At 35.3% G+C, this 144,179-nt stretch overlaps 2 protein-coding genes and 1 pseudogene across 3 annotated transcripts in view; 1 reads left to right on the top strand and 2 right to left on the bottom strand.

Moving 5' to 3' along the window:
• Nucleotides 1-23,771: 23,771 nt before the first annotated feature.
• LOC145261226 (CST complex subunit STN1-like) lies at nt 23,772-74,020 on the bottom strand. The gene is made up of 10 exons (XM_080119589.1): nt 73,870-74,020; nt 65,311-65,468; nt 55,438-55,533; nt 52,783-52,848; nt 50,223-50,384; nt 39,755-39,894; nt 36,584-36,721; nt 30,098-30,196; nt 29,829-29,904; nt 23,772-24,096 (listed from the first exon to the last, which is right to left on the bottom strand). Exons 1-10 carry the CDS (start codon nt 73,887-73,889, stop codon nt 23,936-23,938), a joined length of 1,116 nt encoding a protein of 371 aa, XP_079975715.1. The 5' UTR covers nt 73,890-74,020; the 3' UTR covers nt 23,772-23,935.
• Nucleotides 74,021-107,318: 33,298 nt separating this feature from the next.
• Nucleotides 107,319-144,179, top strand: part of LOC145261225 (protein retinal degeneration B-like) — a 633,753-nt gene continuing 596,892 nt past the window's right edge. For both annotated transcript variants that reach the window (XM_080119583.1, XM_080119584.1), the window contains exon 1: nt 107,319-107,463. The gene's annotated coding sequence lies outside the window, so the exon portion shown is untranslated. The remainder of the gene's footprint in view (nt 107,464-144,179) is intronic.
• LOC145261396 (U2 spliceosomal RNA) lies at nt 121,991-122,130 on the bottom strand (annotated as a pseudogene).

Raw genomic sequence — 144,179 nt, 5'->3', positions numbered from 1 at the left:
CCATGAAATGAGAAATATATTGAATCAACAAATATGGTTCGATAAGGCTGATGTTTTTCTAGATAGGGCAGAAAATTAGTTTTAGGAACAAAAAAAAAAAAAAAAAAAAACGATAACACGCAGCAAATATGAGTTTAACTTTTCTGCAAAAATAGTGTCGGTTGTATTATAAATATAGAAATGGTCCAAATGAAATAAATTAATAAATACTAATAATTACTAATAAATGCTAAGAAAGTAATATTGTGCTACATAGTTCAATACGAATAATAAAATCACATTGTAAAAAACAACCTTTAGTTTAGTTTTTCAGTCCTTGTCAGACAATGTTTTTTTTGTTTTTGTTTGTTTTTTTTTTTGTTTTTTTTTTTTTGCCCTGTTTCTTTTAAATGTTCTCCTTTTTACGTAACGTTTCGCTGATTTCTTTCTTTGGTAAAGAATAATCGCTTCGACGCTTCACGGTGAAATTACTACGAATTCCTTTCTCACACCATTGCAACAATAAGCATATGTAGTTGTTGTTGTTGTTGTTATCATTATTGTTATGGTGGTGGTGGTGTTCGGAAACGAGGCTATATCATTTTCATATGTTTCTCCATAGTTGCCAGATTGGCCTTTTTTTAAGCCAAATTTCGCGAATTTGGCTTTAAAAGGGCCAATCTGACAACAAATTTGGCCTTTTCTGAAGCAGTTTTGTTTTCAAACACTGTAGTTGGCCTTTTTCAAAGTGTAACAGCTTAAGGAAATAACAAGTAGGATATTATATACGTATATGCTTGAGGATTAATGAACATGGAGTGTTTGGATGCTAAGAATAATGATGGAGAGTGTACAATGGATTGCGGAGTGTCTGGTAACGATAACGGTGTGTGTGTGTGTGTGTGTGTGTGTGTGTGTGTGTGTGTGTGTGTGTGTGTGTGTGTGTGTGTGTGTGTTATTTGCTGTTTTTTTAATGTTCTTATCATTTTATTCTGGCTGGATTCTGGTTCATCTGCTTTTTCTTGTGTATCGTTCTTTTAGCAAGCTATTAAGAAGAATAAAAGGTAGTTCGATTTTATTTCTATAAGAAAATACTTTGTCCATGCCTGGATCATTTTGAAATGGCCGCCATCTTTAAAAGGGGCGTAGCTTTAAGTCAGTTTTCTTTGTCGTCGATGGCTTTTTTCCTATAAATTCTGGTTTGTCAGTTTTTTTCTTGTTGATCGTTGCAGCATGTTATTAAGAAGAAAAAAATATCATTTGATTAAATTCCTTCCTTTATCCGTGTCGGAATTATTTTTAAATGTCCACCATCTTAAAAAAAAAATGTCACAGTGATCGACGTATCTCTAGCTAAATAATTTACATATTACTTTGCAAAATGACATCTCAGTAATTCTCTATTCGATTTTATTGTTTTCTAATTCAATGAATGTTTTCATTTCATTATTGCATATAGTTCTTTTTAGACATATTTTTTTCAGATCGCGAATACAAAATTAACATTTCCAGTGAAATGACCCTTCCCCCAATAAAAATGGTCCCTCAACATAGATAGTCATGCATAAATGACCCCCAACAAAAAGTATGCGCACAAAAACCACACACTAGCAAAACATACAAATTAGTGAGTACTTCCCTACCCAGCAATATTAATTTATTTTACGAAAATAAATTCCACTATGATGCATTTCGATTCATTCATACACCCGTCAGTCATTTTATTCTTTTATTACATTGTAAAATAAAATAAAATTTCCTCTGATCATCATCATCGCACACAGACTAACTCACTCCTCGGCAAAGCAAAGAAATGAGTGAGTATATCACTCTTTCAATAACAAAACAGGTATTTCTACACAAGAAATGGAAGGTCATAACAATTAAACGACAGTCACTCGGAAGAAAAAAGATGTGAGCGGGACACACAAATTATGTTCTAGGGCCGTAGAGACATTGAATCTGTACAGTTCCAGGTGAGCACTGTCTGGAGATAGCGGTTTCAATCCTACCGAAAGCAGGCCTGAGGATTAGCTGGCCAAAAAGTGATGAGACAATAACAACTATGGAAGGCAGTAATTACAAGGAGTTACAAGACTCTGCATTCGTATCTCGTCGTGACTTACCACCTGAAGAAGGCCAAAGGATGAGTTGGCCGAAATGTGGTGAAGCAACAACAACGATCAAGATGAGGATAACAGTCCACAAAAAAATCAATACATAAATTCTGAAGCCTCATCTCAAAGGATTCCGCAAATAAATTAATATATAACTAGCAGGACCTGTGGAAATTCCACAGCAGACTCATTCATGTGTAATATGAATGTTGGCATTCTGTATATATTATTATAAAGTCAATTTTCTATCGATTCTCATAAAGTTGCGATTTCAAGAATAAAAATATATCCATATGAATTGGATGCATCAGCTTCAATCGAAACCAAAACCAAAACTTATGAAGAAAAATCTATATATATAACTAGAGTTCTTTCAGCTATAATCAAAACCGAAACCAAAACGTATGAATAATATATTTATACATGTATGTATAAATTATTTATTAGAAAATTAAATGACTTGAGTGCCATCAGCTATAATCGAAACCGAAACCAAAACTTATGAAGAATTCTTAGTACAATTATTTAAACGACAGTCACTCAGAAGAAAAAAGATATGAGCGTGACACACAAAATAACACACAGGTTATCGTATTAATACATAGATGACAACAGAATAGAATTACGAAAACATTTGGACATGGCTAAGAAAAGGACGAACTAATCACATTAGAGCTAAAATAGCAAACAGTAAATGTAGATTCTGTGGACAAAGATACGAAACAGTAAAGCACATAAGCAACAGTAAACACACTAGCTCACATAGGTTACAAGAACAGATGTGATTGCGTGGTGAAGACTCTACAAACTGCACTTGGAACATGTGGACAAACGGAACAGACACAAACCGGAAACACTTGAAAAAAAAACGATAAAATCTTGAGGAATGTGCAGGTATAAACAGCTTCTTTCTTAAAACTGCACACCTGTTTTGTTTTCCTGTTTTCCAACTGACTACAATATGGTCGTCTTCAAGTCCAATGTGGAGAAATTCTTGATGCGCCATTCCCTTAAGTAATCCAATTTACCAAATGTACACTACTAACGATTACTACGATTTACGATATTGTCCCATTGACTACTATACACTCATTAGCCCTTATCCTCGAGTGGCCTCCGGGCCCTAATAAGTGATAAATCCTTTGAAAAAAAAAAATGGAAAACCTATCCAAGCAAGGGCACTGGACGTCATAATAATTAACTAGAAGGAAGGAAATGTCAAAATGTAGATTTCACTGTCCTACTACAGACTCAAAAATCAAAGAGTCGAGAAAAACTTGTTGAAATCTTCTGAAATCTTCCAGAATTTTGGGAAATCTTTTGAAATGCTAATGGCGTTTTGTATAAAAAGAAAAAGATCAAAGTTATTTACTCCTAGCTCGTGTCTAACTTTATCCTCACGAGGAGGAGCAACAGCTTTATATTTCGTACAGATGAACAAGTTATAGGTAAGTTGCTGCAATCCATATTAAATAAAGAAGTAGTCAACCACCTCAGCAGAAATAACCTTCTTAGTGACACGCAATATGGTTTCCGTTCTGCTAGATCTACAGCAGACGTGCTAACGGTTATATCTCATAGGATTAGCAAATCTCTCGACAAAGGCTTCCTTTCTAGGGCAATTGCTCTTGACATATACAAAGCCCTTCGATAAGGTATGGCATAAAGGCCTACTTCACAAGATTTCTAGCAACGGTATAACTGGAAATGTTTTCTTAATTATTAAATCATGTCTTTCTGATAGGATCATAAGAGTAGTGGTTGATGGGCAGAAATCAGAGGCCCTCAGTATTAATGCTGGAGTCCCTCAGGGGTCCATCCTGGGCCCAACTCTCTTCCTGATCTACATCAATGATCTCCTAAAACACATACTTAAATCATTCGTTGACATCTATGCTGATGACACGACCATCTATGGCAACACATCAAAGGCCGCACATGACAAAGTTATCTCTGATTCTCTCTACTCTGATCTTGAACGCGTGAAACAGTGGGGGAAGAGGTGGCTGGTTACCTTTAATGCATCTAAAACCAAGCTCCTATCTTTACATCATCAACGCTCTGGCATCAATTGAAATGGATGGCTCTCGTCTTGGAGAAGCTCCATGTTTTGACAAGCTTCTGAGCTTGACCTTTACTTCTGATCTGAAATCGAACACGTCCATCAAGTCTGTTGCCAAGGTCGCTGGAAAGATGGTGGGATCCTTTTACCGCTCCAGAAGATATCTCACTACTGATGCAATTCTCTATCTATATAAAAGCCAAGTACGTCCAAGGATGGAATACTGCTGTCACATCTGGGCAGGGGCTGCTAAAAACAGCCTATTTTGCCTTGACAGAGTACAAAGTAGGCTTCGTGGCTTAGTGGGGGGTGCCATTTTTTCTTCCCTGCAACCTCTCTCCCACAGAAGAGACCTTGCGAGCCTATCTTTGTTTTATCGTTATTTCCATGGCAAGTGCTCGTCCGAGCTCCAATCTCTTGTCTCCCCCCTCATCGCCAATCTTTGACGATAAACACCCGTCTAGCTGAAACCACTCTCAATAATTTTCCCCACTCTTTATCTGTGTCTAAATCAAAACGTAGATTCCATGAACAAAGCTTCTTTCTTAGAACTGCACGCCTGTGGAACTTTCTACCGCTTGCCTGTTTCCCTCCTGACTTCAACTTGGATGTCTTCAAGTCCAACATAAACAAATTCCTTAGGAACCGCCCCCTTAAGTAATGACACTTTATCAAATCTCCAATACTAACGAATACTACAACACTACCCCCATTGATTACTGTACACACAATAACCCTTATCCCCGAGTGGCTTCTGGGCCTTGATAAGTTGTGACCTCCATGTAAAAAAAATAAATAAATAAATAAATAAAGGCAAAAGTATTATTGTTTAACAATTAAAGTCGCCGTTTAAATAGATTTCCTTCTTTTTTTACGATAACGACGACGCGGGATTTTTTATAGCCGAAAACACAGACGTTTCATATTACTCTCTCTCTCTCTCTCTCTCTCTCTCTCTCTCTCTCTCTCTCTCTCTCTCTCTCTCTCTCTCTCTCTCTCATTATGACTACGATGTCAGTCAATTCGCGCAAAATAAACCGACGAGCGTCTGCTTTCCGACTGTATCCGTTTCGCCCACAAACAAGTACCGCACTCGCTTGACAAGCCAATCAATCATTCGCATTATGTTCTCTAAGCAATATAATTTATCTTTACGTACCTATGTATGCGTGTGTTCTTGCTTTTTTTTGTTTATTAAGTCACAACTTACGACTTGAATTAGTATTTGTGAGGTCTCGTTAATAATTATGTCCCAGAACAGGTCTAACTCTCTGTTCTCTCCGATAGAATATAGTTGATGTCGAAAGTATTGTAACGTGGTCATTGCATTCATAAAACTAAAACTGGGAATAAATAAATAAAAATCCGGGTCGGCATTTAAAAACGTTTTTATTACCGCGATTTTCGACACCACTTAAAAGTCTCTCGCTGCCACATTTTCATCTAGCCTGAAATGAAACTCTAGCCCCCTTCGAAGTAATCTCCTTCTGCTGCACTTCGTGTACCATTCCGACAACTTCTGTAAGGTCCCATGGAAGTCCTGTGTGAGTGTCTCAATGACCCTTGTCACAGCCTCTGTCATCTCCTCAATTGTCTCATCACGACAGCCTCTAAGGTTTTCCTTGAGTTTGGGAATAACCAAAAGTTACAGGGAGAAAGGTGCTCGTCTGAACTCCAATCTCTGGTCCCCCCTCGCCAATCTTTCACGAAAAACACCCGTCTAGCTGAATCCACTGTGAAAAATTTCCCCCACTCTGTATCTGTGCCTAAATCAAAACGTGGATTCCATGAACAAAGCTTCTTTCTTAGAACTGCACGCCTGTAGAACTCTGTTCCGTCTGCTTGCTTCCCTCCGGACTACAACTTGGATGTCTTCAAGTCCAATGTTAACAAATTCCTAATGAACCGCCCCCTTAATTAAACACTTCATCAAATCTCCACACTAACGCAATGTACTTGCAATACCCCTTATCCCTGAGTGGCTGAGTGAAAAAAAAAAAAGGTCTGCACTACAGGGAGAGTAAGAAACAGTCTTGATGCCAATCTTGGTCAAATAGTCTGTGACAAGGATGGAGTTGTGAACTGTACATTTTTTTTTTTTTTTTTTTTACATTTTTTTGAAATTCACCAGCTGTGATAATCGGTGTAATCCAATTCGTGTTGTAGCTGATCATTTGAACTTGAAATCATAAAAATTGGTCAGTCACCTCATAAGATGTATAGTAATACCATACTGAATTTTCAAGAGTCTATGACAATTTTAAATGCTGTGCAAAAAAAAGTCTGGAAACTTATTGAAGACACCTTGTACAAAGGTCTATATAAAATAGATTGTGAAAAATGTGCAAATGCTAAAAAAAATTCTGCTTACTACTAAACATAACGAGTTCATGAATTATAGTCTACACTGGAAAACTAGCAACTTGATATTTGCTGAAGCTGTTAAACTTTTAACAGAGCTACTTAGCCCCAAAACTTCCCTGTTCCACAAAAGGTGAAAATGTCTGACCTTAAGAAGAAAAGACAATGAAAAATACTTAACGCTTGCATCAATCGTAAATGTTTAATATTAAGGCAAGGACTGGTATTCACGAAAGACGCAAAAATTAGATGAAGAATACTAACAAACTTGGAAGGAAAATCGAATTTAACATTACAAAAATTAGCTGAAGTCTGTCAAAGACTTATAAGTACCAAGGAAAAATATTGGAGAATCGGAGAATCGGGCATTGTCCTCATAAGGAAAATACATCAGAACACACATTCCAACTCTCTTTCAAAAATAAGTCAAACTAAAAAGAAAGATTTTTATCACTCTCCTACAAAGTCATCCTAATAAAAACCGGAAAAAATGATCACTTGGCTCCTGTTGCCGTTACGGAGCTCTTCCTTGGTTTAAAGATTACTAGTAGTGTTTTAAAATCTGACGTATAATAAAGTTGGACATAAGAGTTCAGAAAGAATAAAAGAAATAAAGCAGTTCAACAAAAACCAGACAAACGGGACGGGGCAATTATAAGAAAATATGTAAAAATCCTGAATAAAAATGGCAAATCACAACTAGACCCTGGGTCCGATTTGTCGATAATCAACTTGGAACATGGAAAAAATGGAATAAACCAACCATACTAAAAACCAAAAACATTGGTACGAAAATTAAATTCATAGATGAAATGATTGTCAACTCTACTTTGAACAGAGATACAAAAAATATTAAAATGTACGTGTTAATGAACGAAAACAATTTATTTGGCACAGACTGGATGCATCAGTTCAATTTTGAGGGGTTTATCAGTCCACAAGTTTGTCAGAAAATAAATAAATTGAAATTCCAAAAATCAAAAATTGAAATTCCAAGAATCAAAAAGTCCCTTCGAAATGAAAAACAGCCAAAAACTATTCAAACGAAGTGCATACAGCGATAAAAAGACGCTGAAAAGAATAAAACATATAGTTCTAAATGACGTCGAGGAATAACGCAGCAACAATTTTAAAGTGAAAATAAAATAAAAGCAGTACAAACAGAGAAGCATCAAAAAAGTGGTCGGAGCTTTAAGGAAAAGGCAAAAACGGTTATCAACTCGAGCTGCAAGAAAGATAAATATGAAGTTCTTTTGTATTCGGACAATGTCAAATAAACTGAACTTGCAAATCGGAATTGGGATTGGAATTCAGAAACTAATGGATGACATTACCGAAGAAACGCAGATCTTAAATCTAATTGTAAATCTAATTGTAAAAAACTGATCTGTGACTCACAAATGAGAATCTCCAGACATGAGCGTGAGTAAACGAGACTTAAACCCTAATTAATCCAAAGTATCTCCTGAAGGATGTCACTTAGAACTGAATTTTAGTTAGTACTTTATCCGTTATGCCCGCAAGTCCTTTTAAAGGTTGCAGGTTCAATCCTCAGTGTGGGTGATACTAAAAATACATCGCAAATTACTTAGGACTTCTATCCGGTAATGGCTGACGGAACGTGAGTATACTACACCCGTGGATTAAATAAAAGGTTCTGTTCGAAATTCCGCCCAGATTCCCGAGTTTGACATAAAGATTCCCATGTTGGACAAGATAAATATGAAGAAGGTCGGAAATTATATCGGCCAAAACGTGGTGACACTCAAGATGAGTCCGAATAATCAAAATAATTGAAATACTCAATCATCTCAAAACAAAACAAAAATTATACTTCATGAAACTTTCAGTTCAATTCCAGTTAGAAATTGCATTCTTAACAGCTTAAAGGCTTTTAAATTACTTTCGAGTAATAAAGTGTGCCGATAGTAAAAACGTGTTAGTTCTTTTATATGACAGTGACGCATGCGAACATATTTTTCCTTTGCTTAAGGGACACATTTAAATTATAATACCGGGCAAGCCTGCATTACGTGGACGATACTATTTTTTAGGTGGCGATAACTCCTATTTCTTCTTGGTCAAATAACACGGCAAATAATAAACAAACAAGATTTTTTCCAAACAAAAAAATATTTGAAAACCAAAACATTTATTGCATAAAAATGTATCAAAATATAATTGTAAAAATATTTATTGCATAAAAATGTATCAATATATAATTGTAAAAACATTTATTGCATAAAAATGTATTAATATATAATTGTAAAAACATTTATTGTATAAAAATGTATCAATATATAATTGTAAAATATTTATTGTATAAAAATGTATAAATATATAATTGTAAAAACATTTATTGTATAAAAATGTATCAATATATAATTGTAAAAACATTTATTGTATAAAAATGTATCAATATATAATTGTAAAAACATTTATTGCATAAAAATGTATCAATATATAATTGTAAAATATTTATTGTATAAAAATGTATAAATATATAATTGTAAAAACATTTATTGTATAAAAATGTATCAATATATAATTGTAAAAACATTTATTGTATAAAAATGTATCAATATATAATTGTAAAAACATTTATTGTATAAAAATGTATCAATATATAATTGTAAAATATTTATTGTATAAAAATGTATAAATATATAATTGTAAAAACATTTATTGTATAAAAATGTATCAATATATAATTGTAAAAACATTTATTGCATAAAAATGTATCAATATATAATTGTAAAATATTTATTGTATAAAAATGTATAAATATATAATTGTAAAAACATTTATTGTATAAAAATGTATCAATATATAATTGTAAAAACATTTATTGTATAAAAATGTATCAATATATAATTGTAAAAACATTTATTGTATAAAAATGTATCAATATATAATTTTAAAAACATTTATTGTATAAAAATGTATCAATATATAATTGTAAAAACATTTATTGCATAAAAATGTATCAATATATAATTGTAAAAGCATTTATTGCGTAAAAATGTATCAATATATAATTGTAAAAACATTTATTGTATAAAAATGTATAAAAATATAATTGTAAAAACATTTATTGTATACAAATTTATCAATATATAATTGTAAAAATATTTATTGTATAAAAATGTATCAATATATAATTGTAAAAACATTTATTGCATGAAAATGTATTAATATATAATTGTAAAAACATTTATTGTATAAAAATGTATCAATATATAATTGTAATAACATTTATTGTATAAAAATGTATCAATATATAATTGTAAAAACATTTATTGCATAAAAATGTATCAATATATAATTGTAATAAATTTCTTGCATAAAAATGTATCAATATATAATTGTAAAAACATTTATTGTATAAAAATGTATCAATATATAATTGTAAAAACATTTATTGTATAAAAATGTATCAATATATAATTGTAAAAACATTTATTGTATAAAAATGTATTAGTATATAATTGTAAAAACATTTATTGTATAAAAATGTATTAAAGTATAATTGTAAAAACATTTATTGTATAAAAAGGTATCAATATATAATTGTAAAAACATTTATTGTATAAAAAATGTATCAATATAAAATTGTAAAAACATTTATTGTATAAAAATGTATCAATATATAATTGTAAAAACATTTATTTTATAAAAATGTATTAAAATATAATTGTAAAAACATTTATTGTATTGAAATGTATTAAAATATAATTGTAAAAACATTTATTGCATAAAAATGTATCAATATATAATTGTAAAAACATTTATTGTATAAAAATGTATCAATATATAATAGTAAAAACATTTATTGTACAAAAATGTATCAATATATAATTGTAAAAACATTTATTGTATAAAAATGTATTAATATATAATTGTAAAAACATTTATTGTATAAAAATGTATCAATATATAAGTGTAAAAACATTTATTGTATAAAAATGTATCAATATATAATTGTAAAAATATGTATTGCATAAAAATGTATTAATATATAATCGTAAAAACATTTATTGTATAAAAATGTATCAATATATAATTGTAAAAACATTTATTGCATAAAAATGTATCAATATATAATTGTAAAAACATTTATTGTATAAAAATGTATCAATATATAATTGTAAAAACATTTATTGTATAAAAATGTATCAATATATAATTGTAAAAAAATTTATTGTATAAAAATGTATCCATATATAATTGTAAAAACATTTATTGTATAAAAATGTATCAAAATATAATTGTAAAAACATTTATTGCATAAAAATGTATCAAAATATAATTGTAAAAACATTTATTGTATAAAAAGGTATCAATATATAATTGTAAAAACATTTCTTGCATAAAAATGTATCAATATATAATTGTAAAAACATTTATTGTATAAAAATGTATCAATATATAATTGTAAAAACATTTATTGCATAAAAATGTATCAATATATAATTGTAAAAACATTTATTGTATAAAAATGTATCAATATATAATTGTAAAAACATTTATTGTATAAAAATGTATCAATATATAATTGTAAAAACATTTATTGCATAAAAATGTATCAAAATATAATTGTAAAAACATTTATTGTATAAAAAGGTATCAATATATAATTGTAAAAACATTTATTGCATAAAAATGTATCAATATATAATTGTAAAAACATTTGCTGTATAAAAATGTATCAATATATAATTGTAAAAAATTGTCAGATCAAAAAACAATTGTTTCAACTGATTTCTTTTATCGATTCTAATAAATTCCAATGGTAGCTTCCAAATTATGCAGTCGAAATTACCTGATTATTTACTGAATTATTTAAAAAGTCAACTTTAATCATGTTAGCAAGTGAAAAATTGCCGCCATCTTTGTTTAATTCGAACGGAAAATTACCTCCCTGTTGAACTGTGCTTTACAATCATTTTCATCAAAATCTATTTTCTTTAATAAAAAAATATTCTACCTTATCAATTTTCGTAATTTATGGATATAATCATCTTAAAAATACAATGAATATCATTTTCATTGTGCCATTCAGTTTTACGATTCCCAATTCTGTAGAAGCGCCGTAAATTTTTTTTTTCAATCCCATGTGGTACGCACACAATTTTTCATTCATATATATATATATATATATATATATATATATATATATATATATATATATATATATATATATATTAGTGTTGGGCCGATTAATCGGAATCGGGAATAAAAAAAGAAAGAATCAAAACTTTTAGGGATATCGGAATCGGGAAAATTAGTACCTATTTTCCGATGCCAATAACAATTCTTTTAGCTGTCTTTTTCTATTTAATTTTAAAAAATTTTAATTTGATTTGTTAAAAACAAAATCTTCTACTGCTGGTAATAATGATAAAATAATAAATATTTATTGATTTTTAATCAATAATAAAACTAAAATCCATAGATCATCGCTTACAAGAATATTTTTACGTCTGAGAAAATATGTGCACATTTAACGTGTGCTTTTATGGTAATTGGGATCTTGGTTGTCTGCTCAATTGTGCGACTAGTGCTGCAGACCACGTACCTGTCTCTTTATTTGAAACGTGCACAGGTTGTCTTATACATAGTTTGGGAATATCTTTGTATGTTGATCATTATACATCGTTTGATTTGTTTGCCTCTGATAACAATCGTGCCATTATCTTCTTATTGGTGTTTTATTGGTGCATTTCATTAGGATGTTACCAACTAGCTTCATTTGGTATAGAAGTTCACCTCGTGATGGAATGGTATCTTTTTTTTTTTTTTTACATAGGCATAACCACTTATCAAAGCCCAGAGACCACTCGAGGATAAGGGTTAAGAGTGTACAGTAGTCAATTGGACAATATAATAATCGTTAGTAATAGAAATTCGGTAAATTTGTTAACTTCAGTGGAACGGCTCATCAAGAACTTGTTTACGTTGGGCTTGAAGACAATCATATTGTCGTTAGCTGGAAAGACAATTCCACAGACGTGCAGTTCTAAGAAAGAAGCTTTGTTCATGGAATCTGCATTTAGGTTTAGGCACAGATAAAGAGTGGGGGGAATTATTGATAGTGTTTTCAGCTAGACGAGTGTTTCTTGTGAAAGTTTGGCGAGGGAGGACCATAGATTGAAGCTCAGTTGAACATTTTCCATGAGGGGAGTTGTCCTCAGGTGTAACAATACCATGTGTGACCTAACCAGCTGCTATGGTCGGTGATTGCCCCAAAGGAGAGCTAAGGAGAACTTAATTATAGCAATGGTCGAAAATTCCCTTAGAAAGGGCTAATGAGAGCTGAATTAGAGGGGATTGCCGAGTGACCCTGCTAGTGAGAAAGGGAAATGGTTTGGTCGCTGATGTGAAATACATCTCTTTTCTAAAGGGAAAAACAAATTTAAGTATATTAAACAATATTGTTTGGTAAAGGATTGTTTTGAGTAACCACGTTTTGGTTAGGAGGTGACCTTAAGAGGTCAAGGCAAGAGTCAACCAGTCTGGGAGAAAATCGTTGATGGGAAAATTTTTACCACTGGAAAGTTATCTCAGTGGTATGTATGGGTGTGGTGGCTAATTATCCAATCAGAGTGAACCAGATTATGACATGCTGGATGAGGATTGGTTGGATGAAAAACCCATGTTCACTCAGACTTACACACCCACTTCCATTTAAGTCAGTTTTGGAGTTTGTTTGGAGATTTGGAGTAGTTGAGCTGTGTTGCTAGCCACCGCCCCATCCAGCGTGAAAACATTCATTCACTGACCAATCGATAAACAAGAAAGCGATTGTTATAAACAAGAAAAAGATCCAGTTGAGAGACCATCGAGTACTGCCAGAAAAAAGAAAATATAATCGATATTTTTATTTTATTTTCCCTGTTGATAAACTGTGTATAATTATCTTTTCTTCGTGTAATAATTAATCCTCATGATGAAAACTAAACCCAGAGTCTGCATCGATTATTCAACATTATTACTTGTAAGTTGATTCCACAGATGGAAAACCATATTGGAGTGATCTTTTTTAGCGAACGGCCAATAAGAAAAAGAGTCGTCAACCTACTACATCCAATATCCGGCCTGCACCACATCAACCCTGTCATCATAGAAACGGCAGAGACTCCATTGATGGACTTTTGTGAGTGTTCGGTTCGAACTACATAGAACTACCTTCATGCATAACTGGTACCCTGCTGTCACATAACATTTTATGTTAAATTGGTGCGGTTGGTCCTCTCTTATGTAGTATTGGTTCTGTTTGACCAGGATATGACTTGTAACTGGGTGAACACCATGGTCTTCCTTGTATTACATCTTAACTGTAGAAAGGTCAGGTCACCGCGCTATATTATACATGTCCAAGTTACGATCCCTTGAAGCAGTTTTCTTGAATGCAGATTTCACTGCCTGGACACAATGTTCTGCTAAGCCATTCAACTGCAGAAACTTCGATGATGACGTGTGATGTTTGAAGACAAATTCTTTTGTGAGTTACTCGGAATGAAGGTTATGTCATTTATCACTTTCTCTGCAATCCCTTATTCTCCAAATATTTGCTTTGTCAGTTTGGTTATTTCTTGACTGGAGAACTCCTTTAACAAGTCACAAATGGGAATTTGGAACACAAGTCCACAACGAGCATAACGTTGAAACCTTCAATGTGAAAATAGGTTAGTGGCCATTAATTTTCCATGGCTTAACTAGAATCTCATGCAGCAACAGGGTTTCTGCAGTCTCCACTTATTTGGTGCGGCAGACATAGGGCGTATTGTTATACTATGTTGTCTATGTCTTCAGTAATGTTGCACCAAAAGACAATGTTTTTGCTAAGAGTTTCTCCATCCTTTGATATCAATGTATTTTTTGTAATACCTTGTGTTGCATTGATTTGGGTATTATCATTCGAAGTTAAGCAACATTGAGCCTGGCCAGTACCAAATGGATGACCATTTGGTAAGGCGAGGCACTGTATGTACCGTGAGGTAAAATACCAGGTTGAGAAACTGGCGCAGTCTATCCTTCTCTCGAGGGTAGATGGGACTCTCTTAAGCCGTGGTAGGCACCCTATCTAGTGATGGCATCACAATAATAAAAAAAAAAATATCCTTGATAGCCCAAGATTTGAATTACTCTACAAACTCGTGTAGCGAATTCAATCTCGGTTACGGCCACACTGGATTGATGGATTCGGTTTTATTTTAATAAAAGTCCATTTTCAATGGATAGTTCATCATAATAATGCCAATATGTGTATTAATTTTTTTGTGGAATGTTATCCTCATCTCCATAGTTGTTGTTTCACCACATTATGGTCAACTCATCCTCCGGCCTTCTTCAGGTGGCTAACTATGACAGGATAGGAATGTTGAGTCTTGAAACTGTATCCCCAGTAATTACTGCCTTCCCTAGTTGTTGTCTTACCACGTTTTTGGCCAAATAATCCTCTGGCCTGCTTTGGGTAAAATTGAAACCGCTATCTTCAGACAATGCTCACTGGGAACTGTAGAAATTCAACACCTCTATCCATTGTGTCATGGGTCCTGAAGGACAATCAAGATTGAATTTTATGGTCTGATGAAATTCTAATTTTGTGTTCTTACTGGTCTTCCATTGTCAGGTCGGTACTAAATGGTTTTATATATATATATATATATATATATATATATATATATATATATATACATATATATATATATATATATATATAATTTTTATTTTTGAAATCCTTTGAGATGAGGCATTATAATTTGTTGAGATAACAACTATGGAAGGCAGAAATTACTAGGGATACAGTTACAAGACTCAGCATTCCTATCCTGTTACGGTTAACCAGTGAAACCACCTGAATAAGGCCAAAGGATGAATTGGCTGAAACGTGGTAAAGCAACAATTATGAAGATGAGGATAACAGTCCGCAAAACAATAAATAAATAAATAAATAAATAAAAATAAAAAAAATAATAAAAAAAAATAAAACACACATTATGAACCTCATCTCAAAGGATTAAAACAATAATAAAACAAATAAAAAAATTATAACGCTAACATTGAACGTGTCGGGCCAATGTTTCTATAATTAGTCGTTGATCGGGGGGGGGGGGTAGCTCACTTTTACTGAGATCGTTCATTCCCCCCCCCCTATCTTCTTCTCATACGAGAATTTAAGACGCTGAAAACCATACAACTTTGAGGAATTGATGCGGCTACGATGAAAAAGGATCTCTTTGTGTCTCTACACGGCTTAGACATTGTGAAAGTAATTTATTTCTTTAATTAGAAATGTAAACATTAAAAGTCGAGTATGATTGTTTATTTCTGATCTTAAACGAATGAAAGATATTCATTTTCACATTTGTCCGGACATTTCTTACGGCATTGTTGTCAATCTTAATACAAAAGAAAAACAAAAACAAAAAAAACAACAGAAAAAATCTTTGTAAGGGAGGCTACTCTGGGGGATAAAAATAAGAATTACCTCCCTTATAAAAATAATGAGTTACGTTTGCTGTTTTGAATTCAAACGAATAAATATTCTTTCCTTGTGATTTACAATTTCAAAAAAAAAAATGATTTATAACTGTGCTTTTTTTTTTTTTTTTTTTTTTTATTATTATTATTATTATTTATAATATCAACGGTTTGTAAAACTAGGAGAAAATGTAACCAGTTGGGTTACCCAATGAGTTCAAATTAGGAAAAAGTGAGTCTACAACGCTATTTTTTTTTTTTTTTTTTTTTTACACAGGCATCACCACATTATCAAGGCCAACAGGCCATTCGAGGATAAGGGTAAAAGAGTGTACAATAGAGATTGGACAATATAGTAATCATTAGTAATGGAAATTCGGTAAATTTGTTAACTTATATGGAACGGCTCATCAAGAACTTATTTACGTTAGACTTGAAGACAACCATATTGTAGTCAGCCGGAAAGCAGGAAAACGGAACACAATTCCACAGGCGTGCAGTTCTAAGAAAGAAGCTTTGTTCATGGAATCTACGTTTAGGTTTAGGCACAGATGAAGAGTGGGGGAATTATTGATAGTGTTTTCAGCTAGTCTAGCGTTTCTTGTGAAAGTTTGGCAAGGAGGGACCATAGATTGAAGCTCAGTTGAACACTTTCCATGAAAATAACGATACATCAGAGACAAACTCGCAATATCTCTTCTGTGAGATAGAGGTTGCAGGGAAGAGAAAAGGACATCTACGAGGCTACAAAGTCTATTTTGAACTCTGTCAAGGCAGGACAAGTCCTTTCTAGCCGCTCCTGCCCAGATGTGGCAACAGTATTCCATCCTTGGACGTACCTGGCTCTTATATAGATAAAGAATTGCATCAGCAGTGAGATATCTACTGAATCGATAGAAAGATCCCACCATTTTTCCAGCGGCCTTGGCAACAGATTTGATGTATGTGTTCCATTTAAGATCAGGAGTAACGGTCAAGCCCAGAAGCTTGTCAAAACTTGAGGCCTCCTGAAGACGAGAGCCATTCATTTCAATTGATGCTAGATGTGGATCAGAATGTTAATGATGTAAAGAGAGAAGCTTGGTTTTAGATGCATTAAAAGTAACCAGCCACTCCTTTCCCCATTGTACCACGTGCTCAAGATCAGAGGAGAGAGAATCAGAGAGAACTTGGTCGTTTACTGCCTTAGATGTGCTACCATAAATGGTAGTGTCGTCAGCATAAATGTCTACAAATGATGTAAAGATGTGATTTGGAAGATCATTAATGTAGATCAGGAAAAGAGTTGGGCCCAGGATTGACCCCTGAGGAACTCCAGCATTAATACTGTGAGCTTCTGATTTTTGCCCCTCAACTACTACTCTTATGAACCTATCAGAAAGAAATGATTTAATAATTGAGAAGACATTTCCAGCTATACCATAGCTAAAGATCTTGTGAAGTAAACCTTTATGCCATACCCTATCAAAGGTTTTAGATATGTCAAGAGCAAGTGCCCTAGAAAGGTTGCCACCGTCGAGAGATTTGCTAATCCTATGAGATATAACTGTAAGCATATCTGCTGTAGATCTAGCAGAACGGAAACCATATTGAGTGTCACTAAGAAGGTTATTTTTGTTAAGATGGTTTATTACTTCTGTATTTAACACAGATTCCAACAACTTACTCATGGCGCACAGGAGACTTATTGGCCTGTACTGAGAGGGGGATGAGCGATCACCTGAATTCTTAAATACAGGGCATACTGATGAGATTTTCCAGGGTGATGGGAAGCTATTCTCCTTAAGACAACGTTTAAACAGTTTTGTAAGTATGGGTGCTAGTTCTGGTTGAAGTTTTTTGAGTACTATAATTGAAATACCGTCAGGGACAGTTGCTTTACTGAAATCAAGGTTTTTGATTAGCTTGGCAACTTCACGTACAGATATATGTATATCACATAGCGTGTTTTCTAATACAGGAGGAAATATTGGAGATTGGCGGCCTTGGTCGCAAAGGGTAGAATTAGCTGCAAAGTTCTTGGCAAAGAATTTGGCTTTGTCTGATGCTGACGAGATTACCTCAGGTCCATTGATGATAGTTGGGATAGAGCACACACTTCTGTTCAGGATTCTGTTTGCTATTTGCCAAAACTGGTGGGAACCAAGCCGCTGCTCAGCTACTTTGGACTTGACGGATTGAGCATACAACTCTCTTGCGTTCTTTATTACTTTCTTACAATGGTTGCTGGCAGTCCTGAAAGCGGTTTAGTTTCCATACATCTATTATGTTGGAAGCAGTGGAAAAAGTGATTTCTGTGCGCGATGGCAGCAGCACATTCTGGAGAGAACCATGGCTGGCTGTTAGGTTTTTGCTGGAACTTTTTCGAGGATATGAAACGGTCTATACCTACAATTAACCATTCCGTCAGGTCTGATACTATAGAGGACACATCCTTTTTAAACATGGAACGTAGAGGTAGATCCAATATAAATGTACGGAAGCTATCCCAGTCAGCCTTAGTGTATCGATATAATGTACAATGGAGAGGCACGTCTGAGGACTTATTACATTTCATTTTTATCTTAATTGATACAACAGAGTGGTCGGAAGATCCAAGAGGCGACAGAACAGAAACTGAACATAGTTCAGGGCAAGTTGTGAGAAAAAGATCTAGTAGACTCGCATACTGGCCATCATTGTCAGGCACACGGGTGGGTTCGTGAACAATCTGAGTGAGGTCATAAGCAATGGAGAAATCATGACAGAACCTCCCCTCATCATCGGTCTTGTTTGAGTGGGTCAACCATTCAACGTTGTGAACATTGAAGTCTCCACATACGTGAATGTTAGCTGAAGAATAAGCAGATAGGACTTGGTCAATTTTCTCAGATAGGCTTTTAAAGATAGTAACTCCGCTGTTGTGGGGGCAATAGAAAGTAAATATAAATACAGTAGTGTGAGCTAATGCAACCCGGAAGCACATATAGGGTAAGTTAGGATCTTCTCTGGAGATGTCCCTACCACACGGGAAGCCATCTTTAATATAGGCACATATTCCATGCCGATGGCGATCTTGGAGGTCAGATTTTGAAGTTAAGTTAGAGTATCCTTTAATTGCGAACTCTTCTAGGGAAATAGCCTGTCCAATGCCAGTTTCACTTAAAAATAAAAGGTCTGGTTTAGTCTCCTGTAATTGGGTTTCAACCTCTGGAAGGTTAGAACGTAGACCCCTGATGTTGGAGAAGGAGACATGGTAGTAGGCGTCTACGTTGGAAGTTGGAGAACCGGGTTTAATCGTGTATTTTTTCTTGAAACTTGTCATGATGGAATTTTGGAATTTGTGGACTAGGTCGTCAGATTTACTTAGAGCAGGACAGAGAGGGGAAACTAAGAGAGAAACAGAAACAAAGAATTTTTTTTTTTGTAGAACATGATAAGGTAAAGCCATAACAATTACCCACTAATATGGCATAAGAGGCCCCACCAGAAGCTACTGCATGGTCCAGAATCCATTCACCAAATGGCAATACAGCAGCCCCAGTACTTTGCACCTGCTGATAGAACAGCCACCTTAGGTTCGGTTCCCTGACTATCAGGCGGATAACGTCAGCCCAGATAAAACGTTTACCTCCAGCACCCTTACTAGTGACATGGCTACAAGGATAGACATAGAAACAGAAAATTTCCGCCATCTCTGCCAACTGTTCGCGCAAAATACTGCCAATCTAGAAAACAGCCTTTTCTTCTCCCTTTGTCAGAAAAATCACTCATTAAAAAATGAGGACTGAAAGACAAGTAAGAAGAAGCGAGAGTAACGGGAGCTGCCGATAACGCATCCACAATGCGTTTTCTACTCTCCATTAAAAAAAAAAAAAAAAAAAAAACTATTAAGTTTTATACTTAATAAAAGTCCAACGGACGTGTTTAAGGGAAAGTATGGTGATAGATTCCCCTCTCACGAACTAAAAATGAGTACAATTTCGTAATCTATTTTTGCAATCAACTTGGTAGATAAATAAACATTTATGGACAAGAAAAACGCTAGCATTTAATAAAACAGAAATACATAAATTAAATACTGAAATAAAATGTAGTTATTAATATTTGAATCTAAAGATAAAAAGTATGATTAATATAGACGTCACTTATCTCGAAAAAATACTTTCGTCTTCAAAATGCAAACTGTAGAAAAGAATTTAAGTTTTAATAACATCAGCGTTCAAAAGACTTTCTTTTTTTTTAAATTAACCGTTAAAAGAAAAGCGTGATTTAAGTTAAATTTTCTCTTTCTCTCTCCCTTCCTCTCTCTCTCATATCAATGTATAACTTTCTTTTCTCTTCTTAATCTTTATCACTTTTTTCTTTTTTTTACTCTTAAGCCTACTACGTTCAAATAAAATGCAATGCAGACAGCAAAACGTATACTAACCAACAACATGAACAGCTATAGACATCTGTGCAATGATCGGGCTGCTTGGGCATTAATAACACTTTACAATACTTCCATCCAGGATCTTGACAGGTCTCCAGCTGTAATGCTATACAGTCAAGTCATCAAAGACTACCTTCCTATCCTATGGGATAAATATCAAATATCGAAACAATGAAAAAAAATAGACAAACTAAGGGACTTAGCAATGACTAAGAGACATAACAGTTCTACAACCAGCATTGTTGTCCATTCCAAGAACCTTAAGTTAGAGACTTTGTTCAGATCCAGAACCAGGACGGCAAGTACCCCCATTCATGGATGAAGACGGGAAAGATTGTGAAGACATGATAACCGACAGTACTAAGTGCAAGTAAACAGGAGTAATTAAGTGACGCTGCACAATTGTTAGTTTCTCTGTAAAATATACCCAGATGTGGATGGCCCACATTACTCAACTTCAGGAAGCTTAAATCCGTCCATAAACCCTGAGCTCCCACAAAAATGAAAACCCCCGAGGAAGCAATGGGTATCACACAGAACATTAATGTCAGATCGCCCGGCAAGCATGATGATGAGAAAATGGAAACTGATGACACAGCAGTCAGTGTTAGAGAATGGATCGAGAGAGAGGGGGGATGGGTAAATTATATTGAGACACGTTGACCGGAAGTCAGGATCAGCTGATCGGATTGCGTGTGAGTCACGTGATCAGGTTAGCTGAATCGTAGAGATTTGGTTTGGACTTAGAAGGAGACAGACAGCTTCACACATGTCTCCTCCCCTTCACTGGGGGGGGGGGACAGCTGACGTGTACCACGCAAGCCAAAGATTCACTTTCCATCCTTCTGCGCGACATCTGGAAAGTGAAATAAAAACTATAAAACCAATTCATCGTTTGGAGTGAAATGAATCTTCGTCCCGAAAACAGGTATCAGTCTCCCTCCAAGACGAGATGAATTCAGATGGACCAACATCCACGATGCAGAAGGTATGTCTAAAATACATGTACCCCACACACACACACAATGGCATATGAACAAATAGACAGAACAACTAGACGATTACACACGATCCCCTTTATGATACAACAACCCAACAGCAGGAGTAGTAGAGAGCAACAAAGGAAACATCCACATCCCGTCAGTCCCCACCGGTAACATACCCTTCATGTTGCTGAATAAGAGTGCCAAGAAACTTGTCTCCACAAATACGTGGAGAACCACATAAGTTATCAAGACAACCACGACAATTCATGCAGTAATTGATGGGGGGAGGTGGGGGATTAAGCATAGGTAAAAGAGTTATCTACTGTTGTGTTTAAGTAGTGCCCGGGAGTTATCTGCCCTTAATACAGGAAGTACCGGTGTGTTATCTGCCCCTTTAGGACAATATAAAAACAGACGGAAGTGGAATTCAAAAATGAACTGTAAAACATTTTCCGTATTTTATACCCCATTGATTAAATAAAGAATTCTGTTTGAAATTCAGTTCGACAATACATCTAAAGAAGGTTGGAGGTTACAGCGACCAAAAGATTGTATGAATACAGCACAAGATGAAAACAGTAGTTCAAATCATCCAAATAATCTATATGTTAATACAATAGCATGTGTGTTATTTTCTGTGTCATGCTTACAACCGGGTTATTTAATTGTTCTGTACTTTCATTTATTGTAATAAATAATTTTACCAAGAATTTTTCATAAGTTTTAGTTTCGGTTTCGATTATATCTGATGGCACTCAAGTCATTTAATTTTTTTATAAATAATTTTACTAAGAATTCTTCATAAGTTTTGGTTTCGGTTTTGACTGTAGCTAATGGCACTTAAGTCATCTATTTTACCAAGAATTCCTCATAAGTTTTGGCTTCAGTTTCAATTATATCCAATAGCACTCCAATAATTTTTTTTTTTTTAAATAATTTTATCAGAAATTCTTCGTAAGTCTTGATTTCAGTTTCGATTTTAGCTGATAGCACCATAGTAATCTATTTTTTTATAAATAATTTTACCAAGAATTCTTCGTAAGTTTTGGTTTCGATTATAGCTGAAGGAACTAAAGTTTATATATATATATATTAAGTAAGTTATAAAATATATATGGCGATTAAGCTACACTGAATATTCTGCGTTTCTTTCACTCTAGGATTCTTACGGCTTACCTATACAATACTTCCTTCTGGGATCTTGAGATATATATATATATATATATATATATATATATATATATATATATATATATATATATATATATATATATATCTCAAGATCCCAGAAGGAAGTATTGTATAGGTAAGCCGTAAGAATCCTAGAGTGAAAGAAACGCAGAATATTCAGTGTAGCTTAATCGCCATATATATTTTATAACTTACTTAATATATATATATATATAAACTTTAGTCGGGTTTCAATCCTGGATTAAGGTAGTTGCCTGTCTAGCCGCACTGATGAGCTGTGAAACAGCGAAACAGTACTGTATGTGGATGACTATATATATATATATATATATTCATAAGTTTGGGATTTGTTTTCAATTCAAGCTGATGAACCAAAGTCATATAGATATATTTCTTATTTTTGAAATCGCAACTTCATAATATATAAAAATCGATAGAACATTAACTCTATAATAATATATATGAAATCTGTAAGAATTAAAATATCATATTTAAACGTATTTTACGACCTGGCTATGCCAGGCATCCATGCTAGTTTGGATAAATACTTTTGCAGTTTTAACAAAAGAGCTACAATAATATCAGAGCGTCTCAATTTATGCTGAACATCTACAGAATGCCAATATCCATATGTTACATATGAATGAGTCTCCTGTGGAATTTCCACAGGTCATGCTAATGCAAAATAAATTGTTTTTGACTAATTTACCCAAAATTTTTTTTTTTGATTAATTTACTAGCAGAATTTTTTTTCCAGATGTTTTTTTGTTTTTGTTTTTTTGACAGCAGTATTATTGTTATTTTATTTTTACCAGCAGAATTTTTTTTTACCATCCAATTTTTTTTACCAGTGCTTTTTTTGTTTTGTTTTTCCTTTTTACCAGCAGATTTTTTTTTTACCAATGGATTTTTTTTTGCCATCCAAATTCTCTTTTCTTTTTTTTGTTACCAGCAGAATATTTTTTTCTTTCATCAGCAAAATTTTTTTTACCAGCAGAATTTTTTTTACCAGCAGAATTTCCTTTAAAATAATTTATACCATTTATAGTAACAATTATTTGTTTATTCTTTTTTTTTTTTCAAACATATCTCAATCCTAAAACTGAGGAATATTTTTGTATGTAGTTTTTGTGCTTAAAACATTAAAAAAAAGCCAAAGATTTGAGCAACTCAGCTTTAGTATAAAAATGGACATTTAATCTTATTTATTTTACATTTTATTGTTGAGCCTCCAGTTGGCAATTTGAATTTATGTTTTCGTTAAATAAGTCTCTTCATATCACAGTAAAAAAATAGTCTATTCTTTTTATCATTTCGGACAACTTGAAGTATCAATTGCTCAAATTATGATGTAATGTGAATCTGTAGTGCGAATGATGTCACTATTTGTTTCAAGCATGTCAAGACAGTATCGGACTGAAGCCATTGATACATCAGAGTAACGGTGCATCTTCTTAACGTGATAAAAAACCTTCATGATGTGGCAGCCATTTTGAGAATCTAGAAAAAGAAAATGAAAATATGAAAATTATTTAAATCAAAAATCATGAAACCTTCTAACTAGGAGTAAAGTGTAGTACCTGTTCTGATATACTGAAATTCATCTTTTCTGTCACCTCACCAGTGAAAAAGAAATCGTTCTACACTGAGGAATTTTTTTTTTTTTTTTTTTTGTCCCAATCCAGAATGCACCTTTTTGGGGGATATGGAGTTTTCCCTCTATGACCTGATTGAACTAATTTGTTCAGTCGTAAATAAATGAATATAACGGCATAAATAAAGTGGGAATTGATTCAAACGCGCCTTGTACATATTAGTTCAGTATATTTTATTGAAATATACTTTTTTTCCAGTTTATAAATATTTTTATGATGATCTACATCATAATTCAGGTTAAAAAAAGGTTAACAACCAATCTTGTGTCTAACTTTGTCCTCATGGGAAGACAAATAAATAAGAACTATAGAACTTACATATAGTGATTATCATCTTGAAAAAAGTGTTGTGGCATATCAACCCTTTTCAGGATATTTAATGCTGGATTTACTCATTTTGGTACTAGATTTTTTGGTTATAGTCAGCTAATATACTTCCTAACTTCCGGTGTGGTTGCTACCGGAAGCGATGACAACGCAAGTCAGTTCCTTCACTTTTATTGTGCTCCAGTATTTCAATTGTGAAGCGATTTATTAAAATAAAAAATATAAGAAAAAGACATATATACAATAAAAATTAACAAAATTAAACGGATAAAAATAACACAATTAGTCTTTATTTGCACGTTCTAAATATTTCATTACTTAAAACGATTTCACAAAGTGTTTTCAATGATTCTTAAAAAAAATAAATAAAACTAATTTCAATAATTCTTTTTTATAAAAAAGAGCACAAAAAAATGTCTTCTCAATAATTTGTAAAAAGAAAACAAATAATAGCAATTTCGATAAATCTTAGTTTAATTAAAAAAGAACGACTGGAAAAACGTAAAAAAAAAAAAAAAAAAAGAGTACATGCACAGCAAAGATATATAAATCATCCCCCTCTCAGTACAGACCAATAAGTCTCTTGTGTGTCATGAGTAAGTTACTGAAATCCATATTAAATAAAGAAGTAGTCAACCACCTCAGCAGAAATAACCTCCTTAGTGACATGCAATATGGTTTCCGTTCTGCTAGATCTACAGCTGATGTGCTAACAGTTATATCCCATAGGATTAGTGAATCTCTCGACAAAGGCTTCCTTTCTAGGGCAATTGCTCTTGACATATCAAAGGCCTTCGATAAGGTTTGGCATAAGGGCCTACTTCACAAGATTTCCAGCTACGGTATAACTGGAAATGTTTTCTCAATAATTAAATCATTTCTCTCTGATAGGTTCATAAGAGTAGTGGTTGATGGGCAGAAATCAGAGGCCCACAGTATTAATGCTGGAGTCCCCCAGGTGTCCATCCTGGACCCAACTCTCTTTCTGATCTACATCAATGATCTCCCAAAACACATACTTAATTCATTCATTGACATCTATGCTGATAACACGATCATCTACGGCAACATATCAACGGCCGTAAATGACAAAGCTCTCTCTGATTCCTTTTCCTCTGATCTTGAGCACGTCGTTCTGTGGGGGAAGAGATGGCTGGTTACTTTTAATGCATCTAAAACCAAGCTCCTAACTTTACATCATCAACGCTCTGTTCCTCATCTAGCATCAATTGAAATGGATGGCTCTCATTTTGGGGAGGCTTCATGTTTTGACAAGCTCCTGGGTTTGACCTTTACTCCTGATCTGAAATGGAACACGTATATAAAGTCTGTTGCCCGGGCCGCTGGGAAATGGTAGAATCCTTCTACCGCTCCAGAAGATATCTTACTACTGATGCAATTCTCTATCTCTATAAAAGCCAAGTACATCCAAAGATGGAGTACTGCTGCCACATCTGGACTGGGGCTTCAAAAAACAGCCTATCCTGCCTGGACAAAGTACAAAATAGACTTTGTGGCTTAGTGGGGGACGCTCTCTTCTCTTCCCTGCAACCTCTCTCTCACAGAAAAGACGTTGCGAGGTTGTCTTTGTTTTATCGTTATTTCCATGGCAAGTGCTCGTCTGAGCTCCAATCTCTGGTCCCCCCTCGCCAATCCTTCATGATAAACACCCGTCTAGCTAAAACCACAGTCAGTAATTTCCCCCACTCTTTATCTGTGCCTAAATCAAAACGTAGATTCGATGAACATAGCTTTTTTTCTGAGAAGTGCACACCTGTGGAATTCTCTTCCGTTTGCCTGTTTCCCACCTGACTACAACTTGGACGTCTTCAAGTCCAACATAAACAAATTCCTAATTAATCGCCCCCTTAAGTAAGACACTTTATCAAATCTCCAATACCAACTATTACTACGATATTATCCCATTGATTATTGTACACAAAATAACCCTTATCCCCAAGTGGCTTACAGGCCTTGATAAGTGGTGATCCCCATGTAAAAAAAAAATAAAATAAAAATAAAATAAGGAACGAAACAAACATCTTTGTCAGACAAAGGAAGACATAACTTCAACAAAAGAGGCAAATACAATTCTATGGGGTTACAACATTTGACCAATTAGGGAACACAGTTGGCTCATCTTTAATCTTGTTGACGGAAAGCTGAAACGAAAATTCTACCACAACTGACTTCAGGTCTTTTTTTCGGCAACCTTTATTCCAGAATGTTGTTTCCATCATGCAGTCCTGTCTTACATCTTAATTATCAGCCTTGCCTTGGCTGGGTGCCATCCCGTCTGTTGACTGTCTCTCTCTGTCGCCTGTTACAGACTCTACTAACTAATTTTTTTAAAGTGTTTGTAAACTCATTACATCATGTATTTACGTAACCAAAAACCCTTGCCTGGTATTTTGTCACATATTTTTGTTTATTAAAACCAAACATTCCAATCCTATTTTATTGAATAAACATCCTTCTGAACATTTTATTGTTTTACATATTTCTGGCTTAATTATTTCTACATAAAATTCCAATCCTTTTTCAAAACATTCTTCCGTTATTAAAACACTTTGTTATTTCTATAACATTGTCACCAGTTCCAATGTCAATCACTCACCTCTGTATCCGGAACATCTGATGTTGCCAGACCATAATATAATAGTATTATTTCGATCTATCCTAACAATCTCAACAGCCCAAATTTTCTTCATGCGAAAATCAGAACAATTCTAACTAGTCGTTTATCCTATATTATCTGTATATTATCTTTAGAATATATGTCTTTAGAATATGATATGTCCCATGAAAGGGATATATTCATTTGAAGACGTTAAGTGGTCTTTGCAACAGTTCAGAGTAATAATTTCATAAGTCTCCTTCCTAAAAAATTGTTTGTGGTCGGAGCTAGTATTTCTTGGTATAGGCCATGTGATATACCTTCTGACATCTCTCCTAGGTAGCTCTACCAGTCTGTATTTATGGCTTAACCAAGCAAGGAAAAACCTGGATGTATATATAAATTGTTACAATATTTTGGATTTATAATGGGGTATGATCCCACACAGTCGGACGATTCTATTTATAAACGATGCTACTAAGAACTGACGAATTGAATTAATTCACGTTCTGCTACCAACCAATCAGAAACCAGAATTGCTCCATAAATATTAAACCTTTTCCGTAGCAATTTCACATGGGTTTTTTTCCGTCTCGACACGGTAAGAATATTTTGCTCTGTGGAACTGTCTACTGCAAACCAGTCACCTCTCAAAACTTGTTTAGAACAATGAACCATCGGGAACTGTTCTGAAACTAAACATGGCTTACACTTCTAGATAAATACAAAATAGTCCAATAAAATTACAAATGTATAACACCTAACTTATTGTGAATTTTTTTTTAAATTTTAATTAAGTTTGTTTCTGATAATCTGTCTGTACTATACAGTAGTAGTATTGTATGGGATAGACCTTTATACCGCTATGTTTTAGCCATTCTGAGAAATTGTCTTGAGATAGATGGGCTGTCGCATAGTCTCCGTCCAGTCGAGTGACTGGACAATGTAGAATCAGGTGGTCTGTGTCCTGAGGGCTTCCTTGCACTTTGCGCAGATTGAGGAATCTGTTTGTCTCCACCTATGTTTGTTTACTGCAGTCCTGCAGTGTCTTGTTCTGATCCGGTTTGTGGCTACTCACTGTTTCCTACTATTTGTAGAAAAAACTTTCACCTAACTGAAAACACTATCAATGATTTCCCTCATTCTTTATCTGTGCCTAAAACTAAATGTAGATTCCATGAACAAAGTTTCTTTCTTAGAACTGTACGCCTGTAGAACTGTCTTCCATTTGCCTGCTTTCCAGCTCAGCTGACTACAATATGGTTGTCTTCAAGTCCAACGTAAACAAGCTTTTGATAAGCCGTTCCACTTAAGTTAACAAATTTACCGAATTTCCATTATTAACGATTACTATATTGTCCAATTGACTACTGTACACTCTTTACCCCTTATCCTCAAGTAGCCTCTGGGCCTTGATAAGTGGTGATTCCTATGTAAAAAAAATGTTTTAAAAAGCCTGGGAGGCGCAAAGTTGGGTCTTCAATGATATCCGTTCCTTTGGGATTATAGTTTCTACATTTCCTTCCATGTCTCAACTGGGTCAAAAATTTTTATTTTTGAGTTGTAGAATGGATTTTGAGACTTTAGTCAGGAGGTATCTAGGTATCTTTTAAAATTAGTTAGATTGATAAGTCCCTGGTGACCTCCTCGACGTTTTGAATCCATTTTTGAGTTGCCTCTTCCCTACTTATGTGGGGTGATGTGATTAAGCTTGCGAGTGGTAGCCATGGTGTTTGTGTTGACTTCAGACATCCTGAGGTAATACACATAATTTCTCAGAGTTTTCTATCAGTTGATCTTATGCGTTGGCTCTGAGACCATGTTGGGGTGCAGTATTCTGCAGCACTGTAGCAGAGTGCAATTGCTGTTGTCCTAAGGAATCGTTGGGAAGCTCCCCATTGCATTTCGGCTACTTTCTTTTGGAGGTTTCTGAATTTTTGAGATGAAGATTGGTTATTCGTATTATTTTGATTCATGGGACTACTGTTCTAATCTTGCACGTGATTTTCACAACGTTTCGATTGATGTAACACTCGACCTTCTTCAAGTGTATCTTGTCGAACTGGAGAATATTCCGAATTCTCAAGTTTGACAGAAACATTCCCGAGTTCGACAAGATACACCTAAAGAAAGTCAGAGGTTAGGGTTGACTGAAACGTGAAAATCACACTCACAATGAGAACAGTAGTCCGATGAATCCAAATAATATGAATTTCTTTAGGAGGTTGTTTCTTTTGACAATCTTATTTGCACATCCCCTTAGGTGCATCTTATTCTATCAAGGGTGATTCCCAGGTTTTTCGGGAATTGATTGGAGGGAGGGGGGGGGTCTTCACCAGCTCTCACCTGGAGGGTTCATCTAGTCTTATAGTTGTTGAGATGGAAGACTGATGTAACTGTCTTTTTTTTCTTTTTTTTTTCAGGGAGAGTATTTCAAAATATTAGTAACCCGTTTTTATGGCAATATAGGAATTAAAAATAAAACATTTGCATTTATTCATTACGATGAACAAAAGTGGAAATGTTTAACACATTGGTATCAAAACTAAAAGAATGAGTTTTTGTAGTTCTAAGTCTTTGTGGCATTCGTCGACTTTTGACAAAAAATAAAAATTGCAAAATGCAGTACTCACAAGTATTCTCCTGTTTCTCTTTTTGTAGAAGATTTAAAACAATGACAGACATCTCAGAATCTTGGAAAAATAGAGCCTGAAGAGAAATGGAAAAGAAAGTTCATGAGTTCAACATCGCATGTTATAATAATGTTTACATAACAGCTAATTTATACTAATTTCGATACGACTTGTAAATACGTAAAAATGTTTTCACCTGAAATGTGTTGGTTCAGAAGATCAGCAATTTACACAAGCATCAGAACTGGTATGAACCCCATATCACTCACCTCGTATGTATTTTTCTTGTCTTGACGTCGACAGATTTCCCCAGTCTTCTCCATTGTTTCCAAAGCAAGTTCCAAAGATTGTTGAGGATCGGAAAATCCCTTTCAGTATGACAAGAAAAAAAGAATTTTAATAGAAATAAAATATTTGATCTAATATGCAGAATAAATAACACATAGGTAGATTGTTCTCATTTCATCAGCCATCATTGGGTGGAAATCTTAAATAATTTTAAAGTATACGAGGTGCCTTCAATACGTTTCCAAACTTTTTTCATATGGGCACTTTTGTTGATAGTACACACATGAAACTCTAGTCGCCTTCAAAGTAATCTCCCTCGGTTGCAATGCACTTAATGTACCATTCTAACAACTTCTGGAAGGCCCCATGGAAGTCCTCTTGTATGAGCATGTCAAGGACCCTCGTCATAGTGTCTTTCATCTCCTTCATTAACAAGAACCTCTAAGGTTTTCCTTGAGCTTAGGGAATAACCAAAATGCACAGGGAGCAAGGTCTGGACTGTAGGGAAGGTGAGGAACTGTCTTGATTCTCATCTTCGTCAAATAGTGTGTGACAAGGATGGAAGGCCTTTAGAACAAACATTGCGCAAATCTTCCACACTTTCAGTTCCTCGTGAATAATTATGTGTACAGTTCTCACACTGACATCAAACTGTGCACTTATTGTCTCTATAGACACACGACGGTCCTTATTCATGAAATTCTTTATTTGGCCAATCAACTCTGGTGTTCTAACTTCCTTACTCCTCCCACATCTGTCATTATTCCTCACAAACTCCCTGCCTTTCTTGAATTTCTTATGCCACTCAAAAACTGATGCTCGCTTCATGCAAGATAGTCCAAAAGCAGTCTGAAGCATTCCATACGTTTCTGTGGCATTTTATTTCCAAGTTTAAAACAGAATTTTTTTGTATATCGTTCTTCTAAAGTGTCCTCGCATCCAGGTTGCATTTTTGAAATTCACCAGCTGTAATATTCAGACTTTAGTAGGGTGTATTCCAATTCCTGCTGTAGCTGTTTATTTGAACCTAGAATCATAAAAATTGGTCAGTCATCTCATAAGATGTATAGCAATAACATATTGAATTTTCAAGTGTCTGTGACAATTTTAAATGCCTGTACAAAAAAAAGTCTGGAAACTTATTGAAGACACCTCGTATATTACTTTTGCGTGTAATAATGGTTGCACCATCAACGTCTCGAAAAATGTCACTTTGAACTGATTCCTGTGTTTGAGATGAAGATTTCGGAGTTTGAAAAGATGCATAGGAAAACAGTCAGAGATTACGTCGGCTGTAACATTGGAAAAATATCAAAATGAGAAAAGTTCTGACTAATCCAAATAATACGACTATGTTTTTTGTTAGTTCAATTTGACCTGAACTATAAGTAGATTGTTCTTGTTCCCTCAACCATGAATTGTGCAACTGTTTACAAATCCAACAAGGTAAAAATTTATGGAACATCAAGTCTTAGTATAATCCTCGTGAATCCAATAGTATTTCTACAGTATAGCATAATCCTTAGAAAACAGGTATAATATTGTAACTTAATGTGAAAATGGAAAGACTCAGGTGGGAATTCTCAGAACGGGAAGGTTGGTGCAAAAATAATGTTGTTTTTATATATATATAGTTGAGCGTCAAAAAATATTATTTTTGCTCCAACTTAATAATTAGTGGAATTCCAAGAAATTGATAGGTTTCAATTTCGTCAAGGTAAAGATTTATATTTAGATACAAAATTTGGTGTATCAGACAAGAGGCATATATCAGACCACTTCCAAAAGAATACATATATATATATATATATATATATATATATATATATATATAATTAAAAAATATAAAAATATTCTTTGTGAAAGAGAAAGAAACACCTGGAACAGACAGTAAATTGGAGTAAACATTATTACCACCATACAAATAGCTGAGCTTAGATTGTTAGATAATAGCCCACATATCTGACCTTGGTCACTGAAGGGGCAACCCTTTATACCAACAGTTTCTAATCCAGCTCCCACTTCCCACCTCTCGGGAGCTGGATCCCCCCTTTCCCTCCCCCTTCCCCCTATCTCCACATTAAAAAACGGCCTCCTGCCTAATTTGCTCAGTGGGGAAGCAAATAAATAAACAACCTCACATACCTGACCTTTAACCAGCTTCCATTTCCCACCTCTCGGGAGCTGGTCTCCTTTTTCCCTTCCCCCTCCCTTCACTCTCACATTAAAAAATTGGCCTTGTGCCTAATTTGCTCGGTGGGGGAGCAAATAAATACCCACTGATATGCAGTTCCATCCATACAAATTAATGATTGCTCATAAACTGCACAAGTACAACTGGGAATTCGCATGTCAAAATGTGGGAGATATTTCAGCCGCATATTGTCTTATAGTTCTCTTAGTCTGTCTGTTCATTCTACTTTTTCTCAGAAACTACTGGGCCCATCTGGCTGAAATATTGTATGGAACTTTTGTTATGTTAAGGTGCAGCAAACTAAGTATTATGGTATCCATTCAATGCACAGTTAGTATTTAATGCAAAATTGAGCACAAATTTAATGATATTCAACCATCAATTTAGCATAAAATACTCATCCTAAACCAACAGGCTATAACTTTTACCTGTTTTTAACAAACTATAAAGCCAAGTATTATAATATTAGCACTGACAATAAAGGTATCAACATAGAAAATAGGTTTTTATTTTGAAGAGTTTTATCTACTAAATGAGAAACACCAAGGAAGTAACATATTATGGTGTTGGAGAAGGAGGGAAGAATTCAGTCTGAAGAAATAATAACTAGGGCTATGACAACAGCATATTCTTTTCATTGTTTTGACTCTCGAGTATATATCCGACACAGTTAATCAACCAAGAATCACATCACTCTATATAAAAGCATATAAGATATCGACGGATATACACTCGAGAGTCAAAACAATGAAAAGAATATGCTGTTGTCCTAGCCCTAATAACATGGGGCAGTTGTAACCAGAATAAGCAAAATGGCAATTGGTAACAGAACAGTAGATACTTTGTGTATTTATGCTTCAGTCGAGATATTTGTGACTGTGACAAAAGTAATGCAAAACGTGACTTACACAAGCGACAACGTATTTGTCTATTCTCTCGGGTGACTGAATCAAGGAAGGAAAGAGAAAGAAAAAACTTTTGTCTATAGACGGTTTACTAATATACATGTGGCATTAATTTGCACATGAGGACAATGATCGCTGTGCAAAGGACGAATGAAAAAGCACAGCATAGTCGGGAGGAGAGGGACAACTGAGGGAGATAGAATGAGAACGCATGGTGAAAGTTAGAGCTGAAGTCAGAAGTTGACAAGAAGGAGTTCAGATGAATACCGTATATATCGGCATATAAGACAAGCCTTAAATTTAAAAAAATCATCTTTAAAAACAATATTTTATAGAGACCAGTTGTTGCAATGTTTAGCCTAGTCTAAATAAACAGTTTCGTGATTTAGCAGTCGTCTTATACAACCGATATATGATAAATTTATTAAAATTTGATCAAATTTTGTACCTCGTCTTATCTGATGGTCACCTTATACGCCGAAATATATGATATTTATTATCATTATTTTTTTTTAAACCTTACGTTTCATTCAGTGGCGCAATAGGCTGGAGCTCCTCACTTTCTCGGTATTCCTAGGAGACAAGTAAAACTAAGGTGTTTTTACATTTGGTCGTGTTATGATGTTCAACTTCAAAATGTCAGTACCATGTGAAAGGGTCAAGTCGATTATAAAATCATTGGCAGTGTCAAAATAATTGAGGTTGACAGGTGCATCGGATGGGATGAAGATCATATCAACTTTGCAGATGCCAGGATCTGTAAATCTAATAATCTAATTTATAAAACTCACTATGTCTGTCTGTCTGTCTCCATATTTTCAAACTCTATCTCTCCCAAAATTAAAAGTCGCAGAGCGGCGCTAAGGGCCCCAAATGATTGGATTTTTTTTATGGATCGTTCGTTTATGGGTCTTTGGGTGGTTAAAATAGTTTTTAAGGGGTTAAAAAGGGGTTAGAATTGAAAACTTAATTATACCTTTTGTACATTTATTGTAGTTTATTTTTAATCAGTTCATATGCGTATCACCTTGGTAGAGTGGTAACATCACCAGCTTTGAATGCTACAGTTTTGCTTTCGGTTTCGATTCTAGCTGATGGCACCTAAATACTTTTTTTTATTTTTGAAATCACGACTATACAAAATCTGGATAAATTAAAATATCATATTTAAGCATATTTTACGACCAAGTAAAACTGCCCATCCCTCCCACTAGTAATATTTCTATTTTTTTTCTCATTGATATCACTCATATTTCTCTCTCTCTCTCTCCTCTCTCCACCTGTAACAGAGTCACTGATGCGTGTTAGCAGCAGCAACCATATGACACATATGCAAATAACGAAGCAAGTGCACAACGTAATGTCACAGCAGAGGAATAGGGGGGAAAGAAAGGGAGAGAAAAAGAGGACACTCACGGACAGCAAGCAGGCGGTGAAGGAGAATAAAAGTGTGTACTGGTGTAAGATGAACGTGTGGCCCATTTAAGCTTGTGTCAAGACGGCAGGGTTTTGTAAAGTACATGGCAGAAGAGATGAACTAAGAGACTTTTAAAACAAGATGCAATACATTAGTTTGGAAAGTACCAGGAATAAATGCATTATATTTTAAATAAAGAAACTGAGTCGATTTTCTTACTTTTCTTTTTGTTCCTTTGCGATTGGTCTTTCATGCAACGTGAGGGTCTGTGTTAGCATGTAATGACAACGTTACAAAATGATATCGGGGAAACCAATACCAACTATGGAGTCATCTGATTCGTGGATAAAAATGCAAAGCTCAATAACATTGTCATCTTCAGATGTGCAGAACATTTTTACTATCGTTGTATTCTTATGTAGGTATACACTGCAATAGAATCGTATTTTTGATAAATATTTTCATAAAGCCACAATCAAAGAGTGAAGCGAACGCTTGACATGACGGGTAGTCTTTCACGTGTTCTCTTGCAAAAAAAAAAATCATTCCACCCCAGATGCATAGTAAATGCATTTTAGACAGCCTCCAATTCTATGAATACATATCACAGAGTCGGTATCAGACTCCATTAAGCAGACGGACTCATATATTCACACAACACACTCCAATGCACATCCCACTTTCAACGGATCGCTCGCTTGCTCTCCACGCATGCGCATTTCTGTTTAAACAATTCCATTTTCACTCGAGACCGAATTTCGCCTGGCTTCATCTTTTGTGTGTTTGTCATTTCTTTCTCATTTTTGCATATTTGCGCTCGTTCTTCCAGCGCCGATGTTCTCTTGTAGGTAGCAATAATTTAATATATTAACGACGCTTACGTTTGAACGATATACGAGCAATCTTTCTTCTTTTCCATTTTGATATTTTTTGATTAGTCTTTACATGTAACAATTCGTCGTTACATGTAACGATTGGTCCCTACATGTAACGTGTAGGTCCGTGTTAACATATGACTATAAGGTTACAGAACGATACTGAGGAAACCAATGCCAACAATGAACCCATCTGATTAATATCAAACGGAAGAATAACTATAGCTTGGATAAAAACGCAAGGCTCAATAACATTGTCACCTTTAAATGTATAAACATTTTTACTACCGTTGTATTCTTATGTAGGTATACACTGCAATAGAATCGTATTTTAGATAAATATTTTCATAAAGCCACAATCAAAGAGTGAGGCGAACGCTTGACATGACGGGTACAGTCTTTCACGTGTTCTCTTGTTCTCTCTCTCTCTCTCTATATATATATATATATATATATATACACACATTCATTATACAGACAGCTATACAACACTAACTTGTGAGGAAGAAAGTGAATAGGAAAAGTCGGGAGCTTAAACATCAGTCTTACTGTATTGCCAAAATTGCTGGAAAAATGATAGGATCCTTGTACCGCTCTAGTAGATATCTCACTGCTGATGCAATTCTCTACCTATATATGAGCCAGGTACATCCAAGGATGGAGTACTGTTGCCACATTTGGGCAGGAGTTGCTAGAAAGTCTTATCCTGCCTTGACAGAGTTCAGAACAGACTTTGTAGCTTAGTGCGGGGAGGAGGGGTTAGTAGATATAGAACAATTGAGATAGGGTGGGCAGTTCGCAAGGACAGGCCAAGAAAAACATGGGAGAAATTAATAAAGATGGATTTAAAGAAAAGTGGAGTATATAAAGACCTGGCCAGAAATAGGTTAGTTAGGAAGTCAATTTCTAAAAGCGTTGAAACCCATGTCAGCATGTAAAACATACGTCACACCGACATTGATTTGATATAAGAAAGAAAAGCACAATGATAATCTGGCTGATTGCAAAATCAGTCGATTTTATTGTCCTTCAAAGAAAATTTAAAAAAAAAAAATGCTGTTTCATTTTTTTAATACCTGGTCTTTGTTCAAAACTTCCAAGATGGTGGATTGTAGGTTTTCATCTTGCAAAATCTCTTGGACATCAAACAATTTCTTCCGATATTCTTGCAGATGAAGTTTTATGATGGTCACCAATGTTTCAATCATCTTTTTCTGAAAAAAACAAAGTTTACGAAAATGTTTCAGCTTAGATCAGTTTCACAAAAAAAAAAAAAAAAAAAAAACATATACATACTAGCAGGCCGCTGGCATTGCCCGGTCATGCTTAAATATGATATTTTGAATAATGCATTTCATATTTATGCATTATATTATACTGAACCCAATAAATAGTAATGATTGTAAAAGTTTTAAAAAAAAATGACTTGTGCACCACCACCGAGAATTGAAACCAAAACGTTTAGCTTATGATTTACTTTTTCCTTTGATGTTAATGCCCAAGCTATGAAAACATGTTTCTGCAAGGCTAAAAATTAAAACAGGAACCAATAGCTATTACGTTATGCATGCATACTCGTAATACTGTTGTCCAAGCTTCACCTGGCAAATTCCATTTTTTTAATTTTTACACTTTTGCACCGATTTTTCCGGCTCAAACCCAAATATAAAGTTTCGCATGGGTTCGAATACCCTACATATTAAGTTTCATGTTTGTAGACCAAAAACTGACAGAGGAGTTTGGTAAGCAATTTTTTTTAAACAAATATTTATGCTCACACATAAATATATATATAGAAAAAGGTTTGTGTTTACTATAACCTTTTTACGCAAATATTATGCAAGTATAAATCATGTAGAATATCTGTATGAATATAATTACACGTAATAGTTAAGTAAAGATGATCATCCCATAAGAAAACCAAAAATACTAATAGGGAATTAATTAAAAATGAATGCTTAAAAGAATATGCAATTAAGCTAGATCTTTAGCAGATGAATGCAATTCCACAACCCAAAGATAAAAAAGTTGTATTTTCTTTTTAAAAAATAGGAAAAAAGGGTTTTTAATTTGAATATCAATACACAAAAAAAAAAAAACTAAATTCATAGAAGTATAGAAGATAACAATCTGTATCGGTAGTGAAGGTTCATAAATCTAATAGTCTAAAAAATCGAAACAGACACAGACAGATAGACTAACTCTCAAATGTGAGAAAATATACAATGGTGTTCGTTAACCTAACAATGAAAAGGACATGACAACGATAACAGAGTTACGCCCCTTGATATACAACACTAACTAGAGTTACTCCCCTTGCTCTGTTGAAATCACTTAAGAAAAAAATAGTTATTTTTTTCACCATGGTCCATAAATTGCAGAAATACCAAATATAATTTTGTAAATTTCAAAAGTAAAAATACCTTCAACCCGGCAAACAATTAGAAACCCATTCATATCATGTTAACTATTCTATACTTTCACCTAACGATTTGATAAACAAAAGATAATGCAAAAATTGCATTTAACTTGAAAATTAAAAAAATATATATATCACAGTCCGTAAACTGCAGAAGTAAAAAATACAAAAAGTCAGAACCCTCCTCCCAGTTGTCTGTAAATGTAGATGTGTAACCATTTTCTGCAGTTTATAGTTTTTTAAATAGAATTTTCAAGTTGAATGCAATTTGTATAGTATCTTTGGCTTGTAACGATGTTGCATGCCCGGATAACACCAATTCACCCTGCTTATGGACTAAGGGTTAGGTGGGATGTTTGACATGAGGTTTAAGAAATTCATTCTTTTCTCCAAAGTCTGGAATATGTTTTTATTGTCGATATGGTGGGCAGAAAATAAATTTCTCAGCAAAGTGAAGTTGACTTGGCGATGAGAAGTCCGCTCTGATATCCTAGATATTGTCATTGGGCCACGTGTTTTATTTTAAGTGTCGGTGATGGGAATTGAACTGAATGATGGAAGGGCATAGCTGATAATAGAGTTTCTTTAAGAGAAAAATGAGTTGAAGAGAGAGAAAGAAAGAAAAAGGAAAAAAAAGAATTAAAGAGAAATATTGTTTAAGATAGAGAAAGAAAAGAAATTCAGAAGAAAAGAGAAAAGAAAAACAATCAAGAAAGAAAAGGGTAACCTCCAAACGACAGAGGAGGAAGAGCTAATCTCAAAGAGATGATGGTCGGAATTAAGGTCCAATAAAGAAATCACTGTGTTTTGGAAATTCAGAAGATTTTGTTGGTTGGCATCGGAGAGTATGCATCGGCTTGGGCTTCTGCCCAGGGTCGACCTAACCATGTGGGCTACGGCGCAATCTATTGGCTATGCCTCGATTTTAATTTATATTCAATAGGATATGATTCTTGCAAATTTTGTATATTATTTTTTGGAAATGGCTAGGTCGTCAGTATTGCACACTTCATACGTGTGACGACTTGGCTTCGCCCCTATGTCAGAGCACATCACTGATGAGATGCAGTACATCGAAACCCACTTCAGATCTGGCATTGTCCGTTTTCGATGCAATTGCACGATTCCATCTAATTCTGGGTTCTAGCTTTATCATGAAAAAGTGTATGTGAATGGGTATTTATATATATCTATCTCCTCTTAATGTCTAATATATATATATATATATATATATAACTTGAGTTCCTTCAGCTAATTGAAAATATATAACTTGAGTTCATTCAGCTAATTGAAAATATATAACTTGAGTTCATTCAGCTAATTGAAAATATATAACTTGAGTTCATTCAGCTAATTGAAAATATATAACTTGAGTTCATTCAGCTAATTGAAACCAAAATCAAAACTTAATGAGTTTATTCGTAATGTTAGTAAACGTGAATTTGCAATTTGTAAATTAGTAAACGTGAATTTGAATGTAAATAAGAAATATTTCTGGTGTAGAATAAAAATTTACTAAAAGTTGTACGAGTATAATTAAATGATTTAACACTAGACTTCACTAATTTGAGCCATACCAACAAAAAAAATACATAGTCAGAAAAATATATATAGTAGTCAAGCAAATCTAGTAACAAGAATTGAAAATTGATTATAAATGTGAATCCAATATTTTGATTTAAATCATCAAATGATATTCATTAATTTTAAATGGGCACCAATTTTTTTTTATTCCAATTCCCCCAAATTTTCAATTTTTCTCATTCCCGATTCCGATTAATTGTTTCAACACTAATATATATATCATAAAAAGCATAAACATTACTACCTTACTGGTTTCGTCATCAAATTGCTTGCCTTCTTTCTCCAGTTGAAACGGAACTTGAAAAGGTTTGTTGTAGATGTTCTTGTAAAGTCTTGGCAATTCTAGCATTCGGTTGATTTCACTTGAAGAATCGTCAACACAAACTGTTAGAATTAATAATAAGACGTAAGAATTCAATTCTTAGGTGAATATTCTGTAAGAAGGTTTAGTACTGTTAAGGATTTCTTTGCAAAAGTAGGCACTAACAAAAATGCTATACTAAACGTTAGCATGGGGAAACTGACCAAAAAAAAAAATGTTATTTTATTTTATTTTCAACTTAAGCCCGACAGACAGATGAAAAAGACATTTTTCAAAGTATGACAGACTGACAAAAATGATATTTCAAATTTACACCTAACAGACAGATAAAAACGTTTTACACAAAAGTCAGACAGACAGACGAAAATTTGAAATAAGAGATAGACCACCAGATCCAGTAGATATCTCACTGCTGATGCAATTCTCTATCTATATAAGAGCCAGGTACGTCAAAGGATGGAATACTGTTGCCACATCTGGGCAGGAGTTGCTAGAAAGTCTTATCCTGCCTTGACAGAGTTCAGAACAGACTTTGTAGCCTCGTAGATGTCCTTTTCTCTTCCCTGCAACCTCTATCTCACAGAAGAGATATTGCGAGTTTGTCTCTGATGTATCGTTATTTTCATGGAAAGTGTTCAACTGAGCTTCAATCTATGGTCCCTCCTTGCCAAACTTTCACAAGAAACGCTAGACTAGCTGAAAACACTATCAATAATTCCCCCACTCTTCATCTGTGCCTAAACCTAAACGTAGATTCCATGAACAAAGCTTCTTTCTTAGAACTGCACGCCTGTGGAATTGTGTTCCGTTTTCCTGCTTTCCGGCTGACTACAATATGGTTGTCTTCAAGTCTAACGTAAATAAGTTCTTGATGAGCCGTTCCATATAAGTTAACAAATTTACCGAATTTTCATTATTAATGATTACTATATTGTCCAATTTCTACTGTACACTCTTTAACCCTTATCCTCGAGTAGCCTCTTGGTCTTGATAATGTGGTGATGCCTGTGTAAAAAAAAAAAACACTAATGCCTATACAGTCTCTACAGCTATGTATTTAGAAAACGGAATTATTAAAGTTATAAGGGACAAAAAAAAAAGAAAGAATCAACCTTAGTAGACGTTAGTGTCTTTAAATGATGCTGAGAGACAAAAGATAATGAAATACCAAAGTCTTACGCACGACATAAAAAGAAACTGGAATCTTTGGAAGATCTCCATCATTCCAGTAATTATAGGAGGAACCGAATTCATGAAAAAGAATTTCAAAAACTACCTAGTAAATATACCTGGTAAACCAAGTGCAAGAGAGATGCAAACAATTGCACTTAAAGGGACAGTCAGAATCTTTAAAAGACCTCTCGGTTGGGATGTATGCGATAGTAGGTGAATGTTTGGTATCTAGCAGAATGCCCGATCCCCAACTAAAACAAAATGATGAGGCAAGGAAAGGTATTTCAAACTAAGACATAACGGAACAACAAAAATACTACTTTAAACTTAATTATGGCAGAGCGTCTAATTTTAAATGTTTGAGTCCATATCAAAATAATCTACATCCATTTAATATATTATAAACTGACCAATCAAATCTCAGTGATATGTGGACAAAAGTTCATTTATTTTTCCAATTGCAAAGTTATGTATTTTTAAGGGAGGTAATTAGAGACTCCTTTATATTTGTAAGAGTTATTTCCCTTACCTATATTCAGCATGGCATAAAAATATTTGACGCGTAACTTATATTAATTAATTATTAAATAATTTTTTTTTTTTTTTTTTTTTTTTTTTGGAGGTAGGAAATAAATATTTTATTCGTAATATTTATTATTCTCGTCTAATTGATTTTTTTTTATTGCAAAGTTACGCCAGACATAGGTTATTATGGAAGTCAATTTTTTAAAGCGTTCGAGCGCATGTCAAGATACGTGTCCAAGGGAGGTAATTAGGAGTCTCTTTATAGTATTTCTTTTTAACAAAGTTTTTTTTTTTTTTTTTTTTTTTTTTACACAGTGATCACCACTTATCAAGGCCTGGAAGCCACTCAGGGATAAGGGTTATTGCAAGTACATTATGTTAGTGTGGAGATTTGATGAAGTGTTTACTTAAGGGGGCGGTTCATTAGGAATTTGTTAACGTTGGACTTGAAGCCATCCAAGTTGTAGTCCGGTGGGAAGCAGGCAGACGGAACAGAGTTCCACAGGCGTGCAGTTCTAAGAAAGAAGCTTATTTCTCTTGTCTTCTATTCCTAGGTACGGGTAAAATGAATACGATGCTCAAAATGTATAAACATTTTGACCCCTCCTTTTACTTAAAAAAAAATCACCAAAACTCATGAAATTAACCAATTTTAATGAAATTTTCAGTATTTATCAAATAATAATCGCGGAATATAATGAACTAATTATTTTTATTTAAATCTTAGTGGAAATGTATTATTTTGTTTGAACAAAAAATACCTTTACTAAAGTTATAGTTTTCAGTAGTAAATAAAAAGCGCAAGAATTTATTTTTGCTTTTTTTATATAAATAAAGCATCGTTAATTTGTAACAATAAAAATAAAATAAATTTTTACAGGGACATTATGAAAAAAGCCTCTAAAGTTCGTATTAATGAATTCGATATAACTCGAAGAAAAATTAATTTCTCGAACTACCGATATTGAATTAAGCATTGTTTTTTTAATATTTTCACAGAAAAAAATTATAATTGCAAAAAATATTTCTCACATTTTTTTTTAAATTACAGGTTTTGCATAATTTTTATATGCAAGATTTTAATAATTTCCTTGCTCGCAAGAATGTGAAACTTTAAGCGTAACATAATTTTTATATAATATTGAACAATCATTTTTAAAAAAATTAATTTAAAAACAGGAACATAGAAAACTAATTAAATTAAAAAAATGGAAAAAATTTATAGAAATGTTCAGAATAGGAATGTATGGATACACGTCTGGGAAAAAAAGAAAAATATCACATCCCTTCCTCCCTTTTAATTACATAACGTCATGTTCACAGTCTTTCGACTGTCTGAAATTTTGGGCCTTTGTATATTCCGTGTATACAAAATTTTTGCTTGTTGCATTTTTGCGAATAGCAAAATCACTCGGTTTTGGGCTAATTAATTTATGTTTTGTACAAACAAGGTGTTTTTTTTTTTATTTTATTCAATATCTTAGGATATCTTTACTTTACTAATTATCTTTGAAATAGATCCAGAAAACTAATATTTATCTTTTAAATGATTTTTACAATGAATTTATTTAACTTCATAATTTAGCTGACTTGAGTAGTTTGGTCGTGAAAACATTTTTCATAACTTTTTTTTTTCACGTGTACAAAATTTTTTTTGATAAATCGGCTTTCAAAACTAGGTCCCCCTTTTTTTGTCTGCCCATTTTTTGCCCGTACCTACCTATTCCATTATAAACTATAATTAAATTTTAAAAAATTAAGTAAATGTCACATTTTATTCTTGATATTTATTATTCTTGCCATCCCCCATCCTTTTAATTTTAACAGTGGTGCAGGGGCGGAGAAGGATTCTGAAGCGACAGATGATTTTAAATGACTGAACGTCATTTTCAAGGCGCTATTCAAAAACTCGTCACTGGTCTAAGGGGGATAACTCTATTTTACTACGCGATTCAATCATTTTTTTTTTTTTTTTCATTCATGAATTTATGATGCTAAACCAAAGTGATTTTGAGGAGTTGTATGAAATAAAGTGTATATAAAGTGTATAAAGTTTATATATATAAAATTATATATATATAAAAATAAAATATATATTATATATACATTAGAGTAAATAAAAACATTATAAAAGAAAGGTAATTTTTATTAAATGAAAACTACGACTAATTCTTTTCAACTACTTTTTTTTATTAAAAAACTAAAATGCCATGGTTTAAAAGAAAAGGTTGCTGCGACCACTTCTTTATAAAATGCAATGAAAGTATCAAAAATTATCCTGTACCTCTATAAGGCCACCATTCGCCCATCTATGGAGTATTGTTGTCACATTTGGGCTGGTGCATCTGCTGCTAGTCTCTCGCTCCTAGACAAGGTTCAAAAGAGAGTCGCCAATCTGATAAACCCTGAACTGGCATCTAAGCTTCAGCCTCTGTCCCATCGACGAAACGTTGCACCCCTCTGCCTGTTCTACAAGTATTTTAATGGTGAATGCTGTGATGAACTGCAGACACTTGTGCCCCCACGACGTAGACACCCTCGACAAACCTGACAGACAGCTAAATCCCACCCCCACACAGTAGAGATCCCTAGATGTAGAAGATCTTTCTACTCCAGTAGTTTCTTCCCCAGAAACGCTAGACTCTGGAATTTCATTCCAGGTCCCTGCTTCCCCAACTGTACTGACATGCAGAAGTAACGTAAACCGACATCTTGCTGCCCAAATCCAAGCATAGTTCCCCAGTAGCTGCTGCCCCTGATAGTAGCCCCCTACACCACAGTGGCAATGTGCCTTGTTTGGGGTGAAAATGTAACAAAAAAAAAATAAAATAAATAAAAAAATGTGTGACTACCGTTTTTTACGATTAATTAAAAAATGTTTAGGGTTTAAAAATACAGGGTGTTTCAAAAGTCTTGGGAACATTACAAATTCGTATATCTCATGAACTATTCCAGGTAGAAAAATGAAACTGGTGTCATTTTAAAGCTTGCTTAATCAAGTTTTTGGTCATACTAATCATTTTCGTCTTATCTTTCCATGTGCAGTAATGGCGTTCTCTAAACAAGACAAGGCGTTTTGCGTCCTCCAATTTGCAAAGACTGAATCGTGGACATGTGTTCAGCGTGCATTTCGCAGGAAATTTAAAAAAGAAGTCCCTGAAAGGAAACCCATTGTCAGATGGCATGCTAAATTTGTGAAAGATGGGTGTTTGTGCCCAAGTAAGCGAACAGGTCGCCCTTCAACTTCAGAAGCTGCAGTTGAGCAAGTCCGGGCAGCCTTTCAGCGGAGCCCCCGTAAATCAGTGAGAAGAGCCAGCAGGGAACTTCAGCTTGCTCCAGCAACTGTCTGGCGTGTCTTAAGGAAACGACTGCAAATGGTACCTTACAAGCTCAAGTTGGTCCAAAAGATGAAGGACACTGATAAGCCACTTCGCCGTGACTTTTGCATTGCAATGCAAGAGAAGTTGGAAGATAACGGCTTTGATGACCGGCTTGTTTTTAGCGATGAGGCGACCTTCCATCTGAATGGCAAAGTTAACAAGCATAGCACTCGCATATGGGGTACTGAGAATCCTCATGAAATTCTTGAGCACGAGCGAGATTCACCAAAAGTGAACGTGTTTTGTGCAATTTCCAAGAAAGGTGTCTATGGACCGTTCTTCTTTGAAGAGGCAACTATCACTAGTGAATCCTATCTCAACATGATGGAAGACTGGTTAATGGCTCAGTTGGAAGAAGCAGAATCTGATGACTTCATTTTTCAACAAGATGGTGCACCACCACACTGGAGGCTTAGAGTAAGGCAGTTTCTTAACACAAGGCTGCCTGGTAGATGGATTGGGAGATCTGGGCGAGGTGATGACGTTCTCATGCCCTGGCCTCTTAGGTCTCCAGATCTTACCCCATGTGACTTTTTCCTTTGGGGCTTTGTCAAGCAACAAGTCTATGTGCTGCCCCTTCCAAGAGATATTTACGAACTAAAGGCTCGAATAACGGCAGTTGTGGGAACCATTGACGTCGATGCTGGAACGCGTTTGGCAGGAAATGGACTATCGACTAGATGTCTGCCGTGTGACGAATGGTGCTCATATTGAGCAAGTTTGAAGATTCCCCACAAAACTTGAAACTTTAACCTTTCCAACGGTACCAATTTCATTTTTTAACTCCTAATAGTTTTTGAGTTATTAAAAATCTTTATGTTCCCAAGACTTTTGAAACACCCTGTATAATCTTAAAAATTACAAAAGAAAAAGAAAATGCGACGATAATTGCAGAGAAATTGTAATTTTTATTAAACAAAACATTTTAAAAAAATAATGAAAATATTTAAAAAGGCACAAAGAATGAAAACATTAAAAAAAGGCACAAAGAATGAAAACATTTAAAAAGGCACAAAGAATGGAAACATTTAAAAAAGGCACAATGAATGAAAACATTAAAAAGGCACAAAGAATGAAAACATTAAAAAAGGTGCAAAAATAAAAAACATTTAAAAAGACACAAAAGAATTAAATCATTAAAAAGGCCATAAAGAATGAAATCATTAAAAGGACACAAAGAATTAAATCATTAAAAAAGACACAAAGAATTAAATCATTAAAAAGTCCACAAAGAATGAAATCATTAAAAAGGACACAAAGAATGAAATCATTAAAAAAAAAGGCACAAAAAATGAAAACCTTAAAAAATGTTTAAGGTTTTAAAAATATAATCACATTAACATTACAAAAAAAAGGAGGAAAATGCGGCGATAGTTGCAGAGAAATTGTAATTTTTATTTAACAAAACATTTTATTTAAAAAAAAAAAAAACTCAGACAATTACTAACGATTTGAATGTAAGAAAGTTTGTAACATTAATAACAAAAAAATGAAGACAATGGACACCCCTTGTAAGGGTAGCTGCACATATAATTGTGAGGCAAGGGTTGCGCAGTATCCAACCACACATCTCCTGGATCGGCACTGCTTGGGTCCAGTGTCAAGGAGAGGCCCGGAAACTGACTGGAAACAATGCCGAGATAAGCGGAGAGCACATACACCAATTGGAATTCCTAAACATTCACCCATTTTAGTACTGACCAGGCTTAAAGTTGCTTAACTTCAATGATCTGAATCAGTGTGTCAACGTGATTATGCTGTATTTTGATGGTACCATAATTGCCATAATTAGTATAATTACCATAATGGAATTTAAAAAATATCATGACGATGACAATAGAGATGTATTAGCAAACAAAAGAAAAAAAAAAAATTTTTTTTTAATTATTTTTGTAAAATAACATCTTTTAAAGTGTTTTCATTTTTCAGTCTGTTAACGACTTTTCTTCAGGGTGTCTTATAAAGATGTATACATGCATATTAACAGATTTTCTTTTTTATAAATACTGTTCAATCTTCTTCGGGGGACATTGCAAGATAATTCTTCTCCAAAACTGTGAATTTACCATATTTACTTCACTAGTATAATTTGAACAAACTAATCAGCCCTTGAGAAAGTGGGGGGGGGTGATTTATATCGCTCTAGAAAATACAACATGATTCCATTTTTCATTTAATGAAAACCGGTTTTGTTGAAGACCATCCACTAGTTGGTCAGCTGCGTACAAATCCCAAGAGCAATAGGAGTCTTCTATCACAAATGACACAATGTTCAACAAGCAAGGTCAGAGATGTGCTGCTGTACAATTCATGTTCTCTTCTGATCCAAGTTATGACAACAGGACCATTGCCAGCACCCTCAAAATGTATCACTGAATTGCCACAAATAACAAGGACGTGCCCAGGGTGATGAAAACAAAGTTTCCAGCCACAGTTATGGTCTTTGGTGTGGTTTCAAGTGAGGGCCACATCATACCAGCTCACATCTTTGAAGTCAGCTTAAAAGCCAAAAGTGTGGTGATGCCCTGCTACCATCTGGTGGTCGCTGGCAGACTCTGGGTGTGGCAGCCAGACTCAGCGCCGGCCCACAAGTCCAAAGAAACCCAGGCTTGCCTTCAAAAGGAGAGCTACAACTTTGTACCCTTCTCTCACTAATCCCCTGACCTTAACTTGCTGGCCTACTTCATTTGGTCATACGTCGAGAACATCACCAACATGACCTCCCACAACATCAAAGCCGGCCTGATCACCATCCGCCACACTCCTGCCGGCACTTGTGGAAAAAGTATGCTCCCAGTTATGGACCCATATCAAAGCAGTAATTGAGGCTGAAGGCGGCTACATTGAATAGATGTAAGCTCTACTACATAATCAAGTTAGCTGAATTGATTTTTTCAACGAAATTTTTTAAATAAACTTCTTTTCTTTGGGATGACAACTTTACCATTCCACCCTATATTTATTAATTTTTAATTGTTTTTCTTTTTTTCTTTTGTAAAATTTATGATTTTTTTTTTAATTGTTTTTCTTTTTTCTTTTGTAAATTTATGATTTTCTTTTGTAAAATTTATGATTTTGAACTGTTCACACAAACGTGTTTTTTGCCAGTGAGTGATCAACAAACAAATCAAACTATAACAATAGAGTTTCAAAGGTTTTATTGGCGAGAGAAGTTTGTTCATGATGGGGAGAGACTAAAATAGAGGCTAAAATTAAGTCTTTTTTTACTTTTTTCTTGATTTTTTTACATTGATGGAAGTTGGCGGGTCATCATTTTTCCATGATTTAATATGTATGGTTACGTTCTCTAGCGGCTGTTGATCAGCTTTTTAACTTAGGCAAATAAAACTCACACATGGAAACAATGGAGTTTCAAAGGTTTTATTGTAGAGGAAAAGTTTGGGGAGAGACTAAAATAAAAACTAAAATTAATTCCTTACTTTTTTTTTTTTTTTACATGCATGCAGGCTTGTCACTTTTCCATGTGGGTCGTTCCCTTTATGGTTGCGTTGTCTAATGACTGTTGATCGACTGCTTAACTGAAGCAAATAAAACTCATGCATGAAAATAATGGAGAATTGTTGCAGTTTCTAAGGTTTTATTGGAGAGGGAAAGTTTGTTCATGAGGGGGAGAGACTAAAAGGAAGACTAAAATTAATTCTTTTCTAACTTGTTCGTCTACTTGGGGATGAAGAAACGTAGATGGCAGATGACGTTCATTCCGCTGTTGTCTCAGTGACCACCGTATACTCATTAAACCTTATCATAAGATCGGCCTTGATAAGTGGTGACTCCCTTGTAAAGAAAAAGAAAAAAAAAAACATCTTCAGATGCATGTCACCTCTGTCGCCTCTTCTGTGTGACCTGAATGTAGGATGTAATTTCTCTGTAATATCATTCGACATCTGCATTTCCAAGGGTTTTGTCCAAGTAGATAACTCTTGACCCGCCACATTTTGCCTCAATCACGTTAAATGCATTTTTTTTTTTTTTTTTTTACATGGGGGTCACCACTTATCAAGGCCCAAAGGCCACTCAGGGATAAGGGTTATTGTGTGTACAGTAATCAATGAGATAGTATTGTAGTAATCATTCGTATTGGGGGTTTTGATAGAGTGTCTTACTTAAGGGGGAGGTTTGTCAGGAGTTTGTTTATGTTGGACTTGAAGACGTCCAAGTTGTAGTCAGGTGGGAAACAGGCAAGCGGCAGAGAGTTCCACTGGCGTGCAGTTCTAAGAAAGAAGCTTTGCTCATGGAATCTACGTTTGGATTTAGGTACAGATAAAGAGTGGGGAAAATTATTGACAGTAGTTTCAGCCAGACGGTTGTTTCTCGTGAAAGACTGGCGAGGGGAGGACGATGGATTGGAGCTCAGATGAGAACCCGTCATGGAAATAACGATAAAACAAAGACAGGCTCGCAACGTCTCTTCTGAGGGAGAGAGGTTGCAGGGTACATGTACTCTGTAACTCATGCTGAAATTCATACTAGCTAATATAATCGCTGCTTACTAGCATAGGGTGCTAATATACGAGGGTTGTTCTAAAAAGTTGAAGAGCTACGAAGACGAGAGTGATACTATTAAAACAAATGACCTTTCATGCTACAAAATTCATTTTTCTACATAGTCACCAACATTCTCAAGTCAGTTTTTGCCCGGAATTCAATGACGTATCTTTATCTGATGCAAGTGCATGGGGTTGCTTTTAATGTTGGGACAATTAATTAGAATCAGAATTGGGAAACAAAAAAAAAAAAATCGGAATTTTTACGGGTATCAGAATCAGAAAAATTTGTGCCTATTTTCCAATGCCAAAAACGATTCTTTTAGTTGTATTTTTTTTTTTTTTTTTGGATTTTGTTTAAAACAAAATCTTCCACTGCTGGTAGTAATGTTAAAATAATAAATATTTATTGATTTTTAACTACAAGTAAAACTAAAACCGATAGATTATCCTCAACAAGTGTATTTTCATGCTTGAGAAAATATCTGCACATTTAACGTATGTTTTTACAGTAGAAAAAATAACTGTATAGTTAAACATTAAGAGATCTATAAAGAATCGGAATCAGTAATCGTATTGAAATCGTCCCATCACTAGTTCGTTTCTTAAAGTCTCACACTGTCAATATCTGCAACAGAAAGATGAAACTTTCAGATCATGGATGCATAAGTTCAGTTATCATAACAATGCAATTTTCAACAACAACAACACCCCCCCCCGATCCATTTGAGTGGAATAAAAAAAAAATAGGAAGCATTACTTTTGGAACGCCCCTTGTATAAAAATTATGATGAGTTAAATTTTTACCTGCAAAATTTGCTGTGATCTGCCGGATGTTTTGAAAAGTTGTGATCTTTCCACGGACATGGATCAAATCTCCGAGCTTGAATTCCATATCCATAGAATCTTTTATCTGCTGGACTTTATTCGCCAGTGAGGATGGAAGATGGTGGGTCAATTCCAATATGTCTGCAAGAAATAAGGGTACTTGTGCAGATTTTGAACTTAGCGTATCTAAGCGTATGCTCAGAACATGTTGTCAACCGCCGGATTATCCCGAGCATCGCCCATGATCAAATTTTAACAACAGTATGAAACAGAAAAATAGTAAAATAAATGGAAATCAAAAGAAAAAAAAGAAGAAGAAAAATACTACAGCAATTTTGACGTTTCTGAACTTTTGAGATGAGGATTGGTTATTCGTATCATTTGAATTCATCAGACTACTGTTCTCATCTTGAGGGTCATTTTCACAACATTTCAATCGATGTAACCTTCTTTATATGTATCTCAGTAATTTGGACGGAATTTCGAACGGAACCCTTTACTTACTTCATGGGGGTAGCATGTTCTCGTTCTGTCAGCCATGACTGGATAGAGATGCTAAGTAATTTGCAAATTGTATTTTTCAGCCAACCATACCGAGAATTGAACCTTCAATCTTCAAGCGAAGGTCACTTTTTCAATTGATTTTTACAAGTACTCTAACTACTGCGCCACGGATCCTTATGGACAGTTCTAGTACAAATTTTAGGAACCTTAAACCTATTTTTATTTCTAGTTGTAAATATCACTAATTATTATTATAGAATAGAGGTCGTAAGTAATTCAAAATTGTAATTTTCAGTTGCCCTCGCTGTCCGATGAATCCAAATAGTACGAATACAATACTTTTGTTTTATTATTGATTTTTTATTCATTTAATAATGTTTCATAGCAGACATGTTGTTTTATGCAGTGGCGGCGGGGGGGTACTATAACCATTTATTTTGTATTTAACTTTGATAGATAATGTTTAGCAAACAAGTTTTTATAAAACAAATTCTTTTTTGGTCTTTCAAAAGCTTTTTAAAAAGGTTCAAAGAAGCAAAAGGTTTTTTTTTTATTGTCAAATATTGTTTGTTTCTTTGTTTTGTTCAAATTTGTTTTGTTTTTTTTTCAAAGAAAATTGTAAGAAAATGTTTGAAAAAAAAGAAAAGGTTTAATTGTTAAAACTTGTTTTTGTCCAAAAAAAAAAAAAAAAAAAAAAAAATTTAAGAAAATGTTTGTACGCCGCCAGCCACATCCGTCACTTACAGAGCCTCTCTTTGCAATGATGCATCTAACACCACATGTAAGGCAATTCTTTTTTGATCCAATTAATTTCTGATTTTGATTAAAAAAAAAAAAAAAAGCTACTTCGGGCGTCTGCAGTTGTTTGTCTAACATTAATAAATTCATAGTGCTGTTAGTTTCTATGCTTTCTATGTAACATCTAGTTTCTTTTTTTTTTCTCTCTCTCTTCCAATATTTATCCAAAAGTCGTCTGCTCATTGTTGTACATTGTGATTGGCTGCTCGGAGTCTTATGTCAGATTATAGGCAAACCCATGCGGTTGACATGCTTTGGGCAAAGTCGAATGTATGCTTTGGTACGTCGAGTGCAAAATTTGCACAAATAACAAAATAAGCAACAAGAAACGCATGTATATAACAGTTACGGAAGATCTGTTTTAAGCAAGAATCTCTCTATATAAAATAACGGAGGGGGAATAGGAAAAGAGAGCAAAGGGAGAAAGTGAGAGAGAAGGAGCAAGAAAGGGGGAATGAGAAGAGCAGGAAAGAGAGACAGGTAAGAGGAGAAAAGGAGTGAAAAGGAATGAAGAGAGAGAGGAGGATAGCAAGAGAGATGTGATAGAAATAGAGAGGACCTACCTCAGAAACGGACAAGAATCTGTCTCGGCAGCAGGCTGAAAGATAGAAAAAAAAAAAGGGCCAAGATGGCGGCTGTTGTCTTTTAAAGCCTCCGGTCACACGTAGATCTCGAGCAATCTCATCTGGTATATGCAAATTGGGTGTGCCCGAAACATTATAAAAGGCGAGTCGCTGGGTGGAGTGGGAGAAGCATTTAAGACATGCGAATAGAAAACGTCGACGTGTATCTCGTGTTGTGAACAACGAACTCTACTCAACTCAACTTGTGACTAGCGAACCTCTGCTTGACGTTTTAACAAAAAAAGTTTTGTTGCTTTGCGTTAGACAAAGACTTCTGATACAAGAGAAAAGAAAAAAAGGGAGAGGAAGAAGAGAAAGGAAAAATGGATAGATTTAGAGGGGGGGAGATAATGATAGAGTGAAAGGACAAAAGAGGGAAAGGTAGAGTGGGATGGAGGAGAGTAAGGAAAAAAATGGATAAATGGAGAGAGGATGAAAGAGATAATGTGGAAAAGGGGAGGTATAAAGAGGGAGAAAATGAGAGGGTATAATATGACAAGTTTCATAAATATTTGGAAATTCCAAAAGGTTTTCATAAATATTTAATATTTTTAACAAATACTAACACAATGGATCACAAGAGGTCCAGTACTTTAATTTTTTTTTACAGTTACCTGTTGTTGGACAGTTGTAATTTTCTTTCCAAATACAACACGAAATCACACCAGTTCCATCATCAACTGCAAAGAAAGTTAAGATATTTTATTACAGGAATTTTAAAGATTTTCATGGGTCTTAATATATATTAATATATCTTGATATATATATTAATATATATTGATATATATGAATGTGGAAAGGGGGGGGTATAGTGGGAGAGAAAAAGAGGGAGTACATTATAACAATAATAGCAATTACAGAAGATCTATTTTAAACATGGAAAAAATTTCTTTATATAAAACAAGGAAGAAGGAATAGGAAAAATGAAGTGAGCAACGAGAGAAAATGCCTCAAAAATTCAAAATTTAAAAATAAAAACGCTGGATATAAAAAATACAATTTTCATAGAGTTTTTAAGACATTTTCAAGGCATTTTCCATATTTTCAAGGATTTTTCAAAGAAATACTAGAAATAAGGTCTTTTCAAGGCAAAAGTCAAAATTCAAGGATTTTTCAAGTTTGTATATATGAATATATCTTGATATGTATTAATATATATTGATATGTAATTATGGACCAAGTAAAGATTAGATACCCAGTAGGAAAAGATAAAGATTGGCAAACATTTCAAGTGACACCGGTTGTCCGACCTTGACATTGCCGGTGGTTGTATGTAAATACGTCAAATAGCAGACATGGTCGAATGTTTGCGAGCAAGATTTTTTAAAAAATATATTTACAAAACTTTTTAAGATTTAAAAGAAAATATATATATTTACAAAACATTTTTTTTTAAATTAAATATTTACAGGATTAAAAAAAAACTTTTCTATTTACACCAAACTTTTTAATGTAAGTAACAAAACAAACGTATTTAAACAAAATATATTGAAAATGGGTGTCTTTCTGAATGAGTTTTTTTTTTTAATATATTCACAGAACTTTTTTAATAAAACTAATAACAATAATTATAATAAAAATAAATAAATTAATTAATAAATAAATAAATAAAAAGAATTAGCTTTATTAATTACAAAGCATTAACTGAGAATTTCAGATGCTAAAACTTACTTGTAATTAATTTGCCCTTGTGGAGAAGTTAGCAAATAGCAAGTTTTTTTTGTTTTTAATAAAAATAAAATTTATAAAGATTTGTATCTTGTGATACTACATTTCATCTTTATAAAAATAAAAGTTCCTGCTTTCTCAACTGTACTACCATGCAGAAGTTCAAGTGTAATGTAAACAAACATCTCGCTGATCAACTCCCCACATAATATCCCTGCAACTTATGTCCCTGATAGTAGCCCCCTACATCAAAGTGACACTGTGCCTTGTTTGGGGTGAAAATGGAATTAAAAATATATATAAGTTTATTTTTTCGTATGAAAATTAATTTGTGAAACAGTGTATCTTTTGTACATATTAATTAAATTGTGAACAAACAGACAGACAGGAATACAGCTTTATATATATAATAGATTTGCTGTGTAACTGAGAGTAAAGTATACTCTAGTCCTGATGCTGTAGTCTAGCTTCAAAGTTGGTGCCTATACCCGGTGCTGATGAAGAGACTTAATATCAATAAAAAGCCATATCGTTTCAGAAACGATTGTATATAAAACTGTTGTTTATCTTGAATTCTTGGAACTAAATGAATATGTATGGTTTGAATTATCTCCCCTTGCTTAAAACACTGCCTACATGCATAATCATTGCAGACAGTAAGAAACAAGATGGCCTCACGAAATAACAGTTTTCCAACATACAACTCAAAAAAAAGAAAGACAAAATAATGTTATATATCATTTTTTTTTTTATGGGAATCCGTTGAGATGAGCAATTAGTATATTAATTAATTTATTTTTTTACGGACTGTTATTCCCACCTTCATAGTTGCCGTTTCACCATATTTTAGCCAACTATTACTCTGATTTTCTTCAGGTGGTTAACCGCAACAGGATAGGAATGCTGAATCTCTTAACTGTATCCTTAATAATTACATAGCACAGTGAGTGGAGGTGTTGAATCTCTACAATTCCAGGTGAGCATTGTCTGAAGATCGCAGTTTTAATCTTACCCAAAGCAGGCCAGAGGATTAGTTGTCCAAAATACGATGAGATAACAACAACTATGGAAGGCAGTGATTACTGAGGATACAGTAAAGAGACTCAGCATTCCTATCCTTTTTTTTTTTTTTTTTTTTTACATAGGTATCACCACATTATCAAGGCCAAGAGGCCACTCAAGGATAAGGGTTAAAGAGTGTACAGTAGAAATTGGACAATATAGTAATCATTAGTAATGAAAATTTGGTAAATTTGATAACTTATATGGAACGGCTCATCAAGAACTTATTTACATTAGACTTGAAGACAACCATATTGTAGTCAGCCGGAAAGCAGGAAAACAGAAGACAATTCCACAGGCGTGCAGTTCTAAGAAAGAAGCTTTGTTCATGGAATCTACGTTTAGGTTTAGGCACAGATAAAGAGTGGGGGGAATTATTGATAGTGTTTACAGCTAGACGAGTGTTTCTTGTGAAAGTTTGTCGCAGCTATCTACCTGAAGACCGCCAGAGCAATAGTGTGGTGAAACAACAACAACAACTATGAAGATGAGGATAACAGTCTGCAAAAAAATAAATAAACAGAAAACAGTGTTTTTACCTCCGTAGTTATACAGTTTATATCTGTTGTGCACTTTGACGACGACACCAAGAATGTCCACTTTGAAGATCGGATGATTCTTATAGGCAAATGCACCTAAGAGACAGAGAAATAAAGAGAATATTACAAGGTGCATCTATCGAACAAGTGCATGAATTCGATACATGTATTTAGCAAATGAAGTGAGACTAAAAAGATTTGGTGACGCTCGACAACACTGGTCCCCTTATATACACATGTTCGAATACAAGCGTACAACTCCCTTTGTTCAACTAATGAAACAAAGTAACAATTCAGAAACAATGGAGCATACAAAAAATTTTACAAATCCAACAGGATTCACTTTGAAATGTGTACACGTGAGGATGGGGCATTCCACAGGATGCTAAACATTCCCCTATTAGTTTAGGTACTCCAACCGAGAGATCTTTTTAAGATTCTAACCGTCCCCTTAAGTGCTACAAAATTTTACGAATCCGTACAACAAAATCTTAGAAGGATGGCTTTTTCACTTTTGTTCTAATTTTCTTATCACTTTGTTTTTCCTGGGGATGAGGCATTCTTCCGGATGCTAAGCATTCTCCCATTACTTTAGGTACTCCAACCGAGAGATCTTTTTAAGATTCTGTCTCTTTAAGTGCTATTGCTTGTATTTCTTTTGCACTTGGTTCACCGGGTATTGACACCTTCTTAATATTCCAGTTTTTTTTCATGTTGTACATAAGTCCTTGGTATTTTGTTATTTTATCCCTCTCTGCTCTGTTAAGGCCAGCATCATAAGTGACGCTTACGTCAACTAGGGTTACCACTTTCTCTCTCTTGTCCCATATCACTGTGTGTGGATCAGTTGAGAGGAATGCACGCACATGTAGGGTAGTGTGTTTGTGATACTGTCAAAGTTCTCCACCCTCCCAAAGTGTTAGGAAGTAGGGGAGAAAAAGAAATCTGACATAAAAAGAGGAAATAAGTTCTAGGGAATAGGGTTGGTGGAAAGATAATGGATAGGAAGTTGTTCACCAAGTCGAATTGAAGTGAGACTAAGGAGATTTGGTGACACTAATTCTCCTATATACGAAACATAATGCATATGACCGCGTGGAAAAATATCAGCAGCAGCAAAGGATAGCTGACATGCAAAGAGATTAGCAGCAGCAGCAGCAGCAAAAAAATGCATATACAAATAAAGAAGTGTACATGAGGAGAAAAAAGAAAAAAAAAGGAGAAAAAAAAAATGTACCATTTGGGCGGGAGAAGCAAAGTGCTGGGTCAAAGAAAATGGACGTGTAAAGTCGAAAATAAGAATGGACCAGCTGTGGCCGGCATGCAGTGAGTGGAAGGAGAAATGCACCAGGCTAGATGGACATGTGGCAGCAAGAGACTTTAGGTGGTGAAAAGATGGAAGAGTAATGGTAATAAATGTTTTTGTTAAAAAAGAAAAGATGGCGACCCGGATTTTATTATTTTTGTTTCTTTGTTCCTTTTTGATGGTGCCGGACGGCATGGGGGGTCCGAGAGAGTTTTGAACAGTAACGAAGGTGGTTCGAGCGTAACGGCAACGTTACATGTATATATGTTTAAATACAAACCAATGAAAACAAAGGAATAACTCCGAAACAATGAAACATACAAAATAACTTTACAAATCTGACAGGGTTCACTTTGAAATGTGTACAACAAAATCTTAAGATGTCGGCAGGTGTGTCTCAGTTAAGAGGAATGAATGCACATGTAGGTTAGCATCTTTGTGATACTGTCAAAGTCCCCCCCCTCCAAAGTGTTAGGAAGTAGGGGAGAAAGAGAAAAAGAAATATGAAATTAAAAAAACAAAAAAACAGAGGATATAAATTTATCAATAACGCAAAAGTATAGGAAATAGCGTTGGTGGAAAGACAATGGATAGGAAGTTGTTCACCAAGTAAGACAAAAGGGAGCTGAGGTGGGATTGTTGGTCAAGGTGTGGTGATGACTGGGACAAAGAAGGTCAATATGGTTAGAGTTAGTTTACAGTCACTTTAAAGATTGGCAAGCTCCTGTCGAGAGATTCAATAATCTTTGTTCATAAAGTTTTAATCTGTTTTACTATCGATGCTCCCCTCCCCCCCAAAAAAAAAAATGTTAGGAAGAAAAAAGGAAAGAAGGAAATGTATAACATAAGAAAGAGGAAAATTTATTTATTATGTCTAGGAAATGGGGTTGGTGGAAAGACAATGGATAGGAAGTTGTTCACCAAGGAAGACAAAAGGAAGCTGAGTTGTGATTGTTGGTTATGGTGTGATGATGACTGGGGCAAAGAAGGTCAATATGGTTGGAGCTAGTTTACAGTCACTTTTTGTGTTGTATAGTCGAGAGTATATATAAACAAGGTGTATGTAACAGATAGCACACTGGTTCTCACCAGATAATCGAAGTTAAGCAATGATGGGTGACCATTTGAGAAGGCTAGAAAAGAAAAAGTATTGTTTCAAGACAAAATGGCAGTTGTCAATCAGAGAAGCTTCGAATTGTAAAAGCCAAGACAGATGAAGAATAGGTTTTCCGTTGAGTAGTTGATCTGTACAAGTGTCGGATTGTAAAAGTCTGCAGACAGAGAGCAAATTCTTTCTCATGTCGGATATGAAAAAAAATAATGTGCGGAGTGCTAAAAGATTCAATATTTTATTGATTAGTTCTGGTTTCTGATTGGTTGCTAGTAGAATGTGGCTCCATTTGACTGGTAAGTTCCTATTGCCAGTGTCTATAAGTAGAACCTTCCAATTTTCTGTAATCATACCCTAATCTCAGTATATCAAAAAGTATTGCAACAAAACTACACTTAAAAAATGAGGTTTATAAAAAAGTAATTAGTTGAGTTTTAAAAAAATGTATAACTTGTTTTGGTTGTCAATTATTGTGGAGGAGAATTACAAACAAACAAACAAATAAATAAATAAACAAATAAACAAACAAGCAAACAAATAAACAAACAAAATATAAACAAACAAATACATAAATAAAAAACAAATAAATAAACAAATACATAAATAAAAACAAATAAATAAAGAAACAAACGAATGAACTAATAAATAAAGAAACAAACGAATAAACAAATAACAAATAAACAAATAAATAAACAAGCAAATAAACAAACAAACAAATAAAAAATAAAATAATAAACAAAAAATAAACAAATAAATAAATAAACAAATAAATAAACAAATAAATAAAAAACAAATAAACAAACAAATAAATAAAAAACAAATAAACAAATAAATAAACAAACAAATAAATAAACAAACAAACAAATAAACAAATAAACAAACGAATAAACAAATAAATAAATAAACAAATAAACAAGCAAATAAATATACAAACAGACAAACAAATAAACAAATAAAATATAAACAAACAAATACATAAATAAAAACAAATAAATAAACAAATAAATACATAAATAAAAAACAAATAAATAAAACAAACAAATACATAAATAAAAACAAATAAATAAAGAAACAAACGAATAAACAAATAAATAAACAAATAAACAAACGAATAAACAAATAAATAAATAAACAAATAAACAAGCAAACAAATAAACAAACAAACAAATAAACAAACAAAATATAAACAAACAAATACATAAATAAAAAACAAATAAATAAACAAACAAACGAATAAACAAATAAATAAAGAAACAAACAAATAAAAAAATAAAAAATAAACAAATAAATAAACAAGCAAATAAACAAACAAATAAAAAATAAATAAAATATTAAACAAAAAATAAACAAATAAACAAATAAGCAAACAAACAAATAAACAAATAAATAAACAAATAAATAAAAAAACAAATAAACAAATAAATAAACAAATAAACAAACGAATAAACAAATAAATAGACAAATAAATAAACAAATAAACAAACAAATAAATAAATAAACAAATAAATAAACAAATAGACAAATAAACAAACAAATAAATAAACAAATAAACAAACGAATAAACAAATAAATAAATAAATAAACAAATAAATAAATAGACAAATAAACAAATAAATAAATAAACAAATAAACAAATAAATAAATAAACAAATAAATAAATAAATAAACAAATAAACAAGCAAATAAATATACAAACAAATAAACAAACAAAAAAATAAAAAATAAATAAAATAATAAATAAACAAGTGGTGGTGGTCGTAGTGGTGGTGGTGGTGAGGAGTGTAATTTGCATCAATAATATTTTCTTCAATCAGTGGGCTTTTTAAGATCGCTAAAACATATATTGAATCTAAAAGATGGCCGTTGACTTGCAGATGAGTCGTTAGCCATTTTTTTTTTTTACTGCAGCTCTTGATGACTTTGTTTCTTTTTCTATTTGTCTGAATGATCTTATTTCCTAGGCGACCAAACTCATCTGCATCTTTTGTGTTTTCTTCATCAAAAATTACTGTCGCTGTCTTTTGGTTGTTGGCATGCAGTGCTTTGGTCTTTTCATCAAATGATGATGATGATGATGATGCCGATGATGATGATGATGATGATGATGATGATGATGACGACGACGATGATGATGGTGATGACGACAACGACGACGATGGTGATGAGGAGAATGATGATGAAGACATTTACCATCATTTGTATGCCAATACAATTGTTTTATAACGTTTATTTGATAGCAGGCTTAGATTTGATGACCTCAGAGGAAGATTGCATCTGGACAGTACAAGATGTGTGTAGAACAGGAGACTTTGATGGTATGGCCACATTGAAAAAAAAAAAGAATGAATGGAAGTTCTGGGTTAGAAGATGCTGAATAGTTGAGATAACAAGATAAGTTGATGGGGAAAGTCAAAGAGAAACGTGCAAGGAAGTGATAAGAATTTGAGCTGAGAGAAAGAGATGTAGAAATAAGACAGGGCTCTACATTGCGAGTAAAACAGTCGCATTTGCAAGTGATTTTTCAAAATGGCGACTAGAAATAATGAAATGCTTATCTTTTGGCGATTGTATTTCTTTCACTGACAATCTTTCAAAGTTCACTACTGAGTGAAAAATATCTTTTCAACTTTTTTTAATAAAACGAACAAAGTTAAATTATTTAAACAATGAAAGTTTAATAGAATGATATACTCTTTTTTTATTTTTTTTTTTAAACGAAGGCTGTTTAAAAACATCTGAGGGAATTCAAATGTTTATACCTTCAAGTATCAACATAAAATTTGTTGCATATTTAAAATTACACTTATTAAAAAAAAATTTAAAAACATACAAAACTCTTTATGGTGCACATACTCGTCACAGAACAAAGATGTCATATTCTAAAAATCATGTGGGTTTGACTAGTTACTTTTCTATTTCGCTAGTAAACGAAAATATTTAGTTGTCAAAGGTCAACTAAAGATAAATGTGTCCATAGAGCCCTGTAAGAAAACGAGAAATTTCATTCTAACATTTAAAAACAACTTTATTGATTATCTTCGTTAGTAGGTTGAAAAGGTTCTTTTTTTTTTTTGTATTTTACTTCAGTAAGTTTTAAGAGAACAAGGGGCTCCTTCCTGAAGCTAACACTTGATTCCGTTATGATTTAAATTTATATCTGAGGGCTCTTTTAAGAATAGATACTGTTCCCTTTATGGCTGCTATCTGTATTTCATTACAAAATAGTGATTAATTCTTTCATGCCTTTATAAATTTAATCTACCTATGTTTAATAGCCTCTTAACGAGGGCAGAGTTAGACATGATGTCGGTTTTTATTGTGGAGGATTTCAGCTCCAGCAAAAGGGACACTCTGGATTAAGACATAAATTTAAATAACATCAGTCTAGAAGGATTTCTCCAGAAAAGATGATGTATAGTATAAGAACATATACTACACTTTGCTCTCACTGAAAAAGACAAACGATGAGCAATGATGGTTATATTGAAAAACAAAATGGCAAGCACGTTTCAAATTATACCATTAAGTATTTATGAAGATTCTTTTTTATTAAACCAGTTGCTCCTATCACAACCAGTATCATGTTTATTTCTTTCAGAGACCATGTCGTTTTTAGATCATTTTTAAGCTCTGTAGATGAAAGATTAGAAAGGCCTGTTGAAAGCGAAAAGTGTTCATATGTGTGTGTTGAAGTTATGCCTCTATTTGTTTAAAGAGCACTGCTTTGTACACTAACAGCAGTTTGTTATTTCACTCTCCCAATATGTTCTACCAAAGATGGGAGCATTTATAGTCCATCCACGTACATTTTAGTAAACACTTTTAGGTAAACGAATTACATGGTCACAAGAATAACAATACTGCTGTTTTGGTCAAATGAATACTCATCGGGTGACCTAAACTTCCGATTTCATGGAAATACGAGTAGATATACACTAGTGATGAGATGATTCCAATATTTTTCCCCCAATTCTGATAGATTAGTTTGATAGTCAATTTCTTAATGCGATCTAAAAACCGATGATGATCTTTCTCAGAACTGCACGCCTGTGGAACTCTGTTCCATCTGCCTGCTTCCCACCTGACTACAACTTGGATGTGTTCAAGTCAAACGTTAACAAATTCCTAATAAACCGCCCCCTTAAATAAACACTTCATCAAATCTCCACACTAACGTAATGTACTTGCAATAACCCTTATCCCTGAGTGGCTTCCGGGCCTTGATAAGTGGTGACCACTGTGAAAAAAAAAAAAAAAAATCATGATATAGAGTAAAGAAAATTTTTCCCAACGATAAATACAAAATTCTGTTTCATTAATTAGCCAGGGATAATATTGTTATGTAGCGGGGTGAGTGTATATAAACATAATCTATCTGACAGATGTCTCCTTATCGTTGTGATATAAACAGTGTGTCGTCTAGTGGTTGAAATGTTCTTCTATTCTTGAATGTATGTAAAATGTTCATTGTGTGTGCGGATGCTTCTTCACAAATACACATATTTAACAAACGTGACCCATAAACTTTCAGAGACAGCTTTTCTTACAATCAAACAATAACAATATGCCTGCTTGTCTCTGACCAAAAGAAGCACATACCTTCTTATTTGTCCAAACCCTAAAAGAACACCACAACAAAAAATTATATATTTTACACTAGTTTTATTCATCTTATGGATTCTCTTGTCGGAGTTTGGCATGCTGAGTCTCTTTCTACATTTTCACTGGTTTTTCCCCTTCTGTTTCCAACAGGTCATACACACATCCGTTCACTAATGAATTTCTCACCAACTTCTTAGTTTGATTTTTGCTAATTATTACGTCAGCAAAGCAGACCAAATTACTCAAGTAAGCTAAAACCTTGTTTACTTAACTAACCAGATTCCAATCTACTTTAAAATTCCTAAATCGATTTAGTTTATTTCATTTCAGAGTTGAGTTTCTATTCCAAGTTGTAAAATCTAATTGTTTTATTTTTCACCTAATAATAAAAATAATAACTGCCCAGGTTTCCTGGTGTTGTCTGGTCAATATCTAACAATATTTGTCAGTGTTGTTCAAAAAAATTTTTTTTCAACTGATTTCATCGCTATTAATATTTAGTCCTGATCAATATTTTTTTTATGCATAAAGAAAAGTGTGAAGCTTTTACCCCCACAAGTTCTGATACTGCTACCCAAATTACTTTTACCCCCACAAGTTCTGATACTGCTACCCAAATTACTGGGTACAAATTATAAAACAGACACATATTTCGATATTCATTGATGAAAAAGAGAGCGCATTCTTTCTTCTCTCATTTCTTTTGTTGCTGACCATCTTTTGATTCTCAGCAAATGTGATTTATGTATTTAATAGCATTCTAATATTGTACTTGCCACTGTAAGTCAATCAATGAGCTTGCTATATTTAGGCAACAGGGTTTGTGAGTTCAAACCTCAAAAAAGGCATAATTAGTTTTACTCTGAGTTTGTCCCTAAATAAACTCAGACATTAAGCAGATAGTTTACTTTTATTTTTTCTGTAATCTGTGTAATCAATCTGAGTTTTTCTGTTTTAATATATACATATATATATATATATATATATATATATATATATATACATACATACACAGGGTGGGCCAAAAGTCACTGGCTCATTTTAATTTTAAATAACTTTTTTATTTTAACAGTTATATGCATGAAATTATAGTATCATAAAATAAAGGTGATGAACTTTATTTTAACTTAGTAAGCTTGAGAAACTTGTATTGTTAAACGTGAAAAATAACTGCAAATGCCTTTCATTTTCTGCTTCACAAATTTGAGCTCTTTTGATTACCTCAGCCATAACTATTTCTCTAGTTACGTTTTCATTTAACTCTATTAAAAATTGGGGCTTGTTGACAAAAACCTTTTCCTTTAGTTATCCCCACAAGAAAAAGTCGGGACTAGTGAGATCAGGAGAACGAAATGGTCAATTTATACATTATTAAGCCTTGATTTTGATAGAAAAGTTGTGCAATTTTTGTATGTTGGATGATACTGAATTTTTCCATAGTCAAGAAGTCTTTGACCAAGCCAGATTGAAGAATGTCTCAAAAAGTACTCGATGTCACCTAAAAGAAGTGGCAAAGTCTGTTAAGCCTGTGACAAAGCCTCCATTAAAGCAACATCACATACAAAATCGATTGAAATGGGCAGAGGACAACATAAAAACAGATTTTCCAAAGTTTTGTTCACGGATGAAGTGCGTGTCACTTTCGATGGCCAGATGACTGGAGCAAGGGATGGGTCCTAGATGGACGACATCGTCATCAGCGTTTAAGGCGCCAACAAGGTGGTGGTGGGATAATGATTCGGGCTGGAATTATCGGAGGTACTTTAGTTGACCCATGGAGAGTCCCAGAAGGCGTAAAAATGATGTCAAATGCTTACATAGCTTTTCTGAAGGAGCACTTTGAACCATGGCTGAAGAAGCAAAGGTTGACGTTCAGAAGAACAATTATTTTTATGCAGGATAACGCTCTCCCTCATACAGCAAACAAAAAAAAAGAGTATTTGCAGCAACTGGGGTTCTCTGGGCTACGGAAGATGGAGTGGCCTGCGAATTCACTAGATTTGAACCCAATTGAGAACCTTTGGAGTATCAGGAAGCGACACCTCTATGCAAGTGGACGCCAATTTAAGAGCAAAGATGAGTTGTGGGATGCTCTCGAAGAGGTATCATGAGGAATAACTGTTGACAAAATCACAAATTTGACTAATTCTGTGGACCAACGTCTTTTACAAGTCATTCATAAAAAAGGACCGCATATCCCCTACTAATTATGTAGACGTACAGAATACTTTCAGGTGTGAGTAGTCTTCTAGCTCAATAGAGGGAAAACATCTTTGCAGCGGCCTTCGCAATGTCTTCAATGTATTTGTAGCCAATTCATATTGCCCATGAATGTTAAATCAAAAAGTTTGAAGGAAGAATTCTCAGGTAGGGTGCTATTTGTCATGGATATTGGTGGTTGGAGAGACTTCTTATAATTATTAAAGGAGAGCAGCTTAGTCTTACTCACATTAAATGTTACCATTCATTTACGGCCCCATTCCACTACAGTCTGGGGGTCATTTTCTAATGATTCAGCCATTGTCTTGGATTTGTGTACATCCGTTCTTTCCTCATACATGTTATAGAGCGTTGTATATACCCATCTCTGACAGAATATTATAAGGAAAGTCATTTATGAATATCAGGAATAATAGTGAGGTACTCCAGTATTAATGTTATGCTGCTTGGATGTACGTCTATCAATGACAACCTGGATGGTCATATTGTCTAAGAAGGATCTAATTATATTTAGTATACGTCCAGTTATATCGTACAATTTAATTTTCATTGGCAGCCCTATTGTCCTATTATCTTCACAGTATCCTCAAGGTATTTGTTCCAGTTCACTAGAGTTAGGTTGACAGTTACTCACCTGGCAGTGTTAGGTATTCATCCATGTTGAGAATATCTTTAATATACATTTGGTTAAAGACGTGAAACATTGGGTCAAGACCACAATGTTCCAACAGTAAAAAGTAGGATTTTTTCAAATTCTTCAAACTAGCATCATCATCCGGATTCTGAGAGCCACTGTCAAATAAAAGGAAAGGGTATTTAGTTTTTCTTTATTATAACAGGAAAAATTGAGATATTGAATTTCAAGTAAAACTAATGGTATCTACTTAATTGTCATGTCGCAGTGATGAACATATCCAAAAATTATGAAAAACAATTAAGGAAGATTAAGTTTTGCAAAAAAGAAAAAAACAAAAAACAAAAAAAAGAAAAGGAACCGGAGAATTTGAATTGTTACTAAACTGAAAATCTTTGGCCAATTTAGCAAAACTTAATTTTCGCTAATTATCTTCGAAAAGTGTTTTCGTTAATAACTGATTTTTTACCTTAGCGTTTTTTTTTTTGTTATTTTATTTTTTTTTTTGTTTTGTAATTTTTGGATATTTTCATTACTGTGGCATAACAATATTTCAATTTACACTCTAATAACGATTTTCAAAATTTGCTCTTATAACAAAGAACCGGAGATTCTTAAGCTGTGTAGAGACAAACAGAGTTATCTCCCTTGGAGGAGAAATTATGTTATTTATGCAGTGAATAACTCATTTTACTGTGATGTTGCGGCATATTCCGGCAGCTTACGTAAACTGTCGGAATATGCCAAGAACTGATCGAATTTTAAAATGCTAGAAAAAAAAAACATGATAGAAACATTTATTGTATCATAATTTCAATGAAAAGAAATATATATATATATAGTCTGTTTATAATACAAACATCATTGGTTACATATGTGCATACATGTTTCAGTGCAATCCCAATACAAGGATAACATCTCATCAGACTAAAAAAGAATCGATATATCGATTCTATATACCAGCTCTGTACTGTATTGAGCACTCTTTAATAATCATGTGAGTTTCATTGGATTTACATCTAGGAAACCAATTGATACAATCATTATATATATATATATATATATATATATATATATATATATGGCATAATCACGTTTGATACACGAGTTCCCGTCAGATCACTGAAACAATGAACCTGGCCAGTCCCAGATGAGTGACCATTTGGGGCTTCCAGGTGCTGTATATGCTCTCCGCTTTTCTCGACATTGTTTCCAGCCGTCCTAGATTTCTCCTTGCCACTGGACTCAAGCAGTGCTGATTCAGGAGCAGTATGGCTATAGATTGCACAACCCTTGCAACACAACTGCATGTGCAGCTGCCCCTTCACAGGGTATCCTTTGTCTTTCGAGACTGAACGAAGGCATTGGCGATATATATATATATATATATATACATATATATATATATATGTATCCAAGATCCTCGGCTTGGGATAGGTGTTAGTCTAGCGACACTGATGAGTTGTGATACAACGAAACAGGACTGTATGTCGATGACTAAAATATATTTTATAAAGCCCCCCTCTTTGGGTCGAGCACTATCGTAAATAATCTCACTCGCTACTTAATTTGGCTGAAAAAATGCGAAGCTCGTGGTTTGTTTACAAACAAACGTTTGAGCACTTTACGAGTGGCAGACGGATGTTTATTTAAATAGACATTCGGACAGATTAGTTGCGGGCACCGCTTCCTTGGTCAGGGGGTAGAACTGCCGACTGTCATCACGACGGTTCTAGGTTCGATCCTCGGCTTGGGATAGGTGTTAGTCTAGCGACACTGATGAGTTGTGATACAACGAAACAGGATTGTATGTCGATGACTAAAATATATTTTATTTTAAATATAAATATATATAAATATAAATATAAATATATATAAGTATATGTAAATATATATATATATATATATATATATATATATATATATATATATAATTTGGATATGAAATTCAATATCCTTTTCATGTTGAACCAATATATAATTTCCCTTACTCTATGATTTAAAAACTTTAAAAACTTGTAATTGTGATTTTCTATGTTTATTGCATTTAGCAAATTAGGTGCAAACCATTATAATAATATTTTCTCCTCTTAAGAGATGGGTAAACATCGAAAACCTATAGGTAGAGGAGATATACTTACTGAAATATATTCTTTGTTTAGCATATAATGAAAATTATAGATTTGAAATTTATCCATTTCATATGATAAAATTTAAATTACTAAATTATGATATATATAAATATATATATATATATATAAATATATATAAACATAAATAAATATATATATAAATATATTTAAATATAAATATATATAAATATAAATATATAAGTGAGAATGTGTGTGAGGACACTTTCAACCTATATACTTAACGGATTTTTGATCTGCAGACTTGAAATTTGGTACATAGGGTATTCAGACATGTGTAAAACTTTTTAATTCGTTTTCATTCGGAAGAAAGGGTTGCTATTAAATTGAAAAATTGGGGGGGGGGCATTGGATTTTTATCGGTTTGTCAACTATTTCACAAGGTTTGAAAACAATTTTTAAAGATCGTGGCAAGCTAGTCAAATGGTTATTGTACTTGACTCACTGTCTTTAGGTCTTAATTTCGATCTCAGTATTTTTTTTTTACTTACAAGAAGCGAACTTTTAGAAAAAACATAATACTTGCATGCACATGTCTCAGTCCGTTTTTTATTTCATCTATAAATATAAAAGCGAAAATGTATGTATGTATGTATGTATGTGTGTGTGTATGTATGTATGTATGTATGTGTGTTCGCCTTTTCTGTATGTCTACAAAAGGCTTTTTTCAGAGAAGCGGTCGCTCGCCTAACGGCATTTTTCCGGTTTCCCCTACCCCTGCGTTCCGCAGTAAATGAAATGCTACTCCGCAGTCAACAGTTGACCTCATTAAGTCATTAAAACGTGCACCTGCCAAATCTAAGTAATTAAATAAATTCAAACGTGTTTGTGTTGGTATGCCGTGGTGGTGCAATGGTTAACGTTGCATGTTTTTTTTTTTACACTTTAATTTACAATTTTGCCTCAAGGGTTCCAGTTCGATCCTCATACTTTCCTACCAAAACATTTTTTTATTTACCCCCCCCCCCCGGAGTTTTGATTTACCCAAAACTCACACACACCTCCAAACACCCAGGCAACTCCGGGTACTCCTTGCTAGTTTTTTTAAAAGGAATTTAACGTTACATTTATTACTGGGCAACACTGGGTACTTCTTCGAGTATAAAAATAAAAATGCAGATTTGTGTGTGTGTGTGTGTGTGTGTGCATACGTGTTTAATAGATGTATTCTTAAACTACTGATTAAATAGCACTGATATTAACAGAAAATAGTAATCATATACCAAAGATGGTCTATAACTAGTAAAATCTTTGTTTGGATGTATAAATATATCAGCAAGTTGAAATGTGAAATGTTCACTTCAACTTACAGACATATTTTTATTACTTTTGCGCATGTGCAAATTCATTCATAGCTTGAAGCAGTTTAAATTTAAATATTTCTTATGTATCTGTTGATAGCTCAAACGGTAGGGAACGGGGCTGAAGCACTAAATGTTTTGGTTTCGATTCTAGCTAATGGCACAGAAGTCATTTTTTTTTAACTTTTGAAATCAGTACTATATATGTATATATATATATATATATATATATTCAATAGAGAATTGGCTCTGTAATAATAAATACGAAATCTGCATGAATTAAAATATATTTAAGCATATTTTATGACTGGCAATGTTAGGCGCCTGTAGCGTCAATGTTCACACACTGACATACAAAATCAAAATGCAAAAACACGTTTGTACACATATCGTCTGCACATCATTATCTTCTATCTTCTATCTATATATATAAAAGCGAAAATGTATGTATGTATGTGTGTTTGCTTTTTCTGTGTGTCTACAAAAGGCTTCTTTCAGAGAAGCAATCGGTCGGTTCACAACTTTTTAAAACTTTTTATATCACATACAAATCGTAATATCTCACAGTTAACAACGAAGCTCGCCTGTCTATCTAATTTGGTCGATTTCGGGAAGATAAATATTCAATATTTGTCGCTCGCGCATGTGGGTTAGTCTTTTTCCTATAACATCTTGGGGGCGAGGAAAAAAGCGTTCAGCAGTAAATGAAATCCTGCAGTCAAACTGACCTCATTAACTCATTAAAACGAGCACCTGCTAAATCCAAGTAATTAAATAAATTCAAACGTGTTTCCGTAAGCATGTCGCGGTGGGGCAATCGTTAACGTCGCATGTTTTTTTTTTTCACAACTTTGCCTCAACGGTTCAGGTTCGATCCTCATACTTACTTTTTTTTTAATCCCCCCCCACACACCTCCAAACACCCAGGCAACGCCGAGTACCCCTCGCTAGTCTTAAATAAAAATAAATAATTATATTTTGGACCAATCAGAAAACTTTCTGAATTTATTTGAAATGGTTTTATCCGAAGCTACCCAAATCCTTTAAAAGAACCAGATTTTCTTTCAATAAATTAGTGGAAACCAGTTGACCCGAATCTGCGGACCAGTGTCACTGGATGGCCCACTCTGATGCACCCATCTCTGCAACACTACTCACATGCACACAACTATTAACAATACACACAGATACACACACACACACACACAACTCACTGGCTCATCATCAAAAACTTTATTCCTTGAAATATTTCCAATCTTTTTCACTGAACTCAAATTATAATATAAAAACAAAAGAACATTGACTCTTAAAAACAACTTTCAATGAATTATAATTTATTTAATTGAGCAGAGAAGTTTTAAATATGATTTTCCTGACCCCTGAAACTCACCGCTGTTAATTCATCGATCCAGACTTCTATCATCTCAGCTAATGAACTTATTACTTGTTTTTACAAGAACTCTAAAAATATTCACGAACATTCTGTTTTTCCTATTACTGTAAACATTCTATTTTAAACATATATAAATTGTTTCTTTTGTTAATATATGCTTTCTTAACTCATTATTTTGTTTTGTTTATCGTATAACAATGTTTCTCGTTTTGTTTTTTGTTTTTTTACAAAGCAATCACCACTTATCAAGGTCCAGAGGCCACTCGAGGATAAGGGTTAAAGAGTGTACAGTGGTCAAAAGGACAATATCATAGTAACCGTTAGAAGTGTAATTTTGGTAAATTGGATTACTTAAGGGGAACGGCTCATCCAGAACTTGTTTACATTGGACTTGAAGACAGCCATATTGTAGTCAGCTCGAAAGCAGATAAACGGGAGAGAGTTCCACAGGTGTGTAGTTCTTAGAAAGAAGCTTTGTTCATGGAATCTATGTTTAGGTTTAGGCAGATAAAGAGTGGGGGAAATTATTGATAGTGTTTTCAGCAAAACAAGTGTTTCTCGTGGATGTTTGGCGAGGGGGACCATAGACTGGAGCTCAGGCGAGCACTTGCAATGAAAATAATGATAAAACAGAGACAGGCTTGCAATGTCTCTTCTGTGAGAAAGAGGTTGCAGGCAAGAGAAAAAGGCATCCTACACTAGGCTACGAAGTCTATTCTGAACTCTGTCAAGGCAAGATAAGGTCTTCCTAGCAGCTCCTACCCAGATGTGACAGCAATACTTCATCCTTGGACATACCTGGCTCTTATATAGGTAGAGAACTGCATCAGCAGGTAGATACCTACTGGATTGATAGAAGGATCGCACAATTTTTTCCAGCAACGTTGGCAACGGATTTGATGTACGTGTTCCATTTTAGATTAGGAGTAAAGGTCAAGCCCAGAAGCTTGTCAAAACATGGAGCCTCCCCAAGACAAGAGCTATTCATTTCAATTGATGCCAGATGGGGATCAGAATCTTGATTATGCAAAGATAGAAGCTTGGTTTTAGATACATTAAAAGTAACCAGCCATTTTTTCCCCTATTGTACCATATGTTCAAGATCAGAGGAGAAAGAATCGGAGAGAACTTGGCTGTTTACAGCCTTTGATGTGCTGCCATAGATGGTAGTGTCATCAGCAAAAATGTCTATAAATGATCTAAGAATGGTATTTGGAAGATCATTAATATAGATCAGGAAGACAGTTGGGCCCAGGATGGACTCAAGCATTAATACTATGAGCTTCTGATTTCTGTCCATCAACTACTACTCTTATGAACCTATCAGAGATAAATGATTTAATAATTGAAAAGAGATTTCCAGCTATGCCATAGCTGGAGATCTTGTGAAGTAGATCTTTATGCTCTACCCTATCAAAGGCCTTTGATATGCCAAGAGCAATAAAAGTCGTAATTTTAAAGGTGAATGTTGAGTTTGAATGTTTTCACCTTTTATTTATTTATTTTTTAAGTGTGGAGGATGGGGAGCCCTCTCAAACTACTACAAAATTTAAATATTTTCTTATTCAGCATAGTCGAAAACCTAATTATTTAAAAGACAATTGTGCAGCTGGACCAAATGTATAAAAATTACCAATTTTGGTAGTGAGGGGCAGTCTTGTGCAGTCACATACACACACACACACTCGCGCGCAAATAACGAACCATTATTAATTTCGATTTTTCCCCCCGCGCAGTTTGAAAAAAACATATTCTGTTAGCAACAGTTCAATTTTAAATACGCCCACACACTTTGCTCAAAACAACAAAAGTAAAAATAACATATGCTTGGCGGACGTAGTTGAAAGCAGGTCACGTGACGTCATAAGAAGCATCTTACGTCATCTTACGTCAATGTTTTTTTCAGAAGGTCTTCGTGGAGCCGGTTGGAAATGTATAAAAAGAGCATTTTGCGCCCAAACGAATCAGTCGACCTTTTGAGCAGCATGGCGTAGACATCAACGTCGACTCGTCCACGTTGGACGTTAAACACGCGTACGCCCGACAATTAATTCCTCCACATGGAGACAGACTTGCTACCCTGATGAACTTTTTACACTTTTCTATCTCTCCACTAAATAAGCGAGGGACTTTTATATTGATTAATTCTTCCTTAAAAAGAACTGTTCTCTTCTTTACATAAAAACATTACTCACCATTCACCATTCATAAATATTTGGGTATATTTCTATGAGACAATCTCCACAAGTGGGGCCTAGACACCTCACCTTTATGTCCATGTGGAGAGGTACAAACGATGCACCACCTCAGGGAAAACTGCCGATTGGGTCCTCATTGCTCAAACCAAGACCTTAAGGAGGCAAACAGCACCGCCATGCGATGGGTTAATTTCTATTGCGATTAGATATAATGATGATGACCATTCATAAAGAAAACAAGGTATTCATGTAGAAAGTGATCCGTGCTGAAATAATAACGTTATTATTCAAAAAGCCATTCTTAACATGGGGAGGGTGCTTTGTACCTATTCTGTACTTTAACCTTACAATTGAATAAAAAAAAAACATATAAAGCTTTAATTAACCGTGGAAATACGATTTAAAAAATAGTGCAGACTGCAGATGACTGCAGATCACTCTCTGCATTAGCACCGAAAACAACCCTGTCTGTTCTGTTCATTTATTATGTGTGATCACCTGATTGTTTTGTTATAAAATAAATACAGTGCATTTAAATCAGAAGGAGGTGTCGTTTGTTTCATTCTTTTTTTTATTATTTGTTTGGGGCGAGGAAGTTTAATCTCACTTAAATTTCTGACCCCCACTCACTACAGTCTCAGAAAAGTGGATTTTTCCGCTAGGTGGAAGGGGGAGGATACTCTCAGAAAAGTGCATTTTGTTTCCGCTAGGTGGCAGTGTTGGTCGTGGATATGCTTATGGCGTGCGCACGCGCGTAAAAAAGATGGCCGCCAAAAAATACAATACAACTTCTTATATCTCGATAACTATTTATCTCTGCAAAATTGCAATGCGATTTTCGTATTCAGCATAATCGAAAACCTATTTTAGTCGTTATTTTAAAGAAAATTCTAGAGGTGGACCTAATGTAAAAAAAAAAAAAAAAAACTACCGTATTAATTTTATTTTTTGGTAATCATTTAATTTCCAAACATCTATAAAACACATAAAATCAAATACAAAAAAAATGGTACTTATACAGTTTAGTCAAGACATTAAAAAATGAAAATATCGAAAAAAAAATGGTTATATTGTACGTATCCGTTTTGGACTGTGAAGATCTCCGGAAAAAAATTTCATCTAATTTGATCGAGTAGTTTTTTTTTTTTACAGCAGAAAAACACGTTCTTATGAGAGCGGAGAGCGCGTTGAAGTCAGCCACAATCAGCCATTTTGAAATTTGCTGAACACGCCACGGGGAGATAACTCCATGTAAAGCGCCGATACTCCTTCCCCATCCTTTAATTCTAGCTTTTCTTCCTAAAAATCGAACCTTTTGCTCGGTATCATAAGAAATTGTTTTTTCGCTGTTAAAAAAAAACAAAAAAACTACTTGATGAAATTAAGTGAAACTTTTTTTTTTCGGAGAACTTCGTTCCATAACGGATACATGCAATATAACTTCTTTTTTTTTTTTACAATATTTTCATTTTTTAATGTCTTGACTAAACTGTATAAGTACCAAAAAAAACAATTACCTTATGTCTGAATCTTGCATTCTTTACTACAAACGGAAGACCAACTTTCATACGTTTTTCGAAACGAGCGCGTAATATTTACCGGTGTTCAACAAGATAATTTATCCTATATAAATTAAGTACAAACAAAACTAATACTATATTTTCTGCCAGAACTTTGATAAAATCTATCCCGATTAAATAAATATTAACCTTACAGAAATATCACTTAAGGAATTGTCTATTTATCAATTACTGATGTGTAGAATGAAGTGAAAAGTATTTATTGGAAATAAACAAAAACGTTCGCTTTTAACAAAAAGGGAGATAACTCCACTTTTTTTTTTTTGCAGGAATAATTTTTATTTTTTACATAATTTTTTTTTTTTTTTTTTTTTGAATGGCCTCTAATAAGGCAGATTTTATACGAGTACAATTTCTTATTGTTATTGTTAAGTTACCAAATAAGGGTGCTTGTTTATATTGGTAATCTCTTAACCCAACGCATTTCAGGTGAAAATACTATACCGCACTGGCAATATTTGAATAAATTCCACAACTTACGACAAACAATCCAGCAGAGAGCCGGGGATTTTTTCCTGAAACACAAAATCAACAGAGTTTTTACACCATTCCTGTAATGAGCTGTTCTATTTATTGCGGTGTAATGATAGTCCAGTATAGTTCTAGAGGGTCCACCCTCCCAGGCTTTGCTTTCTCTCCTTAAGAAGAGGTTAGATTATTGCTAAACGCCTGAGGCGCCTCTACTGTGGAATGCCAATGAGGCTGCACAGACATCTTTATCAGGGTGTGAGCGCTCCTCTTCTGGGCCGCTGATTTGTCAATCCCATTTTCCGACCCTTGTGTCACATTCTTCATAATGTGTTAGAAGTATTTTAAATAAATAAATCAGCACACAATTATATTTTTAGATATTGTGCTTAGTGATGGCAGACGATTACTTTTAGTCAATAAGTAGTAGGTTGCTCGTAAAATATGCATAAATATTATATTTTAATTAATGCACAATTCTTATCTATCTTCCCCTTCAACTAGGCAATTTTCTACGGGGGCAGGGGGTCACTTTTTTCGCCAATATTTTTTAAAGTTATCCTCTCCTTTAGATTGTCTAACCTTAATTTTAAAAAATGTCGCTTCCAGTTTGGCAGTGGTCGTAACAGCATAAACGTTAGGTTTTCCCCCGTTCTTTTCCTCCTTTGCAGTACGGGTTCGAGCCTGCCTTTCTACTACTACCTTTTTTTTTTTTGCTCAACATACACATCCAAACACCCGGGCAACGCCGGGCTGAAATGCTAGTATATATATATAAACGTGAACGTGTCTGTGTGTGTGTCTGTGTACATTTCCCTACGCAATAACTCTGTCAATTTTTACTCTAACAGACTCGAAATTTGATATACAGGGTACTGAGATTTGGGAAAATCGATGTGATCGGTTTTTGGCCAGAAATTTGGCGATTAAGGGGTCAAAGTTCAACGATTTTACCTTTGAGAACTCTACCAAACTCCTCCGACAATTTTGGGTCTACACACTTGAAATTTTAGATATATGTTCCTTGGACATGGATCTAACTTAATAACTTGATTTGAGCCTAAAAAAAATAAATTTTCAGGGGTCATAATAGGGGTCAAAGTTAAAAAAAATTGACCTCTGCAGTCTCTTCCAAATTACTCAGACAATTTCTGGTCCAAATATTTGAAATTTTACATAAAGGGTATTCAGAGATAGGGCAAGCTTTTTCATCAGTTTGGGTCAAAAATCTTTAGTTACCAATATATAAATGTATGTACGTATGTCTGCTTGCATGTGTGCCCTAAACTTTCAATAGAGGCGACGGATTTTACCAAGATCAGTATCGTTTTAAAGTTCGACCTTTCATACGACAAATATCGAAAAATTGGCTAAAAACATTGATATCTTCACCTTCAACTAGGCACTTTTCTACAGGGGGCGGTCACTTTTTTCGCCGATATTTTTTAAAGTTATGCTCTCCTTTAGATTGTCTAGCCTTAATTTTAAAAAATGTCGCTTCCAGTTTGGCAGTGGTCATAACAGCATAAACATTAGATTTTACACCGTTCTTTTCCTCCTTTGCAGTACGGGTTCGAGCCTGCCTTCCTACTACCACTTTTTTTTTTTTTTTGCTCAACATACACATCCAAACACCTGGGCAATGCCGGGCTGAAATACAATATCTTAGCAGCCCTTTTTTTCTGGATGAAAACCGATTAAAAATTTTCCATATGTCTTATATACCAAATTCTAAGTCTGTAGATCAATAATTCATTGAGTATATAGGTTGAGAAGTGTCCTCACACACACTCTCTCTCTGTCTCTCTCTCTCTCTCTCTCTCTCTTTTATATAGATTAGTGATGTTTTAAACCAATGCTTTTCAGGTATTATATACTTACGTATCATTAGTATAAATTACAAAAAAGAGAATGCGATGCTTTACATGTCAGGATTGTCCATCTTCCAAGGTAGGAGGAGGCTTCTGTAGTTTGCAACTAATTTGCATATGTGGGAATCGAATCGGCTGCGGTAAACGGAAGAACTAAAATTGAAAGTAGTGTTTTGCTTGATATTTTTATTGATTTTTAAATTTTTCATAAAGTTATTTTCACTTTTACATAAATACGAAACCTCAGAAGTGTAGAGATACCCCCCCCTGTTTTTACCAAACATGGTGACTTATACACGGGGGTTAGATTGACCAAAACCTTGTGCAAATAACACTCAAGATGAGAGCAATAGTTCGATTAATCCAAATTGTGCAAAAAATCTCCAAATTTGAAAGACTGTGGCAGTATCAGTTTACTGTTTTGTTTATATAAAAGCATTACAGATTCAAATAAACCTTTTTCCAAAAAACATGAGTGTTAAGCCACATCTTCAAAATCTTGACCCTTAAAACACATGTGGTTCAGCTTCCTAATATCCAGTCAAATACCAGCATCTCAATGTTGATCAAAATCTATGTAAATACAATCAACCAAGACTTTAGTTATTTCTGACTGAGCCAAATTTGGTCGTTAATTAATTATAGTTGTTTGTTTTTTTGATGACATCACCACTGTAACATTCCTCCTGCTATATAGGTACAGCAAACTTCGACCAGAAAAAAACTATTCAGCAGGGGATCAGGAGACCCCCATCCCCGACTGCATAATCCGTTATCAAGCCCCAAGAGGAGAAGACATCAGTACTTTTTTTTTTTTTTTTTTATTACATTTTCACCCCAAACAAGGCACATTGCCACTTTGGTGTAGGGGGCTACTATCAGGGGAAACATCTACTGGGGTACTATGTAGGGATTAGGGCAGCGAGATGTTGGTTCACGTTGCACTTGAACTTATGCATGTCAGTACAGTTGGGGAAGCAGTGACCTGGAATGGAATTCCAAAGTCTAGCAGTTCTGGGGAAGAAACTACTGGAGTAGAAAGATCTTTTACATCTAGGGATCTCTACAGTGTGGGGGTGAGATTTTGCAGCTTGTCGGGTCTGTCGAGGGTGTTCACGTCGTGGGGGCACAAGTGCTTGCAGTTCTTCAGAGCATTCACCATTATAATACTTGTAGAACAGGCAGAGGGATGCAACGTTTCGACGATGGGACAGAGGCTGAAGTTTAGATGCCAGTTTAGGGCCTATCAGATTTGCGACTCTCTTTTGAACCCTGTCAAGGAGCGAGAGACTAGTAGCCGATGCACCGGCCCAAATATGACAGCAATACTCCATACATGGGCGATAGTAGCAGCAATCAAATTGTCCTTTTATGGTCAATTTAACTAAAATGCAATTTTAAATTTTATCTTTCACTCCTTCTTGCCTGTTTCATCCACCTGACTCCAGCTTCCTTCCCAGTTCCCACTTTTACTCCTGCAGTTTTTAACTCTGGCTCCAGCTTACTACAACTGCTCTGACTCTAGCATCTCGTGCTCCAACAACTTTCAGCAGCTCCTTCTAATACTGCCTGCAATAGTGGTTCCTGCCCTAGCTCCTTCTTGTGGTTCCTGTCTGAAGTCTCTGTCTCCCCATTCCAGTGGCCATCAACTTCCAGCACTCTGTTCTATTGCTCGTCAATGTCCAGCTCTCTGTTCCAATGACCAACAATGCTTAGTTCCAGCATCCAGCTTCTTTGCTTTCAGCCTGTTCCCGTCGAATCCAGCCCTTGGTCATGCCCACACAGACTAGACCTATCTAAACCATCTCATCACATCTCAGAGACGTCCATATAAATCTCCATGTGACATCATTCCATGATGTCCAGAATCCAGTTTTTTTTCACTTCCATTCCTGCAACCTTTGTTTCTTTCGCATCTAGCTGTTGGTGACATCCACACAACCGAACCTACCTAAAACATCTCATCACACCTCAGGCACATCCATATCAATCCATGTGCAATGTCATCCCATGTTGCCCAGCATCCAGTTTCCACATCTCCAGCTTTTTCAGTGTCTCACATTTGTACCCATCCAATCTCTGCTGCGGTACACGTACAACATTTCCTATTTCTTCAACCTTTCTGCTTCCAGAATCTTCATCAATTAATATTTTGACATTTTTTCTACATTTTTCCTCTTGTATTTATGATGGAATAAATACATTTCTTTGACAACTCTTCATCTACGTTTGTCCTCTCTTCTTTGCTATTTGTCATATATTTCCTGTGTCTACTGGCTTAGCTATACGGTCAATTAGGTTTCAACCGATCTGGTCCATTGCAAGAAGATGTGCTTGAAGATCAGAGGTTAGATTTTACTTTTTGTTATTGTTGTGACCCCGGAAGAGTCACTAAGGACAACACGGAAATGAGTTAGAAAAGGTAAAATATATTGAAACAAAAAACAGCATATACAAAGAGCAACCGTTGTAGTAAGTACCACAAAGATGGCTGACCGCAAAAGTGCACTGACTACTCCAAGAGTCGTGAATCTCAGTTAATTTATACAGTTCGGAAGAGTTCATTTTTAGTACATGGGCGAGTCCTCACAACATAAACTAAACACTTTCAAAATATCAAACTGTGAGATATCGCTGACACTGTTGCCATAAGTGAAATCATCATCAAATGGTCTCCTGCTTGGTACAGGCATTGACGGCAATGACTCTCTCTCTCTCTCTCTCTCTCTCTCTCTCTCTCTCTCTCTCTCTCTCTCTGCATTCATGAATTCATTGTTGCTCATCATTTTTGATGTTGTTCAGGTGTTCAGACTGTCAACATATGTTTCTCGCTGTCGTCCTCTGCTTCTTCTACCCATGATCTTTCCCTCCAACCATTTCGTTTTTATTAATACGGTTTTAACTGTTTAACTTGTTATGTAGTTATTGTGGCCCTGAAAGGGTCACTAAGGAAAACCACGAGCATAGAGATGAGTTAGAAAAGATAAAATATATTGAAACAAAAAACAGCTCATACAAAGATCAACCATTCATAGTAAGTACCGCCATGATGGCGGACTACAAAATTACACTGACCACCCCGAGAGTCAGAACTCTCAGTTAATTTATACAGTTTGGAAGAGTTCATCTTTTGGTTACGGGTGAGTCCCCCACAACAGTTATCTACATCACTCTGTAAGGGAAAACATATAGGGTGTTTTTTTTGTTTTTTTTAGGGGGGGGGGAGCGAACTTTAAATAAAAATAAATCACAGAAAAATGTTTTTATTGTACAAATATGTGGTTTATTCAAAAGATTAATTTTTGGCATTTATAATTTAAATACAATTTTAGGCATATGGTCCCCCACGACTCACACTTGTATGGCATAATCTAGAGATCCAATTTTCACAAACTCTATGCATTAAATTAAGCTCTACGAAATTAAATTCCAGTTAAACACATCAAATGTTGTCTTTCAAGTGATCTGTTGTGTCTGGTTTATTAGTGTAGATATGGGACTTTACATATCCCCAAAGAAAATAATCTAATGGGGTTAAATCGCATGAACGAGGTGGCAAAGTAACAGGTCCATTCCATGAAATTATTCGTCCATCAAATCTTTCTCTCAGTAAATTGATCATATCATTTGCAATTTGCAAACGTTGCTCAGGTGTCAGTCATTTCATGATAAATTGCTAAACCAAGCTGAACTCAAAATAACCGAAAGTTGCCAGATCTGCAAATAAAGTAAATAGAATAGTCAATTTAAAGTTTGCTACATCTAAAAAAAAAAAAAATACCCTGTATATATCAAAGTTAATGCCATGACATACACAGAATAAGGGGTAAATATACCTAAATACAATACATTCATTTTATTTATATATTAACAAATGTAAACATAAAAAAATATGGTAGATTTCGAATTCAAGAAAGAATTCAACCACATGGAATCTTGTCTGGTAAAATGAATACCACGCCCTCTCCTTCAGACTACTGTTCTCATCTTAAGTATCATTTTCACAACATTTTGGCTGATGTAATCTCTGACCTTCTTTAAGTGTATCTTGTCGAATTCCGGAATGTTTCTGTCAAACTAAGAGAAAAAAAGACACCGACATATTTGTCATAAGTGACATTGCCAAAAGCAGCAACCAATGTCCGACCTACTCAACACAATGTAATTCTTTTCTGCTTTTTTCACCTGTCTTTTCATCAAACAACTTTTTTTTTTCCTTCTTTAATATGCCTGAAAGTCCTTAATAATTGTGGTCTGAAATGCTACCAAAGGCAAGATAAGTTACTCTTCTGTAATTAAACACCTTAAAAATTGGTACAAACCTGTTTTTGTGCAGCCTGTAGAGTCCCATGCAGACAAAAAGAATGAAGAAAAAAGAAATAAAAATGGACGTCTTTTCTCTATATATGCTTGCAATATTGTCATCTAATATGCGAAAGAGATTCTTCTGGTTTGAAATAAAAAACATGATTTTCAGAGATTGGGTCGATTTGGGATTTGGATGTTGGAGTATAAGTTTTGTCAGCAGTGCGTTATGTTTTGGAGTTGTCAGTTTTGACAGCAGAGTGTCTAATTTTTAGAATAGCAATGTTTTGGCAGCAGTGTGTCGAATTTTGAGTAGTGAATATTGACAGTAGTGTTGATTTTCACCTCAGAAATTGTTATTTGGAGGTGCAGCATAGTTAACAATCCATCAGGACAAGTGTAGAATAGTTAACACCTGATTGTTTTAATCACAATAAGCTTCACATACTCCTATGCAAGTTGCATTGCTCTTAACATCTTGGCCTTTCAGTTATTTGCGTTCATTAAATCAATCTCAGATCATAAATGCGATATGATAACCATGTGGCCCGCCACTTGACAACATCGCCGACCTGTGTGCCATAGATTTCTGCTTCTTCATCTTCTCTACTAGTTCTGGCCGTGTCGCCATCTCTCACACATTGGTGATTGTTAAGAAGATGTGTTGAATAGTATTCCGGGCGACACCGGAGTTGTTGCTGGATGCACACACGTAAATATTGTGGAAATCTTCAAATTAAGAAATGTCATCAAAAGTCAAAATCATTGAAAGACGAGTGCATAAACTTTGAAAACAACATTTTTCAATTGACAAGTTTATTGAAATTGAAATTGAAATTTGGCCTTGGACGAATTTAATAATGGCCAGTGAAATGCGGCATGGAAAAACGAAATTCCTATCTAAAGTTTTTTGTAAATAAAACAACATAATGCCAGCTAAGGAAAAAGAGTCAGAGAGAAGACAGCCCCCCTCTCTCTTTCTCTCTCTCTCTCTCTCTCTCTCTCTCTCTCTCTCTCTCTCTCTCTCTCCATAGCACGCCTGTGGAACTCTGTTCCGTCTGCCTGCTTCCCTCCTGACTACAACTTGGATGTCTTCAAGTCCAACGTAAACAAATTCCTGATGAACCGCCCCCTTAAGTAGACACTTTAAATATCCACACAAACGTACTGTACTTACAATAACCCTTATCCCTGAGTGGCTTCCGGGCCTTGATAAGTGGTGACCACCTTGTAAAAAAAAAAAACATTGAGAAAGAATTGAACAGAAAATAAACTGTCATTCCTTTTTATAAACTTACGTCAAGTGTTCTTTTGTTTGTGAAACAACTAATTACCTTATATACATTCGTCAAGAACTTGAAACTCTATTTAACGGATTAAATAGACGATGGCTCACAAATGTAAACATAAAATAAAATAAAACACAAAAAACACAAACTCTGACACATTCTGCAAATATCAGTTGACATTCCTAAAACTAACTCTAAACATATTGATCTGTTGTCTGGTCCTTTTATCCCAAATCACTACAGTAAAATAGACATGCCTCTATTATATTAAAATGAGTTCTTGCTGCGAATGCCTTATTGGGGGTATCAAAGCTTGAAGCACAGTCAAAGATCTATCATTCCGATACAAATTGAGTAGAAAAGGACTAGCAACGTTTCTTCTGTAAGAAAACGACAAGTAAAAGAAATGATTTTGAAGTCTATTTGATACTCTCTGAAGGCAATTAAGGGTGCTCTGAGCGGCACCTCCCTAGATGTGGCAGCAGTATTCCATCTTCGGCTGAATTTGACCCTTTGCTTGTGTGCTAATAAGTCAGAAACTACACGAGACACACACCCAAAAAGCTAATCTATTCTTTTTCAGCATAGTTTTGGTCGGAATATGGGCACATTTTTTTTTAATCATCTTTTTAGAGTTCACCGAGAACAAAATGAGTCGAACTTTGTACATGAGTTTGTATGTTTCCTGAAAAAACAAAAATGAAAATTAATTTGTGACACTTTGAACTTTGAAAAAAAATTTACGAGTGCAACTGATATTTATTCGACCCTCTGATGGCAAAAGTCAATGTATTAGCTGCTTGCTGAGGTTATGTTCATCAATCCGTTGATCAATTCATTTCCCGACCTGTGCCCAACTCGCTACTCCCTAACTGTAACTGTTGTCAACTATCACTAACCCAAGACTGTCTGCAAACTGTCAAAAACTGTCATAAAACTCATTGACATTCCTAAAACTAATTCTAAACATATTGATCTGTTGTCTGTTCTTTTTATCCCAAATCACTGTCACACCTTGATTAACAATCCTATTTTTGCTTTCTTTTGCGTTCTATTGTGAACAACTTTCTTTCCATTGTTTTGCTGATAAACTTATTTTCTTTTATTTTTTGTGATATCTTTTTATGTTTTTCTTTGTCTTTCTCTGTTATGTTTTTTTTCTGTTATGTTCTTTCTGTTGTTTTTTTCTGTTACGTTTTTTCTTGTTATGTTTTTTCTTGTTATATTGTTTCTTTTCTTTTTTTTCTGTTATGTTTTTTTTCTGTCATGTTTTTCTCTGTTATGTTTTTTTAAATATTTTCTTATATTTTTTCTGTTTTTACTTCTCAACACTTGGATGGGTGGGGGTGGGGGAACCTCAATAATATGTATAAGACACTAATTCATGGAGTTTCCCCAAATGTCAGTTTTTCCCAAATATATTAGAGGATGAAACAGAAGGAAGTAAAGAAAAAAACAAATATGAAAGTCATAGTACATTGAGAAAGAATTGAACAGAAAATAAATTGTCATCCTTTTTATAAACTTACATCAAGTGTTGTTTTTTTGTTTTTGTGAAACAATTACCTTAAAATGCAATATTCCAAAAATCACATAAATCGATCAAGTAGTTTTTTTTTGTTTAAGAAAATCAAATATTATGAGACATTTTATCGAAGAAAAACTTAACACCATCTTGTTTTTGAATGATACACTGCTAGCGACACCTATTGGGAGTGTTTGGAATATAAGATCGGCAAGGGGCCGACGATCGACTTTCCATACTATAAAAATAAAAACTTGGAAAATTAAGACATTTATAGTTTTTGAGCAAAAAACACAAACTCTGACAAATTCTGCAAATATCAGTTGCACTCGGTGACACCATCGATTTTCTACACACTAAAATCCTAAGCTACATAGTCATCGGCTGAGCTCATCTTGATTTGTTATGAGCCACAATTTTTATTCAGCTGAGCCAGACTGGCCATGATCTTCAACTGTAACTGTCATCAAATGTCACAAACCCCAGGCTGTTCGTGAACTGTCCCTAACTGTTGTAACCTTTTGCAAAACTCATTGCTCTCTATATCCGGTCCTATGTTCCAGTCATCTGCCTTAGCTTGATTAATAATCATATGTCAGTTTCCTTTTGTGTACTTTGGTGAACAACTTCCTATATCTTTGTTCAGCTGATAAATTTATTTAATATTTTTTTTATTATTTAAAAAAAAATTTTTTTTTTCTATTTCCTAAAATTTGGGGGCTGGGGGAGGGGCGTCGATAGTATCAGAGCGAGGCTAAGATTCTAATCTTACTTTTTATACAAAAAATATTAACATATCCTTTTTTTTTTGTGTGGAAATCGTTCCAGACAAGGCATGAAGCTACTTGCTGTAAGGAGCTAAAAAGGACATAAGATGATTATCGCAAATACAGGAGATGTTTATAGACATGAGAGAACGCAATGGAGTTTCATTCTATATTAATAAACAACTTTATTTGGTATCTTCGTTAGTAGCATTAGTAGAAGAGAGAAACGAGGTAGTAGGTTGTATGAAGATAGAATTAATATCATGCCGGCTGGTTGAAAAAGAGAACAGTTCAGTTCTGTTTACATGTGTTTCCAGCTAGTAGTCGTCGGAACAAAGGAAGCAGGGTAAAAGAGAAAGAAAGGGCAAAGACTTCAGCATGTTTACGTGTTGTCGTGGGTGAGTGTGAGTTGTATCGATGTATATTCTTTAGCATGTTCGTTTGAGTACCGCACGTGGAAACAAATGGGAGTTTGAAAAGAGCCATTGTTAGCTTGTAATACTCACGTTAAACCTGGGTCTTTCACCCTAGGCTAATGTCCGTTGCCCGGCAGGGTCAGGATCAAAGAGGGTTTTTGGTTTCAGATTTCATCTTTTATATACTCTGTCACGTGATAAAGAGCTGGCTTATGATTGGACAAGCTAGGAGGAAATGGATTCAAATCCAAGAATTGAACAGAAAATAAATTGTCAATCTGTCCAACAGTTAGGGACAGTTCACTCTCAAGTCGAGAGAAGAACCTTCTGCCTGTGATGTAGCAGATATCGGCTGCTACATGCCTATTGACAAGACTATGGTTATAGATAGAAGGAAAACGACCATTATGAAAACAGTTTCAGAAGCTATTGGAGCAGAAAGTTGTAACATCATGATGTATCAAAACATTAAATTCATAAAGACCACTGGACCAATGAGTCAAACGAGCTGGAGCAAAGGAAGTGGGGAATAAATCAGGTGATTTGTGAAAAACACACATGTAATAACAGTATTCATAGAAGTGATTGTGACCAGCAACATCACATCTATGAGAGAGAAGGTGAAGAGAAGAAAAAAAGGTGTGCGCCAACCAAATGCTAAAATTGTTTGTGGTATTGCACCTTCGATCCGGTTCCGAGCATTGAGTTTAACTTCAGTCGTTGGACCTGTGATTATTTTGATCTGCTCCAACTTGTTCAAAGAGTGGGGGAGTCCACCATAGAAGTAGTGCCACCCAACTGTCTCCCCTCAAATGTCAGACCCCTGAGGGCGAGGGCTTTTATATGATACTGGGTCGGGTATACACAAAAGAAAGAAAGCATATGGTTATCAACTGGGGTGAGAATGGTAGAGGTTCAGCAGAAAGCAGAAGAATTCAACAAAGTGAGAGAAATGGAATGGAGCACACAAGAATCCAGATAGTCGAGTTTTATTATTTCTTTGAGGGTCTGTTGTTTTATTTTTCCATAAACAACTGAACGATGCTGTAATAAAACCATGTAACTGACAGAAAGAAATAAATGAAACATGTATCAGCAAAAGGTCCTTCAATATTTCCATCACAAGAAAGCTCTGCTGGCTAAATGTTAATCGGAAGGCTAGTCATGGCACAAGAAAGCTCTGCTGGCTAAATGTTAATCGGAAGGCTAGTCATGGCACAAGAAATCTCTGCTGGCTAAATGTTAATCGGAAGGCTAGTCATGGCACAAGAAAGCTCTGCTGGCTAAATGTTAATCGGAAGGCTAGTCATGGCACAAGAAAGCTCTGCTGGCTAAATGTTAATCGGAAGGCTAGTCATGGCACAAGAAAGCTCTGCTGGCTAAATGTTAATCGGAAGGCTAGTCATGGCACAAGAAAGCTCTGCTGGCTAAATGTTAATCGGAAGGCTAGTGATGGCACAAGAAATCTCTGCTGGTTAAATGTTAATCGGAAGGCTAGTCATGGCACAAGAAAGCTCTGCTGGCTAAATGTTAATCGGAAGGCTAGTCATGGCACAAGAAAGCTCTGCTGGCTAAATGTTAATCGGAAGGCTAGTCATGGCACAAGAAAGCTCTGCTGGCTAAATGTTAATCGGAAGGCTAGTCATGGCACAAGAAAGCTCTGCTGGCTAAATGTTAATCGGAAGGCTAGTCATGGCACAAGAAAGCTCTGCTGGCTAAATGTTAATCGGAAGGCTAGTCATGGCACAAGAAAGCTCTGCTGGCTAAATGTTAATCGGAAGGCTAGTCATGGCACAAGAAAGCTCTGCTGGCTAAATGTTAATCGGAAGGCTAGTCATGGCACAAGAAAGCTCTGCTGGCTAAATGTTAATCGGAAGGCTAGTCATGGCACAAGAAAGCTCTGCTGGTTAAATGTTAATCGGAAGGCTAGTCATGGCACAAGAAAGCTCCGCTGGCTGAATGTTAATCGGAAGGCTAGTCATGGCACAAGAAAGCTCTGCTGACTAAATGTTAATCGGAAGGCTAGTCATGGCACAAGAAAGCTCTGCTGGTTAAATGTTAATCGGAAGGCTAGTCATGGCGCAAGAAAGCTCTGCTGGCTAAATGTTAATCGGAAGGCTAGTCATGGCACGAGAAAGCTCTGCTGGCTAAATGTTAATCGGAAGACTAGTCATGGCACAAGAAAGCTCTGCTGGCTAAATGTTAATCGGAAGGCTAGTCATGGCACAAGAAAGCTCTGCTGGTTAAATGTTAATCGGAAGGCTAGTCATGGCACAAGAAATCTCTGCTGGCTAAATGTTAATCGGAAGGCTAGTCATGGCACAGGAAAGCTCTGCTAGCTAAATGTTAATCGGAAGGCTAGTCATGGCACAAGAAAGCTCTGCTGGCTAAATGTTATTCGGAAGACTAGTCATGGCACAAGAAAGCTCTGCTGGCTAAATGTTAATCGGAAGGCTAGTCATGGCACAAGAAAGCTCTGCTGGCTAAATGTTAATCGGAAGGCTAGTCATGGCACAAGAAAGCTCTGCTGGTTAAATGTTAATCGGAAGGCTAGTCATGGCACAAGAAAGCTCTGCTGGCTAAATGTTAATCGGAAGGCTAGTCATGGCACAAGAAAGCTCTGCTGGCTAAATGTTAATCGGAAGGCTAGTCATGGCACAAGAAAGCTCTGCTGGCTAAATGTTAATCGGAAGGCTAGTCATGGCACAAGAAAGCTCTGCTGGCTAAATGTTAATCGGAAGGCTAGTCATGGCACAAGAAAGCTCTGCTGGCTAAATGTTAATCGGAAGGCTAGTCATGGCACAAGAAAGCTCTGCTGGCTAAATGTTAATCGGAAGGCTAGTCATGGCACAAGAAAGCTCTGCTGGCTAAATGTTAATCGGAAGGCTATTCATGGCACAAGAAAGCTCTGCTGGCTAAATGTTAATCGGAAGGCTAGTCATGGCACAAGAAAGCTCTGCTAGCTAAATGTTAATCGGAAGGCTAGTCATGGCACAAGAAAGCTCTGCTGGCTAAATGTTATTCGGAAGACTAGTCATGGCACAAGAAAGCTCTGCTGGCTAAATGTTAATCGGAAGGCTAGTCATGGCACAAGAAAGCTCTGCTGGCTAAATGTTAATCGGAAGGCTAGTCATGGCACAAGAAAGCTCTGCTGGTTAAATGTTAATCGGAAGGCTAGTCATGGCACAAGAAAGCTCTGCTGGCTAAATGTTAATCGGAAGGCTAGTCATGGCACAAGAAAGCTCTGCTGGCTAAATGTTAATCGGAAGGCTAGTCATGGCACAAGAAAGCTCTGCTGGCTAAATGTTAATCGGAAGGCTAGTCATGGCACAAGAAAGCTCTGCTGGCTAAATGTTAATCGGAAGGCTAGTCATGGCACAAGAAAGCTCTGCTGGCTAAATGTTAATCGGAAGGCTAGTCATGGCACAAGAAAGCTCTGCTGGCTAAATGTTAATCGGAAGGCTAGTCATGGCACAAGAAAGCTCTGCTGGCTAAATGTTAATCGGAAGGCTATTCATGGCACAAGAAAGCTCTGCTGGCTAAATGTTAATCGGAAGGCTAGTCATGGCACAAGAAAGCTCTGCTAGCTAAATGTTAATCGGAAGGCTAGTCATGGCACAAGAAAGCTCTGCTGGCTAAATGTTAATCGGAAGGCTATTCATGGCACAAGAAAGCTCTGCTGGCTAAATGTTAATCGGAAGGCTAGTAATGGCACAAGAAAGCTCTGCTGGCTAAATGTTAATCGGAAGGCTAGTAATGGCACAAGAAAGCTCTTCTGGCTAAATGTTAATCGGAAGGTTAGTCATGGCACAAGAAAGCTCTGCTGGCTAAATGTTAATCGGAAGGCTAGTCATGGCACAAGAAAGCTCTGCTAGCTAAATGTTAATCGGAAGGCTAGTCATGGCACAAGAAAGCTCTGCTGGCTAAATGTTAATCGGAAGGTAAGTCATGGTACAAGAAAGCTCTGCTGGCTAAATGTTAATCGGAAGGCTAGTCATGGCACAAGAAAGCTCTGCTAGCTAAATGTTAATCGGAAGGCTAGTCATGGCACAAGAAAGCTCTGCTGGCTAAATGTAAATCGGAAGGCTAGTCATGGCACAAGAAAGCTCTGCTGGCTAAATGTTAATTGGAAGGCTAGTCATGGCACAAGAAAGCTCTGCTGGCTAAATGTTAATCGGAAGGCTATTCATGGCACAAGAAAGCTCTGCTGGCTAAATGTTAATCGGAAGGCTAGTCATGGCACAAGAAAGCTCTGCTAGCTAAATGTTAATCGGAAGGCTAGTCATGGCACAAGAAAGCTCTGCTGGCTAAATGTTAATCGGAAGGCTATTCATGGCACAAGAAAGCTCTGCTGGCTAAATGTTAATCGGAAGGCTAGTAATGGCACAAGAAAGCTCTGCTGGCTAAATGTTAATCGGAAGGCTAGTAATGGCACAAGAAAGCTCTTCTGGCTAAATGTTAATCGGAAGGTTAGTCATGGCACAAGAAAGCTCTGCTGGCTAAATGTTAATCGGAAGGCTAGTCATGGCACAAGAAAGCTCTGCTAGCTAAATGTTAATCGGGGGCTAGTCATGGCACTAGAAAGCTCTGCTGGCTAAATGTAAATCGGAAGGCTAGTCATGGCACAAGAAAGCTCTGCTGGCTAAATGTTAATCGGAAGGCTAGTCATGGCACAAGAAAGCTCTGCTGGCTAAATGCTAATCTGAAGGCTAGTCATGGCACAAGAAAGCTCTGCTGGCTAAATGTTAATCGGAAGGCTAGTCATGGCACAAGAAAGCTCTGCTGGCTAAATGTTAATCGGAAGGCTAGTCATGGCACAAGAAACCTCATCTGGCTAAATGTTAATCGGAAGGCTAGTCATTGCACAAGAAAGCTCTGCTGGCTAAATGTTAATCGGAAGGCTAGTCATGGCACAAGAAAGCTCTGCTGGCTAAATGTTAATCGGAAGGCTAGTCATGGCACAAGAAAGCTCTGCTAGCTAAATGTAAATCGGAAGGCTAGTCATGGCACAAGAAAGCTCTGCTGGCTAAATGTTAATCGGAAGGCTATTCATGGCACAAGAAAGCTCTGCTGGCTAAATGTTAATCGGAAGGCTAGTCATGGCACAAGAAAGCTCTGCTGGCTAAATGTTAATCGGAAGGCTAGTCATGGCACAAGAAAGCTCTGCTGGCTAAATGTTAATCGGAAGGCTAGTCATGGCACAAGAAAGCTCTGCTGGTTAAATGTTAATCGGAAGGCTAGTGATGGCACAAGAAAGCTCTGCTGGCTAAATGTTAATCGGAAGGCTAGTCATGGCACAAGAAAGCTCTGCTGGTTAAATGTTAATCGGAAGGCTAGTCATGGCACAAGAAAGCTCTGCTGGCTAAATGTTAATCGGAAGGCTAGTTATGGCACAAGAAAGCTCTGCTGGCTAAATGTTAATCGGAAGACTAGTCATGGCACAAGAAAGCTCTGCTGGCTAAATGTTAATCGGAAGGCTAGTCATGGCACAAGAAAGCTCTGCTGGCTAAATGTTAATCGGAAGACTAGTCATGGCACAAGAAAGCTCTGCTGGCTAAATGTTAATCGGAAGGCTAGTCATGGCACAAGAAAGCTCTGCTGGCTAAATGTTAATCGGAAGGCTAGTCATGGCACAAGAAAGCTCTGCTGGTTAAATGTAAATCGGAAGGCTAGTCATGGCACAAGAAAGCTCTGCTGGCTAAATGTTAATCGGAAGGCTAGTCATGGCACAAGAAAGCTCTGCTGGCTAAATGTTAATCGAAGGCTAGTCATGGCACAAGAAAGCTCTGCTAGCTAAATGTTAATCGGGGGCTAGTCATGGCACTAGAAAGCTCTGCTGGCTAAATGTAAATCGGAAGGCTAGTCATGGCACAAGAAAGCTCTGCTGGCTAAATGTTAATCGGAAGGCTAGTAATGACACAAGAAAGCTCTGCTTGCTAAATGTTAATCGGGGGCTAGTCATGGCACTAGAAAGCTCTGCTGGCTAAATGTTAATCGGAAGGCTAGTCATGGCACAAGAAAGCTCTTCTGGCTAAATGTTAATCGGAAGGCTACTCATGGCACAAGAAAGCTCTGCTGGTTAAATGTTAATCGGAAGGCTAGTCATGGCACAAGAAATCTCTGCTGGCTAAATGTTAACTGGAAGGCTAGTCATGGCACAAGAAAGTTCTGCTAGCTAAATGTAAATCGGAAGGCTAGTCATGGCACAAGAAAGCTCTGCTGGCTAAATGTTAATCGGAAGGCTATTCATGGCACAAGAAAGCTCTGCTGGCTAAATGTTAATCGGAAGGCTAGTCATGGCACAAGAAAGCTCTGCTAGCTAAATGTTAATCGGAAGGCTAGTCCTGGCACAAGAAAGCTCTGCTGGCTAAATGTTAATCGGAAGGCTAGTCATTGCACAAGAAAGCTCTGCTGGCTAAATGTAAATCGGAAGGCTAGTCATGGCACAAGAAAGCTCTGCTGGCTAAATGTTAATCGGAAGGCTAGTAATGGCACAAGAAAGCTCTGCTGGCTAAATGTTAATCGGAAGGCTAGTCATGGCACAAGAAAGCTCTGCTGGTTAAATGTTAATCGGAAGGCTAGTGATGGCACAAGAAAGCTCTGCTGGCTAAATGTTAATCGGAAGGCTAGTCATGGCACAAGAAAGCTCTGCTGGCTAAATGTTAATCGGAAGGCTAGTAATGGCGCGAGAAAGCTCTGCTGGCTAAATGTTAATCGGAAGGCTAGTCATGGCACGAGAAAGCTCTGCTGGCTTAATGTTAATCGGAAGGCTATCATGGCACAAGAAAGCTCTGCTGGCTAAATGTTAATCGGAAGGCTAGTGATGGCACAAGAAAGCTCTGCTGGCTAAATGTTAATCGGAAGGCTAGTCATGGCACAAGAAAGCTCTGCTGGCTAAATGTTAATCGGAAGGCTAGTCATAGCACAAGAAAGCTCTGCTAGCTAAATGTAAATCGGAAGGCTAGTCATGGCACAAGAAAGCTCTGCTGGCTAAATGTTAATCGGAAGGCTATTCATGGCACAAGAAAGCTCTGCTGGCTAAATGTTAATCGGAAGGCTAGTCATGGCACAAGAAAGCTCTGCTAGCTAAATGTTAATCGGAAGGCTAGTCATGGCACAAGAAAGCTCTGCTGGCTAAATGTTAATCGGAAGGCTAGTCATGGCACAAGAAAGCTCTGCTGGCTAAATGTAAATCGGAAGGCTAGTCATGGCACAAGAAAGCTCTGCTGGCTAAATGCTAATCTGAAGGCTAGTCATGGCACAAGAAAGCTCTGCTGGCTAAATGTTAATCGGAAGGCTAGTCATGGCACAAGAAAGCTCTGCTGGCTAAATGTTAATCGGAAGGCTAGTCATGGCACAAGAAACCTCATCCAGCTAAATGTTAATCGGAAGGCTAGTCATGGCACAAGAAAGCTCTGCTGGCTAAATGTTAATCGGAAGGCTAGTCATGGCACAAGAAAGCTCTGCTGGCTAAATGTTAATCGGAAGGCTAGTCATGGCACAAGAAAGCTCTGCTGGCTAAATGTTAATCGGAAGGCTAGTCATGGCACAAGAAAGCTCTGCTAGCTAAATGTAAATCGGAAGGCTAGTCATGGCACAAGAAAGCTCTGCTGGCTAAATGTTAATCGGAAGGCTAGTCATGGCACAAGAAAGCTCTGCTGGCTAAATGTTAATCGGAAGGCTAGTCATGGCACAAGAAAGCTCTGCTAGCTAAATGTTAATCGGAAGGCTAGTCATGGCACAAGAAAGCTCTGCTGGCTAAATGTTAATCGGAAGGCTAGTCATGGCACAAGAAAGCTCTGCTGGCTAAATGTAAATCGGAAGGCTAGTCATGGCACAAGAAAGCTCTGCTGGCTAAATGTTAATCGGAAGGCTAGTAATGGCACAAGAAAGCTCTGCTGGCTAAATGTTAATCGGAAGGCTAGTCATAGCACAAGAAAGCTCTGCTGGTTAAATGTTAATCGGAAGGCTAGTGATGGCACAAGAAAGCTCTGCTGGCTAAATGTTAATCGGAAGGCTAGTCATGGAACAAGAAAGCTCTGCTGGCTAAATGTTAATCGGAAGGCTAGTAATGGCGCGAGAAAGCTCTGCTGGCTTAATGTTAATCGGAAGGCTAGTCATGGCACGAGAAAGCTCTGCTGGCTTAATGTTAATCGGAATGCTATCATGGCACAAGAAAGCTCTGCTGGCTAAATGTTAATCGGAAGGCTAGTGATGGCACAACAAAGCTCTGCTGGCTAAATGTTAATCGGAAGTCTAGTCATGGCACAAGAAAGCTCTGCTGGCTAAATGTTAATCGGAAGGCTAGTCATGGCACAAGAAAGCTCTGCTGGTTAAATGTTAATCGGAACGCTAGTCATTGCACAAGAAAGCTCTGCTGGCTAAATGTTAATCGGAAGGCTAGTGATGGCACAAGAAAGCTCTGCTGGCTAAATGTTAATCGGAAGGCTAGTCATGGCACAAGAAACCTCATCTGGCTAAATGTTAATCGGAAGGCTAGTAATGGCGCGAGAAAGCTCTGCTGGCTAAATGTTAATCGGAAGGCTAGTCATGGCACGAGAAAGCTCTGCTGGCTTAAAGTTAATCGGAAGGCTATCATGGCACAAGAAAGCTCTGCTGGCTAAATGTTAATCGGAAGGCTAGTGATGGCACAAGAAAGCTCTGCTGGCTAAATGTTAATTGGAAGTCTAGTCATGGCACAAGAAAGCTCTGCTAGCTAAATGTTAATCGGAAGGCTAGTCATGGCACAAGAAAGCTCTGCTGGCTAAATGTTAATCGGAAGGCTAGTTATGGCACAAGAAAGCTCTGCTGGCTAAATGTTAATCGGAAGGCTAGTCATGGCACAAGAAAGCTCTGCTGGCTAAATGTTAATCGGAAGGCTAGTCATGGCACAAGAAAGCTCTTCTGGCTAAATGTTATTCGGAAGGCTAGTCATGGCACAAGAAAGCTCTGCTGGTTAAATGTTAATCGGAAGGCTAGTCATGGCACAAGAAATCTCTGCTGCTTAAATGTTAATCGGAAGGCTAGTCATGGCACAAGAAAGCTCTGCTAGCTAAATGTTAATCGGAAGGCTAGTCATGGCACAAGAAAGCTCTGCTGGCTAAATGTTAATCGGAAGGCTAGTGATGGCACAAGAAAGCTCTGCTGGCTAAATGTTAAGCGGAAGGCTAGTGATGGCACAAGAAAGCTCTGCTGGCTAAATGTTAATCGGAAGGCTAGTCATGGCACAAGAATGCTCTGCTGGCTAAATGTTAATCGGAAGGCTAGTCATGGCACAAGAAAGCTCTGCTGGTTAAATGTTAATCGGAACGCTAGTCATTGCACAAGAAAGCTCTGCTGGTTAAATGTTAATCGGAAGGCTATTCATGGCACAAGAAAGCTCTGCTGGCTAAATGTTAATCGGAAGGCTAGTCATGGCACAAGAAAGCTCTTCTGGTTAAATGTTAATCGGAAGGCTAGTCATGGCACAAGAAAGCTCTGCTGGCTAAATGTTAATCGGAAGGCTAGTCATGGCACAAGAAAGCTCTGCTGGCTAAATGTTAATCGGAAGGCTAGTCATGGCACAAGAAAGCTCTGCTGGCTAAATGTTAATCGGAAGGCTAGTCATGGCACAAGAAAGCTCTGCTGGCTAAATGTTAATCGGAAGGCTAGTCATGGCACAAGAAAGCTCTGCTAGCTAAATGTAAATCGGAAGGCTAGTCATGGCACAAGAAAGCTCTGCTGGCTAAATGTTAATCGGAAGGCTATTCACGGCACAAGAAAGCTCTGCTGGCTAAATGTTAATCGGAAGGCTAGTCATGGCACAAGAAAGCTCTGCTAGCTAAATGTTAATCGGAAGGCTAGTCATGGCACAAGAAAGCTCTGCTGGCTAAATGTTAATCGGAAGGCTAGTCATTGCACAAGAAAGCTCTGCTGGCTAAATGTAAATCGGAAGGCTAGTCATGGCACAAGAAAGCTCTGCTGGCTAAATGTTAATCGGAAGGCTAGTAATGGCACAAGAAAGCTCTGCTGGCTAAATGTTAATCGGAAGGCTAGTCATGGCACAAGAAAGCTCTGCTGGTTAAATGTTAATCGGAAGGCTAGTGATGGCACAAGAAAGCTCTGCTGGCTAAATGTTAATCGGAAGGCTAGTCATGGCACAAGAAAGCTCTGCTGGCTAAATGTTAATCGGAAGGCTAGTAATGGCGCGAGAAAGCTCTGCTGGCTAAATGTTAATCGGAAGGCTAGTCATGGCACAAGAAAGCTCTGCTGGCTTAATGTTAATCGGAAGGCTATCATGGCACAAGAAAGCTCTGCTGGCTAAATGTTAATCGGAAGGCTAGTGATGGCACAAGAAAGCTCTGCTGGCTAAATGTTAATCGGAAGGCTAGTCATGGCACAAGAAAGCTCTGCTGGCTAAATGTTAATCGGAAGGCTAGTCATGGCACAAGAAAGCTCTGCTAGCTAAATGTAAATCGGAAGGCTAGTCATGGCACAAGAAAGCTCTGCTGGCTAAATGTTAATCGGAAGGCTATTCATGGCACAAGAAAGCTCTGCTGGCTAAATGTTAATCGGAAGGCTAATCATGGCACAAGAAAGCTCTGCTAGCTAAATGTTAATCGGAAGGCTAGTCATGGCACAAGAAAGCTCTGCTGGCTAAATGTTAATCGGAAGGCTAGTCATGGCACAAGAAAGCTCTGCTGGCTAAATGTAAATCGGAAGGCTAGTCATGGCACAAGAAAGCTCTGCTGGCTAAATGTTAATCGGAAGGCTAGTAATGGCACAAGAAAGCTCTGCTGGCTAAATGTTAATCGGAAGGCTAGTCATGGCACAAGAAAGCTCTGCTGGTTAAATGTTAATCGGAAGGCTAGTGATGGCACAAGAAAGCTCTGCTGGCTAAATGTTAATCGGAAGGCTAGTCATGGCACAAGAAAGCTCTGCTGGCTAAATGTTAATCGGAAGGCTAGTAATGGCGCGAGAAAGCTCTGCTGGCTAAATGTTAATCGGAAGGCTAGTCATGGCACGAGAAAGCTCTGCTGGCTTAATGTTAATCGGAAGGCTATCATGGCACAAGAAAGCTCTGCTGGCTAAATGTTAATCGGAAGGCTAGTGATGGCACAAGAAAGCTCTGCTGGCTAAATGTTAATTGGAAGTCTAGTCATGGCACAAGAAAGCTCTGCTGGCTAAATGTTAATCGGAAGGCTAGTCATGGCACAAGAAAGCTCTGCTGGCTAAATGTTAATCGGAAGGCTAGTCATGGCACAAGAAAGCTCTGCTGGCTAAATGTTAATCGGAAGGCTAGTCATGGCACAAGAAAGCTCTGCTGGCTAAATGTTAATCGGAAGGCTAGTCATGGCACAAGAAAGCTCTTCTGGCTAAATGTTAATCGGAAGGCTACTCATGGCACAAGAAAGCTCTGCTGGTTAAATGTTAATCGGAAGGCTAGTCATGGCACAAGAAATCTCTGCTGGCTAAATGTTAACTGGAAGGCTAGTCATGGCACAAGAAAGCTCTGCTAGCTAAATGTAAATCGGAAGGCTAGTCATGGCACAAGAAAGCTCTGCTGGCTAAATGTTAATCGGAAGGCTATTCATGGCACAAGAAAGCTCTGCTGGCTAAATGTTAATCGGAAGGCTAGTCATGGCACAAGAAAGCTCTGCTAGCTAAATGTTAATCGGAAGGCTAGTCCTGGCACAAGAAAGCTCTGCTGGCTAAATGTTAATCGGAAGGCTAGTCATTGCACAAGAAAGCTCTGCTGGCTAAATGTAAATCGGAAGGCTAGTCATGGCACAAGAAAGCTCTGCTGGCTAAATGTTAATCGGAAGGCTAGTAATGGCACAAGAAAGCTCTGCTGGCTAAATGTTAATCGGAAGGCTTTTCATGGCACAAGAAAGCTCTGCTGGTTAAATGTTAATCGGAAGGCTAGTGATGGCACAAGAAAGCTCTGCTGGCTAAATGTTAATCGGAAGGCTAGTCATGGCACAAGAAAGCTCTGCTGGCTAAATGTTAATCGGAAGGCTAGTAATGGCGCGAGAAAGCTCTGCTGGCTAAATGTTAATCGGAAGGCTAGTCATGGCACGAGAAAGCTCTGCTGGCTTAATGTTAATCGGAAGGCTATCATGGCACAAGAAAGCTCTGCTGGCTAAATGTTAATCGGAAGGCTAGTCATGGCACAAGAAAGCTCTGCTGGCTAAATGTTAATCGGAAGGCTAGTCATGGCACAAGAAAGCTCTGCTGGCTAAATGTTAATCGGAAGGCTAGTCATAGCACAAGAAAGCTCTGCTAGCTAAATGTAAATCGGAAGGCTAGTCATGGCACAAGAAAGCTCTGCTGGCTAAATGTTAATCGGAAGGCTAGTCATGGCACAAGAAAGCTCTGCTGGCTAAATGTTAATCGGAAGGCTAGTCATGGCACAAGAAATCTCTGCTAGCTAAATGTTAATCGGAAGGCTAGTCATGGCACAAGAAAGCTCTGCTGGCTAAATGTTAATCGGAAGGCTAGTCATGGCACAAGAAAGCTCTGCTGGCTAAATGTAAATCGGAAGGCTAGTCATGGCACAAGAAAGCTCTGCTGGCTAAATGTTAATCGGAAGGCTAGTAATGGCACAAGAAAGCTCTGCTGGCTAAATGTTAATCGGAAGGCTAGTCATGGCACAAGAAAGCTCTGCTGGTTAAATGTTAATCGGAAGGCTAGTAATGACACAAGAAAGCTCTGCTTGCTAAATGTTAATCGGAAGGCTAGTCATGGCACAAGAAAGCTCTGCTGGCTAAATGTTAATCGGAAGGCTAGTAATGGCGCGAGAAAGCTCTGCTGGCTAAATGTTAATCGGAAGGCTAGTCATGGCACGAGAAAGCTCTGCTGGCTTAATGTTAATCGGAAGGCTATCATGGCACAAGAAAGCTCTGCTGGCTAAATGTTAATCGGAAGGCTAGTGATGGCACAAGAAAGCTCTGCTGGCTAAATGTTAATTGGAAGTCTAGTCATGGCACAAGAAAGCTCTGCTGGCTAAATGTTAATCGGAAGGCTAGTCATGGCACAAGAAAGCTCTGCTGGCTAAATGTTAATCGGAAGGCTAGTCATGGCACAAGAAAGCTCTGCTGGCTAAATGTTAATCGGAAGGCTAGTCATGGCACAAGAAAGCTCTGCTGGCTAAATGTTAATCGGAAGGCTAGTCATGGCACAAGAAAGCTCTTCTGGCTAAATGTTAATCGGAAGGCTAGTCATGGCACAAGAAAGCTCTGCTGGTTAAATGTTAATCGGAAGGCTAGTCATGGCACAAGAAATCTCTGCTGGTTAAATGTTAATCGGAAGGCTAGTCATGGCACAAGAAAGCTCTGCTAGCTAAATGTTAATCGGAAGGCTAGTCATGGCACAAGAAAGCTCTGCTGGCTAAATGTTAATCGGAAGGCTAGTCATGGCACAAGAAAGCTCTGCTGGCTAAATGTTAATCGGAAGGCTAGTGATGGCACAAGAAAGCTCTGCTGGCTAAATGTTAATCGGAAGCCTAGTCATGGCACAAGAATGCTCTGCTGGCTAAATGTTAATCGGAAGGCTAGTCATGGCACAAGAAAGCTCTGCTGGTTAAATGTTAATCGGAACGCTAGTCATGGCACAAGAAAGCTCTGCTGGTTAAATGTTAATCGGAAGGCTATTCATTGCACAAGAAAGCTCTGCTGGCTAAATGTTAATCGGAAGGCTAGTCATGGCACAAGAAAGCTCTTCTGGCTAAATGTTAATCGGAAGGCTAGTCATGGCACAAGAAAGCTCTGCTGGTTAAATGTTAATCGGAAGGCTAGTCATGGCACAAGAAATCTCTGCTGGTTAAATGTTAATCGGAAGGCTAGTCATGGCACAAGAAAGCTCTGCTAGCTAAATGTTAATCGGAAGGCTAGTCATGGCACAAGAAAGCTCTGCTGGCTAAATGTTAATCGGAAGGCTAGTCATGGCACAAGAAAGCTCTGCTGGCTAAATGTTAATCGGAAGGCTAGTGATGGCACAAGAAAGCTCTGCTGGCTAAATGTTAATCGGAAGCCTAGTCATGGCACAAGAATGCTCTGCTGGCTAAATGTTAATCGGAAGGCTAGTCATGGCACAAGAAAGCTCTGCTGGTTAAATGTTAATCGGAACGCTAGTCATGGCACAAGAAAGCTCTGCTGGTTAAATGTTAATCGGAAGGCTATTCATTGCACAAGAAAGCTCTGCTGGCTAAATGTTAATCGGAAGGCTAGTCATGGCACAAGAAAGCTCTTCTGGTTAAATGTTAATCGGAAGGCTAGTCATGGCACAAGAAAGCTCAGCTGGCTAAATGTTAATCGGAAGGCTAGTCATGGCACAAGAAAGCTCTGCTGGCTAAATGTTAATCGGAAGGCTAGTCATGGCACAAGAAAGCTCTGCTGGTTAAATGTTAATCGGAAGGCTAGTCATGGCATAAGAAAGCTCCGCTGGCTGAATGTTAAGCGGAAGGCTAGTCATGGCACAAGAAAGCTCTGCTGGCTAAATGTTAATCGGAAGGCTAGTCATGGCACAAGAAAGCTCTGCTGGTTAAATGTTAATCGGAAGGCTAGTCATGGCGCAAGAAAGCTCTGCTGGCTAAATGTTAATCGGAAGGCTAGTCATGGCACAAGAAAGCTCTGCTGGCTAAATGTTAATCGGAAGGCTAGTCATGGCACAAGAAAGCTCTGCTGGCTAAATGTTAATCGGAAGGCTAGTCATGGCACAAGAAAGCTCTGCTGGCTAAATGTTAATCGGAAGGCTAGTCATGGCACAAGAAAGCTCTGCTGGCTAAATGTTAATCGGAAGGCTAGTCATGGCACAAGAAAGCTCTGCTGGCTAAATGTTAATCGGAAGGCTAGTCATGGCACAAGAAAGCTCTGCTGGCTAAATGTTAATCGGAAGGCTAGTCATGGCACAAGAAAGCTCTGCTGGTTAAATGTTAATCGGAAGGCTAGTCATGGCACAAGAAAGCTCTGCTAGCTAAATGTTAATCGGAAGGCTATTCATGGCACAAGAAAGCTCTGCTGGCTAAATGTTAATCGGAAGGCTAGTCATGGCACAAGAAAGCTCTGCTGGTTAAATGTTAATCGGAAGGCTAGTCATGGCACAAGAAAGCTCCGCTGGCTGAATGCTTTCTGATAAGTTAGGCACAATATAATACGGAGCCCTCCACATGAAAATGATATGGCACAAATATATTAGCGGCAAAGTTATTTAAATTCAATGAACAGATGTTGGATACAATACTGGGATTCCTCCTATCCTTTTCTCCTTTCATTTAAAATGGAAGTACTGAGAAATATAAAATCACCAACCTGACTCCAAGTAATCTACTAATACGGTTTTAGTTCAGGCGTACATATGCAAACAGTCCATAGAAGGTAGGCAATCCTACGCTTTTCTAAGCAGAGGTCATTCAACAGCAGCCCTTACGCAAAACATGGTAAAAGTCTGATATAGTGGGTATCCACTGACCTTCATGGAGAGGTAAGCCGTTTGTTTTGGGGTGCAACAAATCCAATCTAATAAAGTTCCTTAGATGACAGCTATTGCTTTGTATTTTTGTTTTCTCCTCTTTCCATGATCTTAGTACTCCTATCTGATGGTCTTGTGCCATTCAGTTAAGGGTTTCTTTGCCTCAACATTCGTCCGGCGCCTTGCTTTGACGACCAGCGCAGTCGAACACATCCGCTAATAACGGATTCAAATCAAGAAGTGTTTTAAATCTTTTTTTTTTTTTTCAGGTCCTTACGTAGTGCGTAGACATGTCAATCATAATTCCCATGCGGGCGTCAATCATATTTTTTCCCATGTGTGTGTCAATCATAATTCCCGTGTGTCTTTGCATATGATACACTAGATCCTACCATTCTTTCTTTTCACTCTCTTTCCTCTCACACAATGCACGCAACCGTGACAACAGATAAAGCATCGTAAATCTATAATAAAAAACTAATGTGTATATATTCACACGCGCACACACACACACACACACACACACACACACACACACACACACACAGAGATATTTGTTGTTTCTTTTTTTTTTACAAGAGAGTCACCATTTAACTTCCCAATTGACTACAACATGGTAGCCTTCAAATCTAATGTAAACCTTGTTGAACTGTCCCCATATATAATCAAATTCTACCCAATTTACGCCATTAAGGATAACTAAACTCCCACCTTACATTCATTTATCCTTATCCTTGAGTGGCCTCCCTTTGTAAAAAAAAAAAAAAAAAATCAAACACCTCCCCAACCAAAGGTAAATTTGATGCAGTATCCTCAGTAGCATTCGAACCTAACATGTCGGGCAGGTAGTCAAAGTCTGGAGAAATATATATATGACTTCCATGAGCTGTATATGCTCTCCGCTTATCTCGGCATTGTTTCCAGTCATCCTGGACTTCTTGCCATTGGACTCAAACAGTGCTGATTCAGGAGAGGTGTGGTTGCAGATTGTCAACCCTTGCCTCACAATTACACGCACAGCTGTTTCTACAAGGGGTATCTTTACCTTTCAAGACTGAACGGATGCATCGAGCAGGGAGATCCAACGTTGCCCGGGGATTAAATTAGTATCAACAAATGTTCCACACTTCTGATACTTTTTATAGTCATCGAAATTGGTGAAATCAACATTTTTCAATCGAATCGATTGATTGCCGGCACCAGTTGGGGACCCAGTGCAGTGCATCGGGAGGAAGCTTCACATGCCTCCCTGCAATGACATTGCGGTTTATATTGCAACATAGAGAAGCTACTGTTGATTTTATAAAATTATTTTTTATATAATAGCCTAAATCAAAGTTTAAAATGCAAAAGTCAACTATCATGGTTCAATTATGCTCTAAACAGAAACATTCATTTTGAATGCACCTCTGTCTTATCAATGAATCCACTGTTGATTTTATACACTGGACACTTGTGCAGTGATAAAACTTCTCAAAGACACTTGTGATGTTAGACTGTATAAGGGTGTTAACTTTTGTCAAAATCGGACTTTAATCAGATTTTTTTTTAAATTATTGATTTTTGATACTTATCGGAGGCATTCTAATACAAATCTATCTAAGAACACTTTCCGACACATAAAGTACATTTATGTGAAATAAAAAAAAAAATTGGTCCAGCCGTTCAGAATCCATATGGAACTAACTCACACACAAACAAAGTGCCTTCTATAATATAAATCTCACCTGTCTGTTTGTATGTATGTATGTATGTAAACTGGTTCCCCCATCAGACTTGTTTGGTGAGGAGGGTGGCTAGTCTCCCTGAAGGATTAAAAACAAGACCTTCCAAAGGGGGAATGAATCATTTTTGGGGTTAACGGCGAACTAGCACCATGTGTGCTTGTGTGTATGTATGTGTGTGTTGGGGTGGAGAGGGCTCCCGTAAGCTGTGGTGAAGGCAACCTTTCTAGGAGAAGCAAATCTCTGATTTAAAAAAACCATAAAGCGGGAGACCAACACCCACATTAAGCTGGTCTGCATTTTAACTTGTTGCTGGCTATCTTGCTCTTGCTTGTTGCTGGATCTCAACATTTGGAACCGAGAGAGAGACTTAGCTGTCGTACAAAGCTAAGACTCTGTAACATCATTTGTGTATAGATACTCCCTCAGGCATTTGTCTATAAAAATGGTCCTGTGGCGATGGAAGTCATTTTTGGGCTCATGGACTTTAAGTGTCTGAGGGAGTGGCACTCGTCTGACAAGACGTTGCAATCATCATCATCATCATCATGTATGTATGTATGTATGTATGTATATATGTCTGCCTAAAACTTTTGACAGAGGCAACGGATTTTCATGAGATCGGTATCATTTTAAAGCTCAACCCTTAAGACAACAAATATTGTAAAATTGGCTACAAACATTGATTCCTTCACCCTCAACTAGGCACTTTTCTACAGGGAGGGGGTCACTTTTTTCGCCGATATTTTCAAAAGTCATCCCCTCTTTTCGATTAGCATTAATTTACAGAAATTCATCTGATAAGTATAAAAAATGGAAAAAATCCGATCTTAAAATAGCTTTTCTCTCTTATGAATAAAAAAGAATAATTTTTTACAGGGGAATATTTAACGTTACACCAGCCAAGGGAGATAATAAAATGTCAACAAATCATTTTTTCCTAAAAAACAGATTTATATTATAATCTGGAGATAGAGCTTAGTGGTAGAGCATTCAACTATAGATCGAATGATCCCTTGTTGAAGCCCAGGTGTATCTCACCATTTTATTTAAATTTTTTCTTATAATGAGTTCAATTTATGATAACAGAAAAGTACCATTAATCAGAAGTGACTTTTCCAAATATCAGCTTACGTGATATTGTAAACAAACACAGATGGAATTTGATGAACTATATTATCATTATTATTGGTCTTTGGTTCCTGATGTTGCCTGAAGAGTTGGTTTGTACAAACACACACAAGGCCGACAGATATGGAGAGGTGCAGGGTGAGAATGCGTTTGCTGTTGCCGGTTGAGGGTTCAATCATGGGGAGCAGGGTCTTTCTAACAGAAAAGCCACCATATTGTTCCCTGGTTTCTTTAGACACTTTTCCGCGTCAACAGAAGATGAAGTTTTCCTCTTTCGGGGATCAGCTGTCTGGGAATCGTGTCTCTTGCAGAGTTGTGTTGTCAATGCCCAGTATGTGCAGCTCAAGGTTAATCACAGCAGATTTGCGGCCCTCTCCAATCTCCTGAATGTCGTCAGAGATCCAGTCTGCATGGTGCAGACATTCTAGCCTGCAATACAAAGACCTGAAGTCTTTTCCTTTTGATTTCGAGATGCATGGTTTAACAATCTGCCTGTCGAACGTCACACTCTAAGCTTCAGGCACCCACTGAAGCAAACAGATTATGGCGGATCAACATTTTATTGGACCCAGCTTGAGGCAGGCAGTAGCTGACCAGCAGAATGCGAAGGTCCCTCCCACTGACGGAGACAGCCCATGGCGTCCAGCTTTACGCCAGTCGAGCAAAGACTTATAACTCGTAAACTGCTGTCCTCCATGTAATGCTCCCACTGGTAAAAGTGAAACTGGGGTTTCCTCTCTCCAAGGCGCAAGCCTGGGTAACGAATATAGAAGTCGTACACTGCCCAAACAACATATTCCCCCTCTCGGCCACATGGGCAGAATCCAAGAGAATGCTGAGCACTACATTTGGGGCCGGCTTGGCTGCAGGAGTTGCCAGAAAGAAGCCACTGCTTACAACCAACCGCCTAAAGGGACTTCATTCCTGATTTTTATTGTGGATTAGCTGAATGCCCGGTGTTGTTCGGGCATACAATACGCTTAAACACAATATTTTAATTTATGCAGATTGCGTATGTAATATTATAGAATCAATCCTATATTGAATATTATATATTACGAGGAATAACTTGCCTGGTGGATTAATTTGTATAAAAATAAAAATAATAATAATGATAATGTCTTTCATCAAATTCCGTCTGTGTTTGTTTACAATATCATGTCAGCTGATATTTGGGCTTGACGATGAATGCCCTGGAAAAGTCACTTCTGATTAATGTTTAGTTTTAAAATATGCAAACGAAGAAATGATTTGTGGCGATTTTAAATGGTACCTCTTTTATCAGAAATTGAATTCATAAATAAGAAAAAAGTCAAATAAGATGGTGAGGTACACCTTGGCTTGAAGAAATTATTTGTGGAGGTTTTATTATCTCCCTTGCCGGTGCAACCTAAAATATTCCCCTGTAAAAATTTTTTTTGATCTGTAAGAATGAAAGATTATTTTTAGGATCGGATGTTTTCAATTTTCAATACTTATTGGACGAATTTCTGTATAAAACATATCTAACTAATTAATTTTTAAAATCTTCCTGATTCATTGGCAGACCCTATATATTTTTTATATATGGGGTATTTACTTCTCTCCCATTGCAATAACCAGGACACCAGGGTTGGAATGTGTGATTAAGAAGTCAGTGCTTCCTAGAAGGGGCATTGATCTGCAAAAAAGTGCCTGGGAATGCTCCAGTAAGGGCGCCTCAGTCGATTAGCAATAAAGTAATCCCTTCTCAAGGAGAGGAGGCAAAGGCTGGGAAGGTGAACCTCCTAGAACTTCACAGAACCAGCATTACACTGCAATCAATAGGGACCAGGTCATTACAGGAATGGTTTAATCTCTGTTGATTTTGAAGGCCGAACATAAAAATCCCTAGCAATAACTTTATATATATATATATATATATATATATATATATATATATATATATATATGTGTGTGTGTGTGTGTGTGTGTGTATACATATATATATGATATATATATATGATATATATATATAATATAATATATATATATAATATAATATATTATATATATTATATATATATATTATATATATATAATATAATATATAATATAATATTATATATATTATATATATATATATTATATATATAATGTATATATATAATATAATATTATATATATATATATTATATATATATAATATATATATATAATATAATATATATATATATATATATATATATATATATATATATATATATATATATATATATATATATATATATATATAAAATGTGCCTGAAAAAGGGAGGTAATTCAAAACGTAAGCAGCATTATTTCCCTTTGGTAGATTTTTTTTTAAAATGGCTTTATTTCCACAGAGAACGTTCTATTTTTATCCTCTCGGTTTGTTTTGATGTCTACTGGTTGTTGTTGTAATATTATTAGTAGTAGCCGTTTGTCATCGCTGCTCAAACACTAGTACAACAACCTCTTTTACTTATCAGTATATATACATTGCTTATTTGTTCCTGATAATTGGATTTCTTTATAATGACGGAGTAGAAACGGACGCATTGAATCATGTGGAACGTTCAAAGTATTTGATTTTCTGCTTTCGTAAACGTCAAAAATCTTTGGCGAGTGTGAAGGGGAAAAAAAGAAAAAAATATTACGAAAACAGTCTGTTTTGTTATTGATTTTTAATGTCATTTTTTTTATATATGAAAAAAAAGAGAGAAAGAAAAAAAATGAATGAATTGACGACCCATGTTATTATTTATTGTTTTTAAATGAAAAAGAAGCGAAAAAAAAAATGTGGACCCGAAAACGATTTCCTTAGACTTTCTATGGAAGACTTGCAATGATATAATCAACTTTACTTTTCTCTCGAGTTATGAATTAAAAAAATTATTTTTAAATGAAAAATTCATTCATGTGTAGTAAATATTTAAACCAGCATTTAAAAAAAATATTTTATTTAAAACAAAACGATCATAATAAAAAATAAAAGCAACAACATAGTTAACTTAACTTAATTAAAATCTCAAACTGAATGGTATTTATAGTTTTAAAAAAATTAATTCGTAAAAATATTATTTACGGAAGACCTACCTTAAATGAGATGTTCAACACTCTTATTTTTTTCCAGTCTTAAATTAAAAAAAAAAAAAAACAATCTTTTAAATTGTTTTTTTTTTTTATTATTCAATATTCTTTTTCGAAAAAGAACACATCTACTACTTTTGTATTTGCTAAAAATTATCTAAAAAAAAAACATTAAAATAAACTAAAAAAAAAAAAAAAAAAAAACTAGCAATTTGCCAGTAATGTAATAATTCCGGTTTGTTAAAAATGAAATTAACTTTGTTTTAAAAACGAAACCGTTAAATGGAAATTCATATTTTGTATTACAGATCGAAACAAACTTACGGATAAAACTTATTACAATTTTACAACAAATATATTATGAAATATTCCTTCAATATTTAAAAAAACAAACAAACAAAAAAACTAAATAATTTTCTTATATAAACAGAGGTTTTCATTAACATTTTGAATCCATTAAATTAAAGTTTCATCTATTTGTAAATATAGTTATTTGTTAGTAAAATTAAAATCATTTTCTTTTTTTTATTTTAAGATTAAAATTAATTTTTATTGAATTATTTGGTCATTGATGAGAATTAAATTTGTAAAAGTTAAACAAAAAATTCTAAAATAAAAATTATAATAAAATTTATAAAAAATAAATTATTGGTAAATAAATTGATATTTTAATTTATATTTACTAAAATATAAAAATACAATTTAAAAATATATAGTAAATAAAAATTCCCATTTTAAAAAAACTACTGTCAAAATATAATTAATTGAATAAAAACTTAATGAAAATCAACTATTTTAATTTAAAAAAAATGAATTATTGAATTAATTCCATAAATTAAAAAATATATAAAAAATACATTTTTAGCTCAATAGTTTCAAATACTTATCAAATTGCAGATAAAATATATTTTTTTCTTATTGTTGAGTTTCAAAATATTTAGTGTCTGTTCATTATTGGTGCTTAATATAATAATTAATTTTATTTTTTTGAAAATTAAAATTAAAAAATATATAATCTGGAATTCTGACTAATAAAAATCATTTCAAAGTAATAATTTTTTCAGTTTTAAATTATTATTAAAAATTATATTTTCTTATTTAATTGTTGAAAAAAATATTTTTAAAGAAAAGTGATAATTTTATTTTATTGTGATAATTTTGAGTTGTTAAAATTGAGTTTTTAAATAAAATAAAATATATATATTACTTATAAACGCTGAAACAGAAAAATAACCATTGTTAAAATAAAAGTTTAAAATAAAATACAAAATCATTTTTATCTTTCAAAATTCATTTATATATATATATATATATATATAAATTTTTTTTCCTAGTTTCAAATTAGAAACGCTAAAGTTTAACTAATTTCTTTTTTTTTTTTTTTACTTAAAAAAAAAAAACTTTTCTCAACATTGGAATAATCAATTCTACAATATTTATTATTTTTTAAATAAAAAAAGACTGTGATATAAAACCTTAAAAAAAAAAACGGAATATAGAAGAACACTACAAAAAGGTAAGTTCTCTTTTTTTTATTTTAGAATTTGTTGCTGTTTACATCTGTGGTTCAAACTGGTTCTTAATAATTTTTTTTTTTTTCTTTTTACATTTTCACCCCAAACAAGGCAAATTGCCACTTTGGTGTAGGGGGCTACTATCAGGGGCAACAACTACTGGGGTACTATGTAGGGATTTGGGCAGCAAGATGTCGGTTCACGTTACACTTGAACTTCTGCACGTCAGTACTGTTACTGTTGGGGAATGGAATTCCAAAGTCTAGCGGTTCTGGGGAAGAAACGATTGGAGTAGAAAGATCTTTTACATCTAGGGATCTCTACAGTGTGGGGTGGGATTTAGCAGCCTGTCTGGTTTGTCGAGGGTGCTCACGCCGTGGGGGCACAAGTGATTGCAGTTCGTCAGAGCATTCACCACTAAAATACTTGTAGAACAGGCAGAGGGATGCAACATTTCGTCGATGGGACAGAGGCTGTAGCTTAGATGCCAGTTCAGGGTCTATCAGGTTTGCGACTCTCTTTTGAACCTTGTCAAGGAGCGAGAGACTAGTAATAATAGCAAAACATGAAATACTACATGGAACCAAGATCACTGAAGCCGTGTATCTAATAAGTTCTCTAACCTCACCCCATCCTCCCATTGCCACATCACTGCCCCTCCCCCCAAAAGAGTGAGACCAAACAGTCAAAGAAAGCCGAGGAGTGAGCACTGACCAGACCTCCGCCGGACAAGTGCTAAGAGAACTGGGACCTTGGGGAGGCTTATTGCCACTCAAATTCCAGTGTAGAGACCAATAGCCGTTGCCAACGAGAAATCAATGGCAAGCAGCTGTTGAGTGTTGCGATAATGCAAATTTATTTGCAAATATTTTCGGTGCTAGAGCAGAGTGATCCGTGCTATTTTTTAAATCGTATTTCCAAGTTTAATTAAAGTTTTATGACATGTTTTTTTTTATTCAATTGTAAGGTTGAAGTATAGAATAGGTACAAAATACCCTCCCCTCCCCATGTTAAGAATGGCTTTTTCAATAATAACGTTATTATTTACGTCCGGATCGGATCACTCCCTGCACCCTGCACTAGTACCATATTTTCGAAAGAGGTGGAGAGTACTGGAAACCTGGGAAGACTTGTTGTTACTCAGCTTCCAGGAAACACCACAGTCTGTTTTCAAGGAGAGATCTTTGATGACCTGTGTGAAAGCTTATTGTGAGCCAATAAAAAAACAAACAAAAAAAGATATTTATGATGTATTTACATATTACGGAACGGAAATGTCATATTAAAAAAAAAACAAGAAAACACACAAATCGATAAAGTAAAGAAAGAAAAACACTTTTAAATAACTTAAAGCGATTAATGTAAAATCGTTAGCATTATAAGGCTGGTCTTACAAGGGTCAATTTTTACGACGTGCCCCAGCGTATTTTATTTTATTTTTTTTTTTTTGTTCAAGATAGCGACGCGAATCCGACCAGTCCCCTTTTTTCTTACTCATACATTTTATTTTCTTACTTCAAAATAAAACTATTTGATCAATGTACGTGGTTTTTGGCATATGACATTTTAGTGATGGTTACGTACATCATAAAAATTCTGTAATTTCTGTATTAAATTTACATTTTTAATTTTTGATACTCCTATGGAATTTGAACCGAACTGTTTTTTTAATACATTTTATTTTTATTTTAGTTGCGCCTGCTGAAATAACGTTATTATTTAGAAAACAATTTTTGGTGCTAATGCAGAGAGTGCACTCACTGCACTGCACTGATCCGCGCTATTTTTTAAATCGTATTTTCAAGTTTAATTAAAGTTTTATGTTTTTTTTATTCCATTGCAAGTATAGAATAAGTACAAAACACCCTCCCCATGTTAAGAATGGCTTTTTAAATAACAGTATTATTTCAGCACGGATCACTCTGCTGCTGTGCTGTGCACTTAGTACCCAATTTTTAACATGGGGAGGAGAGTGTGTTTTGTAACGCTTTCGCTTCTGTACTTTCATCTAACAATTTGAAAAAAAAAAAAAAAAGAGGTGCAACTTTAGTGTCTCCGACCTAATCGTGTATTTTCGAACCAAGGCATTTTAAGGGGAATCATTACGTACTTACATGTCATGCCGAAATTAGTATAAATTCCAAAGAATACAAAGAATGGTCCCGTAGATGATGTACTAGAGCTGAGTTTACGGGGAAAAAAGCGTGAAGTTATCGTAAAATTTGAATTTAACTTAAAAATACTATTAAAAATAACGCCGTTTAATAAGTGCATAAGCACCTTAATTTTTGTTTAACCATAACCTTAAATCAACCGTAAGTTTTAGCGGGAACAATCTGTTTTTGTTTTTTTTTTCCATAGGCGTCATCACTTATCAAGGCCGATAGGCCACTCAAGGATAAGGGTTAAAGAGTGTAGAGTAGTCAAAAGGACAATATAGTAATCGATAGTAATGGAAGTGCGGTAAATTTGTTAACTTAAGTGGAACGGCTCATCAGAAACTTGTTCACGTTGGACTTGGTTCGGTTCAAATTTTGTAGAAGCACTTAATTTTTAATATAATAAACAAAATTTCATAATTGTAGAGAACTTTGGAAATTCGAATGATAGTTTTTGCTTATTTCGTATTTTTTAAAATTATCTTTGCTTTGCTATCATTCATGACAAGTGAGCCCCGTTATCTAAAAAGAGAAGGGGGCATACCCTTGGGGTAAATGTAACGATACGATGGTCTAAACGGTTTGCGATTAAAATTAGTGTGTGTGTGTGAGAGAGAGAGAGAGAGAGATTTTAATTTTATTTGTACAGACATGTAAAAACATCGTGACAATGACATGATGATGTTTCGATCTATAGTTATTAAAAACTAAGATCTTGGGTGAAAAAGTCTGTCCTTTCAGACATGACATTACAAACGTTTTGGAGTTTAAATTAATTTAGTATGATGCAAGTACGTTTTGGATTATTGAGCAATAAAAATAAACATGGTGCTTGGTGCTATGAGCCAAATATATTACTTCCGGTTCCATTTTTTTTTAACCTCACGATTTTTGTAATATATATTCCGAATGTGTTTTTGGTGCTTATTCAAATTGGCACTTAAGGTGGCAATTTAAAGTAAAAAAAAAAAAAATAAAAAAAAAAAAATAAATAAATAAACAGAAACGCATGTATGATGTACGCACTTGCTAAAGAACGATGTCATATTCCAAAAAGCACGTAATTTGATCCAATAGTTCTGTTTGTTTTGTGTTTTTTTTTGTTTTTGTGTTGTTTTTTTTGTTTTTTGTTTTTTTTTTTGTTTTCTTTAATCAAGAAAATCAAATTTTACAACTAAACGAGTCGTAATGTTTTTGTCGGGCATGATGAAATCCGATGAAATAAATAAGCGAGAGACAATTCAAATCGATATATCGAGGTATAAATCAGCCTTATGTTCAATATAGTTTAGTAGTAAAATCGCTAATGATGGTAAGTTTTAATTTCTTTGATTTTAAACAAAACTATTTGATCAAACCACGTAATTTTCTGAATATAACATGTTCGTTCTGTAACAAGTATCACACACTTTTTTGTATTTTCCTTTTAATTGTCGCCATAAGTGCCAATCTGAATAAATGCTGTGTTTTTCTTGCGATTACATGCGTAATACTGCAACAAATAAACAAAAACAAAAAACATTTTATTCGCCTACACATTTTTTTTTATCGCATTCAGTTTACGCCGTCCATTTTTACATTTACCCATTGTGGTTGGTGCCCCACTGCCCCAGTGCCCACTGCCCCACACGTAATGGGCTAAATGGCCTTGACCACGGATTATCATTTAAATCAATTCTCTCATCTCTCCTTAAAATTGACCTTTTGTCAAACTTGTGTCTTAGAAAGAAGCTGAATAAATCCCGTGTAATTGTCAGACTGCGTTGCAGTTTTCGAATTAACATATGCCACTCAGTCTCATTTAATGCATCATTTTTTGTTGTCTTTTTAAACTAAAACATTACAAACATTTTCCGTTTTTATTAGAAATAAATTTTGCAGCCCAATATTCAAAAACTGAATAAAAAAAGGTTCAAAATTTTTTCTAAATTAGATTTTGAGAAAAGGAGATGTCTATAATCTTCTTCTCTTTTTCTTTCCTTCCTTCTCTTTCTTTCTTTCTCTTTCTTTCTTTCTCTTTCTTTCCTTCTCTTTCTTTCCTTCTCTTTCTTTCCTTCTCTTTCATTCCTTCTTGCTCTTTCCTTCTTGCTCTTTCCTTCTTGCTCTTTCCTTCTTGCTCTTTCCTTCTTGCTCTTTCCTTCTTGCTCTTTCTTTCTTTCCTGCTCTTTCTTTCTTTCCTGCTCTTTCTTTCTTTCCTTCTCTTTCTTTCTTTCCTTCTCTTTCTTTCTTTCCTTCTCTTTCTTTCTTTCCTTCTCTTTCTTTCTTTCCTTCTCTTTCTTTCTTTTTTCTTTTCTTTCATTCTTTCCTTTTCTTTCATTCTTTCCTTTTCTTTCATTCTTTCCTTTTCTTTCATTCTTTCCTTTTCTTTCATTCTTTCCTTTTCTTTCATTCTTTCCTTTTCTTTCATTCTTTCCTTTTCTTTCATTCTTTCCTTTTCTTTCTTTCCTTCATTCGCTTTTCTTTCTTTCCTTCATTCGCTTTTCTTCATTCGCTTTTCTTTCTTTCCTTCATTCGCTTTTCTTTCTTTTTGTTTTTCTCATTTTTCCTTTCTTTTTTTTTTCTTTTTTCTCTTTCCCTTTTTATTTTCACCCCAATAATGCATAGTGCCACTTTAAAGTAAGGGGCAACTATCTGGAACATAATTGGCAATGATACTATGTAGGGAGTTGAGCAGCAAGATGTCTGCTCACATTGCACTTAAACTTCTGCATGTCAGTACAGTCAAGGAAGCAGTGATTTGGAAGGAAATTCCAAAGTCTAGCAGTCCGATGGAAGAAACTATTAGAGTAGAAGGCTTTCTGACATCTGAGGGATCTCTGTGTAGGGGTCGGATTTTGCTTTCTGTCGGGGATATTTACGTCGAGAGGATGCAAGGGTTTGAAGTTCTTTGGGGCACCTACCATTAAAATAATTGTAAAACAGACAGAGGGTGCAACATTTCGTCGATGGGACAGAGGTTGAAGCCTTGCTGACAGTGTGGAACCATGTCTAAGAGCGAGAGACTAGTTGCAGATGCATCAGCCCAAATGTGGCAACAATACTCCATACATGGGCGCATATGGTGGCTTTGTAGAGGTACAGGACACTTTCAATCGTAAGTAACATTCTAGCACAGTAGAGAGCCCACCTTTGCAGCAGCCTTGGCAATGCCCTCAGTGTATCATAAACCATGGCTAATTAAAGGTGTCTTGTAATTATTAAAGGACCTTCGTATGGCGGCCATATTTTTTCTTGTTCTTACGCAACAACTCGGCAATTGTTTTTTCGAATTGAATAACCACTTTAAAATAAGTTAAGCACTAAAAACTTATTCAGCTAGGTAGAAGAGTAACTTATCTTTGTTTTGACAACATAACAGCTGTTGTATATGTGTTTTTTGATAACGTTTTCGTTTTGTTGTCTATTGTAAAAATAATGTCCTACTTTCCAAGTACGAAATAGTTAACACTTAAAAGACAGCAAAACACCGAAACCCATAAAATGTACACAGAATTTTTGTGAAATGTTAAATGTCGGCGCGCTACATACGGAAAAACGGTTAATGAAACTGCATAAGCACCTGTTAAACTACACAAGTTCTATAACTGAACTACACAATGTGAAAATTTTTATTTTTAGATGGTGTGAATTTAACTTGAAAATCCTATCGTTTGTTTATTAACTTGTTAGATGAAAGTACAGAATAGTTTCCTCCTTATGTTAAGAATGGGTTTCTAAATAATAACGTTATTTACGCACGATTCGTATTCTGCTACCCATTCCTTTTTTTTTTTTTTTTAACAACTATTAACAAAACATTGAAACATGTGTTTGGTCTGCGAAAAAACAAAAAAAAAAAAAAAGAAAAATACATTCCGGTGGATTTTTTTTATTTTTTTTTTTTATTTAATTAAATAAATATTCGATTGATAGTAAATGTGAAAGTTACGTAGATGCGAGAAATGGGAGCAAAATGTACTATCAGTTGTATTGTGATACTATATTTCAGTTTTTCTATTCTCTATCAGTAGAGAAAGGCAATTCTAATTTTTGTTCCAATCCAGAGTATTCTTTTTTTTTTTTCCTTTTTTTAGGAAGTGGGGGAGTCTTACTTATCAAGATCCGGACGCCACTCGATGATAAGGTTTAATGAGTCTACGGTAGTCACTGAAACAACGGCGACGTTGAAACAGCGTATTAATAGTTATTAGTGGAAATGGGGTAGAAAAAGATTATTTTGGAGGGGAGATTCAGCAAGAACTTGTTTACATGGGACTTGAAGACGACTATATTGTAGTCAGCTGGAAAACAGGCTAGCGGAACAGTTCCACAGGTGGGCAGTTCTAGGAGAGAAGCTTTGTTCAGGGAACGTTTACATATAGGCACAGATAGAAATTGGGGGTAAACTGTTGAGGTTTGTAACTAGACGAGTGTTCTTGTGAAAGTTTGGCTAGGATGGGATCATAGATTGAAGCTCAGGCGAGCACTTGCCATGAAAATAACGATAGCCAGATCTCTACATTACAAACCGACCTTGTGCCTAATTCTGCCCTCGTGGGGAGACAAGTTAATAGATATATGACAAATGAAGACTTGTTACCGTGTGTCTGCTTCCCGACTAACTATAACATAGTGATCTTAAAATCCAATGTGAATAAATTCCTATTGCGCCGTCCTTTTATATAATCTTGCCCTACGCAAGTTCCACCATTACTGATCATGTTGTCTCACCATAACACTCATCCCTTATCCTAGAGTGGCCTCCGGGCCTTAATAAGTGGCGGTGACCTTCCCAAATAAAATAAAAAGTTGGTGTTAATGCAGAGTGATCCGCGCTATTTTTTTAAAATCGTATTTCCAAGTTTAATTAAAGTTTTATACTATGTTTTTTTTTATTCAATTGTAAGGTTAAAGTACAGAATAGGTACAACCCCCCCCCCATGTTAAGAATGTTTTTTTTTTTTTTGTTTTTTAAATAATAACGTTATTATTTCAGCACGGATCACTCTCTGCATGAATACCAAAGTTTATTAACAGTTTATAATGACAACGGTATTCTTTCCTTCTCTTTAAAAAAAAAATGTGGGCCTTCCTTCTCCAGAATGGCTAACAAAGGGGGGGGGGTAAGTAAATTTACAACAAATAAAGGTACTAGTGCACTTATTGATCCGTGCTCAAATAATAACGTTATTATTTAAACAGCCATTCTTAACATAGGGAGGGAGGGTGTTTTGTACCTATTCTGTACTTTAACCTTACAATTGAATAAAAAAAAAAAAAAACATATCATAAAACTTTAATTAAACTTGAAAATACGATCTAAAAAATAGCAGATCAGTAAGTGCACTAGCACCCAAATAAATGTTACCAAAGGCAAGATAAGTTACTGTTCCACCTGGCTGGATAAGTTTTTGCCTCCCTTTTTCCATTGTTTTAATAATTGAAATTAAGAAAACTTTCTGTTAATATCAGTACAACTACACCCGGCATTGTCACTTTAGATTAAAAATTAATTCGAACCAAAAAAGCGTTCTTATTTAGAATTTTCAACCTTATTAAAAAAAAAAAAATCTTTATGGTGTACGTTACGTACCCGTCACCTAACGAAAATGTCATGTTCCAAAAATCATATAAATTGATTAGATAGATTTATTTTTATAAAAGGAAACCATTTCTAAACGATTTAAAGCGATTAATGTGACATCGGTAGCATTACAAGGCCGATCTCGTAGGTTTACCTTTTTTTTTTTTTTTTGGTACTCATGCAGAGAGTGAGTGACCCGTGCTGAAATAATAACGTTATTTAAAAAGCCATTCTTAACATGGGGGGGGGGAGGGTTGTACCTATTCTGTACTCTAACCTTACAATTGAATAAAAAAAAAACATAAAACTTTAATTAAACGTGGAAATACGATTTAAAAAAAATAGCGCGGATCACTCTCTGCATTAGCACCTTTTTTTTTTTTTTCAAGATGACGCGAAACGGTTGCTTTTTGTTTACTCATAAAATTTGATTTTTCTTAATAATAAAACTACGTGATTTTTTTTTTTTTTTTTTTTTTAAACCTCTTCATTTTGTGACTGGTACGTACACACACATCATAGAGAGTTTTATGTTGAATTTTAAATAAAGTTTTTTAAAGGCGGACCTGTACGAGAGTGCTCACCCGTAAAAATACGTGTTTTTCACTTTTTTTTAATTATTTTTATTTTACGTATTTCCCCCCCCCCCCCAACGATCATCATAGATTACAGACTGAATAATCATATTAGCAGAAACAAATTTTGAAGAAAAACAATGACTTTTAAGAAGGGGGTTCACTTTCTCGTGATGACGTTCTAATCACGTGACACGGCGGCAAAGAAATGGACAGTAAGTCAGGTAGCAATGAGGTAGAACTTTATAACGAGAAAATGGACCTCCTTCTTAAGTCATTACATTAATTTTTTTTAATTTTTTTTCAATCTTTTTTCTTTTTCTGCTAATATTATACTTAAGTAATAATCTATGATAATCGTCGGAAAAAAGTTTTAAAAAGGTGTAAAACACTCATTATTTAGGGGGTGGCATGGGTACTCTCGTACAGACAGGTCCGCCTTTTTAAAATTTTGTGAGACAAAGCAAAAAGTTTGCCTCTCGGCTTTACTCGAACAAGTTAAGCAAAAAAAAAAAAAAAATAAAATTAAAAAAAAAAAAAAAATATGCGTATAAACCATCAGCGGCACTCCCTGATCTTGCTCTCCGCCTACTAAACTTGACCTTATGTCCATTTTCTGTTAACCAACATTTTTTTTTCTTCATTTCTATTAATAGCATTGTTTAACCATTTCTCATGTGTACTTCTCGCGTCTTTTTATAATTTATTTCTATTTGCTATCAGTCGAATATTTGAGGGGAAAACGAGCCTATAAAGATTCTATTTAAAAATAATATAATTACGAAATGGTCCTGTTCAGTGTCCAGGAAGGTAGTTAGACACAGTCATTTATTTTTAAAGGGAGGGATGCTGCTCCCCCAACATTACCATTCTGGGTGGATTTTTATTTTATTTTTAAATTGCCTCGGTCTAGAATGATTTTTACTTCCCTGGCCGAGATTAGAGAAAGTGAGCATTAAAGCAGCGATACGATTTGTTCATAACCAAAAATCACAGTAAAAATACAGAGGAAAACAAATCTTATTTATAAAATAATGATATCAGGTACTTGTGCACTTATTGTACCGTGCTGAAATAATAACGCTATTTATTTAGAAACCCATATGATGTTTTGTAACTATTCTGTACTGGGCCTAACAATTAAAAAAAAAAAAAAAGTCTTGAATTTAACTTGAAAATACGATACTTCTACACTTTATCGCCGAAACTGGATACGCCATTTTATTTCACGCACCTGCCGTAAAAATCCAAGGGAGAAATCAGTATTTTAAACTATGGCCGAAGCACGAAATAAATAACAAAAAAATTAAACCAGATAAACTTCCGGAAAGAACTATAAAAAAAAAAAAAAAAAAGGGAAATAAAGTGAAAGAGAACATATATCCATAATTGTTTAATTGGAAATGTTTCGATTTAATTAATGAAAACGGGAGAATTTATCATGAAATATTTTTTATTTTATTTTATTAAAAACAGAAAATGAAATGACATTTCATTAAAAAAAAAAAAAAAAAAATGGTCCGTGAAAAACTTTTCCGTTTTCATTAATTAAATCGAAACATTTTCAATTAAACTGAAAATACTATTTAAAAACTAGCACGGTACTATAAGTGCTTAAGATTTGGTAAGCACTTGGCTTTCTTCAGGCCCAAATCAAAGTGTAGTATCTGTTCTGATACTACACTTCTTCGGTCAGTGGATGAGAAATCCTTCATGACTGAGACGATTTTTATATAAATTTGTTCCTATCCAGTGCCCCTTTTTTTGGGGAACTGGATTTTTCCCACATTAAAGACCTACCTCGTGTCTAACTCTGCCCTCGTGGGGAGCCAAGTAAAACAAAATCGACGTAAAAAAATGTTAAGTAACCACTTCCAGTCACGCTGATTGTACATACACATAAAATATAAATAATAAAGCTTTCTTATTGACCACAAATGTCTATTAAATATAGTAACAGCAGGGTATTGTTTTGGATTTTCAAGTTAAAACATTAAAAGTTGATCTAGTTAGGCAGAAAAGTAACTCATTTTGCCTTTGCATTTATTTATTTTTGACAACTTTTCGAATCGATGTGTATAGTAAAACAAACCCAATTAATTTTTTTACTGTATGTTTTGTTTATTAAAATTAAGTTAAAATACAATACAGAATAGTTACAAAACGACTCCCTCCCCATGTTAAGAATGGGTTTCTAAATATTATTATTCCAGCACGGCTCGTATTCTAAATAATAATAATGATAATAATACTGCTTATGCAGGGAAGGTAAAGTCCCGTACTATTTTCAAGTTTTACGGTATCTTTTGTTTAAATTTTTAGGGGAAAGTACAGAGTAGTTACAAAAAACCTCACTGTGCACTACTACTGCAGTACTGCACTAGTGCATCCGTGCTGAAATAATAACGTTATTATTTAGAAATCCATTCTTAACGTGGGGGGGGGTTCTGTAGCTATTCTGTACTTTAACTTCACAATTTAATAAAAACACATAAAACTTTAATTAAACTTGAAAATACTATTTCAAAAATAGAGCGGAAGTGCATTAGCACCCACCTTACTCCCAAGTTAAGAATGGGTTAAATAAATAAATAAATAAATAAATAATAACGTTATTTCACCTCTTTGCATAAGTACCAAAATAAATAAATAATACAATCACTTTAACTACGAATGTCTTTGTCTTAGTATTCAGAATAACGAACCGCGTTGGAAAGCAACTTAATTATTTTTAATATCAAATATGATAATAACATTGTCATTATCCCGTCCCCAAATTTAATTAACGTTATTTTATTCGTCAAAAATTTTCTTTTTAAACAATTAAAACCGAGAAAACTAATTATTACTATTTTTCACGATCATTACTTAAAGTACACAGCGTTTATCTATTTATACGCGTTTCCCGGCAGCAGAAATTAAAATTCGAAACGAAAACCACCCACACAGCAAGTGCGCGTGCATCTCTTTTGCTTTTTTATCGTGGGTGCGCTTATGTAGATCGGTCCCCATGGCGGGCGATATTAGTGCGGTAAAAATTAAGTAATTTTTTTTTTTGTTGTTTTTAATAATTGGCTGCTCAATCCAAAGTATTCTGTTAGAACAATTGACGAGCAATATTTTTCGATAAGAATCGGGTATATATTAATCCAATCCAGTAATGGGTTACAACGGCCGAAAGGACATCGCACAAACTTAGACGTTGTGTTTCAGAAACTGAAAAAAAAAACCCAAAAAAAACTTACTGATTTTTTTTTTTTTTTTTTTTTTTTTTTAGTGCAGGTCCAAAATTCAATCTTAGTAGAAAAAGAAATCATTATGATCAACGTACCAATTAAAGAACGAAATTTAATATTCCAAAACTTCGTAAATTTATCTAGATTTTTTTAACTAAGAAAATTCAGTTTTTATAAAGAAGCGAGACGTGTTTTGAACCGTTACGTCAACTAAATTCGAACAACCGAGATCAAAATCAGTCGTGTAATGGCTACAATTTACTATTAAAATCGCTAAAAATCATTTAAAAAATGATTTTCTGTATACAAAATTACTTGATTAGTTTATGTGATTTTTTGGAATATGACCTTTTCGTTCCATGACAGAACGCTACGTAAACATTTTTTCTATGTCTATTTTAGCAACTTAAATTCTGGCAATCCTGGCCTTCAGGTCAAGATCAAAGTGTAGTATCTATTCTTCAGATGATGCACTTCAATTTCTTGTTCTCTGTCAGTGGAGGAGAAATCCTTCATGACAGACAATTTTTATTTTTGTTCCTTTTCTCCACATTAAAAAACGATCCTGGTGTCTAACTTTGTCCCGTGGGAAGACATTGTAAATAGGAACTTAAATTCTGGCTAAGAACCTATATATTTTTTTAATATTATCATTATTATTTTTTTTTTTTTTGCATTGTATTTTATTTTGTAAAGTATTTATTTTTATTTTTTGTGCGTTCTTTTCTAGTATTATTTAAAGAAAAAAAACTGAATCTCGTGGACATTTTATTTGTGTAAATTGTGATATTTTATACGGACAATTTTTATTAATTTAAACAAAATTGGTTTCGACGTTTTTTTTTTTTTTGTTGTTTTTTTTTTATTTTGTAGTCTTCATATATTGGTGTATCTATTTACTATGCCTCCCCACGGGACAGAGTTAGACACCAGGGTCGTTTTTTAACGTGGAGAAAAGGTACAAAAATAAATGGCATTCAAAGAATGGTTTGTTTTCCAACAGAAACACCATTTTTCCTTAATTGTTTAGAAAATATTTATTTTGCAGTATTAAGCCATGGTCATAAAAATAAATAAGGCAGTACTTAGCTAATTAAGGAATGCATAAAACTTAGTAACATCAAGATTCGGGCCAAAATGCTGCAGTTGCTGCTGCACTTCAATTTCTTGTTCTGTCAGTGTAAGAGAAATCCTTCACGACTGAGACAATTTTTATTTTTATTTCTTTTCTCCACATTAAAAAATGACCCTGGTTCCTAACTCTGTTCCCCGGGGAGGCATTGTAAATAGGAACATCACGATAGTTAGACAATACAAAACTCTGCAAATGTGACAGTGATACACATGTCATTCACACAGTTCTGAGGCAGCACGGTCAGGACTGCCGTGAGAAATTCTGCAGAAATAAGCAGGATCCTCATTGGTCGGTTTGACCGGCCACAATTTTGTTTGGACCTGTCAGATTGATTGTTGTTATTAACTGCCGAGTCGTATTTTTGACGCTGTTTTTAGGTTTCAGGTCGTGCCAGTTTTCAAAAAGACAGCAAGTCGAATAGACGTGAAAACATCTCTTTATCCGAGGTGTGGAGCTTTAAACTCTTTTGTCTCTGAGACGTATTAATGCCCTAACATAGGACGATACTTATTATCATTTGCAAACACCAATGCCCTTGTGTCAGGCGAAATATTATATTCTTCACACACCGTTGTGCTCTACGAATTGATTGATTGCCAACTCTGGCGAACACTAGGGACCTGTCGTAAGAAATTATACAGTCATCGTACAAGCCCTAACTGCCATTGTATCGATCGATTTGATTGGTCGAATCTAACTAGAAATGTCACATGCCTTTGGTATCAATTTCTATTTCCTTTTCAGTTTTCTTCAGTTCCTTCCAGACCTGACCTAAAACTATATCCGATGGTGAGGCCCCACCTTGCAGGGGAGTGTGGAGCCACCCTTTAATTGCCATTGCTCTCAGGTCCACTCTGACCCGAAGTGGTAGTACCTGTTAGGGTCCCAACTATGGGTTAAATAGAATCTGACTTAAAAAAAAAAATATATATATACTCCATTAAAAATCGTTCCTCAAAATAACTAGATTTGGTATTAAATAACCTGAAAAAGGTTGATATGCCGTAAAACAAAAACAACCAACCAACAACCAACCTTCCAGATCAGCGAAGGAGGAAGGACTCTTTTTTATATTACGTTTTCTAGGAAGCAGACGTGGGCGCTAACATTAGTGCCTTCTATGCTTCAGATCTCAGCCATGGATGAAGTATAGAACATATTTGTAAAAGCCTATGAATTAGGCTTACGTATAAGACGGAATGTCTACAACCGCATTATGGACCTTTCTTATCATTGTGAACTTTTCATCTTCGGTATTCAGCCTGTTTGCATGGTTATCAATTTTTTAGGGTCATGAGGTCCAATGGAACACGGTTAAATTCATCCTTCCCTGCAGCAGACTACGGCAGCATGCAAATTGCAAAAGGACTAAAATCTATCGCTTCATTGAAGCAAACTATCAGCTCGAACGTTGGACGCAAGATGGGTGCACTATTTTACAAAAATATCCTGTGTAGCAATAAAGTTTGTCTTGAATTTTACAGTTAGGGTTTGTTTTGTGATTGTTTCATTTCTTGCCTTCAACAGAGGGCATCAAACATGTTAGTTAAAATTCCCATCTTGACATAAAACAAAGCCGATAGCCATTAGTCGCGTGCTCTTGTTACACGTGTAATGAATGAATGCGTGAATGTAGGATTGACATGAAATTCTTAAAGATAAACTAAAATAACCGAAAAATGGGCTGAAATGACTTAAATAAATAAAAAGTAAATGACTTAGAATGACTTTAATGAACTTAAGGATGAATTGAATGACCTTAAGAATGACTTGAATGCTTAAAAAATAACTGAAATCCTTCAAAAACAACTTGAATGATCTGGAGAATGACTTGAATGGTTTTGAGACTGACTGGTTGTAAAGTGGGTAATCATTTTACATTAAATTAATAATACAGAAAAGTGATCCCCCACTTTATATCACAAAGTTACAAACATAAGTATAACATGTAATAAGAATAGATACTACACTTTGATCTTGGCCAAAAGGCCGAGGAAAGCTTAAAAAGCTAAGAACAGCATGTATTAACAACAGACCTTTGATCTTAACCAAAAAGGCCAAGCACAAAAGTGTTACGGACAGACTGACAGAGTGACTTATAGAGTCGCTTGCACGCGACTAATAATTCTTACACTGTATTCACATTAGTAGATCCACTGCATAATTACACTGAGGACGAATCATTTTCTTGTAAAGTCTAGTCAGCCATTCATGAACCCTGTTATTAACTCTGTGAGATAATATATTCACGTGGGGGCTTGTTTACATTGACACTCTTTTTAAAACAACGAATTTCACAGTGAGATTTCTTTAAATTTCCTTACAACAAACGATAAAAAAAAATTAAAAATTAATGTCCCCTAACGATTCCGGAAAATATTTTATGCATCTTTTAATATGGGACCAATAGGCCGTCTTTATTTGTCTTTTTGTTAATTATCAAAGTTGCATAGACATAAGAACTGCGTACACACAGAAAATCTCACCAGTCACGTGACACATCGGTAAAGAGATGTTGTGAGAAATTCCATATACAGTCGCCATCATTGTTTTTGTTTAGCCGCCCATGCATTAGTGGTCGGTCGTCATTGGTTTAAATTTGAATGAGTCAGGTGATTGACTTTGCACGCTTTTGTATCATGCTTTCTTTTTCAGTCTAGACAAAACTCGGCATCGGGATAGACTTAACCCAGCAGCTCCCACTGGAGGGCACTATGACAATTCCTTCATGAACACCTAACAGTTGGTGAACAAGGGACCACATCTCTACAAGCAGAGACAACTAATCCTGCTGAATCTATCCAAATTAAAGATGGCATTCAAGAACTGTTCTTCATGTTTATTTATCAAATATTGGATCTTATCTCAATTCATCTCGAGTCCTAAGTAGCTCACATTATGCCTAATTATAGGCGCCAACATTCCCGCCATGTTACCATGAACATTCATGGATCCATCCGAGGAACAACGAACTAACATTCCGTCAATAGGAATTCATACTAAAGTCTCCATGCGTATGGAGGCAATAACAGGCCACCGTTTTGCAAAAGGACAATATCAGAACCAATAAACTTTTATTGCTGTTACTTGTGAATAAATTTTGAGTTTGAAAGTTATGGCTTTTGTATTTGTGGATTCTTTTGCCTCTGCAGGGAGGAAATTGGGATGTGAGAAATAATTTCTCACAATTTACAATAAGTCAGGGAGCAAGTAAGTAGAACCTTATAACGAGAAAGTGAACCCCCTTCTTAAAAGTGATTAAATTTATTTTTTATCAAAATCTTTGCTAATATGATGGTTACGTCTGTAATCTATGATAATTGTCGGAAAAAAGTTTAAAAAAAAAAAAAAAAAAGGTGAAAAATAACGTATTTTTAGAGCAGGCACTCTCGTACTGATCCGCCAGTAATTGTTACGGAAAATTGGATAAAATTGCATTTTTCATAGATGTTATAAACTAGACGATAAGGAGTTCACACATAAGGGGGACATAACTCGGAACGCAAAATTTCGATTAGACTACAAATGTCGGTCTAATCTAATTAAAAAACTTCGAGTAGAACAATAGCTTTTGTGTTTTTAGTAAAAAAAAGAAAAAAGTATACTCGATGAAGTTTCGTAATTTTTTGGATATATTACTATTTTCGACATGACAACCAAGTGCGTAATATTGTTTTTGTTTAAAACGAAAGATATTAAAAACAAAAAATCTGTCTACTCCTAACAAGCACCAAATTGTTTAAAATAGTTCAGAAACATAAAAAAAAAAGCTCCTTAAGTGTGTGTATGAAATCAATATAAATCTTAAGAAAATAATTCTCGAACTAACGATATTATCATTGAAATAAGTATTGTTTATTAAATATTTTCACAAAATAAGTAAATATCTAAGTATGTAGTACATCAGCAATTGACCCCCCCCCCACTATTTCTTCCACTCGTATTAGTGTCAACTATATCATAAAAAAAAAAAACGTAAGCACAGTAAACAAAACAAAAATGTGGCTAGACATCGTTTTAAAATTAATACCTGTAAGAGGATCTACAATCTGTACTCAAAATCGATCCAGGATGAGGGAGGCTGATTATAATTAATTGCATCGAGCGCCGACGCATTTACAAATACCTATTTATGCAATGTTATATTATTAGGTGCTGATTAGCTATTCGTATCGGCGGTTTCTGGGGGCAGTATTTAAATCGGTCTCATGAGTTTGGATACTACCCTTTCATTGGCGGCTTCTGCAATAATATCAGAACTTATGAGTTTGATTTACGTGTAGAAACCGCCAGTACGGATGACTGATCAGCATATAACTATGTAGTTGAGAGCAGTCATATATATATATATATATAGCAAGTTATGAAAATATATATGGCAATTAAGTTACACAGAATATTCCGCGCTTCAACCTCGTGAGAATTCGTCAAGCTTGCTTGACGAATTCTCACGAGCCTGAAATGCAGAATATTCTGTGTAGCTGATGAATTCTCACGAGCCTAACACGTAGAATATTTTGTAGCTTAATTGCCATTTATAACTTTCATAGATATAACTTACTACCTCTACCTATGTATTGAGTACTTTTGAAGTAAATACTGAAAATTAACGCATAAATTATACCTTCATATATTAATTCATGTGATTAAATGAAGTAGCATATATATATATATATATATATATATATATATATATTATAAGATAAAATTAAAAGCCAAGAACAATGCGAGATTTTTTTTTTATATAGAGTAAAATTAAATGCAAACAAAAGAAATAAATTTCTTTTTTTTTTTTGTTGTTTGTTTTTTCTTTTTCACACAAATTTTAACTCTAAACAACAGTAATTTTTTTTTCTGTTGTATTCAATGGTGTTGTAAATCTCAATATATTTCAGACTTATTAGTCCATTTTCAAGAGAAGACAGCGCTGTCTTCTCTTGAAAATGGACTAATAAGTCTGAAATATATTGAGATTTACAACATCATTGAATACAACAGAAAAAAAAATTACTGTTGTTTAGAGTTAAAATTTGTGTGAAAAAGAAAAAACAAACAAAAAAAAAAGAAATTTATTTCTTTTGTTTGCATTTAATTTTACTCTATATAAAAAAAAAATCTCGCATTGTTCTTGGCTTTTAATTTTATCTTATAATTTTCTTCAACAATGCTTCAAGCAAACTACAACCTACTTATATATATATATATATATATATATATATATATATATATATATATATATATATATACATATATATATATATACTAGCAGTTCAACCCAGTTTTGCTCCGGCCTTATGTACTGTTCATAACTTTGTGTGTGTATATATATATATATATATATATATATATATATACCGATTCACATAAACTTTTGTCATGATAAAGCTAGAACTCAAAATTAGATGGAATCTAGCAATTGTATCGACAATGGACAACGCCAGACCCAAAGCGTGTTTCGATGTACTGCATCTCATCAGTGATGTGCTCCGACATATGCGCTAACCCAGGTCGTCGCATGCAAGTGTGCAATACTGACGACTTAACCCTATGGACCACAGCGCAATCTATTGGCTTATGCCTTGATTTTAATTTTTATATTTTATCTAGTTCTACATTCTACTATGTGACAAGTCACGCGTCCTATACAACTAAGATAGTTACTGCTGGTATGCAGGCGGTAGATATCACATCTATAAACATTAACTGAAATAAGCCGACTCCTCGGACAGAATTTCGGAAAACCTATTTGTTGAGGGACATCACGTCTCTACGAAGGATGAACCACTTTTTCTACTTATATTAGTTGTCTGTTGTCAATGCAATTGCTCGATTCCATCTAATTCCGGGTTCTAGCTTTATCATGAAAAAAGTGTATGTGAATGGGTATTTAATCTCCTCTTAATATATATATATATATATATATATATATATATATATATTAAACAGTTTGACTCGTGTCCAGATAACCTATATCTAAAATTTCAAGTATTTAGACCCAAAATTAACAGAGGAGTTTGGTAAAGTCTGTAACGGTCACCTCTTTCAACTTTGACCTCTTGACAAATTTTCGCCCCAAAACTGATTAAAAAGCTTGCTGCATGTCTGAATACCCTTTATGTAAAATTTCAAAGATTCAAACCCAAAATTGGCTAAGTAGTTTGTTAGAGACCGGAAAGGTCAAATCTTTGATCTTTGACCCTTTGGCAGCCAAAATTTCGGCCAAAAGCCGATTAAAAAGCTTGCCCAATGTCTGATTACACTTTATGTAAAAGTTTCAAATGATTAGATCAAAAATTGGCTGAGTAATTTGCTAGAGACCGCAGGTGCAGAGGGCAAATGTTTTAAAACTTTGACCCCAATTTTGACCCCTTAACATTTATTGTTTTGGGTTCAAATCAAGTTAAAAAGTTTGATCCATGTCCAAGTAACCTACATCTAAAATTTCAAGTGTTTAGACCCAAAGTTAGCGGAGGAGTTTGGTAGTTTTCAAAGGTCAAATCGTTGAACTTGGACCACTTAACAGCCAAATTTCTGTCCGAAAACCTATTAAAAAGATTTTCACAAATCACAATACCCCTTATGTCAAATCTCGAGTCTGTAGACTGAGAATTGACAGTAGTTTGGTAGGGAAATGTGCAGACACACACACAGTTTCACTTGTATATATATATATATCTACAAACTATAGGTTATCCGGCGTTGCCCAGGGCAAGAGTGTAACAGATTTCTATTAGAACTTTTATCCTCAAACTCTCTATTTGTCTTTCTATCTTTCTCTTCCAAGACTCATCTTCTCCTCTGCTCGAACCATTCCTCTCTAGCTGAACATATACACACACATAAACTTGAATGCCTACTAGACACCATCCTCGAGTGGCTAAGGTCTCTATGGAAAGGGGGTTTGTCGGGACCACCTGGCATGAGGATACTTTTCCCTGTAAGTACCTATTTACAATGCCTCCCCACGGGACAGATTCAGACACCTTGGTCGTTTTTTAACGTGGCGAAAAGGTACAAAAATAAAAAATTGTCTCGGTCGTGAAGGACTGTTCCTCCACTAAAAGACAACAAGAAATGGAAGTGCAGCATCTGAAGAACAGATACTACACTTTGAGATATTAAATCTTTTATTCATGTTAAAAAAATACAGAAAAAAAATCAACGATGAACAAAAAACTTAGGCACATGGCCAACTCAAAAGGGGGGATTTTGGGGGTCGTTGGTCATCCTTGTCACTCCAGAACTAAACAAAGTCAAAAGTTTCTCCCAGCTAGTATCTTCTTTCACCATAATACCGCATTCACCCTTTCATATTGGGGGACGTCCTAGTAACTCCCAATTTTTAAAACATTTTTTATTGACGTGTAAAAACAAAAAAGATAACAATAAAATGGTAACAATAATTCATTTGTGTCGAGGGAGGGGGAAGAAAAAACAAAAGGTGATTAGTAGGACCCTCCCAACCCCGTCTAGTTGATAGACTGCCCGTTCCACTAGGTTTGTAAAAGGAACCTCGCTTCTGCGGGTCAGTCTCTAGGTGGGGATGCCCTCTAGATGGGGGTGAATGGAGAAAAGAAAATTTTGTGGGTAAGGGATGGAGGTTAGTTTGTATTTCTTTTTCTCCAAGATGGGTAAAATTTAGAGGAAGGGGTGAAAACAAAAATTGCAGGTAAGAGGGGATGGGGATCTTGGAGGCTTCCTAATCGGGGAGGGATGGAACACACACTCAGCTAGCTGAGAGACTACTTGTTTAATTTAACTTTACAGAACTGCGCGTTCCACACCTAGGCGGGGAACACGTATTCAAATTTGGCTCCTCTTCGTACACACAGACTTGCCACATGTATCCATCTTCTGTCAAATGCCGCGCGATGCAGCCTTCTTCTATCACATCTGATCTTCACCCGTAGTTGGTGTTTAAAGAACGCGATCAGATCTTGATCAGAAAAAGACAACACCCCCCGGCAACCTTGCAGACGCGACGTCCAAATCACCATTCTCGCCACGGCCAGAATCGTAACGTAGACCATTTGTCTTTCCCGGTCCCACGGCGGCCTCACGTTGTCCACAACATTGGATACAGTAATTGGGCGAGGATGCTCAGGATCGATGCGAGCCGTCACCCCACTGACATACGACCAGTACTGGCGGAGTTCGCGGCAATCGAAGAAAGCGTGATCCGTAGTTTCCACAGCCGTTGTCCCACAACGGGGACAATCAGGCGACTCCAGAAACTCAGAACTGCATTGTATGTTGTTGAGTGGAAGTGCATTTCGGGCCAATCGCCAGGTCAGAGAGAACTCCGAATTGTTCAGATGACTCGAACCTGGCGCCCAGCTCCACGCGGAGCGGATCTCACTCTGCTGCCACCCCAAACGCGCGCATAGCGGGTCGTCAGCGGCCCCCTTCACTAGATCCCTGTGGAGTTCCCTACGGGTAGCAGTCATAAGGTCACTGGACCTTGGTAGTCGTTTTAGCGCGGCTCGGCACTCTTTCATGTAGGCAGATTCTCCCCGCGGCCTGCGACGGCTCTCGATGGAAGGGTCGAGAACGAGGTCGGGGAAGGCGGCAGTAACCACGGGGTGCCACGGTTGGTCCTCCTGCATATAGTGGCTCAGGAAGGCCAGCCTCTCAGCATCTCGATGACACTTCAAGTCCGGCATTCCCAAGCCTCCCTCACACGGACGTTGAATACAGACCTGTCTGCTCACCCAGTGTCTTCCTCTGTCCCAAAGGAGCGACTTTGATCTTGGCCAAACCCTGACTAAATATTAAAATTCACATAGTATTCTCGCCCAAATAAGATCTTTCGGTATGGCTAACCCACAATGATTTATATGAGGAACGGTGCATCTTCTTAAAGCTATGTTGCTTATAGTAACGGCACTTAGCTGGATACTCCACCAAACTAGATGAATTCTTGTTCTGGAATCCAGTAAGATCAAAAGACCACAAGAAACTAAGACTAAGCTTGTTTCCTTCAAAGATTACAAGAAACCTTCTCTAGCACCAATAGCAATGGCCAAAGACACATTACCTAAAAGTACTTCTTTTAAACTCCTTGGCTTAATGTTCACAGGGAGCATGAGTTGGAGCAACTACATTGAGAGCATTGCCAAGACTGCTGTGAAGAAGGTAGGCTCTCTCTACCGTGCTAGAAAACTACTAACACCTGAAAGTATCTTGTACCTCTATAAGGCCACCATTAACCCATGTATAGAGTATTGTTGTCACATTTGGGCTGGTGCATCTGCTACTAGTCCCTCGCTCCTGGTCAGGGTTCAAAAGAAAGTCACTAACCTGATAGGTCCTGAAATGTCATCTAAGCTTCAGCCTCTGTCCCATCGACGAAATGTTGCATCCCTCTGCCTGTTCTACAAGTAGTTTCATGGTGAATGCTCTGACAAACTGCAAGCCCTTGTGCTCCCTTGACGTAAATACCCCCAACAAACCCGATAAGCAGCTAAATCCCACCCCTTCACAGTTGAGATCCCTAGATATAAGAGAGCTTTCTACTCCAGTAATTTCTTCCCCAGAACTGCTAGACTTTGGAACACCCTTCCGGATCCCTGCTTCCCCAACTGTACTGACATGCAGAAGTTCAAGTGTAATGTGAACAGACATCTTGCTGCCCGACTCCCTACATAATACCCCTGTAGCTTATGTCCCTGATAGTAGCCCTCCTACATCAAAGTGGCAATGTGCCTTTGGGGGTTAAAATGTAATTAAAAAAAAAAAAAAATATATATATATATATATATATACTATCACACAATTTAACTTGCCAATTAGGGAGAGAACAAGTAATGTTTTTACCTTCTTGACTAATTCAACATTTGAGACGTAAAGGGGATTAACGGAATATGTATCTCATATACGATGTAATAACGTTGACACACCGATTCCCGTCAGATCACTGGAGTTAAGCAACGTTAAGCCTGGTCAGTATTAAAATGGCGACCATTTGGGAATTCCAGGTTCTGTATGTGCTCTTTGCTTATCATTTCCGACCAGCGTTTCCAGTCAGTCTTGAGCCTCTCTTTGCCATTGGACCAAAGCAATGCCAATTCAAGAAAGGTGTGGTTGATGATTGCGCAACACTTACTTCACAATCACATGCACATCTACCTTTACAGGGGTGTCCATTGTCTCTTGAGACTGAACGGAGGCATCGATGTATGTATATAGTGTTAGCCCCTAGGAAGAGACCCCTTGATTTTTTTTTTAGAAATTCGACTGAAGTAAAATGAAACGAGAGAGAAACAGATACAATTCTCTTTTCTAGGACAGATTCTTCTATGAATAAGTCGGCATTTTCTTTCCAAACTAGTACACAATAGCACTGAAAAAATAAAAAAATAATAATACCCCCTCCCCCTCCCTGATGAAACCTGGCCCAATTGACCTCCAAAGGATGAATACTTTTTCTAGGTACATTTGGTACAAGCTCTGTGTGGGTGGGGGTAGGCGGTTAGATAGCTAAATTCGAAATTATTCATGTTGAATTTCAAGGCAAACCAACCGTCTCTACTTAATTGTCATGTTACAGTAATGAATATATCCAAAAATTACGAAAAACGAGAAGGTAGAAAAAATTATTTAGTGAAAAAATATTTCGCTAAAAAACACCAGAGAGTTCTAAGGGGAAGTAAATAGCATGTAACTATTGCCAATTTTTTTTTAATAAATTGTGCGTTAACAATCATAAATATGAGTTACTTGTCTTGTGTTTAGCATGACTGAGTTACTTCCCTTGTTATGTAACGTGCTACCAAACAAATATGGCGAGTGTTTCTTTTAATAAAGACCGAAAAGCTTTCTTTTTTTTTTTTTTTTTTTTTCATATTTGTGACATGCCAGTTAAGTAAATATGATTGATTTTAGTTGAAATTGACACAAAAAATCAGTGGATACCATTATTATTTTATTTATTTTTTTTAATTGATTTTTCGTTTTCTGAATGTCTCCGATATATTTTTTTCTTCTTCACCTTAAACAAAGTTAAGGTTTTGATCCTGGCTTGAGGCAGTTGCCTGCCTAGCTGCACTGATGAGCTGTGAAACAGCGAAACAGTACTGTATGTGGTTGACTATAATGCTTCCTATCTCGGGTTGAACATATTGGGAAATGATATACAAACTGCCATTAGCGTATAAGCGACGCTATTTGTGTAGAGGCATTTGGACGTCAATACAGCGTTAATTCATTACCCATTCAGTATCAGCCGTATAGTGCAAAGGTGAGAAGCCTTGACTGTCATTTGGGTGGTCGGGTTTCGATCCTGGCTTGAGGCAGTTGCCTGTCTAGCCACACTGATGAGCTGTGAAACAGCGAAACAGTACTGTATGTGGATGACTATACGAGAATGTGTGTGCATGTGTGAGGGCAACTCTCGACCTATATACTCAACACATTTTGGATCTACAATTTGGTATACAGGTTATTCAGACACGTGGAAAACTTTTTAATCGGTTTTCATCTCGGAAAAAAAAGTCTATTAAGAGGTAAAAATTGAAAAATTGGTACTTGGAGGTCATTGGATTGTTATCTGTTTGTCAATTGTTTCACGGCTGTGTTATGCACAAATCATTCTCACGAGAGCTTCCTTATGTTAAGAATAAGTAGGTTTGAAAACACTTTTTTTGAAGAACGTGTCAGACTGGCCTAATGGTTATCGTACTTGATTCACTGTCTTTAGGTTTTGGCTTTGATCTCAGCTTGAGTATTTTTTTTTACTTACAAGAAGTGAACTGTTTAGAAAAACATAATACTCGCATGCATATGTCTCAGTTTGTTTGTTTGTTTTTTTTTTTTTTTTACTTTTTTTTTTTTTTTTTTAAGGAATTTAACATTACATTTAATACCGAGTAACACCGGGTACATCTGCTAGTATATATATACATTGTTCCATTTCTGTTTCAATTATCTGTGGTTGACCGGTCTCAACTGGTTGTGTGGTTCAGTTTCTGCATTTGAAGATTTTTCTTAATATTTCAGCTTTTTTTTCACCCGTGAACATTATTATGAGTTGTTAGTATTTTTGTTTTGCGGTGAGCAGTATTAGGTTTCCTAATCAATGGTTGATACAATTTACCTTCTTCATGGGTCATTTAAATTTGCGCACAAAAAATCAAAAACTAAATAAAAGCTTGAAATCATCACGAGAAAATCCATTAAACAAATCGTTTGGAACGAAAATATCAACATAAAAGAAAAACATGTTTTCCAATGTTTTCATAATTCATGTTGCTATGCTAGTCTCTCCCCATCCTCTCTCTTATACATACACATGTATATTTATATGTATGTTTGTATATGTATGTCCGATCAGTTTTGTCTGCAGAGCAACATTAGGGTCCAAGATGTTTTGCACATTTACGCAAATGGCTTTTGAGGCCAGCAACAGATACACAATTTTCCACCTATGTCACAGTTAGTATGGTGACTTTGTGGACGCGGTGCTGGGCCTTGTTCTTTGCCTTTGCGAATCAAACGTTTGTTAGCGCTGTACTCCACACGACTATTCTCAAAGAAATCGATGTTTCTGTGAATCAAGTTTCGCCATTTACTTTTATCTAAAGCCACTCTCCCCCCCCCCATTTGTTCAGAAATATTCCCGATTGTTTCGGATAAGATTTTATTGCGTCCTTAAATCTCTTCAGTTTCGATGTATTTCTCTTTCATTCTTGCATTTCGATAAAACTGATTGGGCATGCCAATTCTGTTGCAAAATCTGTCGCAGTTTGGTATGTAATGTAAGCATTACTCTCTTATTTAGAATTTTTTTTTTTTTTCATAATTGAGCACTCTGCTAGAATTCTTTTTTTCCCAAAAATATAAGTACAGGGTGGGGGCAGAGCAACTTGCTTATTTGGAATATCAATTAAAACATAAGTGATGCGGGTATACATGCAATTCTTTGAACTGCAACTAGTACATTTTCTTCAGATGCTACACTTCAATTTCTTGTTCTCTGTTAGTGGAGGAGAAATCCTTCACGGCTGAGACATTTTTTTTTATTTTTGTACCTTTTCTCCACGTTAAAAAACGACCCTGGTGTCTAACTCTGTCTCATGGGGAGGCATTTTAAATAGGAACTAGGAATAATTTTTTACCAGTTTTAAAGATATCAATCAGTAAGATGGCGTCCATTCAATATTGAAATGTCTATGGAATACACGTTGTGTTGCGACGATTGAGCAACCGTTTGAAAAAACTGCCTCAACAGCAAAAGCGCGTTCCAACTTCGTCCACTCAATGATGCTCACTGGGGTTCCTGAAAAATAAACAAAAAAATAAATAACGCACGTTAAGAATCAAACTTTAAGCCCCACCCTCTCAAATAAGTCCATCCTTGGCGCAACCATCATTTTAGGGCGCCAAATTTAAATAAACGAGCTGCTCTGCCCCACCATTTTATATATATATATATATATATATATATATATATATATATATATTACTTACAAGAAGTGAACTGTTTAGAAAAAAACGAAATGCTCGCATGCACATATCTCGGTTTTTTTAGGAATAAAAATATATTCATGCATATTTTACGACTGGGCAACGCTGGGCGGCCTGCTAGTGTGTGTATGTAAATATATATCTATATAATATATACTATATATATTTGTTGCTATTTCTTCTGATGAGTTAAGGGCAAAATAGATTCACTGAATTAAGTGATTGATTTTGTGCTACAAAACCGAAACTGTCAAGAATTGTGTCAACTGAATTAAAGAAATAAATTATAAGATGGTCAACATCATGAAATTTGGAATATAGACTTTCATTCATTTATTATATGCTCTGTAATAACATTGAGCTTCTTAAATAAGGATTGGTGTATATATAAAAAGGAAATATAAGTGAATATAGAATATTTCCACGAAAAAAAAATGTGTGTATATATATATATATATATATATATATATATATATATATATATATATCCTATGAGGTTTATTCCAAAAGTAAAGCCTCTTATATTTGGTTTTTAACTAAAAAAAAAAAAGATGAAGGGCTACAAAGACTGTAATGCTACCATTAAAATGAGAGATCTCTTGTGCTCCAGAATATATTTTTCTACATAGTCATTACCATTCTTAATGCAATTTTGCCAGGAATTCAATAGCACAGCTCTGCTTCTGATGCACGTCCATGAAAGGGGTTTCTTTTTTTTGTCTTTTTTTTTTTTTTTACATAGGAGTCACCACTTATCAAGGCCCAGAAGCCACTCGAGAATAAGGGTTATAGAGCATACAGTAGCCAGTAGGACAATACTGTAATCGTCAGTAACGGGAATTTGGCAAATTGGATTACTTAAGGAAGCAGTTCATCAAGAACTTGTTTATGTGGGACTTGAAAACAACCAAGTTGTAGCCAGCTGGGAAGCAACCAAATGGAAGAGAATTCCACAGGTTTGCAGTACTAAGAAAGAAGTTTTTTTCATGGAATCCACGTTTGGATTTAGGCATAGATAAAGAGTGGGGGAAATTATTGACAGTGGTTTCAGCTAGACTGGTGTTTTTCGTGAAAGATTGATGAGGGGGGATCAGAGATTGGAGGTCAGACGAGCACTTGCCATGGAAATAACGATCAAACAAAGACAGGCTCGCAGCATCTCTTTTATGGGAAAGAGGTTGCAGGAAAGAGAAAAGAGCACCCCCCCCCACACTAAGTTACAAAGTCTATTTTGAACTCTGTCAAGGCAGGATAAGCTGCATCTAGCAGCTCTTGCCCAGATGTGGCCACAGTACTCCATCCTTGGACGTACTTAGCTTTTATATAGATAGCAGTTAGATATCTACTGGGGCAGTAGAAGGATCCCACCATTTTTCCAGCAACTTGGCAACAGATTTGATGTATGTGTTACATTTCAGATCAGGAGTAAGGGTCAAGCCAAGAACCTTGTCAAAACATGAAGCATCCCCAAGACGATCACCATCCACTCCAATTGATGCCAGATGGAGATCAGATTTTTCATGATGTAATGCTTTCTTAGAGTTTCATACTATCAATATCTGCAACAGAAAGATGAAAGTTTCAGATCATGAATACTGAGTCATCATAACAATGCAATTTGCAATCCCCTCTGATCTATTCAAGCGGAATAAAAAAAAATAGGAGGCACTTTTGGATCGACTCTTGTATATTTGTTGAAGCAAAATAGCAACTAATTGCAGATAAGGAATAAACTTTACCTTAAGATAAAAATAAAAAATTAACTTAAAAAAAAAAAATATCGAAACTAAATCTTAAATAGCGATGAGTAACAAAAAAGAAACGTTAAATTTTTTTAATAAACGTACAAACTATTTTGAAACCACGTTAAGATGCAAATAGTTTATGAAAAAAAAAAAAATTTTTAATTAAAAAAAAAAAAAATTTTTTTTTTTTTTTTACCCACTCAGCAATGAGAAGCGCCAAAACAAAAGGGGTATCGCATGAAGGACAGTCGTACCTTTGTTCGAGAAAAATTCGACCACTGGCAAATGAAAATAATAGTTTGAGAAGGAGTCATAATACTAACGAATCCGTTAACCAATCGGAGTCGTTAGTTAGCTAAAGTAAACACTATTTAGATGTAGAAGCAATTATGAACAATAAACCTGATGATTTCATGTGGGAATGAAACATGGATGCTTTTGTGTAGCTTACTTGTCATACTACTAAGTTCTCGTGTCTTGAGGTCTGTTGTAGTAAATAGTATATATACTTATCTATATATATGTTTAGATATAGTGTATATGTTTATATTTTCTTTTTTTCGCATATACATCCTTCATGTCTAATCTAAATGTTCTTAAGCCAGCTTTTATTTATATTTTTTATTTGAATAATGTTAACCCTCCTCTTCTGAAGAGAAGCATTTAGCTTTGAAATGCTATGACCTAAATAGTTTTTTTTCTCTTCATTTTATCTTTCCTTATTGATTTTTTTTCAAATTTCACACAAATGTACTTGATATATCTGGGAATGTTCTTACATAGATTTTGTATCTGAATATATCTAATAAGTATCCAAAATCGATAATTAAAAAAATCCAATTAAAGAAGAAAGTCTGATTCTGACCACAGTTAACACTTCTATACAACCTAACATCACAAGTGCATTTGAGAAGTTGAATCCCTGCACAAGCAGACAGGCTCAGCTTATAAAATCAATTGCAGATTTTTTATAAAACAGAGATGCGTTCAAAATGATTATTTCTTTTTACGGCACAATTGAACCATGATACTTGACTTTTGCATTTTATACTTTAAGTGAAGTCATTACTTACAGATGATTTTATAAAATCAACATTAGATTCTCTACAGTGCAATATAAATTACAATGTATTGGCACTAAGTCACTGCGGGAAGGTATGTGAAATTTTCTCCCAGTACACTGCAGTGGGACCCCAACTAGATCAGGCAATCAACTGGTTTGTTTAAAAAATGGGCAATTTCACTGATTTTCGAGAACCAAGCATGAGAGGGCAGAAAATTTGTTGATTCTCATTTAATCCCAGACAACGTCGGGTCTCCTTACTAGTATATATATACTTAATTTACTAATATAAATGGAAAAAAACAAAAAACATTCCAGCACAGGAGAATATACCTGCTTTGCAGGGATATATCTTGTAGGTTTTTCTTTTTTCTTTCTTTCTTTTTTCCTGGTTGACCGAGACTAGATTTTTACTGTCTTTGTGTGGCTTGTTTCGCCTGTCTGCACTTCTCCGCCTGCTATGCTAGCTTTCTGCGGAAGAACTAGGGAGGGGGATATTTCCTACTGTGCTCTGCGTTACTATGGAATATTGATTGGTGCCACCTCGTCCAATAATGGTAACTCTCAGAACTATTGTACTGGAAACATCGGCACCAAAGCCGTGCGCTCGTTCTATGCAATGCCAATGCAGAAAGATGTGAAGAATTTCCACTCTGGTTGAGCTCTGTGACTTCTCTGTCTTTTTTTTATGCGTCTTTTTATACACTTGCACTGTCAGAAACACACACACACACACACACACACACACACACACACACACACACACACACACAGATAAATACCCGTCCCAGGGCAGGTAAAATTAATTCCCCAAACAGAACAGCTTAAGGTTAACTTATGTACAACTAAATTAGGCATGATTAATGTAGGACTAATTGCTGCTGCAGATGATGATGATGATGATTTGCTATTTTAAAGCAACGTTTACTCAGCAATCTGTTGGGTCTGTCAGTGCAGAATATCGTAGGGCCATTTTTTTAAAAATTTTTTTATGAAAATTGCTCCAAACAAAGCATGAAGCTACTTGGTGTAAGGAGCTTTAAAAAACAAAAGGTAAAAAAAAACTAATAAAAAATAAGTACTTGTACCTGTTCGATGTAAATATCCCCAACAAACCCGATAAGCAGCAAAATCGCACCCTTACACAGTAGAAATCCCCAGATGCCAGAAAGTATAGTTTCTTCTCTCGGACTGCTAAACTTTGGAATTCCTTTCTGGGTCCCTGTTTCCCTAACTATACTAACATGCAGAAGTTCAACTGTCATCTAAACAGACCTCTTGCTGCTCCCTACACAGCATCCCTGCAAATTATGTCTATGATAGTAGTCCCCTACGTCAAAGTGTCACTGTGCTTTGCTAGGGGTGAAAATGTAAAAAAAAAAAAAAAAAAAAAACATAGAAAGTCTTAGACAGAAAACTGTGATTCTTCCCCCTTTGTCAGAAACATCGCTCATGGAATGTGAGGACTAAAGAACAAAATAAGGGAAGTGAAAGTTACGATGCTGCCAAAATATAGCTAAAACAGATATTTACAAAAACAAAAGTCTATTTTTTTAAACATATTCTCTCTTCAGTCTGAAAAAAAAAAATACAATCATGTTTAGACTAATATATATATATATTATTCCTTAATTGGAATTCATTTTTTTTAGATGAGCATTATATATTAATTTTATTTTTATTTCGGACTATTAGTCTCATCTTTATTAGTTGTTGTTTTTGGATCTTTTTATTGGTTACCACCTGACGAAGGCCAGAGGAAGTTGGCCGAAACGTTGTGAACCAATACAAAGATCCAAAAACAACAACTAATAAAGATGAGACTAATAGTCCGAAATAAAAATAAAAATAACATGTTTAGACTAAATCTTACAAGTGATCTTTTTTTCTTTTAAGTTTGAATATTTTTAACACAATAACAAATCTACGTAATGTAAAAATAGAAAAATTTTGTATAAAAAAGTAAACAAAGTAAATAGAAACACAAGTATTTATATATATATATATTATTTTATTCAATTTAGGTAAACAAAATTACCATTACTCGCGGCAATAAATCTACTGTTTCAGTCTGAATAAACTTCATCAGGCGACAAATATAGCCTCTGGTTTTAGTCCAGGCAAGATCAGAGGCTGCGTCTATCGTCTAATGAAGTCTTTCTAGACTAAAATGGTAGATTAATTGTCCGATTAATTACTTTTCTCTTTCCTATTAAATTTAAACCATTTCATCTCTGCCAAGTGTCTCATCAGATAGCTTTGACACATTAACATATGAACTGCTAATTTAACTTAATGTTTAAGTGTCTCATGGATTTTTGCCTTTTATTAAATAAAATTACAAATTTTATTTACCTAAATTGAATAAAATAATATCTTGGTCTTTTTGTTGAGCACTATCAACAACCTTGTGAAATTCAATGCTTTTTACTTTGGGATATTTTTAACCTTGAACATATATATATATATATATATATATATATATATATATATATATATATATACACACACAAACTGGATCTTTAAAGATCGAGGCAATTTTTTTTTTTTTTTTAATCTAGTGTGCCACCTTTGGGAGAACTGAGTTCTCCCAATGTTTAAAACTGATCTTGTGTCTAACTCTGCCCTCGTGGGGAGTCAAGTAAATATTAATTTTTTTTTTAATTGATATTTAGTATTATCTTAAACTTTTGTCTTTTAAGTCTCAAAAACAAAAAGAATATTAAATATAATAATAAATCGGCATCAAATAAAATTTAATAATTTACATAAGCTACATTAAGTTTCTGTGATTCTTATGTCAAAAAACAAGAAGCAATTGATTTTAAGTTGGACGGTTTCTCATGATTTTTTATTTTTTCATTAAAAATCTTTGTTAAAAAAAAAAATGTTGTTTTTTGCCAGAGGGGACATATTTAAAATAAACGTTAATAAAAAAAAAAAAAAAAAAAATCTCACTCTGGCTTATAGAGAAATGCCAGGGTAACCCCATCAGCATTCTGTGATTATTCATAATAAATATATATGGTGTTTTTGTTTTGTTTTAGAGGCGGGGAACTTTAAATTGACAACTCTATTTTCTTTACTTGCAAATTTGGCAACTATCGGTTATTTTGAGATCATCATTTGGCAATTTATCATACTTGAACAACGTTTGAAAATTGTAAATGATACAATCCATTTACCGATTAACGAATAATTTCATGAAATGGACATGTAATTGGCCACCTCATTCGTGTAATTCAACCACATTAGCTTATTTTCTTTGGGGATATATAAAGTCCATATCTATACTGATAAACCAGATACAATAGATCACTTGGAAAACAACATTCGGCATGTTATTGTCTAAAATATAGTCTAATTTAATGCATAGTTGTGAAAATTGGATGTCTAGATTATGCCATATGCCTGAAGTTGTATTTAAATAATAATTTCCAAAAATTAATTCTTGGAATAAACGACGTATTTGTATGATAAAATAAATCACAGAAAAATATTTTTAATTTGAAGTAAGGGTGTACCGATTAATTGGCAGGTAATCAGTCTAATCGGCCACTTTGCCGATTAACCGGTAATCTGCCACTTTGTAGATTAATTGTCCGATTAATTACTTTTCTCTTTCCTATTAAATTTAAACTATTTCATCTCTGCCAAGTGTCTCATCGCATAGCTTTGACACATTAACATATTAACTGCTAATTTAACTTAATGTTTAAGTGTCTCATGGATTTTTGCCTTTTATTAAATAAAATTACAATTTCCAATTTTTAAATGAATATAATTAAACAGATAAAATAAAAAGAAATTACAAACAAACTACAAAGTACAAATTGTAATTCTTTAAGTGAATAAGTATAAGCTGGAGTTTTGCACCTGCTGCTGCTGCTCTATTTCTTTTATTGCGGCCGGCCTCCTCTGCTCTCATAGTCTCCTCAATATTTAAAGTTAAATACTTTTAAGTTGTAATGTAGAAACATTAGAGTTTCTCCGTTCTCAGGACACAACCTGTTCCTCGTAGATTCATACACATTACCACCTACACTAAAGAGCCTCTCACTTTCTACAAATGAAGGTGGTGCACTTAAATATTTTGAAGCGAATTTACTCAGCCGTGTTAAGGTGTCCTGTGTCTTCCCTCACTGAACTGAATTATCACCTCTTTAATGATAAAGCAACATAACGATCGAGTTCTTTCGTGCACTTAATCATAAGGGATTTATTCCTTTTGAGTTTAGATTGTGATTCTTGTATTTCTGTTGTAGTTGCAGTCTCTAGGCTTAATTTAGCTTCTACCTGCTCTAAGTTTTCATCTGTTACTGTAGGTTTATTTGGAGCTAATTCATCAAACAGGCTTGAAAGAGATACAGTTTTACTTTCACTTTGATCTTCTTGAGTTTGAAATCTATCCTGCTGATTCTGCTTCATTATCATCTGTAGAAAGTTGAAGATGTAGAATCCAATTCTTAATGGTGTCTTCCATGTCATTCCTTTGAAATTTGAATCTTGTATCTAGGAAAGTAGACACAAGTTTTTATCATTTAGATAGGGTGAAAATCTTGTCTTCATTGATAACCTGTATTGTTCAACAATAGTGAGAAGGATTCCACTAAAGTCAGAAATATCAGAATTAGATTGGACAACTTTTGAAAGAAATAACCTCAAAGCTAAAATTATAGGTGTTAACATTAATATGGTTGAAGTTCTGTAATTTGCTTCTTTAGTGACTTCTCTAAATGGACTCGGTAACTGGACAAGTTTTTGAACAAGTCCGCATTGGTAAGTTTTTTTTTTTTTTTTTTTTTTTTTTTTACATGGAGGTCACCACTTATCAAGGCCCAGAAGCCACCTCGGGGATAAGGGTTTTTGCATGTACAGTAATCAATGGGATAGTATCGTAGTAATCGTTAGTATTAGAGATTTGATAAAGTGTCTTATTTAAGGGGGCGATTCCTCAGGAATTTGTTTATGTTGGACTTGAAGACATTCAAGTTGTAGTCAGGTGGGAAACAGGCAAACGAAAGAGTTCCACAGGCGTGCACTTCTAAGAAGGAAGCAGTTGTTTAGGTAGGAATCTTATTACGAACAGCATACATTACAACAGCTTTTCGTTGTTCTAAATTTCTTTTTAGCACATAGTCACATCTTGAATGAGTTTGTTTTTAGCAAATATAGCTAATCCTGTATTTCAGTTAATTTGCTAATTGCTGGTGGAGAGTGATTAAAGTGAGATACTATATCTCTGTTAGTTGTAATAATTTTTAACAGCCTATTGGAAAGATAATGAGTCATTTATTGAAAGTACAAAATAGACTTTGTGGCTTAGTGGAGGATGCCCTTTTCTCTATCCTGCAACCTCTCTCCCACAGAAGAGACGTTGCGAGCCTATCCTTGTTTTATCGTTATTTCCATGGCAGGTGCTCGTCTGAACTCCAATCTCTGGTCCCCCCTCGCCAATCTTTCATGAAAAACACCCGTCTAGCTGAATCCACTGTGAAAAATTTCCCCCACTCTTTGTCTGTGCCTAAATCGAAGCGTGGATTCCATGAACAAAGCTTCTTTCTTAGAACTGCACGCCTGTGGAACTCTGTTCCGTCTGCCTGCTTCCCACCTGACTACAACTTGGATGGCTTCAAGTCCAACGTTAACAAATTCCTAATGAACCGCCCCCTTAAGTAAACACTTCATCAAATCTCCACACTAACATAATGTACTTGCAATAACTCTTATCCCTGAGTGGCTTCCAGGCCTTGGTAAGTGGTGACCACTGTGTAAAAAAAAAAAAAAAAAAAGAGTTGAAACATGTATAAAGTATGATAGTGATACTAAACCACATTTTCTGACACCAACAACCATATTTGTTACTGCATATTGCAAGACTAAGAAAACTTTGAAGATTTTATACGCACTAAGAACATTGTGCGATTCTCAACTTACTCTTGCATCTGCATGTGCACTAGGGAATGGGACAACTTTAAGCACTGCTCAGTCATTTGGAAGCCAATGACATGTCAAACTTGGAAAGGGAGCATTATCCATTATAGCTGTCTGTAGTCCATGAAATACTGTTATTTTCGTCAAGTAACTACTGAATTTTTGTTTTACTTTTGTAAATATATTAAATTATTTTGCAATGAGTTATTATTATTATTATTATTATTTTTTTTTTTTTGATGGAATGCTGTAATTTTAACAAAGTTTTGCAATAAGCCTATTAAGTCCAATGTCAGATGTTACAGTATATGGTTGAATATTCACAGCAATCATTTATCTTATCACAAAATGAATCTCTTGTGACCTGTGATCATTAGTATTCCAAACTTTCTTTCTGGACAATATTGATTCTATAATAATTTGGGGTTTTGCTGGAGGCTCGTAGTTGCTGCCACTTGTTCCTGGAATATCTGTCCCTGTATATTCATTGTTTCCTTTACTTATCTTCAACTTTTGCTGTTTTTGAATGACCCTTTCTAAGATGGTTTAACATATTAGTTGTAAAATCAACATTAGAAAACTTATTAATCAGCTGACTAATCGATATATCCCTAATTTAAATACGTAAAAACTTAACTAATTATTAACAACAACTTTCAACCATTATGGCAACCAGTTTCTACTGGAAACATTTTGAGGTCAATCCCAACAATAACAATACAGCTGCTCGCAAGTTATCAAAGGGTGGCAAATCAGCAAAAGGTTTTACGACTAATATGTTAAACCATCTTAGAAAGGGTCATCCAAACACAGCTCATCAGTGTGGCTAAACCAGCAACTACTTTAAGCCAGGTTTGAAGCTCAATCTCAGTCTGCACTCCCAACCGTTATGCTATTCGTCTGCTGCTAAGATGGGTATGCGAATTAACCATGTTCAAACATTGCCCAAACACCTCAGCTCCATTTGTTTACACAAAGAGCATCGCTTAATACGCTAGTGGCAGTTTGTTTATCCCTTCCCACTATGCTCAACCCACAGTGATGAGATGATTCCAATATTTTTACAGATTCGTTATTAAATTTCCGATTCTTTATAAATCTCTAAATATTTAATTATAAAATGGTTTTGTCCTGATTACCATAAAAACACATTTTAAATGTGGATGTATTTTCTCAAACGTATAAACACATTTGTGAAGAGGTGATCTGTAGATTTTAGTTTTACTGTAAGTTTTAATCAAATATTTATTTCATTATTACCACAAGCAGTGGGAGGTTATGTTCTTCATAAGTTGGAAAGCTACAATAAACATCCATATGAATACGTTGACCTTAGTTGCTGATTTCAAAAGGCAAAGAATTAAAAGATACATCTGCCTATACTTTTAATGCTAGCTTTATTGATGGTGTCTTTTACATATATTAAAAACCCTTCCCAATACTTTGCTGATGAGGAAACTTTGTTTGTTAAAAATACTATATGTAAAAACTATTGTCTGTGGCTTAATGTCTACCACAATAAAAACATTGTTTTCCGAAACGATCGTACAAATTATTGATTTTGTTGTTGTTCCTTCTTGTGAAACGGATTTTTAATTTAATTCTAATTTGAATTTTAAATTATCAATCACATTACTGAATATTAAATTAGCTCTAGGATATTTACCTATCGAGCTTATTATATATCTAAATTACAACGAGCACTTTTTCTTTCCCTGTATTTTAATAAAACTAGTAATTTTACTATTACATTAAAATACACTCTGCTCTTTAGACTTTTGTTCTAATTTCCTTTATATATATATATATATATATATATATATATATATATATATATTAGTGTT

Source organism: Euprymna scolopes, chromosome 37 (assembly GCF_053919585.1).
Source record: "Euprymna scolopes isolate OS-2025 chromosome 37, ASM5391958v1, whole genome shotgun sequence".
In the NCBI taxonomy this organism is placed as follows: Eukaryota; Metazoa; Mollusca; class Cephalopoda; order Sepiida; family Sepiolidae; genus Euprymna; species Euprymna scolopes.
The sequence above is the reverse complement of the archived record's forward strand: the minus strand, read 5'-3'. Positions and strand labels throughout refer to the sequence as shown.

Coding starts and splice junctions, on each gene's coding strand:
- LOC145261226 (XM_080119589.1), bottom strand. CDS start 73,889: ATGCAAGATTCAGACATAAG. Junction 50,385..52,782: donor TTACAACTGTCCAACAACAG/GTAACTGTAAAA, acceptor TATTTCTTGCAG/ACATATTGGAATTGACCCAC. Junction 36,722..39,754: donor TTGATGACGAAACCAGTAAG/GTAGTAATGTTT, acceptor TGTTTTTTTCAG/AAAAAGATGATTGAAACATT.